General features: G+C 40.8%; 2 protein-coding genes across 2 annotated transcripts; both read right to left on the reverse strand.

Annotated features, from left to right (window-relative positions):
- Nucleotides 1-5,601: 5,601 nt before the first annotated feature.
- Nucleotides 5,602-6,357, reverse strand: LOC122655317. Its single transcript, XM_043849522.1, has one exon. It carries the CDS (start codon nucleotides 6,355-6,357, stop codon nucleotides 5,602-5,604), a length of 756 nt encoding a protein of 251 aa, XP_043705457.1.
- Nucleotides 6,358-8,691: 2,334 nt separating this feature from the next.
- On the reverse strand, nucleotides 8,692-100,740 carry LOC122655318 (beta-glucosidase 42). Its single transcript, XM_043849523.1, has 12 exons — nucleotides 100,589-100,740; nucleotides 91,088-91,154; nucleotides 90,898-90,956; nucleotides 58,002-58,077; nucleotides 50,889-50,963; nucleotides 50,729-50,816; nucleotides 26,404-26,629; nucleotides 26,149-26,264; nucleotides 9,487-9,701; nucleotides 9,361-9,395; nucleotides 9,167-9,269; nucleotides 8,692-8,816 (listed from the first exon to the last, which is right to left on the reverse strand). Exons 1-12 carry the CDS (start codon nucleotides 100,685-100,687, stop codon nucleotides 8,692-8,694), a joined length of 1,284 nt encoding a protein of 427 aa, XP_043705458.1. The 5' UTR covers nucleotides 100,688-100,740.
- Between the last annotated feature and the right edge of the window lie 14,204 nt (nucleotides 100,741-114,944).

Below are 114,944 nucleotides of genomic sequence, written 5' to 3' on the forward strand. Positions count from 1 at the left end.
ATGGTGAGCCAGTTTCTCTCTTCTCCTCGGACTCCTCACTGGGATTTCGTTATCCGGGTGTTACAATATCTCAAGAAGGCTCCGGGTAGAGGAATAGTGTATCATGATCATGGCCATAACCGAGCTGAGGGATTTTCCTGATGCTGATTGGGCAGGATCTCTAGTTGATAGGAGGTTGACTATAGGATACTGTATTTTTGTTGGAGGAAACCTTGTTTCTTGGACGAGTAAGAAACAAAGTGTTGTGGCTCGTTCAAGTGCTGAATCAGAATACAGAGCGATGGCTCATGTGACTTGTGAGCTGATGTGGGTTCAACAGTTGTTATTTGAGTTGTGTTTTAAAATCTCAGTTCCCATGCAGTTGTGGTGTAATAACAAGGCAACCGTTCATATTGCTTCAAATCCCGTGTTTTATGAAACGACGAAGCATATTGAGATTGACTGTCATTTTGTTCATGAGAAGATGCAGAGTGGTTTGATTCTTCCAAGTCATGTCAGAACCGGAGAGCAGCTGGCAAATGTGTTTACAAAGCCTTTGGGTAATGGGCATATTGATTATATTTGTAACAAGCTGGGAATGATTGATATATATGCTCCAGCTTGAGGGGGAGTGTTTGTTAGAGTTGATAGTAAATATGTAACAGAGGTAGTTTAGGAACTAGACTTTGGACTAGTTGCCTTATTATGTATTTTATCCTTTTGTCTTTTTACCTTTTACCTCCCTGGGGAGGTGGATGTAATACTTTTAGTAATTCTATTGAAGTAATATAGAAGTGTTGGAGAAGTCTCTCCAACACACAACATTCCACCGAAATACACTCTCCTTCCCTCTCTTGTCTCGTCCTTCTTCTTCCTCCTCCAACATCTTCCTCGTTTCTCCCTTGCTTTCTTAACCTAAATCTCAACTTGGTATCAGAGCAGTTGGTTTGAGAGTCGTATTTAGCCTCTTTCTTCTCTTTGGAATCCTAGGGTTCAAAGGGTTTCAAGGAGAAGTCACCAATGTAAAAAATCTGGTATAGGAGCCTGAAATAGGTTGGAAATAACCTACTCAGATGTTTGAAGATGCTCTTTGAGCTTTGTTAAAGCTCTTGTGAAGTTTTGAAGCCATTCCAGCCACTCCAATAGTTACCGCCAGCCTCAGCTTGAAGTTCCTGGTTCTCTCTCTCTCGGCCTGAGTTTCAGCCTTGGAATGGCTCAATAGGATCGCCTAAGGGTGGTCTTTTCATCCCATCTGTTCCCTTTTGCAGCTTGACAGCCCTGTTTGAGCAGTGCTCTTTTTCGTGGGATCTCTTTTCCTGCCCAGGTAATATCAAGATTGCAGTTTGTCTGTTTCTCTTGCATTTAGACTGCCATGTGTTGCTGTCTTGGTTGAGAAATGCTTAGAACTAGCTTGTGTGAGGTGCTTAAGCTTGTTTCTGTTGGTGTTATCCCTTGTTGGATGCTAGGGTGAAGCTCTTTCCTTTGTTTTACTTGCTCGATTTTTTCTGCTTTTGTTGGAATCCTTATTTGGGTAGAGTGTGTATTCGCCACTTGAATCGATATCCTAAGGTATTATTAAGATGGCTGAATTGATAGGATTGACACTGGTCCTAGTAAGGAGAAGGATTACCACATTACATACAAAAGAGGTGAAGGCTTGCATAATGAAGGAAAGAAGACCTACCAAGAGTCCTCTTTGGATCCAGATTCACATCCTGAGATTCACCCTTCTCAATCAGGTGATATCCCTCCTCCGTGTGATTTAGACCTTCCTATTGCTGTTCGAAAAGGGAAAAGAGCTTGTACTAATCCTATAGCCCAGTTTGTTTCCTATGATGCTCTTTCTCCTACAGGTCTTGCCTTTATTACTGCCCTCTCTACTGCTTCTATTCCCAAGAATGTTATTGATGCTATGTCTGATCCAAAGTAGAGACAAGCTATGTCTGAGGAAATGATGGCACTTGAGAAGAATGGTACTTGGCAACTGGTGGATCTTCCCAAGGGACGTGTCCCAGTTTGATGCAGATGGGTCTACACAATCAAGTACAAATCTGATGGCAGTGTTGAGAGATACAAAGCAAGGTTGGTGGCCAAGGGATGTAGTCAAGTCTATGGAATTGACTATCAGGAGACATTTGCTCCTATGGCCAAACACAATTCAATCAGAGTTCTTTTGTCATTGGCTGCCAATAAAGATTGGCCATTATATCAGATGGATGTGAAGAATGCCTTTCTTTATGGCGACTTGGGAGAGGAACTATATGTGCAGACCCCATCAGGCTTCAAAATGCCTTCAGCTGAAGGGAAAGTGTGCCTCCTCAAAAAGGCACTATATGGTCTCAAACAGTCACCAAAGGCATGGTTTGAGCGCTTTCGGCAGGCTATTCTGAAGAATGGATATTCCCAGAGCCAAGCTGATCACACTCTCTTTACCAAGCGGGGCAATGGTACCATTACACCCCTTATTGTCTATGTTGATGATATTATGGTCACAGGAGATGATATAGCTGAGATAGGTAACCTGAAGAGGTACTTGGCACAACAATTTGAGATTAAAGATTTGGGCTCCTTGAAGTACTTCTTAGGAATTGAAGTATCAAGGACCAAGAAAGGAATCAACATATGCCAACGGAAGTTTGTTCTTGATTTGTTGACAGAGACAAGAATGTTGGGCTGCAAACCAGCCAATTCCCCTGTTGAGCAAAATCATAAACTAGCAGAAGATTGTGGTCCTTCTCTTTTTGATGCGGGAAAGTACCAAAGGCTAGTGAGAAGCTTATCTATCTTGATATGACACGCCCAGATATCTCCTTTGCAGTAGGAGTGGTGAGCCAATTCATGCATGCTCCCAAGAGTGGCCACTTGGACGCTGTGTAGTGCATTCTTAGGTATTTGAAGTCTTCCCTATAGGATCAAAGCTCCAAGTACAGCCCTCTCCTTTCCCTTCTTCTTCTCTTTTCTCCTTTCCCCTAGTTCTCCAAGGCTGAAATCGTTTTCTCCCTTTGGTCTTTATGATTTGTGAATACTGACTAGTATAGATAGGTTTAAATTTATAGTTAGTCGGTTAATTGAGTATTGTTTGGTTTTTTAAAAAGTAAAATCTGTTTTTAGAAATAACTTCTAGAATCTGATTTTTAGTTAAAATTAGTATTAATTAGATTATTCTAACTATATAATACTGTCTTATGACCTCAGGGGTAATTCGGGTACTGGTAAATGTTGGGAATAGGATTCCCCACTGGGGATGTGGGTCCCACAGAGGTAAATTTACTAAAATACCCCTATAACTCTAATTGGTCGTACAACACACTATAAAATACAATTAATTCATACTTACAATGAGTTTAATTAATGGAAAGGTCCTACAAGCGGTCCAACCAGCAGATCCGACATAGGTAACTCTAGTGCAGGGTTCCATCGGGGTCCTCTGACTCCAGAAGGGCAAGTTGGGAAGAATCCCTAGAATCCTCCATAGGTGTGTCGAGTAATTCATCTGTGTCCTCGACCGATGGAGCCCATAGCATCGAAACAACCATAGACTCAGAGTTGGAACCTGAAATCACACAAGTTCCAAAAATTTAAATTTATTGCGGTTTTCACAATGCGGGAGAGCTTTCGGTGAGCGATGGAGATGGGAGTGTCTTTGTTTTTGGATGAATAAAAAAATTCATTACAAAAGGAGAGAAAAAAAAGGAGGGGGGGGGAGAGAACAAACACAAACCATAAACAAGGCCTAGCCAATAAAAGGGAAGGCAAGGGTTTGTAGAGGAGAAGGGGGAGTGCCCCAATCAATTACAACCCACTAAAGAGGAGAAAAACCTAGGCCACAACATGGCAATCTAGACCCAACCCCGACAAAGTGCTCTACCTAGTAGTACAAGGATCCGAAGTGCAACGATAGAGGGCATGGCCTCTAATATCCATGCTTATAGGCATAATTTTCTCATTTCTGGACAAGGTATAGTCTATATAGGGCCGCTTCTTAGGATAAGGAGGGGAGCTAGTATCGGACTGGTGGTAAACATAAAGGGAGGGGGGAGGAGGGACAATAGGCGGCTGCAGGGGATCGGGGTAGGCCCTGGGCTGGAGCGCAAGGGGACAACTCTGCACCAGAGGTGTGGGCTAGAGAAGGGCAGGCCAGGTAAGAAGGGTCAGAGGAAGAGGACGATGGGCCAAAACCGTTATGAGAGGGGGCTAATGGGCCGGGCAAAAGAGCTGAGCCATTTAGGTCTGCAGAATTCGAAGACCATGGTACTAAATCTCGTTTTGTTTCAGTGTTTCGATCTGACCGAAATTTCCGAGATACCGAAATTTCGTCGAAATATGGTATTTTTCTGTGGGTGTAAAATGCCAAAAATACTGAGATTTCCGAAATTTTCGAAACGAGATTACCGAAATTACCGAGATTTTCGAAATTTCCGAAACGAGATGACCGAAATTTCCGAAATATTCAAAATATTGCACGTGACACTTTTAGTAACTTTTTCAATATCTCGCGATGTATCGTGAGTCCACGATATTTCGTCGATATCTCACGAGATATCGTCGAAATATGGTATTTTTCCATTTCGGATTGGTATCGTATCTCGGACAGCTCGAGATATACGAAATTTGGCGAAATATGGCCGAAATTTCGCGAGATTTTGAACCTTGTCGAAGATTGAAAGGGGATGGGCAGAGAAGGAAAGGAGAGAGGAGGGCCCCATCCGAGGGTTAGCGGTAGCAAGGTAAGAGAGGGGGGTGGGAGGATCGAGGAAAAACAGTGGACCCCCCTCTATAAGAAGCAACTAGAGGTGAGGGGGGGTAAGGAGGAGGGGTGAGAAACAATCTTCGAAATAAAGAGAGAAGACACCGAGGGAGATAGAGGCGTTGAAGGAGCAGGCGAACCGAAAAGGGGGGGAGGACATAGGTACGGACAACAAAGGGCAAGTCATAGGCAGAGGCTGGCGACTTGTCGGGGGAGGGGTGCAGTTTTAAGATTCTCGAGGTTTGGAGTAGGTAGAGTCTCAGACAAGGAGGTAGAGGCGAAGCAAGTGATCCTTCAACAGTGGTTTGAAGCAGCGAGAGATGGCTTGTACTAGCGGTCCCAAGAGAGGTATGGACCAACGGGAGGGAGCTGAGCCGTGACCGATCGGAGAACCTGAAGCTGGTTTCTCACGGAGACGAGCTTGACTATGGTGGCAGCTTCTATAATGGCTGCAATTGGGAGAGCGAAGGCTTGTAGAGGACAATGGGCTAGGGTGAAGAGGGGAAGGAGGGAGAGGAGGATACAAGGTATGAGGAAGGGTGGCAGTGTTGGTGTTGGCTATGGAGGTTAAAAGTGGAGTGGAGGCCGAGATATTGCGAGTCATTAGGGAGGGTAGAGCTTTCTGGTTAGAAGGCCTTGGTTGGCAATTTTTGGGTAAATGATGTAATTATATTTTCACAAGGCAATTAGGATGCAAAAACTCAAAACGGAATGTTAATAGTTGCCACCAGAATCTTGCTGTTGGACTTCTATATATATGGATAAATGGACTTTGGGTTTTTCTTTTTGATTCACCCTTTTCTTTCAAAAAAAAATAAAAATAAATAATATAAGATTTCTATTGTATCAATATTCTGACAATGCGAATTTGGGATCTAAGCCCCTAAAATTTTCCCCGAGTCGTGAAACAACTTGTCATTGGACCGATATGATAAATGATGACTCAGGAGAATGGTTCTATGTTTTCCCCTATCGTGGCCCCGTTCGGGTTGGGGTCGTGACATTGATGGTGCTTTCTCTTCAGTCTGCTTGAGTTGTTTCTTATAGTGTCTCTCCTCTACAATGGCATTTGCTGTCCACCCCGTCCACCAACGGCCACGGCCTCTTCCTTGCCCTCGACCACGACCAGGAAAGGAAGAACTTCGTTCCCGACCAGCAATAAAGGCAGAACTGTCCTTTGGAGAAGGGGCAGAATCAGCCCTAGAAGATGTGGACAAGCGCTGAAGTTGGGAAAAGGTTTCATTTAATGATGGAACTTTCTCACCCTTAAGGAGGTGACTCTTAACCGACTGATAATCTGGATGCAAACCAGCAAGAAATTTCGCAACATGAAATTCTGCCCGTTGGAGTTTCAGCTGTTCCAAGTCAGTAGTGAGTGGTTGGTGGACCTGAAGTTCCTCAATGATGCCCTTGTAACCGCTGAAATATTCATTGAGGGATTTATCCTGTTGAGAGAACCTAAACAGGTTTTCATACAACTCATACGTACGAGAAATATTTTTCTCCTGAGAGAAACTCTCCTTTAAGTCATTCCATACTCCCTTAACAGTCTTGTGGAACACAACATTGGCAGCAATGGAGGGTTCAATACTATTCCATAACCAGCTTTTAAGTACAGAATTTTCACGCATCCAATCATCATGAGTAGTGATAGAAGTGGTATCTTGAGGATCAAAACAATGGGGGGATCATCCGTAAGATACTTCATCTTTCCCTTGGCATGGATATAAACCAGTACAGCTTATGACCACAACATATAATTAGAGACACCATTCAGTTTAATACTAGTAATTTAAATATGGACATTGTCCACAGTAGCCTTTGGATCAGCCATAACTGAAAATAGTAGAGCCACACAAGTGGAGAACCAAGAGAAAACAGTAGTACTATTGCAGTAGTAGCAGGAGGTACCAAAAAAACTAATGCAAGGTAGAGTAGCAGCAACACCAGATATCGAGCAGAGCAGTACCAGGCAAAAAATAGGCAAGGCAGAATTGCAGCAGAGTACCTCAAAAAAAACTGTAGATGGAGTAAAATAGACCTCAAAGGAACCTTACTTGAGGAGCAATCCAGCCAATAGAAGACTTCAATCTTGTGGTCGAGTGAAGTAATAGTAGCAGCCAATAAACTCTGAAAAAGTCATGCACATCCTTCGGCAGATAACCAAGCCAGGCTGAAGACTTGTTGTTGAAGAAAACCCAGAATCAGTGGAGTCGCAAGTACCACAGCAACATAAAATGGATCCCTTTCTCATTACTTCTTCATGGGTCGATGAGAAAAGGTAGTAGTAGTAGTATGCAGCCCTAGTTTTCCTTATATCATTAATAACTAGGGCAGAGAATATGCAGCATAGGCTGCTGCCGCCAGAAGAACTAAACTAAGTAAGGATCACCAAGAGAACAGAATTGTGGAGAGGAGAACCACTGACTTTTATTGCTCTGATACCATGTTACAATATCAGAATAAAATAAACCAGTAGTATGAAGAACAAAAGACGAAGGGGAGAGAAGAGAAGAAGAGAAGCTGGTGAGAAAGAGAGCTCATAGCCGATGCAGACTCTTCTCTCCCAGATTTGATTTATAATAAAGTAAAGGAGATTTACAATCAGCACTTTCCTAATTAGAATAGGAAAAAAAATAAAACAGAAAATCCCCAAGATACTAATCAACTAATCTACCTAAAAAAGTAGAAACATAAAAAGAAACAAATCATCCACGATAGAGGGACTCCATCTATCATGATTTACATAAAAGGGCCCCACGAGATATCATATCTTAACAAGGCCATTTAAACACAATGACACTATCAGATTTTGCAAAAACAAAGTCCAAATATGAGTTTCATTTCGGACCATAGGTTGGTAGGTGACCACGTACTAAAACACCCTACTCTACACATAATTTAGTAATAGAAAGCAATCAAAACATTCAATTAATGTAAAACAACTTAAATAAGCATTAGGAATGTTAAAGACTTAAAGTGTACAATACATCAATCTTTAAACAAATGTTACATAAAATGTGATATGTTAATGTATTCAGTCCCAACACGATCCACAAAGAATTCCCATCTCATAATGTTGCTGTAGTTTTGCACATAGTTTGCCACAACACTCATATAAGTGTTGTCATCAACAAATGCCAAGTCCCCTATCCTAGGGTATGGAAGAGGCGGTTGCCATGAGGCGTGAGATCCATTGCTACTGTCATATTGAGGCATGTATGGCTGGTTTGGGACTGGGAATATGGGCCCAAAACCAGGCCCGGTGCTATGATTGTTAAACTCATGTGTTCAAAAAAATAGATTTGGGAAAAAATAGTTTATCTTTGAAAAATCCTTTAAATTTGTGATGAATCTTGAAGATGTGTAGTTGAATCCTTCAAATGTGCAGCTGAATCACCTCTCCCGAAGGTCAAGTCTTGAAATCCACAGGTTAAATGAAGAAGGAGCTTCAAATGGAGAAGAAGAGAGTAGTGTTGGGAGCTTTGGACAGAACTCGACCGAGATATGTCGAGTTCTGCCGAGTTAGGTAAGTAAAACAAGAGGTAGATGGGTCGAGTTCTGGGTCGACCCGAGACCTGAGATCTCGAGGAGATAGTGTACTTTTTAATATCGTATTGGAACTCGACTCGGTTTCTCAAAAAAAACAAGATCTCGCCGAATCGAGTCGAGTTCTCGAACCATGGTTATGCGTGTGGGGTTTTCCACGTGGAAATAACATGTTCAGTTTCTGTAGTCTCTTAGAATGGACTACATGTGTGATTGGGAAGGACAGTAGTCAATTAATAGCAGTTATCTACTATTATATATTCCCTCAAAGAAAGCCACGGGACCCGAGATTCTTTCTTTTAGATAGCATGGAGAGGGAAGAGAGGAAGAGGCCAGGATTATGGTGGCCAAGCTCCTTAAGGTGAACATAATGCATTGTTATTAACAAGAGGGACTATATCAGGGAAAAATATGCCTTATGATGGTACGCACCTGATTGCTTGAGCAACAGCAGCTAGGTATCCCTTAAAATAACCAACTCTCATTTTATCATCCAGCATTTCATGAAGTGAAGATGTCACATCAGCTTCATCATCCATGCCTGTAGATTGCAGACAATAAAACCATCAAGAAATGATGATAGGGCCAATGTAAATGATGAATACCTATCACTTCATTAAACTGAGGTACATGTGTACTGTACTAAGAGTGTCACATATGTAGTTTTATGACAAGCACCTTTCCACGGCTATTTGAAATGTATAAGGTCAGATGATTATGATTATGAAAATTGAGCAGACTTTTTATTCAAAAATAAGCAAGTGGCATCATTTGTTTGGAAGTTTACAATGGCATGATGAGATCAAGCAAAAGCAGCATAAGATGGCATACTATTCCGACATAAAATGGGATTCATTTGTTACTGTTCATCTAATGACAGGTTGTACATACCGTTCTCAGTGACATAAATGGGAGGATTCTGGTATCTCTCTGCTACGTACTTAAGTAGTTTCTTGATTCCCCAAGGGACTATGTAAAGCCACACTGATGCCGCCTACCATATTAACAGAAATTTCATTGAATGCAAACAAACAAACAAACTAATATCTCTCTTTTTTTTTTTTTCGAGAGAGAGAGAGAGAGACCTTCTCACCAATTACTTGGCCCTCTTCCCATTCAGCTGAGGATAAAAAACAAGGCAAGGAAATGAAATAAACTAATTAAACAACAACAAATAAAAGAGAAATAGTTTTCAAGGCAGTATAAATAACCTATTCTTTGCATCTCTTGATCTTGGTAGAAGTCATTATGTTCGAGGTTCTTTGAGACGTGAATTATATATCTTGATGTATAGTGATTAAGACCCACAAAGTCAACTGAGTTCTTAAGCATCTCCTTCTCTTCCTCTGAGAACTTAGGAAGCCGATCTCCTAGTCTCTCACGCATTGCTTGAGGATAGTCTCCATAGAATATTGGATCCAGAAACCTTCACCAAAATCCAGAGATGTGATAATAATATCAGAAATCTACATACCTTAGAATTCTGAATATTGAAGGTGATTCTAGTAATGAAAAACTGGTTATCCCTCAAATGGAAGTGGAGATGTGGAAATTATTTGGACCAAATTTCTAGTAACAAACTAACCAAAACCAAATAAGTTAAATTCTGTTGGGGATCTCCTCAATGGATGGAAATTCATGTTTCGATCTTTGTAAGAAGCATCAATCAAAATAATTGCAAATCCATTGATCAAATGAAGGAATTTTTAAACCTTTAATGAATATCTTATGATAATGTGGCATCCGTACCTTTTAACCGAGCTTTTTTTCCCCAGAATTTTTATACAAAAATCTCTTACTGACATTGAAATTCTATAATGCGAATGGTAGTAAAACTTAATCTCGGTTAAAAAAATAAATAGAACGTTGTATTCATTTAGTTTAAATTATTCTGCTAGAAAGAAAGAGGATAAAAGGAATTGCAAAAAATAAAAAGAAAAAAAAAATGGTGGCCAAGGAGAATCTTATGAGTTTTCATTCCTTATGACTAATATGTTCATTAGTGAGTAAGAAAATAAGTAACTGCTGCACCATAGTTTTCCAATAGAAAGTTCTCTTGTGATGAAAGATAGTAGGAAATTACGAAATGTTCTTTCCATATTCAAAAGAAGAAATTTTCTATACATGCATCAGTATTACTACAGAAATTCAGTCAAAATATAATCCTCTAAGAAATTTCAAGAAAGTTTTCAGTTTTTTCTTACCCTTTCATCTTCAATCACTTCGACAAATAAGAGATAAGTATTTATTGTAGTGTGGAAAACCCTTTGAGGTTGTGGGGTTTATTGGTTAACCAATTTGTTTAACAGGATTATGAACACAAGGAAGATGCCAAATGAATGGAGGAGAAGAATTGTAGTCCCGATCTACAAAAATAATGGTGATATTCAAAGCTACAAAAAATATAGAAGCATAAAGCTTATGAGTCATACGATGAAACTTTGGGAGAAGGTTATTGAAGCCCGTTTGAGAAGAGAGACTCATAGCTCAGTAAACCAATTTGGATATATGTCAGGTAGATCCCCAACATAAGCCATCTACTTATTGAGGAGGCTCATAGAAAGATATAAAGATAGTAGGAAGGATCTCCATATGGTCTTTATTGACTTGGAAACAGCCTATGATCGAGTCCCTAGAGATTTAATCCGGCGTGTTCTACTAAAGAGAGAAGTTTTAAGTAAATATGTGGATCTAATTAAAGACATGTATGAGGGTGTGGTGACTAGTGTGAGATCTGTGGGAGGTTAGGGCAAAGAATTCCAAATTACGATTGGGTTGGACCAAGGATCAGCCTAAAGCCCTTATCTATTTGCGTTTATCATGGACAATCTAACCAAGAACATTCAAGACGATGTCCCGTGGTGTATGCTCTTTGCTGATGATATCGTTTTGGTGGATGAGACAAAAGAAGGGATTAACTCTAAGTTGGAGCTTTGGAGGTCAACCTTGGAAACAAGAGGCTTTAAGATTAGTAGAACAAAAACGGAGTATATGATGTGTAATTTTAGTCACACTATGATGGATAGTGATATGGTGTGAACTGTGGAAAGAGAGTTACCAAAAAGTGACTATTTTAGATATCTGAGTCAACCACAAGTAAAGAAGGTGATATAGAGGATGACGTTTCATAGAGAATTAAAGTGGGATGGATGAAGTGGAGAGGTGTGTCCAGAGTGTTGTGTGACCGATGTATTCCTTTAAAGCTTAAAGGAAAATTCTATAAGACTGTTGTGCGACTGGCTATGATGCATGCACCAGAATGTTGGGCAGTTAAGAAGTGTCATATTGATAAGCTATGTGTAGCAGAGATGAGGATGTTAAGATGGATGTGTGGAAAAACAAGGATAAAATACGGAATGAACGTATTAGAGCTGACTTGGGAGTCGCCCCGATCAATGACAAGCTCCGGGAGAGTCGTTTAAGGTGGTATGGTCATATTCAACGGAGGTCTATGGATGCCCTAGTAAGGAGGAGTGATATGATTACGATTGAAGGAGCTAAAAGAGCTAGGGTAATGCCTAAAATGACCATAGGAGAAGTGGTGAGGAAGGATATGTAGAGTCTAGATCTTGTACCAAGTATGACCTCGGATAGACCCTATCGGAGGGCAAGGATCCATGTAACAGACCCCATATAGTTGAGATTCTCCTGTCCTACTGGGATGTGTCTCTTTCCTCTTAGTATCTTTCATCCTCTTTCCTGTTAAGCTTTGTTGAAAGCTTTCCAACAAATCCAAGATTTCTTAAATCTGATTTATATTGAAGGAGTTATGTACCGGTCAAACTTAATTTGGTGTGCACGTATGCTGTCAAAATCGCTTGGAATGAACAGATTTGTTTGAGCATCAAAACAAATGAATATTTTACCGCCCTTTTGGTTTTTAGCAATGTTTTACCATATTAAGATTTATGGAATTTTTAGATTTGAGAAAAACCCCATCATTAGAAAGTTGAAAATTGCACCAACCGCTGAAAATCCAATTTTTGTACTTGAACTGGACGGTTGACTTTTTATCCTTTTGGAATTTTATTTTTTAACTATTTTTATTGGATTCAAATAGGGAGGTATTTGCTTATTTATAAATAATATTTGAAGTAAATGAAATATAGATATTAGGGATAAATAAGTATCTGTCCAGGTTTCTGGCATAAATAAGTGTCTGTATACCAAGGTTTGCATAAATATATGTCTGTATACCAAGATTACCCACCGAGATGACCAAAACCACGAGATCTCGCCAGGTTTTGCAAATAACATGCTTGATTTTGGATCGAGATCTTGACTTGACCCGAGATCTCGTCGAGATGGGGTAATAAATGGTATCACCTAAGATCTCGTCTCGAGCTCACGAAAAAGCGAGATTTTCGTCGAGATCTCACAAGTTATAGTGTCCCCCATGCAGTCATTGTGAAGCTTGAAGCTCTTATGTGCTCTTTCCTTTGGAAAAGTTCGGATTGCTTCAGATTTCTCCATCCCATCTCTTGGGCCTTAGTTTGCCTCCTTAAAGCAGAGGGTGGTCTAGGGCTAAGACCAAGGCACATCAAAGATATCAACTCCGCAGATGTTCTCAAGTTGATCTAGTAGGTAGCTAAAAAAAAGACGAATATTTAGGTTGACTAGGTATACTTTAGACTTCTTCGAAGTGATTCCATCTGGACAGTCTCGCTGTCATCTGATTCTTCTTGGGTCTGGAGATTGATTTTGAAGCATAGGGCTCTTGCTTTCGGTTCTATAACCTCCAGGATTGATGATGGATCCCCCACCAGGCTTTGGTTAGATCACTGGCACCCTTTGGGCATCCTTCTTCATTTTGCAAGCAATAGAGCCATCTACAGTTCCAGTTCTGAAAGGTTTGCTTCGGTCTTGGACATCATCCAGGGTGACGACTGGAAATCCCCCCCCCCATCCTTTTCCTCCCCCATTTGGACTCTATTTGAGCTTCCCTCCGAAGCATGCCTAGATTCCTAGAAGTGCCAATGGTAGGGGTGATTTGATTATTTGGACTGCTTCCACTTCTGGGTTATTTAGTTAGAAGTCTTCATGGGATCTTATCAGAGTTTGAGGGCTGAATGCTTCCTGGCGTAATGTGGTCTGGTTTACATCACATATTCCCTGTCATAGCTTTACAGTTTGGAGGGCCCTCAGATATTGCCTTCAGACACAACAACAAACTCAGCCTTATCCCAACTTAATGGGATCGGCTACATGGATCCAAACAAAACAGAGGTCTAAACAGAAAAGGGAATGAAGAGATGGGGAAAAGAGGGATGGAAAATGAGATGAGAAATGAAAACTGAAAAATGACAAATGAAAGATGGAAGAGGAATGAGCCTTCCGACAGAGTCTTTCCTTATCCAGAGGCACATCTCTGTACCTTCTTCATGTATCTTGCCATGGAGGATGTCGACCACCTCTTCTTCAGCTGCTCCTTCTCCTCCAAAATTTGGTCTTGGCTCCAGGCTCACTGCTGGCCTGTCAAAATGACTATTCTTCCTTTCTCACGTGACTGGATTTGGGTTGACATGACTTGTGGAGGCTCCTCTATTTGTGACCGTGTGGGAAAACTGGGTTTTTGCACTGCTATTCATCACATTTAGCTAGATCGAAATCTCAGTAGATGGACGTCCAACTCCAGATCTTTCTAGCATATTTGGGACTCCCATCCCCTTTGACACCACGAGCAAATTGTCAGGGGTCACTATTATATGAGTGGATAGGACCAAAATAGTAGGAAAGCAATAAGATTCTGGAAAGACCAAAATCGTTTATTGTAGAAAGCAGTAAATGACCAACGTCATTGGTAACCTTACTTGGCTAATCAGATCGTCAGTCAAAAGATGCAATATGCTGAAGCAGTAGTCATCGACTGACCATTCTAGACAAGCCAAGATTGTGGTGAATGCCGACTTAGTATACTTGGACATGGCCGAATTGCAATAAGATGAGAGGGAGTGATGCAAAATATGCTAAAACAGTAGTCATCGACTTCCAATCTAGACAAGCCAAGATTGCGGCAAATGCCAACTTACTATACTCGGGCATGCCTGAATTGCGATGAAGAATGATGATGCGAAGTATTTACATATATACATACGTACGTATATATCTATATATAGTGGCAAGTGCCTCGTGTACTGGGTATGTCCTATATATATATATATATAGCTATAGCTCTGATACATTTGTAACGCCCCAGCTCCACACCAAGCTACGATATTGTCCGCTTTGGGGTGAACCCCTCATGGTTTTAAAACGCATCGTGACCTTGGAGGAGTGATTGGGGTTATCAACTAGCCTGGTCTTTTCCCCCTAGCCGATGTGGGACAAAAGAGCCTGCCCCCCTCAACGCCTCTTCGGTTTCTTGTGCAACCTTTGGGGCTCAATGGATTTGGGTCGTTTCTTGGGCGTGATATATATATATATAAAAATTTATAATTCGTAGGCACGTACATAATAAATCTAAGTCCCCTCATGGTTTTAAAACATGTCCTGACCTTGAAGGAGTGCTTGGGGTTATCAGTTAACCAGTCTCCCGTTTCTTGCGCAACCTTTGGGGTTCAACGGATTTGGGTCGTTTCTTGGGCGTGATATATATATACTAGTAAAGTTGCACGTGTTTGTTTTTTTTCATGGATAATATTGTAATATATATATATATTTTTAAGATGAGATGTTAATATGTTATTAATGGAGGAAGAATTGAATTTAGCTGAAAATTATAACAATTAATTGAGGGGGGGGGGTTTATCGATTGTTCAAGGAATAATTGATAATATTGTAAATTTTTTTTTTGGTAAGATAAGATGGGATTATTTTATACATTGGAAAGTGGGGTTTTAAAAATTGTTCAACGAACAATGAGATTATTTTACTTTCTCTTTCTAATTTCTAATTAATAATTAATAATAATTATTTCTTATTGAATTTATCTAAAAAAACGTGAGGAAACTGAGTAGGGAAACGATTGGTCCCTTAATTTTTATACAAGAATAATTAATGTAACATTGAGGGGGGGTTTATTAATGGACGAAGAATTTCATTTAGGTGAAAATTATAACAATTAATTGAGGGGGGGGGGGTTTATCGATTGTTCAAGGAATAATGGATAATATTGTAAATTTTTTTTTTTGGTAAGATAAGATGGGATTATTTTATACATTGGAAAGTGGGGTTTTATAGATTGTTCAACAAAAAATGAGATTAGTTTACTCTCTCTTTCTAATTTCTAATTTCTAATTAATAATTAATAATAATTATCTCTTATTGAATTTATCTAAAAAAACGTGAGAAAACTGAGTAGGGAAATGATTGGTCCCTTAATTTTTATAAAAGAATAATTAATGTAACATTGAGGGGGGGTTTATTAATGGACGAAGAATTTAATTTAGGTGAAAATTATACCAATTAATAATTAATAATTAATGAAGGGTATTTTCAAAATTATAACAATTAATTGAGGGGGGGGTTTATCGATTGTTCAAGGAATAATGGATAATATTGAAATTTTTTTTTTTGGTAGGATAAGATGGGATTATTTTATACATTGGAAAGTGGGGTTTTATACACTGTTCAACGAAAAATGGGATTATTTTACTCTCTTTATAATTTCTAATTTCTAATTAATAATTAATAATAATTATCTCTTATTGAATTTATCTGAAAAAACCGTGAGGTTTTCAACTCAAAGGTGTGGGGCCTGAATTGGCATTTTTTTCGACTACCCAGGTACTTCCAACACTGTTCTGGAGTCTTCAGGGAATCTCAGACACTCAGTTTGGGGTTTTCGCGGTTCGTCTGGTATTTTTGGCAGGGTTTCCACTTTTTGCCCAATAGGGGGAGGAGAGAGAAAGTCAAAAGATAAGGTCCAAAGGGGAAGAGCCCATCTAGAGGACACCATAAATGTGTGGGGGGGGGGGAGGTCTGTTTTATAGACCTTCCCACCGCCTCTACAGTACCGCAGGAAGAGTGCAACATGGCACTCCCGGATTGGCCTGAATGGAATCTTTGGATCTCGAACTTCAGACAGCGATATCTTTTGATCCAGTGGTCAGATTTTTACAAACCATATATCGTTGGAAAGGTCTTTCCGGATACTATCCAATGATGGGGAGATGAGGCACAAATTTGACCGGGAACACAATCAAAACTATGCTCAAAGTAGGGAACTCGTAAAACAATACTTTGCATGAAATAATGGCGAAATGGCATCATCATCTTTGCACCAAAGTCTAGATTGGCGCTTAAAATCAAAAAACACATTAATCCTAGAAGTTTTAGTCAATTTGAAAAGGTTGGGGCACTTGAGTAATACCAGGAGCAAAATGGTCATTTTTCTATAAAAAACCTTGAACTGCTGCGACTGAGATTTCAGATGAGATTCTAAGAGACTCCTTCCATCACTGTCAATACACTTCCCGAGGTGATAAAATTCGGTGTCCACACCTATTTGTCCCTCTTCTCTGTTCCTTTCTTAGGGAGGATCGACCCGTTCAATATAATTCCAAAGAAAGACTGTTGGCAGCAGGTGGAGACATTTCTTTGGCCCCCTTCCAAAGGAAATGCAGGCATGGTAGAGCTCGGCAGAGGGTTCGAGAATAGGGTAGGGTCCTGCCCTTAAGATTAGGATAAGAAAAGGGTTCAAAACCTTTATGCATACACCTCCGTACAAGTGCTGCGTATAAGTTCCGGCCAGGATGATCGGGAAAGATCAAACCAATTTGAACCGCTCACATCTCATTAGTAGTAGTGTGAAGGCCGTAAGTTTTCTCCTTTACTTCTATTTTGTTTCCTTGCAACCCTGGTCTCTGTGAAGCTGTCTGAGAGTTTCTGAGTTGTGCTATTTCTATTTTGTTTCCTTGCAACCCTGGTCTCTGTGAAGCTGTCTGAGAGTTTCTGAAGTTGTGCTATTTACCTGTTGGTACCATTGCAGTAAGGAACTTTTGGTGGTGATTTGAGAACAAGAGCAGACCGTCCTCCATCCTTCTATACCCTGCAGCAGTTTTCCATCTCTCATATCTTCCAATCTGCCAACATTGTGGTGTTTTGAAATGATCATCTATGGTTGGAGACCTTCCATGAACCCTAATCTTAGCCGCATCTAATGGCTGGATCTGCTACAAGTTAGTAAGCTACTAATTCCGTCCTTACTAATTTTATGCCTATGAACGTATCTTTCAATCCAACCATCAATTTGATGTGAAATTTGGATTTTGGAGAGTTATATCCAACCATTATTTCACACAGTTATAAGTGAGTTTAAAGCTTTGCGATCTCATCTCCATGAATCAGAATTTCTTTTCCTACACTTTCATTCTCAGCATTCAACCCTACCACCTGTTGACCCAGTCTGGAAACCTCAATCTTTTGTAAGTGTTGTAATATGGGTTCAAGGGTAGAATAGTTATACGGGTATTTCTGTCCTTGTACTCATTCCAGAATGTTCTTCTCTTTATTATAAATAAAGATGGCTGTAGTCACTCTGACTCAAACCAATATTCACGGAATTCTACATGGCATCAGAGCCAAAAATATTCTGGGGATATGGGAATTGATTTTTTTCCTTTTTTCATTTTTTTTCTTTCTCTCTTCTCCATCGTGATTCTGCCCTAAGGCAGCCACCACCGCAGGCCCTCCACCACTACCGCAGCCTCCGCCTGACCTAACCAGTCCCTCCACCATCTTCTGCCACCTCCCACAGGCTCCACCAGTCCCTCCACCACCTCCGCCAGCCTCTCCACCACCTTCCGCCACTCCCTCCAGCCCGGAGGCCTCTTGCCCTCCTTCTTTTCTCTAGCGGGAGGCTTTCCCCTTCCTTGACGTTATTTTTTACCCACCCTTGGTGGTGAGTTGACTCCCACCGAGGGTTTTTTATCTTCCCTCCTTATGTTCTGAATTTTTCGGGGATTTTTTTCCTAATTTTCTTTTACCATCCACTATGCCTGACAATTCGGAGATCACTTCTACTTCTTCTGGTTCCGATGGTTCATCGCAACGTGACTTCATTCCGTTTCCAGTGAACACCATCAAGTTAAATGGCAGCAACTATCTTTTGTGGTCTCGTTCATGTTTGTTTGCTATTGGTTCCCGTGGCCTCTTTGGCTACATCACGGGTACTACGGTTAGGCCTACCGAGATTGGTTCTACACAAGATCGTTGGATGAATTTTAATTTCTTGGTCATGTCATATCTGGTTAATTCCATGGACCAAGAAATTGCTGGGCGTTATCTTCTTCTTGATTCGGCTGCAAAAATATGGCAGACAGCCAAAGATACTTATTCTCAGGTTGGGAATGCTGCCCAATGTTAAAAGATCTACTCTACCAAACAGATGGAGTTGACCCTCTTTCAGTATTACAATACTATGTGTATGATGTGGCAGTAGTTAGATGTTCTGGGCACCTTCACTACAACCACTGATGTTGATGCCACGGCCTACCGCAAGTGGGAGGATGGTTTACGAGTTTTTGATTTCTTGGTTGGCCTAAATATTGAGTTTGATCATATCCGGGCCAACATTTTGAATCGGGATCCTCTCCCAACTCTTGAACAGGCCTATACGATTCTTTCGGCTGAAGACAATCGGCGTACAGCCATGGTTCATCCTGTTACCCAGGACCGCTCAGCCCTTATTGCTGGTTCACAGTCTTTCTATGGAGGTTCTTCCCGTTCTGCTGGTACTGATCGAACATCTATTGATCGCCCTCCCATTAAATGCGATCACTATGGGAAGGAATGGCATACAAAGGACCGATGTTGGAAGCTTCATGGTCGCCCGGTAGATACTCGCAGATATGGGAGGGGTTCAAATCGGTCCAGTAGCACCCGTACTCATCAGGCAACGACTGAGGAATAGCCTGATCCTTCTCTTTCCCAAGTTATGGCGGATTTGCAAAATCTTTGGGATATGGTGAATCGCTTGGACACATCTTCTTCAGCATCTGTATCTCCTTCCATAGCTGCCTCGGCTGTGTCTCTACCTACCCATCCATCCTACAGGTATTTCATTTGGTGGGAACTGCACCTCAATCATACCCGATTCTTGGGTAATTGACTCAGGGGCAACGGACCATATGACAGGTTGTTCATCTTTTTTTTTTTTTCCACATATTCTCTTCTATCTGGTCATAGTAAGGTTCGTGTTGCTGATGGGTCTCTTTCTCCTATCTCGGGGAAGGGAAATGTGTTACATGTTCCAAAGTTTACTACTAATTTGCTTTCCATTAGTAGCCTAACAAAGGATTTAAACTGCAAAGTAACTTTATTCCCAACCCATAGTTTATTTCAAGACTTGGCAGGGGACAGTACGATTGCATGTGGTAAGGTGGTTGGTCTGTACGTGCTTGACAGTTCCCGGGCAGCTTTGACATCTCAGCCTGCATCCTCTGATTTTGATTCTGCACTTTTTGAGTTGTATAATGGGCATCATCGTTTGGGCCATCCCCCAACTGGTGTTATATCTGATCTATTTCCTAGTTTAGTGAAACGGTGTAATAAACACAATTTTTCTTGTGATGCTTGCACTTTGGCAAAGCAAACTAGAAGCATTTTTCCCATTTCTGATAATAGAAGCTTGAGTCCTTTTGGTTTGATACATTCTGATGTGTGGGGCCCTGCCCGTTGTGTCTCTACCTCTGGATTTAGATGGTTTGTCACTTTCAATGACTGTTTTGGCCGGACGATTGGGTGTATTTGATGCATAGTAAAAGTGATGTCTTCACTTGTTTCACTTTATTTCATAAAATGGTCGAGACACAGTTTGATGTCAAGGTTAAGATTCTCCGGTAAGATAATGGAAAGGAGTATATGGATGGTGCCTTTCGCTCATATTTGGACAGCCATGGTATCATTCATCAAACTTCTTGTGTTGACACTCCTGCTCAAAATGGAGTGGTTAAACGCAAGAACCAACATCTTTTGTAGGTTGCTCGTTCTCTTATGTTTACTATGGCTGTTCCTCCTTGTTTCTGGGGTGATGCTGTCCTTACAACTACATATCTTATCAATCGGCTTCCCTCCCGTGTTTTAGGTGGTCGCTGCCCATTGGATGTGCTGTGTGGGAAGGCCACTTTTGTTGTGTCTCCCAAGGTCGTTGGCTGTGTCGTGTTTGCAAGAAATCACCATGTACACAGACAGTTTGATCCCAAGGGACTGTGATGCATATTTCTCGGTTATTCAACTACCCAGAAGGGGTATAAATGCTATCATCCTCCTACCCGAAAGGTGTTTATCACTATGGATGTGGTGTTCCGGGAGTCTGAGGCTTACTTTAAACAGCCGGTACCTCTGCAGGGGGAGATTATAAGTGGTGAAGAGGTCCCGCTGATTGCTCGTCTAGACATTCAGATACCTACTATAGAGGATTCTGTTGAACTAGAAGATGGAGTTACAAGTCAGGAACAAGAAGTAGGACAGCCTGAGCAGCACCAACAGGCCAAGGGGGAGAATAATATGCAGACTTACACTTGGGGAACTGATTTTCCTTTGGACGGCCCTCGGTACAAAGAGACCACCACCATTGATCCTACACAATCGGCATCTGTTCCTGCTTCAAGTCTTCCTCCTAGTCATATTTCTGGTAAGCCTCCTCTTGATCCAAGTGTTGATTTATCCATTGCTGTTCGAAAACGAAAGAGGAGTTGTACACTTCACCCTATTTCCAACTATGTGTCATACAACTCGCTAACTCCTGCTTTCCATGCCTTCGTGTCTTCTTTGTCCTTTGTTTCCATCCTTAACAATTGGCAGGAAGCAATAGGCGAACAAAAATGGAAGGATGCAATGAATGAAGAAATGCATGCCCTTGAGAAGAATCAGACCTGGGATTTGGGGAGTCCTCCACTAGGAAAGAAACTTGTTGGTTGTAAATGGGTCTTTGTTGTAAAGCACAAGGCAGATGGCTCAGTGGAAAGATAGAAAGCAAGACTAGTTGCCAAAGGGTTTACTGAAACCTAAGTGATTGACTATCAAGAGACCTTTTCTCCTATAGCGAAGATTAATACTGTCCGGGTTATCATTTCATGCACTGTGAATCAAGGATGGGAACTCCAACAACTTGACGTGAAGAATGCTTTCCTGCATGGAGACTTGGAAGAAGATGTTTATATAGAGTTACCTCCTGGTTTTACTTCTTCAAAGACTCAGGGAAAGGTATGTAAGTTGAAGAAGGCCCTATATGGTTTGAAGCAATCACCAAGGGCTTGGTTTGGCTGATTCCATAAGGCTATGATTGCTTATGGGTATAAGCAGAGCAATGCTTATCACACATTGTTTGTTAAAAGGATGGGACAGCAAGTGACAATGTTGACTGTCTATGTTGATGACATAGTGATCACAGGCAGTGATGCACAGGAAATCCAGAAGCTGAAGACTTATTTGGTCACCGAATTTGAAGTCAAAGATTTGGGCAGATTACGGTATTTATTAGGGATTGAGGTTGCCTATTCAACGAAGGGAATATCTCTTTCTCAAAGGAAATATACCCCGGATTTATTGAGTAAACAGGGATGCTTGGGTGTAAACCAGCAGATACCCCTCTTGAGCCCAACACACATATGAAGAGTAAAGAAGGTGACCTAGTGGACAAGGGTAGTTATCAGAGGTTAGTTGGCCGATTGATATACCTCTCACATACCCGACCAGATATCACATTTGCAAGGAGTCTTGTTAGTCAATACATGCATGATCCTCACTCTTCTCACTTGGAAGCAGCATACAGAATACTCAGTTACCTCAAGTCATTTCCTAGAAAAGGGAGTCTTGTTTTCTCCACATAACCACCTACGGATAGAAGCATACACTGATGCAGATTGGGCTGGCAGTCCTGATGATAGAAAGTCCACATCCGGGTATTGCACATTTGTCGGAGGAAACCTAACTATTTGGCGAAGCAAAAAACAAGCTGTTGTGGCTCGATCTAGTGCTGAAGTTGAGTTCCAAGCTATGGCATAAGGTATTTGTGAACTTCTTTGGCTCAAGGGGCTTCTTCAAGATTTGGGGATGAATGCTGATCTTCCAATGCGGCTCTACTATGACAGCAAGTCTACAATCAGCATTGCCCACAACCCGGTACAACATGATCGTATTAAACATGTTGAGATTGACAGGCATTTTATCAAAGAGAAATTGGAACAGGGAATAATTTGTATTCCGTTTATCAAGTCTGGTGAACAGCTGGTTGATATCCTTACCAAAGGAATCAGTAGTAAGTTATTTTTTCCTATAATTAGCCAGTTAGGCATGTTTGATATGTATGCTCCAACTTGAGGGGGAGTATTGTAATATGGGTTCAAGAGTAGAATAATCATAAGGGTATTTCTGTCCTTGTACTCATTCCAGAATGTTCTTCTCTTTATTATAAATAAAGATGGCTATAGTCACTCTGACTCAAGCCAGTATTCACGGAATTCTACAGTAAGTGGCCTTGGACATGTAACACATCAATATCCACCCTCTTCCTCACCAGGTAAAAACATATTAACATAAAGGGTAAAATATATAATATATTGAAGGTTATAGAAAATAAAATACATACAGACAGACAAACTGTTGAGAATGGGCCCTTGTGTCGTGGTGGTACAAGGGTAGTTTGGGTAATTCACCATGAATAGGGGGATTGTCCCTATCTTGGTTTCTTAGTTTGTTTCCACCGTTTTATGTTAGTTTCCTTGTTAGGGTTAGTTACATATTATTTTTACTTTCTTGGTTGACAAGGAATGAGTTTCCTATTTTAATGTAATTGGTTATTATCATAAATACAAACTGTGGGAGAGGAACTCAGTGCATCAAGTTCTCTTCTTTTCTTCCCCATCTCTTTTTCTTCTATCGCTTCTTCTCTGGTTTTTTCTTTTCTTCTCAGGATTTGTAACATGGTATCAAAGTTGATGATGTGAATCGATCTGGGTTCAAAACGTTGCTAAAGGTCTGCATTATGGTTAGCAGCCACAGACATGGAATGATTCTGTTGGAGAAGATGTTTTCGTTGGTGTTGTTTGAGTCGAACCAGACTGCTGGTTTATTGTCTTGTCCGTTACGGTATATATATATATTCCATAACCTGCTGCTACTGCTGAAGTTGGGTTTGACTGCTAATGGTTCATTGGTTCTTCAACTATGGCTGCCGCTGCTTCTCGTTTGCTTATTGATTTGCACTTGTAATCCTCCTATTGATGCTGATGTTGCTGTCAGAGATTCCTGTTTGCACTTGTAATCTAGTGTGTTGTTGGGATTTGCTTCTCCTTCTAATAGACTTCTACTTGATATGGCTTCGATTGCTGCCAGCCTACCTCCAGAATCAATTTTCTGCTTTAATTTGTTGCTATCTATTTGATGCTGCTTCTTCTTCCATGGTTCTTCTTGAAAGTCAATGGGTTGAAAACATTAATATTTGGTTTCTCAAGTTGCTGGTTGCGTGACTGATAGTCTGCAGGTTTTTTGATTTCTAGTTTTACGGAAGGAAATAGATGAAGGTCTTTTGTATGTTCTTCTCTCTTTCCTTTCTTAGTGCCCTTCTTCTATTAGTTACTTTATTTAATTCCTTCTCCCTTTATTAACACCCATTCTTATCTTCTTTAATTCTCTTCATGTCCCATTCCGTGGTACTTAGTACTTACCCATACCACCTTGGAATATTTTGTTTAATTAATCTTTCCATTCTCCCGTTCATTTACCCAAGTACCCCTTTGGACATTCTAGTTAATTATGTTTTTGCCATTAACCCTTGTTTATTGCCTCTTGTGTACTTGGGTGGGTCCACACGAACCCAATTGGGTATTTTGACCCAGTTTTTGCATCACTTGGAGATTGCATTAATTATTTACAGAATTGCCATTGGACTTACAAATTAAATGGTGGACTCGATCATATCAATTTGGAGTTCTAATTTTTTTTTTTTTAAGACTGCCATTGTTGGCACACTCTGGCTGTCTCCCATTGGCTTTACCTTATTTGTCCACGTGTAATGCTACACGTGAGGGGGAGATTGGAGATTATCTTGGTGATTATTGGTTCTTGTGGTTATTGCGTTGCTAAAGAATTATTTGGAAATTTGTCTGATTTATCTGGCCATCAGCATGGTGCATTTCTACATGATTGCAGACTTATTTGCTTCAGTCACTCATGTTAGAAGATTATTTTTATCTATACGTGTCATCTGCTTGTATCCACAGCAACATTAAGAGTTTGTGTTTGGTTCAGCAACAGTACAGCTTTCATCTACTTGTCCAGGGCTGCCTTATGCTGAGTGGTTCGTCAGCAACCATATGCTGTCTTTGTGTGGTCGGTCAGCAACCATATGCTGTCTTTGATTGGTCGGTCAGCAACCAGATGATGTCTTTGTGATTTGGGTCCCCAATCTACAAGCACCAAGCTGATGTACAAGTACCGCAGTAGTACCTCTGAGACAGTAGCCTCTTGTGAAATGGTGCCTTTAAGAGAGTTGCGAGGTTCTTCTTATGATGTAGTTGTTGAAGCTGCACTTTTACTTGTCTTCTTTGGGAAGATGTCTATCTACTACCTGTCTTCCTTAGAAAGATTTTGTGATGTTGCTGTTGCTGTTATATGATCTTTTGATCGCGGTTGGGGTTCTCTACCTCTTATTATTGCTCGTTGTTGTTTGGTTCTATTCGACACGGTTTCTTTTACTTACTGTTGCTGATTGGTGGCCATTGTGCTTGGGTTGGTGATGGGCTGCTGGGTGGTGCTACAATTGTTACCTTGTGTTTTGTTTCAAGCTGGAGATTTCTTTTTGCTATGTGTACTCCAGCTTGAGGGGGAGTGTTGAGAATGGGCCCTTGTGCGGTGGTGGTAGTGTGGTACAAGGGTAGTTTGGGTAATTTACCATGAATAGGGGGATTGTCCCTATCTTGGTTTCTTAGTTTGTTTCCACCGTTATATGTTAGTTTCCTTGTTAAGATTAGTTTCTTGGTTGACAAGGAGTGAGTTTCCTATTTTGATGTAATTGGTTATTATTATAAATACAAACTGTGGGAGAGGAACTCAGTGCATCGAGTTCTCTTCTTTTCTTACCCATCTCTTCTTCTTCTATCGCTTCTTCTCTAGTTTTTCCTTTTCTTCTAAGGATTTGTAACACAGACAAAGAGAGAGTTAAAGTGGTCGTAAAGAAGATTTGATACACTGATAACCTAGAAGTGGAAGGATCTAAATTCCTTAACACTAAAAAAGATACTGTTAGCATTGTTATGGAGAGAGTTTTTTTCTTTAGTAGAGAGTTTTTTCTTTAGTCCACGCTGGATCTTCCTTCTTTCATATTTGTATAATCCAGCGTGAGGGGGAGTGTTAGAATATATGTACTCCAGAATACCGTGGGGGTATTCTGGTCCTTTTGGGGGTATTTTTATGTTATTAAGTGTTATTAGCTTATGTCGGCTGTGTGGGTTTTAGTCCCACATCGCCTAGCTTCTATTATTTGTAACTTCCCCTCTATTATAAATAGAGGGGCCTTTCTCTCATTAGTACAATCAATTCCATTATTTTATTTCCTCTCTCTGACCCACGGTTCAACCAACAGATACCTTGTTGTGAAAAATAGAAAATTAAGTTCTTGATTGCAGAGTTATCTTTAGTCCAAGACTCTCCACCTTGGTCTAATATCCACATTTCAGGAGAAGATGGAACTATGACCCATTGCAAAGGTGGCAGAACCATAGCTACCAAGCTAACCTTGTTAAATTCTTCTAAATGCACATTCCAGTAGATAGATCTAAACACTATAATCCAGACCAGTTTTTCACAGTGGAGGAAAAGAAAGGTTCTGAACAAATTACAGGACTGTGGTATTACTTAATTGACATTACCAGATGGGGTTTGCCAGGAATATTAACCATCAAATAGCAGAAGTTTAGTGAAAGAGGAAATACCATCCAATCTGAAAATCAAGGCGCCTGGCTGTAGCAATTTTATCTTCCATTTTATCTGAAAAAGCCTCTGCCCATTCACAATCAACCACTAAGCCTATTTCACCACCTTGCTGAGCCTATGAAAAGACAAAAACAAAGAAATTATACCATTGTGTCTGTGACAAGAAGGTTCAATATAGAGAGAATCATCTCAAACTTGGACGGGGAGTATCAAAAAGGCAAAAGAAAGAACTAGAACACTAATGAATTTATTACCTTAAATTTCTTTCGGTATACAGAAACAGCTGCAGCATGAGCCAAGAGCTGGTAGTGTGCAGCCAAATATGGTTCAGTTGATGAATTTTCAGATCTTCCTGGAGCAAATATCCCAACACCATATCCATTCACAGCAGTTTGAAGAGGCTCATTTAATGTGACCCAGTGCTTTACTCTGTCTCCAAAACTTACAAAGCAAGTTTCTGCATAGCTTGTGAAGAGTTTTCTGGATGTTTACAAAACAAATATCAATGTCTTAATTATCACAGAGACACAAGTAGAAATAAATTTCTGTAAATAAAGGATAGGCCATAAAGCTTAAAAATTGAATACCTTCACATGTTCAGCATTCATTAAACAAAGTGCTTAATCAACATAAGATACTGTTGAATGTTCACAGGTTATCCGTGACCCATACCCGGATCCAGACCCAGATACATTAAAGTGTTCAGGTTCATTATGTACATGTTGCACATGTGATTTGGCTGTGATTTTATTTCCTTTATTGTATTGATCTCTGATTATAAATAAAGAGGCTGTGGGCACATTCACACATTGTTCATAAGCCACATTCAAGCAATTCCACATGGCATCAGAGCGGGAATCCATCCGAGGATCCTGGAGATAAATTTTTTTCGGTGTTTGAGCACTTTATGACTTAAATTCATTCAGCAGAATTTTTTTCTCCCTTCCTGGTGATTTTTTTTCAAACCAGCCACCATACCAGAAGATTCCGACATTACCACTGCCTCCTCTGGACACGAAGGTGTGACTTAGCGTTATTTCCTTCCGTTCCAGACTAGCTCCAGTAAATTGAATGGTAGCAATTATTTGTTGTGGTCTCGCTCCTGTCTCTTTGCTATCGGTTCCCGTGGTCTCTCTGGGTATACAACTGGAATGGTAGCCAAACCAGCTAAGGCTGGTTCTGCACTTGACAAGTGGGTGACTTCCACTTTTCTTGTCATGTCATACCTTGTCAACTCTATGGAACAAGAAATCGCCGGGCGTTAGCTTCTTCTTGACACGGCTGCAAAGATTTGGAAGACAACCAAGGATACATACTCTAAGGTTGGCAATGCTGCTGCTCGGTATGAGCTTCGCTAAAAAATTCTTCAGACGAAGCATCTCGAGTTGTCTCTTTCCCAGTATTACTCCAAGTTGTGTACCATGTGGCAACAATTGGATTTTTATGGAACTTTTACTGCTACCTGTGATGCGGATACTACTACGTTTCAGAAATGGGAAGAGGACTTGCATGTTTTTTATTTTCTTGTTGGACTCAATATTGAGTTTGATCAAATTCCGGCTTCCGTCCTCAATCAAGACCCTCTTCCCTCTCTGGAACAAGCATATTCTCTTGTCGCTGCTGAAGATGATAGCCAGGCAGCAATGATTCAGCCTGCTACCCAGGAACGATCCGCTCTACTCTCTGGCCCTCACTCTAGTACGTGGGAATTCTGCCCGTAGTACTGGAAGTCTAGAACTGATCGTCCGAACAATGATCGACCTTCGGTCGAGTGTGATTATTGTGGCAGGGAGCGTCATACAAAGGACCGTTGTTGGAAGCTTCACGGCCGTCCAGCAGAGACCCGGGGACGTGGTTCCAATCGTTCTTCCCGGGCAAATCAGGCTGTTTCTGATGACCATTTTTCTGATCCGGCTGGCCCTCTTTCTCATGATGAGATGCAGCACCTCCACACTTTGATGACCAGGCTGGACACTAACGCTTCCTACGCTTCTTCTACGGCTGCCTCTACCATTTCCTTTCCCGAGAATTCTGGTTCAAGTATTTCTATTAGTGGTAGTTGCACCTCTGTTGATTCCACCACCTAGGTGATTGACTCTCGCGCAACTAATCACATGACAGGTTCTCCTTCTATGTTTTTAACTTATTCTCCTTTACCTTAATTCCAAAGTTCATGTTGCTGACGGTTCCCTTTCCCCTATCTCTGGAAAGGGGACTGTGCAGTGTTTGCCTTCAATGCGTCTTTCCTCTGTCTTACATGTTCCTCAATTCTCTACTAATCTCTTATCTATTAGTAGTCTTACCAAGGATTTGAAATGCAGAGTCACATTCTTTCCTTCTCACTGCTTGTTTCAGGACTTGGACACGGGTCGTATGATTGGTAGTGGTAAGGTGGTCGTTGGTCTCTATGTACTTGACTGGTCTTCTTCTACAAATTTTGTTGCTTTGGTTTCACATGGCTCTAGTTCAGCTTCTGCGCCTGATGAACTTCATAATTGGCATCGTCATCTTGGTCATCCCTCTCTTGGGGTTTTAAGTTTTAACTACTTTATTTCCATCTTTGATTAAGAGATGTAATCCGAACAATATTAGTTGTGATGCTTGCATATTTGCTAAACAAACTAGAATAATTTTTCCAATTTCTGATAAAAGAAGCCTAGTTCCTTTTGGCTTGATTCATTCGGATGTGTGGGGCCCTGCCCGATGTCTTTCTACTTCTAGATTTCATTAAATCGTTACTTTCATTGACTGCTTTAGTCGGACCATATGGGTTTATTTGATGAATCAGAAGAGTGACGTATTTACTTGTTTTTAATTGTTTCATAAAATGGTCGAGACTCAATTTGCTGCCCGAGTGAAGATTGTGCATACTGACAATGGAAAGGAGTATATGGACGGCCGCCTTCGAACTTACTTTGACACTCATGGGATTATACGTCAGACCTTGACAGTTGCTGAGCGAAAAAGCCGCCATCTCTTGGAGGTTGCTCGCTCTCTCATGTTTACCATGAATGTCCCTGCACGGTTTTGGGAGATGCTGTGCTTGCTGCCACCTATCTCATTAATCGCCTACTACTCGGGTCTTGGATGCTCGCTGCCCACTTGAAGTCCTTCTAGGTAATTCCTCCTTTGTTGTACCTCCAAAGGTGTTTGGGTGTGTGGTTTTTGCCCGCAATCATCACCACATTGGCAAGCTAGATCCTCGCGGTCTTCGATGTGTTTTCTTGGGATATTCTAGCACTCAGAAGGGCTATAAGTGCTACCATCCTCCTACACGGCGGATGATTGTTACGATAGACGTTGTTTTTCGTGAATCTGAACCATATTTTTCACCCACTACAACCCTTCAGGGGGAGTCTAGGAGTGAAGATGTGTCTCCTCTCATTGAACCATTGGAGGTTGAGATTCCAACTATTGAAGAACCATCTACAAAATTAGAGCTTCAAGATGGGATCACTGGATAGGAACAAGATCAGGGGGAGCTTCAGGAGCAGCCTATTATTCAGGGGGAGACTGGAAAATATGCTTACTACAAAGAAACACTTTCCAGAGGAACATGGCACAAAAAGACTACCACCACTGACCCACCTCCACTTGTACTACCGGCTCCAAGTTTTACTCAACCTGCTCCGAACTCTACTTCTGGTAAGCCTGTCTATGATCCTAGTCTTGATTTATCTATTGCTATTAGGAAATCCAAAAGGAGTTGTACTCAACATCCCATCTCTAATTTTGTGTCTTAGATTCTCTATCTCCTTCCTTTCAAGCATTTGTATCCTCCCTATCCTCTGTCTTTATTCCTAACTCTTGGCAGGAGTCTATTGCCGAACAAAAGTGGAAAGAAGCAATGAATGAGGAGATGAATGCTCTGGGAAAGAACAAAACCCAGGAATTGGCATCTCTTCCACCGGGGAAGAAACCAGTTGGCTGCAAATGGGTCTTTGCCATCAAGCAGAAGGCAGATGGGTCGGTTGAGAGGTACAAGGTCAGCTTAGTTGCAAAAGGGTTTACACAAACCCACAGCATTGATTACCAAGAAACATTCGCCCCAGTTGCGAAGATGAATATAATCGCTTGTGCTGTTAACCAAGGCTGGGAACTTCAGCAACTAGACGTAAAGAATGCCTTCCTCCATGGTGATCTAGAAGAGGAGTCTACATGGAGATTCCACCTGGGTTTGCTACTTCAAAGACTGACGGAAAAGTTTGTCATCTGAAGAAAGCATTGTATGGCTTGAAGCAATCACCAAGAGCTTGGTTTGGGAGATTTCACAAAGCTATGGTGTCAAACGGCTACAAGCAGAGTAATGCTGATCACACATTATTTATAAAGAAATTGGGGCAGCATATCATAGTGTTGATTGTCTATGTTGATGACATTGTGATCACTGGAAGTGATACTAAAGAAGTGAAGAGGTTGAAGAAGTACCTGGGGACTGAATTTGAAGTAAATGATCTAGGGAAACTTAGATACTTTTTGGGAATTGAGGTTGCCCACTCAGCACGTGGCATCTCTCTGTCTCAGCTAAAGTATACCCTTAATCTGGTCAGTGAAACGGGAATGCTAGGATGTAAGCCTGCAGACACACCACCGGAGCCTAATACTCATCTGAAGAGCAAGGAAATCCAGTTGATAAAGGCAGCTATCAAAGATTAGTTGGTCGGTTGATATACTTATCTCATACTCGACCTAACATAGCATTTGCCGTGAGCTTGGTCAGCCAATATATGCGTGACCCTCACTCTTCTCATTTGGAGGCTGCCTACAGAATCTTAAGGTACTTGGAAGTCTTCACCAGGAAAAGGAGTTTTATATTCTCCTTACAGCCATACTCGAGTAGAATCATATACGGATGCTGACTGGGCCAGTTGCCCTGATGACATGAGGTCTGCATCAGGGTATTGTACCTTTGTTGGAGGAAACTTAGTCACTTGGAAGAGCAAGAAGCAATCTGTTGTTGCTCGATCAAGTGCTGAAGCTGAATTCAGGGCCATGGCACATGGAGTTTGTGAGTTACTATGGTTACAAGGTCTTCTACATGACCTATACCTTCCCACAACTCTTCCCATGCATCTCTACTGTGACAGCAAATCTGCCATTAGTATAGCACACAACCCAGTCCAGCATGACCATACCAAACATGTGGAGGTTGATAGGCACTTCATCAAGGAAAAGCTGGAGCAAGGAGTTATATGTGTTCCGTTTGTGCAGTTTAGTGATCAACTAGCAGATGTCCTTACTAAAAGTCTTTGTCACAAGTCTTTTTCTTCTGTAATAGCAAGTTGGGCATGCATGATACATATGCACCAACTTAAGGGGGAGTGTTGAATGTTCACAGATTACCTGTGACCCAGACCCGGATCTAGACCCGGATACATTAAAGTGTCCAGGTTCACTATGCCATGTTGCACATGTGATTTGGCTGTGATTTTATTTCCTTTATTGTATTGATCTCTGATTATAAATAAAGAGGCTGTAGGGACATTGTTTATAAGCCACATTCAAGCAATTCCATAGATACATACAGCCACCTTGAGGGGAAGACTAACATATGGCTTAAGGTCACACACGAGGTATATCAAAAGATCAAGGTGAAAAGGATAAGCCCATAAAGATAAAGTACCTAGCTGACAGGTTCTTATAGCTGTCTGGAACCAGTGTCGAGACAATTTTCCCCCATAACCATTTGTCAGGTTATTGACAAGTTTCTCCCATACATTTCTCCAGACTCCAGTAAACTTAGAAGTTATAATAACTCCATTATCTACGAAGTTGTCACCGATTCTATAAAATCATGCTCATTTATAAAAACAAAAAAATTTATCCAACTCATAACCTGTTGAAATGCATAGCCATCTTCCATTTATGGGAGTATGATGAGATGTCAAGACTTATCCCCAAAAAAGTCCCATCATTAAAAGAGTATCCACTCTAGGAAGGGAGAGGAAGAAGGGTTAACTACTAGTAAGGCCCAACTGCAGGATTTCCTTGACATGAAAATTAGGACCAAGGCGGTGTAATTAATTAACTCAGAAGTGCAAATGTCAGTGGAGGTGGATGTCTTAAAGAAGATCAAGGACAAGCGCCATACCATCAACAAATAGTATCCAAGAAGTTAAAAGTCACCAAAATGCTCGGGAGCTTAATGAAGGATGATGTTCATCTTGAATTGCATCAAGAGATTAGAGGAAGGAAATTATAGAGAAAGCAAATAAAGATTAATGAAGCAATCTTTGTAACAAATATAAAGACAGAAGGCATTGTTTCAAAAGAGGTTGTTAATTACATTTGTCACCCCTCACGCCATAGTTCAAAAACTCGGCGAGATCTCGGAGAAATCTCTAGAATCTCGGATATCTCGACCTGCCCGAGACGAAAATATATACGAAACAAAAGACATGCAATGTTTCAACCGAGACAACCGAGATTTCAGCAAGATTTCGGTACTGTTTGTACCATCTCGCCGAAATGGCACAAACCCATATGTGAAACCCGCCTCTTAATCGGGTCTAATTCGAACTTGTGTAATGCCTGGTTCAAGTTCAACTACTATATATGCCTCTGCGATGTGGGCATTGTCTGTCGAGGAAATGGATCAATTCCCCGTCTCACTAACACCAGACTCTAAAGAACCATCTAATATAGCCCTTGTGGAATCCGAAGAGCTCAGTCAAGCACCGCACATTTCCTGTACTTGCGAGGAGTGTGGGACAGAGCATATAAAGAATTTGTCTATTTCAGATGCCGACCAATAGGTACAAATCCTCTCTAGTTATTAAAACCAAATTTCTATTTTTCGTAATCCGAGCCGATCGGCCGTGTTTATCAGACTGCCACTATAGACTGGCCGTGTCGGCTCAATATTTACTTTTATCCCATGGATCCCACACGTTCCAATTTTTGTTAAAACTCTCGTGTCTTATATCATTATGATCCAAATAACACTCAGGACATCCCGATTCTGGCATCGGAATCCACTAAGAACTTAAAAATCACTTTTCAAGAACTCATTCTCTTTTTAGCCTTAACTAAACATGCCCTAAGGGCCATCATATATATATATATATATATATATATATATATATATATATATATATAACACTTAGCTTTGAGAATTCATTTCTCAAAGACAATTGCTGAAATCGGTTGGAAGGAGAGGAAGCTAAGAGAGAGAGAGTCTGGAAACTCTTTGCTTGGGCTGCATGCTACCAAATCTTTTTCCTCACTGTGTTGATCAACTGTAGGTAACCCCCAAACCCTTCTTATAGTTTCCAATTCTGTTTTGGTCATCCATTAATTCTGTTTATGCTGTTCCTGAGTTGCTACAACTCAATTCTTCAGTTTTCTCTTCAATTCTTCCAAATTCTTATGCGAATTTGTAATTGCATGTGCGATACTTTGATCATGCATGCAATTAGTGCTAATTGACCCAAAACATGGGTTCACAATCTTCCCTAACCCCTTTAGGTTCTTAGAAGTTAGAACTGGGTTTGGAGATCAAACTAGTCAAATTCTGCAAAAATCTAGGTTCTATTAAGGACCTGGAAGATCAAGGCCGGACTTCCGGACCTTGACAGGGCCTGACAATCCAGGTCCCTGCTGACTAGTGTTTTTGCCCACTTTGGGCTGGATTTTGGATGCATGCCCAGTGGCCTATTCTAACCATTTGCAATGTCTTACTAGGGCTTTCCTACTACCTTGAATCACCTCTTTGTTCTTCATGTTCCTCAGTTTAATACTAACCTTTGTTGAAAGACCTAAGAATGCTAGTTTAGGCATTTTGTCAAACACCTTGTAGGCACTAGAATAACAAGATCTTCCCAATACTGTTGAACTCCTTCACTTTAAACATAATGCAATCAAGCCAAGGCACAAAACAAGTAAAATGATGCTTCGAATGCATCAAATAATAAAAAAAATATTTTAACTAACTTAGTGGCTAAACCAAAATACAGCCAAAAAATAAATAAATAAACTTAAAGAAGAAGTAGGAATGATGTTGAGAAATGGAAAAAATTTCTAACTTAGAGTGAAAGAATGTTACCAAGAGATGGTTGATCTTCAAATTTGAGTTGTAGAGCTTTGGTAGTGTTTAGAGCGCCTTAGATCCTAGTTGTTAAGGCGCCTAGGCGAACCAAGGCGGTGGAAAGGACTACAAACCAAGTCGACACCAACAAGCCAACAAGGCGTCAGCTAGGCGACCAAGGCGACATCAAATGTCAAGGTGAGAGAAAGGTGCCTGGACGCTAAGGCGTCGCCTTGACAACTATGCCTTAGATTAGAATTCCTCAACCTTGGAAACCTATTGGAGCATTGAGGAGAAGAAGTGAAGAAATGAAGAATGAGTTTTGAACTAATTTTATAAACCAGGTGGATACCAGGTGAATATCCGGGTCTATTACCCCTGATCATCCAGCCCTGGCATCCGGTGGACAAAACAAACAATGAGGTTAGTATATTAAAAAAATATTAATAAAAAAAAATATATATATATATATATATATACATATATAATGTTGTATGTATATATTAATATATAACAATAACGATGAAGCAAAAATCTATTTCTTTTTGCAAAATCAAGTCCATGTCCTCACAGGTTGGTTATTTTCATCTCTTGGGTACCCTATCCTGTGTGAGGAGTATAAAATACTAATGTTGTAGTGAGAATGCCTGACCATCCTTAGTGACCTAATACCCCGTTTTCTTGTGACAGGAAATGGTCGTGTCGTGTGAATTTAACTTTTCCCTATCAGCAAGGACATTGGCCACTACTTCTATTATTGTTCTGCATCACTAAATAATCCTTAAGTCAGAACTGGTTAGAATTTTGGTGGAGTGGTCCGTGAAGGTACTGAACCCTACATCCTAACAAACTGATTTCTGAGTCCAACAGACAAGTGTGATAGATGTTAGGGTGAATTTCGAGACGAAAAGGGATTTGCAATAATGGATTAATAGAACAGAACACAGAAATATAGATAAAAGTATAATGATCAGATTATATGAATATGTCATGAACATAATAGAATAAGATAGAGGAAGAAAAGAAATGCACACAGAAGAACAGGAAGAGTAATTGAATATAAAATAGAGGAAAAAGCCATAGTTATCGTAGCCTAGCAAAGCGCCCCTTGAGGTAGTAGGTGTGATTGTTTGCCTTAGGAACCTAAGCGTTCGGAAAAAAACCTGATGATCTTTCTCAGGCAGTGCTAATCTCAAACTAGTGAAGCCCGGTGGGAAATCAGCTTGCGGCAGGATCGTAGGTATAGAGATAACTCTAATATGCATGAAATTCTGGTTAGTCTATTTGTCAAGGAGAACAAGTTTGTAAAATATTATGTTGAACTAATAGTCAGATTTAAAGGAGAATAGCTCAACTTGAAAGATCCAAAGCTGAAGCAAGGAGACAACTGAGAAAACATCTAGATTGGGCTAACGCCTGTAGAATTGAACAGCGGAGATATTTCCTATACCAAGCAGAAGTGGTTAGGAATGAAATATTTTATATTGACACTCAGCTATACATAAATAGAAAGACACTTAAACAATTTGCACTCTAATTGCATGAGGTACATAAACAAACTTAGAAGACGAATCTTCAAACTTAATACAATCATTGAAGCTTCCTGGGAGCGGGAGAGATACCCTCATCTTTTTCGGCTTACTAGGTATGACAATTTCGAGGACGAAATTTTTGTAAGGAGAGGAATGTGAAACCTGCCTCTGAATCGGGTCTAATTCAAACTTGTGTAATGCCTGGTTCAAGTTCAACTACTATATATGCCCCCGCGATATGGGCATTGTCTGTTGAGGAAATGGATCAATTCCCCATCTCACTTACACCAGACTCTGAAGAACCATCTAATATAGCCCTTATGGAATCCAAGGAGTTCAATCAAGCCCCGCACATTTCCTGTACGTGCGAGGAGTGTGGGACAGAGCACATAAAGAATTTGTCTATTTCAGATGCCGACCAATAGGTACAAATCCTCTCCAATTATTAAAACTAAATTTCTATTTTTCGTAATCCGAGCCGATCGGCCATGTTTATCGGACTGCCACTATAGACTAGTCATGCCAGCTTAATATTTAGTTTTATCCCGCGGGTCCCGCAGGTTCCAATTTTTGTTAAAACCCTCGTGTCTTATATCATTATGATCCAAATAACACCCCGGACATAATTTCCCGATTCCGGAATCGGAATCGACCAAGAACTTAAAATCACTTTTCAAGAACTCATTCTCTTTTTAGCCTTAACCAAACATGCCCTAAGGGCCATCATATATATATATATATATATAACACTTAGCTTTGAGAATTCATTTCTCAAAGACAATTACTGAAATGGTAGGAAGGAGAGGAAGCTAGGAGAGAGAGAGAGAGAGAGTCTGGAAACTCGTTGCTTGGGTAGTATGCTACCAAATCTTTTTCGTCACTGTGTTGATCAACTGCAGGCAACTCTCAACCCATTCTTATAGCTTCCAATTCTGTTCTTGACTTCTTGATCATCCATTAATTCTGTTTTTGCTGTTCCTGATTTGCTACAACTCAATTCTCCAATTTTCTCTTCAATTCTTGCAAATTCTTATTTGAATTTGTAATTGCATGTATGATCCTTTGATCATGCATGCAATTAGTGCTAATTGACCCAAAACCAGTCAAATTTTGCAAAAATCTAGGTTCTGTTAAGGACCCGAAAGGTCAAGGCCGGACTTCCAGACCTTAATAGGGCCTGACAATTCGGGTACTTGCTGACTGGTGTTTTTGCCCAGTTTGGGTTTTGTATGCATGCCTTGAGTGGCCTATTCTAACCATTTGCAATGTCTTACTAGGGCTTTCCTACTACCTTGAATCACCTCTTTTTTTGGGAAAACTCTTCTATCTTCTTGGCTCATTCCAAGGTCTAAGGTGAGTTGGGGTTTGACTTAATTTTTGTGTTCTCATATAAAAATGCTTGCATTTGTATGATCCTCATGGTATGCATCATGTACAGCATTAAATTTATGCCTCTCATTTTATGAATCATGCACCCTATTGTTAATCCTAGATACCATTTATGATTAGTTAGAGTACTGTTAGTACTATGTATTCATCATTGTTGCTGAATTTATGTATTATGATGTGATGACCTTTTGTGGATGCCTTTGCCAAGCATGATAGTTACGAAATCAGAAGTAATAGTTATTGTTAGAAAGTGGATTATGTAATTATGTTTATATAGCAATTCATGTGTCCTTGGGTGGACATGTATATGGAACACGGTGCCCTCTTGGATACACAATGTCATCATTTAATAAATGCATGGTTAGGTTGGAAACCCCTCGGCTACAATCCTTACCAACAGGGGTTTAGGTGCTGGATAATCAAGTACTCGATGGTTGGAGTGGGGGGGGTATACCAGGATCGGGGGAGGTCTTGATTATCGGGGTCTGCCTGAAAGTTTAGTACTGGGTGCCAAGCGTGGAGGTGGGCTCCTTATGGTAATGGCTGTGGAAGTATTGCGGCGATGAAGAAGAAGTGACCCAAGATGCTTCCCGAGTCAGTACAGTAGCTTGAACCTAGTGACTTAGCCTGTTTACTAAGTCGATAATTTAAATAATGAATTTATACATGCATCATTGGAATATTTGTGTATGTTGTGTGTTCCCCTCATGCTCCCTATGGTTACCCTTGTGTTCCTGAGTGGACGTGTATATGGAACACGGTGCACTCTTAAACACAACATATCATCATATAGAACTCATGGCTAGGATAATTCTTCCCTAAGCTACAACCCTTACCAACAAGGGTTAGGAGTTGGGCAATTAAGCATACGGTGCCTGGAGTAGGGGGGGTTACCAGGATCAGGGGAGGTCTTGATTATCGGGGTCTGCCCGAAGGTTTAATAATGGGTGACAAGCGTGGAGGTGGGCTCCTTATGGCAATAACTGAGGTATTTCGGCGATAAGGAAAGTGACCCAATATACTTCCCGAGTTATTGCAGTAGCTTAAACCTAGTGACTTAGCTTGCTTGCTAGATGAATAACCAAATAATAATTGCAATCATGCAATCTAGACTCTGTGTGTGCTTGCATGTATCCCCTCTCATTGGGCTCACTGGAGCTCACTCCCGTGGAAATTTCTTTTTAGATGTCTGTGCAAGTGGTGATGACACTACCTTTACCAATGATGGAAGAAAGGGATCCATCAGCAACTTTAACCTTTTCCTTACCAAAACAGATAGAGTAGGAATTATAACACTGAGAAAGGCTTGTCATATGGTCAGTGGCTCCAAAGTCAATGACCCGCATAGAAGTAGTAGAAAGGCCAGATGTAGAGGCCTGTAAAGTGGAAGCTGAAGAATCTGGCATTACAGGTGTAGAGGTAGAGCTGTCCAAATATGACAAAACCCTACGAAATGCTGCAATATCATCAAAAGTGAGGGATCTAGTATATGTTTGTAGTCCCTAAGTAGATCCCAAGGGTGCAACCCTAGTCATCGAGGTGCAAGCTCTAGCTCCTCCTCTCCTGCTGCCTTACATACCAGGGGGACAGCCATAAAGGATCCAACTGTTGAATAATGTACACCAAAATACTGTGGAGGTGTTCTGGTCTTTTTTCTGTTTTAGGTATCCCCTAGTTAAGTCGGCTATGCTAGTGGTATTTTAGGCTTTATGTTGTAACTCTTTTTATTATAAATACATAGGCTTGTGTGATCGTATAGATCATTCAAACATTCTCCTAATTCCTGTTTTGTTAACATGGTATCAGAGACACTTTCTCTGATCTTCCCTTTTTTGGTTTTCTTCTCTTATTAGGGCAGATCTAATGAGGTGATCATACGATCTAGATGCTGTCCTCAATTCCACCTCTTCAACAGATGGTTTAATCAAAATACCAAGTTCGATAGCTGTGCCCTTGTTCCTGCGATTTTTTGGTGATCTCCCCTTCTTGCAGATTAGCTTCTTCTTTGCCTTGGAAGCTGTTTTTACCTATTGGAGATTGATCATAGCAGTATTGGACAGCAGATATTACAGAAATTTCATTTTATTTGAAGCCTATACCCAATATCGATCTCAATTCAGGGTTTTGAAAAACCCTGACTTTTAATCGATTTTTGGGTTTTTTGTTCTTTGCTTGGGCTGATCTTTGGAGATCTCATTCATACTACTTCAAGGAGGACTCGACATTACTATCAGCCCCTTTCGAGTTTTTTTAAGACCCCTAACCCTAATCAACCTTCTCTTTTAGGGTTTTTTTTCAAAACCCTGATTCTTATTGATTTTTGGGGGATAGGGCTGCTTGTTGCTGCTATTACTTTCAAGGTTTCTTTGCAGCCAAGAGGATCACTTGACCTTATTTTTAAGGTCTTTTACTTCTGATTTGCTGCCAAGGACTATATTCATCATGCCAGACTCTGATATGACCACGGCTACTTCTGGAGGAGATGGTCAGTCCAGGACTGAATTCCTCCCTTATGCTGCTTCCATTAAACTTTATGGCACGAATTATCTAATGTGGGCCAGATCTCTCTCTTTGACAGTAGCTGGAAGAGGACTCAGTGCCCATCTTAATGGCACCTCTAAACAGCCCATTGAAGAGGGCCCTTCTTAAGCTCGATGGAATGCCAATGATGTTATGGTTATGTCCTTTGTTCTGAACTCCATGCCTCAAGAACTCTCCAGCCAGTACCTTCTCCTTGACACAGCCGCACATATATGGGCTGCTGCTAAGGGAACTTATGGACAATTGGGGAATGATGCACAAGTTTATGACATCCAGAAGACACTCCATACCACTACTCAGAAGGAGTTGTCAGTTACCAAATACTATGCTGTCCTAAAGAGCTTACGGCAACAATTGGATCACTATGCTCGATTTCAGCCCTCTACACCTGATGACATTACTGCCTATTCCAAGAATGTGGACCAGTTTCGGGTTTATGATTTCTTGGCTGGTCTTAATGCTGAATTTGATCCAATTAGAGTGCAAGTTCTTGGTAGAATTCCTTTCCCAACATTGGAGCAGGCCTTTACTTATGTTCACACTAAAGAGACACGTCGGGCTGCTATGATGTTGACCCCTACAATTGAGAGATCAGCCCTATAGGCTGCTGGTTCCAACTCTTCTACTACTACTGAGAGTACTGCTTTTGTTGTTGCTGCTCCTGCACGTGAGCCAATCAAGTGTGATCATTGCAACAAACCCTATCACACTAAGGCTCAGTGCTGGAAATTACATGGGAAGCCCGCTGATTTTGAGACCAAACGTGGTCGTGGTAAACCTAAAGACAAGGCTAATCACACTGAAAGTGTAACTACAACCCCTACTACTGAACCGATTTTCTCCCTGGAAGAATTTCAGGCTATCAGGCGTATGTTACAGACTTCTGCTGCCTATACTACATCTACTGCCAATTATTCCACACCATCAGATTCTCATTTTGCCCGTTCAGGTATTCCCTTTGTTGGTCATTGTGCATCGGTTGTCTCCACTCCATGGATCATAGACTCCGGTGCCACTGATCACATGACAGGTTCTTCTAGCCTTTTTCATACCTATTCCCCTACTTCTGAAAGGGATAAGGTTAAAATAGCTGATGGATCCCTCTCATCTATTTCCGGGAAAGGATCCATTAGTTGTTCCCCTTCTCTTACCTTGTCTTCTGTGTTGCATATTCCCAATTTCACTACTAACCTTCTATCTATTAGTAGTATTACAAAAAAATCTGAATTGTAAAGTGACTTTTTTTCCATCTCATTGTGTCTTTCGGGATCTGGACTCGGGGAAGACGATTGGATCAGGTAAAGTGCAAGGTGAATTGTACCTGCTTGATGGTGACCCACTTGATACAAAAGCTTTACCTTCTTAGCTATGTCAGCCTGCATCATTCTCTTTTGAAGTACACAAATGGCATTCTCGACTAGGACACCCCCCTTAGGAACTTTATCACATTTATTTCCAGCATTAATAAAAAATTGTAATAAGGAAGCTTTTTTTTGTGAGCCTTGTGTCTTGGCCAAACAGACACGTTCAAGCCATCCCATTTCTAATAAAAGGTCTTCTTCCTTATTTTAATTGGTTCATACTGATGTGTGGGGTCCTAGTCGAAAAGCTTCTCTCTCTAGTCATAGGTGGTATGTCACTTTTATAGATTGCTATTCCCAATTCACTTGGGTCTACCTGATGCATACAAAAAATGAGGTTTTTTCCTGTATTCAGCATTTTCACACAACGGTCCAAACCCAATTTAATGCTACTCTCAAAGTCTTGAGAAGTGACAATGGGGCAGAGTATATGGAAGGTCAGTTCCAAAGATACCTTGCTGCCCATGGGATTTTACATCAGACCAGCTGTGTTGATACTCCAGCCCAGAATGGTGTGGCTGAAAAGAAAAACCGCCATCTCTTGGAGGTGGCCAGAGCACTTATTTTTGCTCGACATGTTCCTTCCTTTTATTGGGGAGATGTTGTCCTGACTGCGGCCTATTTGATTGATAGGCTGCCCAGTAGGGTTCTTGACTTTAAGGCCCCTGTCGAGCTCTTACTTGGCTCTTCTTCTTTTATTGTTCCCCCTAGGGGGCTGCATTTGCTATGCCAGGGATACTCGATCCCCTGGTAAGCTTGAACCCCGTAGTCTCCGCTGCATTTTTTTAGGGTACTCTACCACCCAAAAGGGGTACAAGTGTTATTATCCTCCTGCCAGACGTGCATTGATCAGTATGGCTGTTGTTTTTCATGAGACTATCTGATTATTTGTCCCCACCTCTTTAGGGGGAGAGCGTTAGGGAAGATGTGCTGACCATAGAACCTCCCCTACAGTCTGTTTACAATGAGTCTGTCCCTAGTCCTCCCACTCCTAGTCCTCCCTCTACTTCAGGGGGAGAGGTTCCTATATAGGAGGAGACCATCCCAAATGATGTTGTTGACATTCCTACTCAAGGAGAGCAGACTCCAGTCCAGAAAACCATTAGTGAATTTCAGAGGAGGATTAATGAATCTAATGTGCAAACTTATACAAGGAAACATAAGCAGCTTCAATCAACTATAGCACCAGTACCCATCCAATTGCCGAACCTGGTTCCAGAACCTGCCTCTCCACCTGGTAATACTTCTTCTCCTGATTTACCTATTGTTATTCATAAGGGTGTCAGGGCTTGCACTAAGCATCCTATATCCCATGTTGTTTCTTATGACTCCCTTTCTCCATCTTTTCGTGCTTGTGTTTCTTCTCTTGCTTCTGTTTGTATTCCTAACAATTGGAAGAAAGCTCAATCAGATGGAAAGTGGAAAGCAGCAATGATGGAAGAAATGGAAGCCTTGAAAAAAAATAGCACATGGGAGCTTGTGATTCTTCCACTTAAGAAGAGAACTGTTGGATGTAAGTGGGTGTTAGTAGTGAAACAGAAGATGGATGGCACTGTGGATAGGTATAAGGCACAACTCGTGGCAAAGGGGTTCACCCAGACATACGGCATTGAGTACCAGGAGACCTTTGCCTCTATTGCAAAGCTGAATACTATTCGGGTTTTGCTATCCTGTGCAATCAATCTTGGATGGGAATTGCAACAGTTGGATGTGAAGAATGCTTTCCTCAATGGAGAACTGGATAAGGAGGTGTATATGGACATTCCACCAGGGTTCTCTTGTGACAAAAACCAAGGTAAGGTGTGTAAATTGAAGCATGCACTTTACGGGCTAAAGCAGTCACCTCGAGCATGGTTTGGCCGGTTTCACAAGGCCATGATTTCTGTGGGCTATAAGCAGAGTAATGCTGATCACACTCTGTTTATAAAGAGGGTTGGTGGAAAACTCACTGTTCTTATAGTCTATGTTGATGACATAGTGGTCACTGGCAATGATGGTGATAAGATCAGCCAGTTGAAGTCCTTTCTTGGCCAGGAGTTTGAGATTAAAGATCTAGGAAAGCTAAGGTACTTTCTTGGGATTGAGATTGCCAGATCTTCTAAAGGCATTTTTCTTTCCCAAAGGAAGTATGTCCTAGATTTATTGGCTGAAATTGGTTTGTTAGAATGTCACCCTTCGGATACTCCTATGAATGCTACTGTTCGTCTCATGGAAAAGAGGGTGAACCTGTTGATAAAGGCCGGTACCAAAGACTAGTGGGGATGTTGATTTATCTCTTACACACACATCCGGATATTGCTGTTGCTGTGAGTACTGTGAGTCAGTTTATACATGATCCCTACTCTTCTCATATGGAGGCTGTTCTTCGTATCCTTCACTACCTGAAGTCAGCTCCTGGAAAGGGCATTCCCTTGTCTTCTCATGGTCACCTACGGATAGAGGCGTACACTGATGCTGATTGGGCTAGTTCTACAGATCACAAGTCTATCTCTGGATATTGTTCTTTTGTAGGTAGCAATCTTGTCACTTGGCGTAGCAAGAAGCAGAATGTGGTTGCTCATTCTAGTGCCGAAGCAGAATTTCGTGCTATGGCACAAGGCATTTATGAGTTACTTTGGCTCAAAGGCTTGCTACAAGACCTTGGGGTTCCTATTCGTCTTCCTATGATGTTGTACTGTGACAACAAGGCTGCAATCAGTATTGCACATAACCCGGTACAGCATGATCGTACTAAGCATGTTGAAGTGGATAGGCATTTCATCAAGGAGAAATTGGAAGAAGGGCTGATTTGTGTTCCCTTTGTGAACTCTGCTGATCAACTTGTTGATATTTTCACCAAGGGATTATTCGGAAAACTGTTTCATCCTAATTTAGTCAAGTTGGGCATGATTGACATTTTTGCTCCAACTTCTGGTCTTTTTTCTGTTTATGTAACCCCTAGTTAAGTCGGCTATACTAGGGGTATTTTAGGCTTTATGCTGTAACTCTTTTTATTATAAATACATAGGCTTGTGTGATCGTATAGATCATTCAAGCATTCTCCTAATTCCTGTTTTGTTAACACCAACATCTCTCTCTCTCTCGTGTGTCCAGATTTCCCACAATGGTTACAGCTGAACCTATCCATGTCATTTCCTTTGGTGGAACCTGCCCTCGTCTTCCAATAGCTGACATAATGTGGGAATACATGAAAAATGGGGGTGATACCCAAATCCAATGGGGAGTACACACTCTACCCAAATAGAGACAATTTCTCTCAGGTAACACTTCTACAAATAACCTCTGTAGATGCACTGATCTTGACAAGCTGAAGAAACACGCTTACAAGATGGGAGTCATACCCAAAGTCTAATGGGGAGGATATTCTCAACCCTAAGAAGGATTTCAAACACTGGTGAATGTAGTCCAGCAACTAAAGAAGGTAAAGTATAGCCTCATTACACAACCACTAGAGGAGATCAAACAACACCAAGCAGTTCCACTTCGAAAAAACAATATCTAAATGGGAGGAACTTCACTTAAACAAACCCTCCGCACTTTTGGTTTTCAGCAATGTTTTACCATATTAAGATTTATGAAATTTTCAGATTTGAGAAAAACCTCAGCATTAGAAAGTTGAAAACTTCACCTACTGCCGAAAATCCAGTTTTTGTTCTTGAACTGGGGGTTGACTTTTTATCCTTTTGGATTTGATTTTTTAACTATTTTTATTGGATTCAAATAGGGAGTATTTTCTTAATTATGAATAATATCTTAAGTAAAAGGCATAAATAAGTGTTTGTCCTGGTTTCTGGCATAAATAAGTGTCTGTCCTAGTTTCCAGCTAGGTTTCCTGAAGTTTCGATGGGGATAAGTGACACTTATATAGGTGTTCAGGTCAAAACTAGCGAAATATGGTCGAAATTTGGTCGAGACATGTTGAAACTGATCGAGTTGGGTCGAAACATGGGACTTTTAAAGTCGACGACTATCTCGTATTGGTTTCTTATGAAACCGAGATTTAGTTCCATAACTAGCCATAGGAGCAAATGTCTCTTGATAGTCAATCCCATATATTTGATTGTACCCTTTGGCCACCAACCTTGCCATGTACCTCTCAACTGTACCATCAGACCGATACTTAATTATGTAGACCCACCTGCATCCAACTGGAACTCCCCCCCTAGGTAGATCTACCAATGTCAAAGTACTATTCTTTCTAAGAGCCATCATTTCCTCAAACATGGCTTGCTTCCACTTTGGGTCAAACATAGTTCAGAGACATTCTTGGGAATGGAAACAGAAGAGAGAGCAACAGTAAAGGCAAGACCTGTAGGAGAGAGCATCATAGGAAACAAATTGGGCTATAGGATTAGTACAGACTCTCTTTCCCTTTCTAAAAACAATAGGGAGATCTAAATCAAAAGGAAGAGGAGGGATGTCACTTGACTGAGGATGGTGGAGAGCAGGATATGTATCCAAAGAGGACTCTTGGCAGGTCTTCTTCTTCCTCCAGCAGCCTCTTTGTACACATTTAACTCCTTTGCATTGTCAGAACCAACACCTGATTGATCATCAATATCAACCACATCTACTTCTTTGTGTTTCCCAATGTCAAGCATAAAGGGAAAATTAGGTAGGAGAGAAAGACAGGGAATATCATCAGCAGGCTTTCACTCACACAATTCTCCCCTTGAAAAGGATGCTAATGAGGGGCAAAGAAGGGTACGGATTCAATGAAGGTGACATCTCTGAAGAGGAGACGCCAACAAAAGGAAGGATGATAACATTGTAGGCTTTGGTAGTAGAAGAATACCCACAAAAGAGGCATTTGAGAGCCTTGGGGTCAAGTTTAGTCTGAGAGGATTTGTTAATATGAACATAACAAAAACATCCAGAGACTTTGGGAGGAAGAGAGAAAGTAGAAACCTGAGGAGAAAAGGCTTCCAAAGGAGATTTGATACCAAGAAGTTTTGTAAGCATGCAGTTGATGAGAAAGGAAGCAGTAAAAAGAGCATCAGACCAAAAGGTCTTAGACCTGCATGCCAAATGGAAGACTTCGACTGACCTCCAATAAATGGCGAATTTTACTCTTAACTACCCCACGTTGTTGGTGTGTCCACACAAGTTAGCCGATGGATAATGCCATTATCAGTAAAGAAGGTTTGGAGGCCACCAAACATGTACTCCCCTTTATCAGAACAAACAATTTTGATTCAAGTTTCAAATAGACTAAGAATCATCTGATAAAAATTTTTAAATGCATCACAGACATCACTCTTATGTTTCATCAGAACAGTCCAAGTAGTACAGGAATAGTCATCAACAAATGAAACAAAGTAGTGATAGCTAAATAAAGAGGTAGTAGGAGAGGGTCCCCAAACATCAGTATGTCCAATATGAAAAGGAACAGTAGATCTATTACCTTGATATGGATAAGATGAATGACAATGTTTGGCAAACATACATGTTTCACATTAAAAAATATGCGAAGACGAAAAAAGAAGAAAGTAAATGAGGTAATTGTTTCCTCATTACAACAAAAGATGGGTGGCCAAGACGACGATGCCATAACATTACAGAATCCACAGAACTATTATCACTATGTCCACACACATAGGACTGAGTTGTGGGCAAAAAAGATGGTTGAGGTTCAAGAAGATACAGCCCTTTCTCCTCACGTCCACTACCAATAATCCTCTTCGTCACCAATTCCTGAAAAAAATAGTGTGAAGTAAAAAATGTGACACAACAATTCAAGGATTTAGTTAGGTGACTCACAGATAAGAGATTAGTGGCAAAGTTTGGGACATGAAGAACGGAATCAAGAAAATGGAAGATGTAATAGGAATACAGCCCGTACCAGAGATGGAGGAAACAGAGCCATCAACCATCCTGACCTTATCCTTACCAGAACAAATGGAGTAGGAATCATAACACTAAGACGTACCAGTCATGTGGTCAGTGGTGCCTGAATCAATGGTTGTGGATGGTATAGATGTAGAGGCCTATAAAGCTGAGGATAAAGAGGAATCTGGCATTGTTGGTGTAGAAGATGCTGCCCAACTGTGACATGACCCTACGAAATGCTGCAATATACTCTCTAGTAAGTAAGCTGGAATCAGCTTGTATACTAGGTAGGTACTCGGGAGTATCAGTCTCAATCATCATAGAATGTGCTCTAGCTCTCCCTCTACGACCATGACATACACTAATAGATCTACCACGTGTACCAGGAGCATGACCATGAAGAGCCCAACACCTCTTTTTAGTGTGTGCCCAGGTCTCCCATAATGGTTGCATCTCGGCCTATTTGTGTCATCTCCACGGGGTTGTCCTTGGCCTCTGCCACTACCACACCATTCTCTCTGGAAGCTAGAAGAAAGAGCATATGACTCAAGGGAGGAAGCAGGTTCCATGGCTATCCAACGAGTCTCCTCACTCTGTAAATAACTACACACCTAATCGAGAGATGGAAAAAGACATCTGCCCATGATTTGTATACGGATGGGCTCATACTCCGAGTTCAAGCCACAAAGAAGAATAAGAACACGCTCCTTCTCAAGAGTTCGATAAACTTTGACTTCATCTTCTGGGTTAGATAGTTGAACATCCCTATAATGATCATACTCTTCCCAAAAGTCAAATCATAGTATTATAAAATTCAGAAATAGTTCTATTCCCATGCTTCATTGTAAGGATCTTTTAGAGAAGCTGATATACCTTAGCCGAATCACCAACACGGTCAAAAATCTTGGAAGCACTATCCAAGAAATCTTTGGTAGTTTCCTTTCTCATAAATCTCTGCCCAATCTCAGGCTTCATACAGAAGATCAGCCAAGTCATAAGCGTAGAATTCTCAGTCTCCCATTTTAGATATGTTGGGTCGGTTGGATTGGGGGCTTTGATGGTGTCATTAACATACCCAAGCCTCCCCCTACTCTGGAGAGAGAGCTTCACAGAATGTGCCCAGTCCAAGTAGTTGGTATTGTCCAACTTCACAACGGATTTTGGGTATTTGAGTTGTCAAACACCATCTGAGTAAAAGTAGTACTCAAGACCACCTCTGTAGTGTCACTGCTTCCAGACATGATGAAGAAATACCTCTATAGTGTCACTGCTTCCAAACATGATGCTGAAATACACTCACAAATCCTGTTGATCCTACTTGCTGCCTTTGTCAGAATGCCCCAGAAGACATCAATCACCTATTCTTCGATTGTCCATTCTCCTCCTCAGTTTGGGCAGGAGTTTTAGACCGTTGCTGGCCTAAAAGACGAAGAATTCTTCCTTTCAACAAAGAGTGGATATGGGTGGATATATCTTTTGCAGGAAATACTATCTGTGATTTAATTGGGAAACTTTCTTTTAGTGCTTCCATCTCTTTCGATTTGGATGGAGCGCAATATAAGAAGCTGGACTTCCAACTCAAGACCTCTTCGTCAGATTTGGGATTCCATCTTTTTTGATGTTGTCAGTAAAGTTCCTAGGACCTCTCCTAGTTGCATTCCCTCCCCAAGGAACAGGCTTATTGTTGTATCCTCCCCTCTTCCCTTCTCTCCCACCCCCCCCCTCATAATGGTTCTCTCTTGTAAGTAGTTACTTTTCTTTCCCCTGTCCCCTCGGGGGGTCCCTTGTTGTTTCTTTTCCTTTTGGTAATGAATATATTATTCACCCAAAAAAAAAAAACCATTGGGGGGCTCTATGGCCTTATATCCTTTAAATAGAAACTAAAAGTGTACTTACAATAGGAAAGGAAAGTGTACTTCAAATAGGAAACTCTATCCATGATAGGAACAGATGTCCCGTATAACTAAAACTCTATCTTAACTAGTTAGAATAGGTATACTATTCAGGCAAGACTACATCCCATCCTTGACGACCCAGTGAATAATAACTACTTAATGAAATTAAACAATTCAAACTAACCAAATAAAATAAATCCTGTATTCCTATCTCCTACCCATAATTTAGGTCCATAAAGTGGCCTATTACAAGGAAAACCCATTAGACTAAAGGCCCAATGCATATATAACCCAACCCAAGGCTTATTTCCACAAACATAAGCCCAATTTGTGTTTCAACTACATCAATAAGCCTAATGAAATGTACTGTCTAATCAGGCTACCATCTATATTGCATATTGAAGTTGATTGGATTTTTATTCGTGATGTTGTGATGAGGAAGTTGATCTCCACTCCGTTCTGGTCAACAGCTTGGTGTTTACTAAAGCTTTATTTAAAAATGTGTTTCTTCAGGGGTGTTCCAAGCTGGGCAGAAGTGTATTATTTATGCTCCAGGTTGTAGGGGAGTGTTGAGAGCTTGTATCATAGGGCTATTCTTGTAATACTATTACTTGTTAGGGTCTTATGTGAGGTACATTAGTTATAAGGGCACCATTGTAATTCAAATATATTTTTTATTATAATTACATATTATTATTACCGATTGGAGTTGGCACAATTCTCTCCAATCGCGCTAGCTTCAATTTCTTCTTTCTTCTACTCTTCTTGTTTTACTTCATTATTATTGGTTGTTCAAGGTCTGAAGCTATTAGAAAGGTTAAGGTTTCACAGTCGAAGCTAGACCGAAGAGGAAGAAGACTCTTTATGGACCAAATATTCAGTGTTTAAGGTTTCAGGTGATTGGAGAAGAAATATTTTGGATACAAGACAGCTAGAAGATGACTTACTGGAAAGGAAGAAGCTGACCAGAGAAGATGGCTCACTGCGATAGTCAGTTTGGTTTACTATGGCCATTCTTGAACATCAGATCTGTTTTGTCACAGCTTCTGCTGTAAAACAGTCATTAAATAGACCATCTCGCAATTATGGCAAATAACATAAGATTTTATAAACAACTTAACTCTTGGACCCATTAAGACACCCGGACATATAGCCAACGTGCTGCATGAATAGAACTCAAAGATTCACTCAAGGACTCAGAGAAACTTTCACTTGAAGCATCTCCTTACAGAGAACCATCCTATCACACAAAGAAACTGTAAGGGTCTTTTCTGAACTAATTCAGAAGACATCTGGGCTCACTGAACCCCACCCCAACCCTTTTGCGTACCTAATGATCAAGCCTGCAGGTTTATCTATGTTTTTTTTTTTTTTTTGTGGATGAATAAAAATTTAATTACAAAGAAAAGAGGAGGAATATACAAGCCCGGAGGCCAACAAAGCCTAAGCTAGCCAGAGACTAGTTAGGGCGCAAAATGGTGAGAGGGAGACCCCAGGAAACAACAATAAGCCTGTTCCTTGGGGTATCTTGAACACTACTCGGGGAAAGGGATAAAGCTTTAGATGAAACATCAAAGAAGATGGCCTTCCAAATCTTGCCAAAAGAGCGGGAGTTGGACGTCCATCTTCTGAAGTTATGCTCCATCCAAATGTGAGATATAGTAGCACAAAAGGCAAGCTTTCCAACCGTGTCACAGATCGATTTGCCTCCAAAACTCATATGAATCCAAACCCATTCACGAGAGAGGGGAAGAGGCCTTCTACGAGCAGGCCAGCAATGGCGAAGAACTCGGTTCCAAATGGAGGTAGCAAAAGGGCAAGTGAAGAAAAGATGATCTATGTCTTCATGCCCATTCCAACAGAGGGGTTTATCTATGTTTGACACACCAAAAAAAAAAATAGTAAACAAGCTATAAGAAAACATTCCCATGCAAGAAGTGAAGCCACAAAAAATCATAGGGAAGATCCAATGGTGTAACTCTTCCTGATGAAAAGGGAAAACCTACACAATTTTCTCATTTAACCATCCTCCTATTGACTCATGAAGATTTGAAGGAAGATCCCAATGGTACAATGTTATGTAGGGCTGGATGCCTGCAAAAGAAAGGATGCCAAATCGGTATTACTGCTAAAAGCACATACAGGAATATCACAATGACTCCACACCTTTTTCAAGTAAAGCATTAATGACATTGTTGTAGTAGGCAATTCCTTCTTCATTGACTTTTGTTCCCAAACCATCTGCAAGGAGAAAATTCATCTTTTATCTTAATAAAGCAAACATGTGAAGGAATACTATAAATGCATATATGGATATTATCTCAATGCTCTACTTATCACATCGGTCGAAATTCAGTGTCCACCCCCACCCTTCAAAAACGAAGAAATAGGCATGAAGGTCTCCAAATATGCAAGGGTTACTGTTACCTTCTTACATCAGATGATCAGGAGGGGATATAAATAACCACAGGTCTTTCAACCCTTGAACTTCTGAAGTATTTGTACTGCAATAACCTTCCAGTCTAGGATAATTTTGTTTCATGTTACCAATTTCATTCAGCAGTTTCAGGAAGTAATTCTTTCAAGTTTAATGGTCCGTCCAGTCAATCGTTTCCTCAATCAAGAAGGAAACCTTTAATATTTTAGAGTGGAGATCAAGCTGTGAACTTATACCAAGCATGACTTTGGTTAGGGCCTATTGGAGGGCAAGGATCCATGTAGTAGACCCCATTTAGCTGAGTTTCTCCTGTCGTGCTGGGTTGGGCTTCTTCCCTCTTACTATCTTTCATCTTTCATATTGCATCATTCATTTGTCATTTGCCATTTTCCATTTCTCTTCTCTTTCCCCATTCTTATTTGCTAGAACTCAGTTTTCCTGTGTTGCGTTTGGATCCATGTAGCTGACCCCATTAAGTTGGGATAAGGCTGAGTTTGTTGCTGTTGTTGTTTGGAGATCAAGCTGTGGAACTGGGATGGGTTTAGAAAACCGGATACCCATTTTGCTGTCGAAAGGATGAATGCTGCTCAGGCCACACTCCTGAATTTGAGAGTTCTTTCCTCAGAAATACAGCTTTCTTGAGAGTTCTTTCCTCAGATTTACAGCTTTCATGATTGAATTAGTAAAATTTCATTGTTACAAAATCAAAAAAAAAAAAAAAAAAAAAAAAAAAAAAAGAAGAAATATTTTCCTGTAGGTAATCCCCTATTTGGGACTATAGGTATGCTTTTTCATGCCAATACAAGTACAAGAACAGATAATTGCTGATCTGTTAAGTCTAATATCAGTAGCATAGATTGACATACTGTTGGATGTATTGCATCTGCAACCTGATCAACAAAATGATCAGTTGACTGGTCAAACTTGAGGTCTCCTACTCCAACTAGGAATTGACCATTCCAGCAGATCCGACTCTTGGATCAAGCTGAAACTTTCAGCAGGTATTATAGGCTACTTAGAGAACTTCAACCGCATTATCTGGCCATCTGAGTTGTTGATTGTGTTTTATGCAATTTCTCTTAATTCTAGAGATTTGGTCTGTGTTTTCAATCCTATATTGGTTTTTACATATCAGAACCACATTACCTATGTTCAGATTTTTATACTAAGATTATGTGTGTTAGCAGATCTGAACTAGAGAATGTTGCTTGTATGATCAATGTGACCAAACAAACCATACATTTATAATAAAAGAGATTACAGCCTAATGTCTAAAATACCCCTAGCTTAGCCGACTTAAATAGGAGGTTCATAAACATAAAATTACAACTACAAAAAGACTGGTGTACATTATTCAACACTCCCCCTCAAGTTGGAGCAAATATGTCAATCATGCCCAACTTGACTAAGTTTGGATGAAATAGCTTTCCAGACAATCTATTAGTGAAAACGTCAACAACCTGAGCAGTAGACTTCACAAAGGGAACACAAATCACCCCTCTTCTAATTTTTCCTTGATGAAATGCCTATCCACTTCAATGTGCTTAGTGCGATCATGTTGTATCGGATTGTGTGCAATGCTGATTGCAACCTTGTTGTCACAGTACAACATCATAGGAAGATGAATAGGAACACCAAGGTTTTGTAGCAAGCCTTTCAGCCAAAGTAACTCACAAATGCCTTGGGCCATAGCACAAAATTCTGCTTCAGTACTAGAACGAGCCACCACATTCTGCTTCTTGCTACGCCAAGTGTTAAGATTGCCACCAACAAAAGAACAACACCCAGAGATAGACTTGCAATGTGTAGAACCAGCCCAATCAACATCAGTATACGCCTTTATCCATAGGTAACCATGAGGAGACAGGAGAATCCCTTTTCTAGGAGCTGACTTCAAGTAGTGAAAAATGCGAAGAACACCCTCCATATGAGAAGAGTAGGGATCATGCATAAACTGACTCACAGTACTCACAGCAACAGCAATGTCAGGACGTGTGTGTGAGAGATAAATCAACTTCCCCACTAGTCTTTGGTACCGGCCTTTATCAACCGGTTCACCCTCCTCTTTGAGACGAACATTAGCATCCATAGGAGTATCTGAAGGGTGACATCCTAACAAACCGGTTTCAGCCAATAAATCCAGGACATACTTCCTTTGAGAGAGAAAGATGCCTTTAGAAGATTTGGCAACCTCAATTCCAAGAAAGTACCGTAGTTTTCCTAGATCTTTAATCTCAAACTCCTACCCAAGAAAGGTCTTTAAACGGCTTATCTCATCACCATCATTGTCAATAACAACAATGTCATCAACGTAGACTATAAGAACAGTGAGTTTTCCACCAACCCTCTTTATAAAGAGAGGGTGATCAACATTACTCTGCTTATAGCCTACAGAAACCATGGCCTTGTGAAATCTGCCAAACCACACTCGAGGTGACTGCTTCAGCCCATAAAGTGCACGCTTCAATTTACACACTTTGCCTTTATTATTATCACAAGAAAACCCTGGTGGAATATCCATATACACCTCCTCATCAAGTTCTCCATTGAGGAAGGCATTCTTCACATCTAGCTGTTGTAGATCCCATCCAAGATTGACTACACAAGATAGCAAAACTCAAACCGTATTCAACTTCGCAACAGGAGCAAAGTTCTCCTGATAATCAATGCCATATGTCTGAGTGAAGCTCTTTGCGACCAGGTGTGCCTTATATCGATCCACAGTCCCATTAACCTTCTATTTGACCACGAACACCCATTTACATCCCACTGGTTTTTTCCCTGGAGGAAGAGCTACAAGATCCCAAGTATTGTTTTTTTTCAATGCTCTCATTTCTTCCAACATTGCTGCCTTCCACTTTCCATCTGCATAAGCTTCCTGCCAAATTTTAGGAATGGAAACAGAAGAAAGAGAAGACACAAATGCACGAAAGGATGGAGCAAGAGAACTATAAAAAACAAAGCGAGAAATGGGATGCTGAGTGCAAGTCCTAGTACCTTGCGATGAGCAATAGGTAGGTTTGAGGAAGAAGTCTTACCAGGAGAAGGAGGATCTGGATTCTGAGTCGGCAATTGGATAGGTATTGGTGCCACAGTGGATTGAAGCTGTCCTGTTTTGGAAAATCCTTTTTTATAAGTGATAATGTTAGAGTTGTCAATTCTCTTCTGAAATTCACTAATGGTTCTCTGGACTGGAGTCAGCTCCCCCTGAATAGGAACATCACCACCATTATTTTCCATGATCTCCCCCTGTAATGGATTCCCTTGAGATGAAGGGACAACAGCCAAAGGAAGCTGGGCAACATCTAAGGTGGGTTGGGCAGCATCTAAAGTGGGCTAGGCAGCATCTAAAGTGTATAAAATAGGAGGAAACTCAAGAGGAGGAATCACATCTTCACTAGAACTCTCCCCCTGAAGACATGCTGAAGAATAATATGGAAGGGTTTCATGAAAAACGACATCCATACTGACCAAAGTACGACGGGAAGGGGGATGGTAACACTCATAACCTTTCTGGATTGGAGAATAACCCAAAAAAATACACCGTAACCCACGGGGTTCAAGTTTGCCAGGAGATTTAGTATCGCGAGCATAACACACACAGCCAAACACCTTGGAAGAAACCACAAAGGAGGAATTCCCAAGTAAAATCTCAGCCGGACTACGGGAGTCAAGAACCCGAGAAGGTAATCTTTTAATGAGATAGGCTGCAGTGAGAATAGCATCCCCCCAATATTGGGATGGAACATTATGAGAAAACATCAATGCTCTGGCCACTTCTAATAAGTGGCGGTTCTTCCTTTCAACCACACCGTTTTGGGCTGGGGTATCTACACAACTAGTCTGGTGAATAATCCCATGATCAGCAAAATATATTTGAAATTGATTTTTTGTATACTCGGTCCCATTATCACTTCTCAAAATTTTGAGAGTAGCCTGGAACTGAGTTTGGACCATTTTATCAAAATGCTGAAAACATGAAAAAACTTGATCTTTTGTGTGCATAAGACAAATCCATGTGTGTCTAGAATGACAGTCAATAAAGGAAACAAACAAATGATTACCAGAAAGAGAAGTCTTACGACTAGGCCCCCAAACATCAAAATGCACCAAATGGAAAAGTGAAGAACTCCTTTTATTTGAAATAGAATAAGTTGAACGTGTCTGTTTGGCTAGAACACAAGCCTCACAAAAAAAATCATCCTTATTACATTCTTTGACCGAAGTAGGAAATAAAAGTGCTAAAATTCCTAATGGAGAGTGACCTAATCTAGAGTGCCATTGGTAAAGTTCAGACGAGACCAAAGAGTTCTGGTGTAGCGGAGAAGGTAATGGTGATGGAATAAGACGACCATCATCAAGTAGATACAATCCACCGTAAACTTTACCCAATCCAATCGCCTTCCCAGAGACCGGATCCTGAAAAACAAAATGGGAAGGAAAAAAAGTTACTTTGCAGTTAAGATCACGAGTAATACTACTAATGGAAAGAAGGTTAGTACTAAAATTAGGAATGTGCAAAACAGAGGACAAAGTAAGAAAGGAAGTGCAGTTGATGATTCATTTTCCAGAGATGGGAGGAAAGGGAACCATCAGCTACCTTGACTTTGTCTTTCCCAGATGTGGGAGAACAACGATTGGATAGGCTAGAGGAACTAGTCATGTAATCTGTAGCTCCAGAATCTATGATCCATGGATGGGAAGCTACGGAAGCACAATGACCACCAAATGAAATACCTGACCGGACAAAGTTTGAACCTGAAGGAGCAAAGGAATTGGCAGGAGCTGATGTAGTAGAAGCAGCAGCAGCAGAAGACCGTAGCAGATGTAGGAATGCCTGTAGATCATCATGGGATAGACCAGTGTCAATAGCAGGGGCTGGGGTAACAGTCTCAGTGTGATGAGCCTTGTTCTTTGTTTTTTTTCTTGGTAGCCAGTTTGGCCTCAAAATCAGCTGGTTTTCCGTGAAGCTTCCAGCATTTCTCTTTGGTGTGGTTAGGCTTGTGACAGGCTGACAGCGCTCATAAGTAACAGTCCATGTAGTAGAATCACCAAGAGAAACATGTCCAACAGGTGCAGGAGTAGCCTGGGCAGCAGTCTGGAGGGCTGATCTGTCAGTAACAGGATTGTGGAGCATAGCAGCCCGATGGTTCTCTTCAGTGGAGACTAACGCACAAGATCATTCAAGTGTGGGAAAAGGGGAATGACCCAACACTTGAACACGAATCTAGTCATGCTCCATATTCAAACTAGCCAAAAAATCATAAATTCGGTTTTTGTGCAAATGCTTCTTATATGGAGTAATATCGGCAGCTGTAGTGGGGTGGAAATCAAAAAAATAGTCCAATTGCTGCTAGAGACTGCGCAAGGTAGCATAATAATTGGAGACAGACAAATCCCTTGAGTAGTATGATTGGCCTTCTTCTAGAGTTCATACACTTGTGCATCATTACCAAGCTGTCCATATGTTTCCTTGCAAGCAGACCAGATTTGATGGGCTGTATCAAGGAGAAGGAAACCACTTGCAAGGTCTGATTGCATGGAGCCAATCAAATAAGACATGAGGATACCATTATTGGAGATCCATCTGGTCAAAAGAGGACCAGGAGCAGTTGGCATAGTAGTAGTACCATCAATATGTCCAGTAAGTCCACGGCCAGCAATGGCAAAGTATGCCGAGCGAGACTAGATCAGATAATTACTCCCATCCAGTTTGATAGGATTAGGGAGAAGGTCACGGTTGTCATTCTTACCAAACCCATCAGTGCCGAAGTGCCAGTAGAGACTTCAGAGTCACCCATAATGCAGCAGAGAAACCCAAATCGCAAAGAAGGGCTGGTGTGATGAGAAACCAGTAAGCACTTCAAGAGAAGAGCCAAAAATTGGTGGAGAGACATGTGTAATGATGATAATAAATGTCCCCAAAAATCAGCAGCAGCAGAGAAGCCAAACCCCTAGATCGATTTTATTAGAGTTTTGAAAAAAACCCTGTTTTTGGTGAGATCGATATAGGGGGGAATGGTGCCAAAACCTTGATGGATGGAGCTGAAACTGAGATCGAGTGTGCTTGTAGGAGTGGAGAATCACCCTTCCAAAAACCAGCTTCAACAAAGACCAGCAACACAAGGATCGATATTTTTCGGGTTTTGGAAAAAACCAGAATTTTGAAAAAAATAAATCAAGGAGAATAGATAGAAGCCTGTGCAATAATCTTCTGCAGTTCTTGCACTTCAAAAAGGTAAATCGAGTCCTTGTTCTGTAGAGAGGGTCAATCCAAAAAAACTTGAAGGCTTCAAATATCGCAGATAGGGAGCAATCTTCTATCGAGCAGAATTTTTTTATATCATGAATAAGGTGATGGAGGGCAGCATCTAGATCTTTAGATCACCTCATCAGTGCTGCCCTTGTGGGAGAATGAAGAACAAAAGGAGAGAGAGGAGGGAAGAAGAATTCAAGAATGAAAGAGAAGTGAGGGCCCTAGTTCGAAACCTGCTCTGATACCATGTTAGCAGATCTGAATTAGAGAATGTTGCTTGTATGATAAATGTGATCAAACAAGCCTTATATTTATAATAAAAGAGATTACAGCCTAATGTCTAAAATACCCCTAGCTTAGCCGACTTAACTAGGAGGTACATAAACATAAAATTACAACTGTAAAAAGACCAGAATACCCCCACGGTATTCTGGTGTACATTATTCAACAATGTGTCCAATAGTATCAAAATGTGTGCTGGTGTATCTAAACAGAGAGAATGACAACAGGATGAGTCCGTGTAAGTGTGTAACATAGATTAAAAGCTTGAAAGTGCTTACTTTACATAGCAAGAGATTGGACATACCAGGGAAGATACGAGACCATGATATGGAAAAACGATAAGCACCAAATCCCAACTTGGCCATAAGATCAATATCTTCCTGCATTTAAAAGAAACTAAATATTAAATAAATAAGCAGATTCCAAACGAATAAGCATTCAAGAAACTAACCAGAGTAACTCTCTTCTTCAAGTGGTCCACCAAGGAGTTTGATTAAGTGAAAGAATCCACATGATCCTAGTTTGCCTATTTGAATCCCATTCCATATCGAACTTTTCATCCACTCTACTTAACCAAATTTTTAATGGTGCTTCTACAAGTGTTGGTAAAGCATTTCAATGTGCGAAAAAACACACGGAAGTGCCCTTAATGATGCACATCCAGTTCTCAATTTCATGTCAGGGGCCAATTTACTTTGGTGACAAAATGAAAATTTAGTATATTTTGGCCATATCATTTGAATATTTCAGTCTTACTTTGAGTGAATACTTACCTATATTGTAAAAATAAAAGGACTTATAATGAGTGTTTGTGTGTGACAATTGTATTTAAAGATTGCATTTTTCACCCAAAAATACAGAATGGGCTGAAATTTTGGTGCGCAAAACAAAATGCTCCATGGACCTATCAACCTGTGTAACCCTATTTACCTATCAAAAAAAAGGTGGGGGGTGGGAACATATGCGCCTTGTTTTACAATGGACCTATGTATAACCATATGAAAGTTTGAGGTTGTTCAGAAATAGAATAATGGAAAAAAAAAAAAAAAAAGCCTAACCAGGAATGCTTGAAGATTCAAGATATGGCAGCAAGAAAATAATCGCCAGCATAAAATTGCTTAAAGCAATAGCAAAAGCTTGACAATTGCCAAGAACCTCTAAGCAACTCTCAAGGGAACAATGGTCATCCATTGCATGAGCAAAAACACACTGAATTACAATGACTCCCGCTGCATATCTATACACTCCCAAGGAATCCTATTTTACTGACTGTGAGGGAGGGAAGCTTCAAGTACCATCACTTAATAATTAAACTAACTCCTAATGTTACACTTTGGCAACTCCTACCAGTGCTTACCATTCCCAAACAACTAAAAATAGACTCTAAATAAATATTCCTGACCACATCTAAACTTCCTAAAAATTGAAATCATGACATAGACTGACACCGTATTAGTATATCAGTCAAAACTTTCCCAATTTAGCTTGGAATAAAAAAAATTCTTGGTCCTATTAAAAAGGTAACTAAATAAGCTTCAAACAGTGTCAGCATCCTGCCAAATGGACAAATTGATATTTCAAAGAGAGCTAATGAAAAGTGGAGGAAATAAAAGAAGAAAGTGGGCCATTTTGCTTCACTCATGCATTATCCACCTATCAAAAAGAAAGGTACGGCCCTGTTTTACAATGGGCCTATGTATAACCATATGAAAGTTTGAGGTTGTTTACAAATGGAATAATGGAAAGAACAAACCAGGAATGCTTGAAGATTCAAGATATACAAGCAAGAAAATAATTGTTAGAGTTTGTGTAATAAGGATAGTTTGAGCACTAGTTTAGTATCTTATTGTCTTATGTTGTAATTTTACTTTTTTACCTTTTACCTCCCTAGGGAGGTGTATGTAATTCTCACTTCATGTTAGTAAATCAAATAGGGGAGAGGAATCTTCTCTCCCTAACTTTTTGGCTACACATCTTCTTCTCTCTTCTGCTCCTCTCTTCCTTCCTCATCTTCTCTTCTACTCTTCTCACTATTATAGTTTATATATGTTAGAGCTTATATGTTGTAAGGGTACTTTAGGAACTAGTCAGTTTACTAGTTACCTTATATTGTAATTTTCCTTTTTTCCTTTTACCTCCCTAGGGAGGTATATGTAATTTGGTCTATTTCATTAGTGAAGTAATATAGGTGTGGTAGAGATAATCTCTCTCACACAACTTTCCACCAAATTCTCTTTCTCTCCATTTCTTCATCTTCTTCTTCTTCTCTTCTTCTTCCATCTCCTTCTTCTTTCTTACTTACATCATTTACCTAAATTTCAACTTGGTATCAGAGCTAGCATCTCTGGTTTGAGAGTCGACTAGGCTCGGTTGTGATCTTCACCTCTCTTTGGAACCCTAACAAGGTAGAGGGTTCCATTAGAGGCTGTAATATGTGAGATAATACACATTATACACTCTTTGGAGTTATACTCTTCAGAACCAAACTCATATGGAGAGAGTTTAGGAGCTGCTGCCAGTGGAATGACGCTGTAGAAGGCAGCTACCAAGTTACCGCCAGCCTTTGGAGGGAATTTTTCAAGTCTGCCTTATCCCTTCACCAATTGGAATGAGACCCTGTGCATCTGAATCGCCTAGGGGTCCTCTTTCAGACCCCCAAACACTTGAATGTTGAGAGGAATGGTTCTTGGAGAAAACTGCATTGCAGCCTTGGAAGAAAACCCAGGATTTCCGCCAGCTTCTCTCTGTTCCAGTTTCGATTCTGTCCCTTGGCAGATTGTTTTGCCTTGAAGCTAGGCCCATTTGAGTCGCCTAGAAGTGCTCTTTTGAAGCCCTAAGAGCTCGGTTCTTGAAGGGGGAAGATTGGAGAGTATTGCTCTCTCTTTTGCTGCTGTACAGGTATTGACAGCTCTGTTTTTTGCCCCCTATTTGACCTCTTATGGGAAAATGGATGTCTATTAGTTACTGAACATGAAGTGGTAGCTTGGTTTGGTTGATTTGGAGTTATTTGCCTACTGGTTGCTGTGGAATGAAGGCTATTGGGTGTTGGAGTGATTTGGTTGATGTTTTACAAGCTCTTGCTTCCTGTACACTAGCTGTTTTTTTGGTACTTGCTCTATGTCTGGTTGATTTGGTTGTTTGGAGCTACTTGATTGCTGGTTTGTTTCTGTATTTGGGTTGAGTGTGGTCTCCCCATTTGAGTTGGATTTTTTTTTCGACGTGGGATTGCTTGCTGTTGATGACGAAAATTTGCCTTGTTTCTCCGGTTGTGGTGTTACATTTCCTTGAGTTGTTTGCCTTGTTTGGCCTTGTAGAAGTGAATCGACAGAGGTTGTTTTGGTAGTGTGTACTCCCCATTGGATTTGAGTATCATTTCCTTTTCTTTGTGTATACCTACATTATGTCAGCTCTTCGAGGAAGAGGCCAGGGTCCACCCCAAGGAAATGACAGAGATATGTTCCGCTGTGACCATTGTGGAAAGATTGGACACATGCGAGAGAGATGTTGGGCGCTTTATGGCTATCCCCCTAGTGTGCAAGGCAGTAGGAGAGGGGGAGCCCGAGCATACACCTTGTTGACTAAGGATACACCTTTGCAATCTCCAGCTTCTTCAACTTCCACTTTACAGGCCTCTACATCTGGCCCTTCTGCTACCTCTAGGTGGGTCATTGACTCTGGAGCCACTGACCATATGACCGGCATATCTCAGTGTTACGACACTTACTCTATCTATTATGGTCAGGAAAAGGTTAGAGTTGCTGATGGTTCCTATTCTTCTATTTCTGGTATAGGTAGTGTCTATATCACTTCTCTCTCTCTCTCGATTCTATTCTTCATGTTCCTCAATTTCATACTAACCTCTTATCTGTGAGCCACCTAACCAACCCCTTGAATTGTTCTGTTACTTTCTTTCCATCTCATTATGTTTTTCAGGATTTGGTGACAAAGAGGATAATTGGCAGAGGACATGAGGAAAAGGGACTTTATCTTCGTGATACAGGAACACCCACCGTTCCTAATGCCCAATCCTACGTATGTGGGCGTATTGACAACAGTACTATGGACTCTGTGATGTTGTGGCATCAACGTTTGGGCCACCCTTCTTTTGGGGTTATGAGGACAAAACTACCCCACTTGTTTTCCTCCATTCCTTCTTCCCATGTGTTTCAATGTGAACCTTGTTTGTTTGCCAAACATTGCCGTTCTCCTTATCCTTATCATGGTCATAGATCCAATGTTCCTTTCCATATTGTGCACTCTAATGTTTGGGGACCCTCTCCCACTAATTCTTTGTTTGGTTATCGTTATTTTGTTTCCTTTGTTGATGACTATTCCCGGTCCATTTGGACCTTCTTGATGAAACAAAAAAAATGACGTTTATGATGCCTTTAAAAATTTTTATCAGCTCATTTATACCCAGTTCCGTACCCGAATTCAAATTATTTGTTTTGATAAAGGGAGGGAGTATATGTATGGAGGGTTTCAACAGTTTTTTACTGATCATGGCATTATCCATCAAAGTGTTTGTGTTGACACCCCTCAACAGAATGGGGTGGCTGAAAGGAAAAATTGCCATCTGTTGGAAGTCACTAGGAGTCTCCTGTTTGGCATGCATGTTCCCAAGACTTTTTAGTCTGCAGCCCTTCTTACAGCTGCCTTTTTAATCAATCGCATGCCCTCTAAACTTCTTGACTCCAAATCCCCTTTAAACTTGTTGACTCCTCAAACTTCTACTTTCTCTCTTCCTCCCAAGGTGTTTGGGTGTGTCTGCTATGTCCATGTCAATAAATGTGCTCGGACTAAGCTTGACCCCAAGGCACTCAAATGTATTTTCCTTGGATATTCCTCCTCTACCAAGGGGTATAAGTGCTACTATCCCTCTTCCCGAAGGGACACTTCTCTCTAAAGATGTTACCTCCTTTGAATCTATCCCTTTCTTCACTTCTTCTCAACATCCTCTTCAGGGGAAGAATAGTGGAAATGAAGAGGCTGCTTCTATCCCTTTCCTCTCACCTTTACCTATTTCTCCATTTCTGTTTAATATTGGAAAACACAAAGAAGGGATTGTTGTTGATACTAATACTCATTCAGGGGTTGATGCTAGCAATGAAAATGAGGTGGTTGTGGAAAATGGTTCTGGTAATACGAAGGATTACCACATTAAGTACAAAAAAGGTGAATGCTTGCAGAGTAAAGCAAAGAAGACCTACCAAAAGCCCTCTTTGGATCCACATCCTGAGATACATCCTCCCCGGTCAAGTAACATTCCTTCTCTTCCTTCTGATTTAGACCTTCTGATTGCTATTAGAAAAGGAAAGAGAGCTTGCACTAATCCTATTTCCCAGTTTGTTTCCTATGATGCTCTCTCTCCTACAAGTCTTGCTTTTACTGTTGCTCTCTCTTCTATTTCCATTCCTAAGAATCTCAGTGAAGCTATGTCTGACCCAAAGTGGAAACAAGCCATGTCTAGGGAAATGATGGCCCTTGAGAAGAATGGTACTTGGAAATTGGTTGATCTTCCCAGGGGGAGAGTCCCAGTCAGATGCAGGTGGGTTTATACAAACAAGTATAGGTCTGATGGTGCAGTTGAGAGGTACAAGGCAAGGTAGGTGGCCAAAGGGTATAGTCAAGTGTATGGGATTGACTATCAGGAAACATTTTCTCCTATAGCTAAGCATAATTCTATTCGGGTTCTCTTATCATTGGCAGCCAATAGAGATTGGCCACTGTTCCAGTTGGATGTGAAGAATGCTTTCCTCCACGGTGACTTAGAGGAGGAAGTATACATGCAGCCTCCTCTTGGCTTCAAGTTCCCTTCAGCTGAAGGCAAGGTGTGTCTCCTCAAGAAGGCTTTATATGGTCTTAAACAATCTCCAAAAGCATGGTTTGAGAGGTTCAGACAGACTATTCGGAAGAATGAGTATTCTCAGAGTCAAGTTGACAATACTGTATTTACCCGGAGTGGTAATGGTACCATCACAGCTCTTATAGTCTATGTTGATGACATTATTGTGATTGGAAATGACAGCGTTGAGATAGCTAGACTGAAGTCCTACCTGGCTCAACAGTTTGAGATTAAAGATTTGGGTCCCTTGAAGTGCTTTTTGGGAATTGAAGTGTCAAGGTCCAAGAAAGGTATCAACATATGTCAAAGGAAGTTTGTTCTTGATTTGCTGAAAGAGACAAGTATGTTGGGCTGCAAACCAGCAAGCTCTCCTATTGAGCAGAATCACAAATTAGGGGAAGATTGTGGTCACCCTCTTGTTGATACAGGGAAGTACTAGAGACTAGTTGGGAAACTCATCTACCTGTCTATGACTCGCCCAGATATTTCTTATGCAGTGGGAGTTGTGAGCCAATTTATGCATGCCCCCAAGAGTGGGCAATTGGATGCTGTATACCATATCCTTAGATACTTTAAGTCATCCCCAGGGAAAGGACTATTGTATGCCAGACATTATCACCTCAGCTTTACAGATGCTGATTGGGCTGGATCCATCTCAGACAGAAGATCTACTTCTAGTTATTGCACATTTGTAGGTGGTAATTTGGTTACATGGAGAAGCAAGAAACAACCTGTTGCAGCTAGATCCAGTGCAGAGGCAGATTTAGGGCAATGGCACATGGAGTTTGTGAACTTATATGGCTGAAACGATTGGTTCAAGAGTTGGCTATGATAGTAATGATCCTATGCGGCTCTATTGTGACAACAAGACAGCTATAAGCATTGCTCACAATCCGGTGCAACATGATAGAACAAAGCACATCGAAGTGGATCGACATTTCATCAAGGAGAAAATAGACTTTGGCTGTATTTGCACTCCTTTTGTGAAGACAGGTGATCAATTGGCAGACATCTTTACCAAAGGGCTTTCTTCTCTTCAGTTTGGTACTCTATTATGCAAGTTGGGAATGCATAATATTTATTCTCCAGCTTGAGGGGCTGACGAGAGTAGGGGAAGCACCGGTTCTGGCCATGCCAGACGTTCAGAGAGTGTTAGAGTTTATATATGTTAGAGCTTGTATGTTGTAAGCAAGGAATTAAGTATCGGAGCGTATCGTATCGTCTCGGCCGATACGTCTCGGTATCGGTCATGGCCGAGACGAGACAGGTCGAGACGTATCTTTTTTTTTTAAAATGCAAATCTCTCGAATGTATCGGTATGTATCGACGATACATATCGATACGATACGACTATGCGATACGATACGGTCGATATGTATCGATACTGATGAGACATGATTTAAACCATTATTTTATTATTTTGAAATAACGATACATCGAGTACGAGCGTCTCGATGTATCGAATGTATCGACCGAACATATCGATACATCCGAGACGTCTCGCACTTAAAAACCACATGGGCCCAAGTCTTCTCAAAACGAAAACTCGGAGCAGAGCAGGTGGCGGAAAAAAACAGTTCCAGCTTTGAGAAACCATAAAAAACATCTTTAAACTTGGTTTTGCCAAAGATTTGTTGAGGGCTTTGATTCCTTGCTCAAAAACGATCCTAAAGGAGGTGAAATCTCATCATTTGCCGCATCTAACAGCCCACATTCGAAATCAAAAGGTGTTCTTGAAGGGCAAGGTAGGTTTTTTGAAAAAAACTTGATTCTTTTGTTTAAATCTTTGATTTTTCGTATTTTTTTTGTTATGATTCAAAGGGAATATGTTAAACTAACTTAGTATTGCATTCTTTGTATACATTTACAAAGATTTGAGTTCAAAATCCATGTTTCTTTGCATTTTTTACCCAAAACCGAAAATTGCTTCTTTAAAATGACTTTTTTTTTTTATTTTCTTCTAAAATTTAAAACAAATGCTAATGTATATAATATATGTACTATATTATGTATAGATCTATCACATTCCAAGAAGATTATATATTTACCCTAAAATCTATCACAATAGTCACTCCTATTGTTGAAGACCCTTACAGACATGACTTTGATCCACCCCGACATTCTTCATGGCAATTGAGTGACTTTACATGTAAGAAATTTCATCTTTTAATCTTTTATAACAATTTCAATGTGCCGCACTTGTCGGGTTATTGATTATTCACAATTCTTAGTATATATGCATGATATATGACACAAATTGCTTGTTTATATTGTTTTTATTGTCCAAAAGTGTATTTTCATGTGTATTTTGATCATTTTCATGCGTTTCTGCACCGATCGATACGTATCTCCGATACGATACGATACGATACGATACGTCTCTTAAAATCGTCCGACCGATACGATACCCGATACCGATACTTAAATCCTTGGTTGTAAGGGTACTTTAGGAACTAGTTAGTTTACTAGTTACCTTATATTGTAATTTTCCTTTTTTTCCTTTTATCTCCCTAGGGAGGTGTATGTAATTTGGTCTATTTCATTAGTGAAGTAATATAGGTGTGGTGGAGATAATCTCTCACACACAACTTTCCACCAAATTCTCTTTTTCTTCATCTTCTTCTTCTTCTCTTTTTCTTCCATCTCCTTCTTCTTTCTTACTTACATCCTTAACCTAAATTTCAACTCTCACCTCCTACCTTCTCCTCTCCTCTCTTGAATCGATCCTTACATCATTTCCAACTTGGTATCAGAGCAGGTCTTCGGTTTGAGAGTTGTCCTACCGGTACTCTGTTTCCATTTCTCTCTCTTTAAAACCCTAGGTTACAAAGGGGTTCCAATGGAAGAGACCATTGTGTGAAAAACTCAAAGGAACCATGAAATAAGCTTGGAAGAGGTTCATAGGAACATCAAAAGGAGGTATGTGAAGCAATAGGAGCTCAAAATACTGTTCACGATACTGTTCACATGAACAGTGATTTCGGTGTTGGAATGGCTCTCTCTCATCTGGCATCTGTTGGAGTTGGGTCTTGGCTCATTGAAGTCGCCCTAGGCTTCTCTTTCAAACACCCAAAAGCTTGGTTGCAAAGGAGGGAAGCCCATGGTCTGCAACTCAGTTTTTCTGCCACTGCTACAGTACTGCCAGTTCTGAAAAAAACTGGCTAGGGTCAGTTTGTTTGCTTCGCCTGAGATCTGTAGAGGTTGGAACCAGGTTCCTTGGAGTTGCCCTAAGGTCAATTTTCAAGCCTATATAGGCTCAGCTGGTAATACCTAGCCCTCATTCTCTGCAACACCAAACTTTGCTGCTCTGTTTTTAAGACTAGAGTTTGCATGCCCAATAGAAGAACTGCTGATTTATTCATAGACTGAGGGCAAAGAGAGAATTTTGACTTGCAGTCTGTGGTTGAGATGTCTAAGACTCATCATTATTGAATCTAAAGGTGATCTATTTTCTTCTTCCAAAAATGTCATCATAATTGGTCAATCATTGATGGAAAAATGAAAGGCTGTCCTTGATCAAGAAGGTCACTTATACACCATTGAGCCCTCTCATATACATCAAAGATTTACTAAGGGTTGCTACAAGTTGAGCCTTCAAAATCATCAAACACCATGACTATGATGGTTCAAGAAGAGAAACTAAATAAAGCCAAACAAGATGAAGAACTTACTGTCTACTAAGCCTACCGAGGAAGTTCAACCACTTCAAGCAGAAATGAGTTTGTCAAATACCCTATTGAAAATAAAGATATTTCATTGTTGGATTGTATGGGCCAGAATACTGTGGGGGTATTCTGGACTTTTTACTACTTTTATGATATGTACAGCCATATCGGCTTAGTTAGGGACAATTCTGTCCATGTAATATTTTCTATTCATTATAAATATATGGCTTGGGGTCTGCCTTAGACTATCCAAGCATTCGGCTCTAATTCTATTCCTGTTGACATGGCATCAGAGCAGGTTTCGAATTAGGGCCTCTCCACTCTCCTTTTTTTTCAGCCTTCTCTTTCCCTTCTCTCTCTCTCTTTCTCTCTCGATCTCTTCCTCCCTTTCTTCCCTTGTTTCTCTTATCCCAATAGGGCAGCACTGATGAGGTGATCAATAGATCAAGTTGCTGCCCTTTCTCACCTCATTCAATGCAAGAAAAATTCTGATCGATAGGAACCTCCTCCCTACCTGCGATATTTGAAGCTTCAAGTTTTTTTTTGGATTGTTTCCACCTCAACCTATTGGAACCAATTCTTCTTATTGATGATCAAGACCTGCAGCAGATATTTTTGAACAAGTTCCTATCTTCAGCCAACTATTGTGAAGACCTCCTTGGATCGAATTTTCCCCAAATCAGGGTTTTCTCAAAACCCTGACATATATCGACCTTGGAGTTACAGGTTTCTATTGGTGGTGATATTTGAAGGCCTGATTAAGCCCCTTTGGAACTCCACTCGACCAAAGTTTCAGCCCCAAACAGTGTTTCATTTGAAGGATTCTCCCCTCCATAAATTTCAGCAAAAATAGGGTTGTTTTTCAAAACCCTGACAATGTCGATCTAGGGGATTCACTTGTCTGCTACTGCTGATTTTTGGAGACATATATTCTCCCATTGAAAGAGGATTCTCCTCCAATTTTCAGCCCTTGCCTTGAAGGAATTCTTGGGTTTCTCATCCCACCAACTTCTCTGCGATCATGGGTGACTCAGTTAATTCGACTACAACTTCTGTTGGTGATGGCCAATGCAAATCAGATTTTCATACCTTTCCTCCTAATCCAATCAAACTGGATGGTTTCAATTACCTGCTTTGGTCTCAGTCTGCTTCCTTTGTCGTTGCTGGCCGTGGCCTTACTGGTCATATTAATGGCACCAGTGTTATGCCAACTGAGACTGGTCCTGCTCAAGACAGATGGCTTACCAATAATGGGGTGCTCATGTCATACCTCATTGGTTCGATGACTTCAGATCTTGCGCATGGGTTTCTTCTCCTTGATATAGGCTCTCAAATATGAACTGCTGGAAAGGAAACTTATGGGCAGCTTGGCAATGATGCCCAGGTGTAGGAACTCAGGAAGAAGGTCCTTCACACTACTCAAGGAGAATTGTCAGTCTCCAAATACTATGCTACTTTGCGTAGCCTTTGGCAACAATTGGACCACTTCTCTGATTACCACCCTACTACAGCTGCTAACATATTAATTCATACAAGAAGCATGTGGACAAGATCAGAGTATATGATTTTTTAGCTGGTCTGAATGTGGAGTATGGCCAGATTCGGGTTCAAGTGTTGGGCCATAAACCTTTTCCTACCCTTGAACAGTCTTATGCTTTGGTCTCCTCTGAGGAAAACTATAGGCTGCTATGTTGCACCCTTCTATTACTGACAGATCAGCCCTCCAAACTGCTGCCCCGACTACTCTTGCACCTGTTGGCACTCTTTCTGGTTATTCCACTACTAAAACTGTTGTTTGTGAGCACTGCCATAAACCTTCCCACACCAAAGAGAAGTGCTAGAAACTTCATGGGAAAACGGCTGACTTTGAAACTAAGAGGGCTGCCAAGAAATAAAGCGGTCATTAGCATTGCTCATAACCCTATCCAGCATGATCGTACTAAGCATGTGGAGGTTGACCACATTTCATCAAGGAGAAGCTCGAAGCCGGAGTCATCTGTGTTCCCTTTGTGAAGTCTGCTGATCAATTATGTCACACCCCAAACCACCCCCTGGGAGGATTAGGTAGGTGACCCGAATTGCACTGTAGCAATCCGCCAAATCCCAAGGATCTAGAAGCTGTTAATCCATTCAAGACACACACATCCACAATAATACAAAATGTAAAACACAGAGTGTTGCGGAAAGCTATATTTATATTAAACTTGAAAGAAAGTAAAGAAAACAAATATATACAAAAGCATTGTTTTAGTTTATTCTCTCTCACTCTCAGAACATCTGCAGCCCCCAACTCTATCTGAAACAGCTTTACACAAAAGAATATAAACAGGGCAAGGCAACCCAAGCCCCAAAAACAAAGCTGTACAAAAGAGGGAAACTCCAACAAAAACAAAAAGGAGTGCCACAGTCAAAACAGAGTAAGCTGCACCCCTTACGGGTCTTCATCAGCTACCACCGAAAATACTCGTACCAGCAGTATGACCTCCGTCCGAGTCCATACCAATATCGTCATAACAACCATAGCCCGCCTCCCCGCCACAGTAACATCCACCTGCAGGATCATCTAACAGAACCACATATAACAGAGTATGAGCTCCACCGAGCCCGTGAATGAAATATCACCATGCATGCACATGCAAGCCCAACCATATGAGTCCTACATGAGGTGCAGTTCATTTTATTTATTAGCCACCTACCATCACAACTAAGGCGGGTTAGTGCTACTACAATCCCCAATACATGTATCCCTGGTGCGGGCTTTTAACCCCCTTCCCGCGATACACCCATTGAGTTGTCAGAGAGGACCAATCAGCTCCCGCATCAATCACCAAGGTTAGCCCAACCAGCCCTCTGGGATTAATCTGTGAGGCATCCATCCTCTTCACATATCATATGTAGAGAGATTTAAAATTAGGGAAAGGCTTGGATGATCTATTCACCCCAACACATCTTTATTTATAAGAGTAATAAAAGAATAAAATTATGTACATGAGCAATGTGGGACTAAACCACATAATACCAAACTAATAAAATAACAAAGAAAAGAGGTCCCAATACCCCACGCGTATTCGCCATATATCTAACACTCCCCTCAAGTTGGAACATATATATCATGCATGCCAACTTGACTAAGATAGGATGAAACAAACTTGCATCCCTTAGTGAACACATCGGCCAGTTGATCAAGACTTCACAAAAGGAACACAAATGAGGCCGGCCTCAAGCTTCTCCTTGATGAAATGTCAGCCACCTCCACGTGTTTAGTACGATCACGGCAGAGGGTTATGAGCGAGTGCTAATGGTCGCTTTATTGTCACAATAAAGCATCGTGGGAAGATGGACAGCAACACCAATATCCGTAATAACCTTTAGCCCAAGTTCCAAATTCCTGGGGCCATCGCACGAAACCGGCAAAGATGACCCCCCCCCGCCCCCCCCTGACACCCCCCCCCAGGTCCCACCAAACAAAGGCGACCGAGATGATTTCTGTCAGGAGAACCACCCCAATCGGCATATAGGCTTCAACTTAAGGTGACCCGGGGAAAAAGGATTCCCTTCGGAGCGGACTTAATACCTCAAATCGAGGACGCATCCAAGAGGGAATAGGGATCATGCATGCCCACCAACCACAGAGATGTCGTCGTGTGTGGAAAGGTAGATTAGCTACCTGCCTCCCCGCCAAATAAACGCCCTTTCACGGCCCCCTCTTTCTCCCTAAGTTTGTAGAGCTTCCATAGGAGTTCGAAGGATGACAACAGCAGCCCTGTTTAATCAATAGATCAAGGACATATTTCCTTTGAGAAAGAAAGATGCCCTTTGAAGAGCGAGCAACTTCTATCCCTAGAAAATATTTCAGAAAGTGCAAGACTTTGACCTCAAACTCACGAGGAGGAGCTTCAAACCCGGATAGCATCACCATCATTACCAGTGACCACAATATCATCCACATAGACTATGAGAAGAGTTACCTTGTCACCAACTCGTCGATAAACAAAGTGTGATCAGCATTACTCGCCTATAACCTCGCTGAAATCATAGCCTTGGGAAATACGCCAAACCATGCCCTAGGCGGATTGTTTCAGCCCATAAAAGTGCACGCTTCGTCCTACGAGACCTTGCCTTGGTCCTGTCATCGAGAAGCTGGTGGAATGTCCATATATACCTCCTCCTCAAGCTCCCCATGGAGGAAGGCATTCTTTTACATCTAACAGAAGATCCCACCCAAGATTCCTGACAAGACAGATAATAGCACCCGGACGGTGTTGAGCTTCGCGGCTGGCGCAAAGGTCTCCACGATAGTCAACTCCATAAGTTTGAGTGAACCCCTTGGCACCAGGCGTGCCTTATATCGATCCACGAGAACCATCAGCCTTACGTTTGACCCACGAAGACCCATCTACATCCAGCTGGTTTCTTTCCGGGAGGAAGAGTCACAAGCTCCCATGTATTATTTTTATGTAGTGCTCTCATTTCTTCCAACATTGCTTGCCTTCCACTTTCCATCCTGTAGATGCTTCTGCCAAGTTTTAGGAATCGAAGTAGAGAAAGAGAAGATCAAAAGCACGAAAAGATGGAGAAAGAGAACTATAAGAAACAACACGAGATATGGGATGTAAGTACAAGTCCTAGTACCAGCTGCGGTGAGCAATAGGTAGGTCGGAAGAAGAGGGATTACCGGAGATGGAGGATCGCGGATCCGCCGAGCAATTGGATGGGTATTGGTGCTAAAGTGGATTGCAAGCTGCCCTCTGTTGGTTCTGCCCCTTGTGTAGGTGAGTATGTTGGAATTGTCAATTCTCTTAGAAATTCACCAATAGTTTCTCGACCTGGAGTCGCTTCCCACGAATAGGAACATTAACAACACTATTTTCTATGGTCTCCCCCAAAGGATTCCCATTAGGTGAGGGAGGAACAGCCGGAGGAGGGTGGACATCATCGATCAAAGGAGGTAGGGCAGCGGCCGTGGGTGCCATCAAAGGAGGCCGGACAGCAATCGGAGGAACCTCAGTGGAGGAATCTCAAAGGGCACATCTTCACAGAACTCTCCCCTCAAGAGGTGGTGAAGAATAATAAGAAAGGGTCTCACGGAAAACAACATCCATACTACCAAGGTACGACGGGAAGGAGGATGGTAACACTTATAACCTTTCCGGGTTGGAGAATAACCCAAGAAAATCAACGGAGCCCACGAGGCTCAAGCTTGCCTGGAGATCTCGTATCCCTAGCATAACACACACCCAAATACTTTGGGAGGGACAATAAAGGAGGAATGGCCCATCAAAATATCGTAGGGGGCACGGGAATTAAGAACCCGAGAAGGGAGTCTATTAATGAGATAGGCGGTGAGAACCGCATCCCCGATATTGAGAAGGAACATTCCTCGCAAAACATCAAAGCCCGGGCCATTTCCAACAAATGGCGGTTTTTCTTTCTGCCACACCATTCTCAGGCAGGGGTATCAACACAACTAGTTTGGTGAATAATGCCATTATCACCAAATATTTTGAAATGGGATTCAGATAAATTCGGTTCCATTATCACTTCTCAATATTTGAGAGTAGCACTGAAGGCGAGTTTGAATCATCTTATGAAAATGCTGAAAACATGAGAAAACCTGATTTTTAGTGTGCAAAAGATATACCCAACTGTTCGAGAATGACAATCAATAAAAGAGACAAACCAAATGACCGACTGAAATAGGGCTCATGACTAGGGCCCCAAACATCGGAATGTACCAAATTAAAACAAGAAGAACTCCTTTTATTTGAAATAGGATAAGTTGAACGTGTCTGTTTGGCGAACACAAGCCTCACAAAAAAGTCATCCTTAGTATGTAGGGTGACCAAACTAGGAAATAAATGAGCTAAAATTCCCAAAGGGGTGACTTAACCGAGAGTGCCACGGTAAAGTGCGAGAAGAGACCAAGGAGTTCGATGCGCGGAGAAGGCAATGGTGGGGAGAGAAGCGATCGTCATCAAGCAGTACAAGCCACCATGCACTTTACCCAATCCAATCGTCTTCCCGAGTCCAGATCCTGAAACACACAATGAGATGGAAAAAAATGACTTTGCAGATTAAGATCACGAGTAATACTACTAATGGAAAGAAGGTTAGTAGTAAAATTAGGAATATGTAAAAGAAGACAAGGGAAGAGAGGAAGTGCGAGTTGATGAGTCCCTTTCCGGATATTGAAGAAAGGGACCCATCACCACTTTACCTTTCCCAATCTTTAGTGGGAGAATACTTAAACAGATAGAGGAATCCGGTCAGATCGTGGCTCGAGAATCTAGATCAAGGATGGGAAGCCACGAAAGCACAAAATGACCTACAAATGGAATACCGACCGGGCAAAGGGAACTAAGGAGGCGAGGATAAGAAAGAGGCGATGTGTAGAGGCACGGGAAGTCCCGAGCACGTAGGAGGGCCTGAGATCACCCGGGATAGACCAACTGTAAGGCTGCAGCCATCCCCCCCCCCCCGATGGGCCTTGGTCTTTGTCTTTATCTTTGCTTGGCAGCCCGCTTAGCCAAAATCGCCGTTTCCCTTCCCCTCCCCCCCCTCCCCCCGCCCCCCCCCCCCCCCCGCAGCCCCCCCCCCCTGCCCTCACAAACAACATCCCATAGAGAATCCAGAGAAGCAGGCGGGAAGGGGCGGGGCAGCGCCTGGGCGACCATCGGGTGCACAGGCAGCCCTACGGTGCTCCTCGGATGAAACCAATGCATAAGATTGTTCGAGTGTGGGAAAAGGCATGGCCCAACACTTGAACACGAATTGGATCATACTCCACATTCAAGCCGACCAAAAAATCATAGACCCTGATCTTGTCCACATGCTTCTTATAGGAAGCAATATCAAAGCAATCGTAGACGGTGGAAGTCGGAAAAGTGGTCTAATTGCTGCCACCGCATGCGTAGAGTAGCATAGTACTAAACCGAAAGTTCACCTTGAGTGGTATGGAGGACCTTCGCCTAAGTTCATATACCTGGGCATCATTGCCAAGCTGCCCGTAGGTTTCCTTGCAAGCAGCCCAAATCATGCGTGTTCAGAAGAAGAAAGTTATGCGCAAATCTGTAGTCATTGAACCAATTAAGTAGGACATGAGAACACCATTATTAGCAAGCCACTGTCCCGAAGGCGGGGCCGGGGCGATAGGTTGAACACTAGTGCCATTAATATGGCTGGTGAGACCACGGCCAGCAATGGCAAAAGCGGCACTGGACCATAAAAGGTAATTCGAGCCATCAAGTTTAATAGGATTTGGTGTGAAGGCGTGGTAGTCGATCTTGTGGTGACCATCGGTAGGTGGCTGATCCTCAAGTAGTGAAGAATCGTGAGAGTCACCCATCCGCGAAGAAAGAAGTCCAATAATGTCTTCAAGTGAAGGCTGAATTGTGGAGATCGATAAAGGGACAAGAGAGGGATAAAATGCAAGTAAATAGCAGCAATGAAGTCGATTGACCCTGGATAATGGAGAAAATAACCTCGCAGAAATATAGGTCCAATAGGCAAGCAGCAGCCCCAAGATCGATGGATGTCGGGGTTTTGAAAAAAACACCTATGATGATATATCGATCTTAGAGAGGTCTTCAAAACTGAGCTGTGAAGGCCCAAATTGCGATGAGTGTGTCCTTGAAAGTGTAGAACCAGCCTGCGAAGTAGAGCCAAAGTGTAGCAAGAACAAGCAGCCCCACCCCAAAGTCGACAATTGTCGTGGTTTGGAAAACCACGAAGATGGAGATCGATTGGGAGTGGAGGTCTTCTAATGAAGGAGAATATATATGCTGAATAGATGCTGGAAAGGAGTCTGAAGAAGCTCCAATAAGGGAAGAACAGCCTGCAATAATGGTAGGGGCTGATCTTCTAAAAACTCAAGACTTCAAAAACCGCAGTAGAGTCCAGCTATCGAGCAGGGATTGATCATGGAAAAAACATAAAAGAGGTTGGGAGGGGCAGCACCTAAGTCATCGACCACCTCTTGTAGTGCTGCCCTTAGGAAAACCAAGGGAGAACAAAGAGAAACAAGGAGGGAGAAGGAGGGAAAACGATGGAGGAGAGAGAAGGGAAAAAAATTCGATGGGGTTGGTCCCTAATTCGAAATCAGCTTTGATACCATGTAGAGAGATTTAAAATTAGGGAAAGGCTTGGATGATCTATTCACCCAAGCACATCTTTATTTATAAGAGTAATAAAAGAATAAAATTATGTACATGAGCAATGTGGGACTAAACCACATAATACAAAACTAATAAAATAACAAAAAAGGTCGAGAATACCCCCACGGTATTCGGCCATATATCTAACATCATATTTCTTTTTCGGCTTATAGCCCCATAACCACCTTTTCGGTGGATCACAATTCCATTTCTTTTCTCTTTTGATTTCTTTTCTTTTCTTTTTCTTTTTCTCTTTCATATGGTCACTCTCACAAGCATCCAACACCTTAACCCCTGTTGGCAAGGGTGCGTAGCACAGGTGATGATACACTAGCCCAATGCATCTATGTGGCATAGTATGAGTCGGGTGGTGTCAACCGCATCCCATTCTAAGGGCTACCACAGGCCTCATTTCTAAGCCGGCTACGGCATCTAGTCTAGTAATTCACATACATCATTGATTGTCCATTCACAGTATTCACCAGTCAAGCATACCTTTCTTAACAGAATTCACAGTAATTGAAATAAGCAAACAGTGTAATAGTATTATTATAACTTGTTTTGAAATATTAGCCATGTTGCATTTACACACACGGTGTAATTTCACTCACCTTGTTCTGGTCCTACTGGTTCAGCTGTCAGTTCGGTTCCAGTTGGTGTCTGACTGTGCACCTTGAGCACGGGATCAAAACCTAATTTATCGGATCATAAAAGTGTGTTAAATAATATTTAAAGTTACATTAATGTCCTAGAGTTGGTCTAGGCTTACTGGACTGACTTTGTATTTATACCGATGTTACTTGGAATTTCTCTGGGTCTTGCACTGGGCTTTCGGGTCTATCTCCCGATACATCATCCAGAGATGTGGGATTTACCTGACTTGGTACATGAACAGCATAATCTGCCAATACATGGTCCAAACAACCACTCAAACCAAATCCAAGGTCAGCAGCCCAGCTGAAACCAATCCTGGGCATGGTTACCTGGCCCTGTGGGGCCCACTTGAGCATCCAGGGTATGGATGACAACAAGGACAAGTGGAGAGGGGTATTTTGGTCATTTACCACCCCATCACACTGCGCATAGGCTACTGGTGAGGGTCCAAAAAGGCAGAACACAGTTTGAGCCCAAATGATATCTCTGGGCATTTCACTGGGCCAGTGCATCGCCCAGAGCCTGTTTAACACGGGTTTGGGCTGATTTTCATGGATTTTGCAGCAAGGGCTGCCATGATCTCGAGCTGGGATGCATGGGGGATGATCATAGACCATAATTAGGGTAGAATCCATTGGTCTAATTAGTTTTGGGTTTGGTTTTCCCATTTGGAAGCCAGGAGGTACTCTGACAGCACAAAGAACAGCTGTCCAAACTAAGCTCAGGCTCATGGATCCAGCTTGGGCTGCATGCAGGGCTTCTTTTACGTGTATTTTCATGGTATGACACTGATCCTATGCCAAGATATGCAAGGATCACCTTGCATGCAAGGATCCATGCCCAGATTGCCTGTTCAGGGTGCAACTATGCAGTGAAGTCAAGCACAGAGACTGACTTCAGTCTCAGATGCAGAAACAGCAGTATAACTTGGTATTTTATTACCAGATCTTACATGCAATGGCTGTGCATGTTAGATCTGATACTTCCCTAGACATTCTCATGGTGTTCTGGGCATTACTGGTCAAAGATACTACCATCAGAGCAGAGATCAAAGATCAAGCATAGGGAACAGCAGCATACAGAGATTGTGATTATTACCTGGAGGTTGTATGCAGCTAGATCAGTGCTCAATATGCAGCACAGGTCACCTCTTCCTTTTTCTCTCTTCCCTTTCCTTCTGTTCTTCTTCCTTCTCCTTCTCTTTCTCTCTTTTTATTTCAGCTACAGCAGCAAGGACGAAAATGGAAGCTGCCCCCTCTATTTATAGTGCTGGGCTGACTAAGGCTTGTTTGGCCTTAGGTTCCATTTCTCAAGAATGCATTTTTTAGTGCATTCTAGGCCATTCTGGCTGTACTAATGGAGTCCACATGGTTCCAGGGGTGGTTAATGGTTCCTAAAATTCCCATCTACCCCCAGAGGATGTTCATGGTCTGTATGGGTGGTCCCCAGGTGTCTGGAGTCCAAATGAATAGTTTCAGGCACTCTGGGCGATTCTCTGGGCCTTTGGGCAATCGCCTAGAGAATACAGCACTGTTGTTTTGGCTTTGGGCTTGCACAGGTGCTTGGCCTATGGCTTGGGCATTGCACCAACACCTCTTCCAAGGTCTGATACACATCTGAATAGGTGTAGGCCCCACATATTTGGGTAGGAGAGAGAGTACCTGGAGTTTAAGTTGTACATCAGGCTGTGAGTAGTGCAGCTACATAGGTCTACTACCCATCTCCTAACAGGCATGTAGGATGACATCCTCGGGGGTTCTCCACTGAATTCAACCACTGAAGTGATGCTCCACAGTGTGTTTGGGTGACTGGTCACATGTTCCTATCCTTCATCCAAAATTCCAGTCAGTTAGGGGCAGGTTTGACATTTCTCCCCACCTTACAAAAATTTCGTCTTCGAAATTGGCTTACCTTGTAGTCCGAAGAGTTGGGGATATTTCTCTCGCATTTCCTCTTCGGTTCCCACGATGCTTCCTCCATGGGGCAATTTCCCCACCAAACCTTGACGAATGCGATCGTGCGGTTACGGAGATTATGTTCCTTTCTATCTAATATCTTCGTTGGCTGCTCCTCGTAGGTCATATCCGCATCCAGTTGTTCAGGTTCAGCTAAGAGTACATGTGACGGGTTGTTGATGTACTTCCTTAGCATTAACACATGGAAGACATCATGGACGCCTTGCAAGGATGGCGATAGTGCAAATCGATATGCTACGGGTCCCACTCTGTTGAGGACTTCGTAAGGACCAATATATCTTGGGATCAGTTTGCCCTTCTTGTTGAAGCGCAGCAACCCCTTAGTTGGAGATACTCGGAGAAATACCTTCTCTCCGACTCCAAATTCAATATTCTTCCTCCGATTATTGGCATAACTTGTCTGTCTGGATTGGGCCGCTTTAATCTTTTCTCTGATCACATCCACTTTCTCGCAGGCTGCCTGTATGATTTCAGGCCCAAGATACTTCCGTTCTCCGACTTCGTCCCAATACAACAGTGTGCGGCACTTCCGACCATATAAAGCTTCATACGGTGCCATGCCAATAGTGGAGTGGTAGTTGTTGTATGCAAATTCCACCAAGGGTATGTGGGCATCCCAACTACCTTTCATTTCTAGTATACAGGCTCTGAGCATGTCCTCCAGAGTCTGAATGGTTCTTTCGGACTGTCCGTCCCTCTGAGGATGGAAAGTCGTGCTGAGATTTAGTTGGGATCCCAGTGCCTGTTGCAGGCTCTTCCAGAATCTTGAAGTGAATTGGGGGTCCCTGCCGGATACGATGCTGACGGGCACGCAATGCAGGCGGACTACATTTTTAATGTATAGTTGGGCAAGCTTTTCCATCGAGTAGTTTATCTTGATGGGGATAAAGTGAGCCGCTTTCGTCAGTTTGTTGACAATCACCCAGATTGCATTCATCCCTTTCTTGGTGTTGGGTAGATTGGTCACGAAATCCATGGTAATTCTTTCCCATTTCCACTTGAGAATAGGGAGTGGCTGCAATAACCCATATGGTCTATGTCTTTCCGCCTTTATTTGCAGACAGGTGAGGCATTCGGACACGTATAGAGCTACGGTCTGCTTCATTCCAAACCACCAATAGTACTTCTTCAAATCCTTGTACATAAATCCATGGTAATTCTTTCCCATTTCCACTCGAGAATAGGTAGTGGCTGCAATAACCCATATGGTCTATGTTTTTCCGCCTTTATTTGCTGACAGGTGAAGCATTCGGACAAGTATAGACTACGGTCTGCTTCATTCCAAACCACCAATAGTACTTCTTCAAATCCTTGTACATTTTTGTGCTCCCAGGGTGGATTGAGTAGGGTGAATTATGTGCTTCTCTAAGAATTCGGTCCTGCACATCATAGTCACCAGGCACGCACAATCTATCTCTGAATTTCAATGCCCCGTCGTGGGCCAACAAGAAGTCTGGGTCCCTGTGAACTCCATGCTTCACTTCCCAGATTATCTTGGCTAGATCGGGATCTTTGGCTGCTTCTCAATTATCTCTTCCCAGATCGACGGCCGTATTTCCACACCTGCTAGTTGCATAGCCGTTCTTTCGATCATGAGTTCTAGATCGAACTTTCGAGCTTCATCTATTAGCGGTTCACAAACAACCAAGGAAGCAAGGGATGCGGTTTGGGATTTCCTGCTTAATGCATCCGCCACTACGTTGGCCTTGCCAGGGTGGTATTGAATCTCACAGTCGTAATCCTTTACCAATTCTAACCATCATCTCTGTCTCATATTTAACTCCTTCTGGGTGAAGAAATACTTCAGACTTTTATAGTCGCTGAAGATCTCGCTCTTTTCACTATAGAGATAATGTCGCCAAATCTTTAACGCGAAAACCACTGCAGCCAGTTCTAGGTCATGAGTGGGGTAGTTCTTTTCGTGTTCCTTCAATTGCCTTGAGGCATAGACGACCACCATACCTTTCTGCATCAGCACACTGCCCAATCCCATTCGGGATGCGTCGGTGTATACCACCATACCTCTGGTGCCATCTGGAATGGTCAGCACTGGTGTCGTCACCAATCGATTCCTTAACTCCTGGAAGCTTTTCTCGCAAGCCTCAGTCCACTCAAACTTCGCACCCTTCTTTGTTAGCTTTGTCATGGGTGCCGAGATGTGCGAGAAATTCTCAATAAACCGACGGTAATACCCGGCTAAACCCAAGAAGCTACGGATCTCGGTGGCATTCTTTGGAGTCTCCCACTCGAGAACCGCCTTCACCTTGTCTGGGTCTACCTTGATGCCGTCTTTGGTGACGATATGTCCCAAGAATCCAATCTGGTGAAGCCAAAATTCGCACTTGCTGAACTTGACGAACAGTTGGTACTCCCGCAATCGCTGCAACACGAACGTAAGGTGTCGAGCATGCTCCTCTTCACTTTTAGAATATACCAGAATGTCGTCGATGAATACAATGACGAACTTGTCCAGCACATCGTGGAACACCCTATTCATCATGTCCATGAACACTGCCGCGGTGTTGGTTAACCCGAACGACAGTACTAAAAATTCATAATGTTCATATCGAGTTCTAAACGCCGTTTTGTGAATGTTGCTGCTCTTAATCTTCAATTGGTGGTATCCGGACCTAAGATTAATCTTAGAGAAGACTCTTGCTCCCTATAGTTGATCAAATAGGTCATCGATGCGAGGCAACGGGTATCGATTCTTGATCGTAAGTTTATTCAACTCTCGATAGACGATGCACATTCGCATGCTACCGTCCTTCTTCTTCACGAACAACACAGGTGCTCCCCAGGGAGACACGTTAGGCCAAATGAGTCCTTTCTTCAACAAATCTTGTAATTGGACCTGCAATTCTTTTAATTCTATAGGTGCCATTCGGTATGGTGCCTTGGATACCGGTGCCACACCAAGAATTAAATCGATTGCAAACTCCGTTTCACGATCTGGCGGTAGCTGGGTCAGATCATCTGGGAAGACATCGGGAAATTCTCTAACGACGTCAAGTTCTTCCAAAGGCTTTATCCTTGCCTCGGTATCCATCACCATGGCCAAATATCCCTGACATCCTTCATTCAACAACTTTCGCGCCTGGAGGGCAGATAAAGTTATTCTTTTGGACTTTTTCATTGGTTCACTTTGGTATGTGAAAACCGAGCAGTCATTCATCTTGAATGTAATCTTCTTCTCTGCACATATGACATTCGCTCCATAGGCGGATAGCCAATCCATGCCTAGTATCACGTCAAAGTCCTTCATATCGAACTTAATCAGACGGGCGGTTAAGTTCTTCTCGCAAATTTCCACCAGACAGGGGTCGTAGACTTCCTTCAGGCTCACGACACTACCGGTCGGTGTGCTAACTACTAAATCGTGTCCAATGTCCCTTGGTTGAATGGTCATCCTACTCGCAAAAGTGTTGGAAACAAAAGAGTAAGATGCACCCGAGTTGAATAACACTCGCGCGGGGGCGTACGAGACAATCAGGGTACCTAGGGTTTATATAAAATAAGGATGCGATTAAGTTTTCTTGCATCCACAGGTTGTTTCCTACAATTTAGTAGTGTTAGGTGGACTTACCTATCATCACCTCAGGATTCGCCTCCACTTCTTCATTAGTTAGCGTGAACACTTTTCCTAGAGTCCGATTATCCCGTGCCTGAAAGGGTCGAGCGTGGGACTGGATTGGCGGGTATGTGTTGTATTCGTGGTGCATGCATTCCCTGGCCATATGTCCTGCTTTGTGGTACATGTAACATCTGTTGGACAACACGGCCGGTGAAGAGGCCTGGCTTGTTTGGCTTGTTACAGGTCGGGCTGGCGGAGCTGCAGTTGTCGCTTGGCTTGCAGTAGGTTGGGCAGGCCGGCTATAAGTGGGGTGAAAAAGGGTTTGGCCCATACTAAGTCAGGCTGGGGCTCGAACTAGTTCCTTGGAAAACCTTGTTCGGCCATCCGAAATTCTGATAGTTGCTTGGCCTCTTGCCCAAGCCGGGCGACGCTGTAGCCTTTTCTTTCTCCTTCAATCTGTCCTCCATAGTCTTCGCCTTGTCGACCATTTGAGCGTAATCCTGAATATCTAGGACCGACAGAATAGACCCGATCTCTGGTTTGAGTCCTTTTTCAAGCTTCTTTGTTTTACTAGCTTCCCCCTTCATGTGCTCTAGGGCAAAATGGAACAAATCTTCAAACTGCTGTTGGTAGTCCAGCACGGTCTTGGATCCTTGCACGAGAGCAGAGAACTCAGCTTCCTTCTTGTCTCTAAAGCTCTCAGGGAAATAATTCTTAAAGAAGACTTCTTTGAATTGCTCCCAGGTGAGATTAGGATGAGCTGCTTCTAAATTAGGCTTGGTTCTTCTACCATGCTTCCGCCTCGTTTTGTAGCTGATATCCAGCATATATCAGTTTCTGCACATCCGTACACTCAAGTACGTCGAATGCCTTCTCCAAGGCGCTAATCCACCTTTCCGGCTGCATTGCCTCGGAATTTAATTTGGAAAATGCGGGCGGCTGGAGCTTCTTGAATCTCTCCATCACCTTAGTTGTAGAGCCTTCCACCGCATGTTGGGGCACAGGTGGTGGAAATTATATCGGCCGGTTGGGTGGTAGTGGTGGCACTGCTTGCTGTTGCATCATAGCTGCGAACTGTGTAGACATTTGCAACTCCTGTTGTTGCTGTATGGTTCGCATCATGGTGGTCACGATGGTGTTCACTTCTCCAGCTGCCATACCTGGCTGAGGAGCAGCAGCAGTAGCTTGGGCAGCCATTGGTACCGCATTTGGGACGACTCATGGTACCCTCGACGAAGTAACTGATACTTCAAAATTCTGAGCTTCAGCTCCGTCCGGTAGCTCAACTTCTGGGACAAATCGAGGGCGTCTTCCACGACGACCACCCCGGTTGGATCTAGTATTGACCATGATTGATTTCTGAGAGAAGTTTCATGTTCAATATTCCCACACCCTTAACGGGAAAACTTTACAATTTCTAAGTATCACATGTACGTTGTCATTTCCACAATTCCAGTGTAATAATGTTAGCATTCCAGTAAGAAGTGATATTTACCAAGGATATTTCCGGCTACATTACTATTGCTAAGAGTTTTATGTCTGTGAGGTGTTTTTATGCCATGATATATTATGTAGGATGACAAGTTAAAGATTTATGTTAATCAGTGGCTATTTAGTCTTATACCTGTACCTAACACGCAAGTCTCTCCAACCTCTTCCCGGTCATAAAAGCCTATATGTATAGGTATCCTATATCACTCCTAACCTCCACCAATTCCAAGCATTCTTTCAAGTTTCCCGCGCATCTACGCGAGCCCAAAGTAAGTGTTCTTCGAATTTTTACTGCTACTAGGACTGTTGTCCCCATTTTCTTCCCTTTTTGCTTGATTTTTCTGTTTTATGCCCCAAATTTTCTCTGCTCCTTCTTGCCTTGCTGCAGCCATGTCTACAAGTGGTAAACACAGCACGACAAGGAAGGCAGTGTGACCCGCAAGCGCCTGCGGTCAGACCCACTGCCATCCTCACCATCAGCAGTACCTTCTCCATCGCCCGAAGAAGATTCCTCATCCGAGGAACCGGAGTTTGACCGATTTTGGTTCTCCTGGTACGAGCATACGCAAGATTGGGTGAAGTTCTCTTCTAAGAACATTGTGAATGGTAGGGTGGTGCAAGTAGATGACTTCCACCAGTACGGGCTCTATGCCAAGTTTAATGCCCTAGGTTGGGCACCGATGCTATCTCCTACACAGCCATGCTACCCGATGGTTCGCTATTTTTATTGTAACCTTGTACCGGCCTCTGGGGTGCAAGGGTTTGGATTAGAGAGCAGGGTAAAAGGGGTAGACATCAAGTTTACTACAGCCATATTGGCAAAGATTTTGGGACTGCCAGATACAGGCGACAGGTGCTATTATAAGCCTAGGATGGATATTTCTGACATGTTTTCTTTGGAGACTAAGAGGACGATCTTCAAAGCTTTGACTGGGGTCGAAAGGATTCCAAAGTCTGAGGGGGACTACAAGCCTACTATTAGGATTATTAGCAGGTGCATCTCCTACACCATCTATCCCAAGGGTGGGAACCGGGGTAGCATCTCTATGCTCCGGGCATACATTACTTATGCTTGTTGAGGGCCGGCAAGGGGGGTCCAGTGATCAACCTCCCTTACTGATGCAGGTCATGCTCTATCATCCCCAGAACCCATCTGATGGGAACCTACCCTATGGGAGATTCCTGACCCAGGTGTTCCTATATTTTGGGGTTCCTCTTGCTGGCGAGTACGAGGGAGGTGATAGGTCAAAGCCTATCAGCAAAACCTCCATCCAGAAGATGAAGATGCAGGGTGAGCCAAAGAGCGACTCAGAGTTTGAGGAGGAGATGGAGGAGGGACACGAGGCAGCAGAGGGAGCTGGATTAGGTGAGCAGGAGGGTGACATAGTGGATCCTGGTGCACAGTTTGGAGATCTGCCTTCCTATGAGCCGACAGGAGCTTCTAGTTCACAGGTAACACCTCAGGTGCCTGAGTCCTATGGTTGGTCAGACATGATGGCACAATTCCGAGGTCTCCACACTCAGCTTGCCCAGATGTCGACACGGATGGATCAGGGTTTCACTTCCCTGGAGGGGAGACTAGGTTCCGTTGAGCAGCGCCTTGAATTCTGGGATTCCTACTACCGGGTTGACTCTCGACAGGCTCGGCCTCCACACAGAGATGATCCTCCACAGGAGTAGTCCTTCCGGCTTCAGTATCTCACCTAGGATTTGATCTTTTTACTTCAGCCTTACTTTATGTGGTTTTTTTTTTTTTTTTTTATTATGGCTTATATAGTTCTTTGTTTTCAGTCTTTATACTTTGTTTATTTCCCTACTGTTTGTATCTAGAAGTGGTACTTCCAATTTGAACATCTATGTAATGGCTTCCGCCATGTTCTAAACTTTTATTGAAGCTTATTGCTAGTGTTCTGTCTTTCTTTATTGTCTATTATTTACATTTGCCCCCCCTATTAATTTAATTGTTACATGTTTAACTTCTTATAAGTTGTTGGTCCTATTCCGCTGTCCGTGAATGTAGAAAGAGCTTCTCGCTCTGATACCAAGTTCTGTTACACCCCAAACCACCCCCTGTGAGGATTAGATAGGTGACCAAAATTACACTGTAGCAATCCGCCAAATCCCAAGCATCTAGAAGCTGTTAATCCATTCACAGACACACAAATCCACAATAATACAAAATGTAAAACACAGAGTGCTGCGGAAAGCTATATTTACATTAAGCTTGAAAGAAAGTAAAGAAAACAAATATATACAAAAACATTGTTTTAGTTTACTCTCTCTCACTCTCAGAACATCTGCAGCCCCCAACTCTATCTGACACAGCTTTACACAAAAGAATATAAACAGGGCAAGGCAACCCGAACCCCAAAAATAAAGTTGTACAAAAGAGGGAAACTCCAACAAAAACAAACAGGAGTCCCACAGTCAAAACAGAGTCAGCTGCACCCCTCACAGGTCTTCATCAGCTACCACCGAAAATACTCGTACCAGCGGTATGACCTCCGTCCGGGTCCATACCAATATCGTCATAACAACCAGAGCCCGATTCCGGGAGACAAGCCTCCCGGCCACAGTAACATCCACCTGCAGGATCATCTAACAGAAACATATATAACAGAGTGTGAGCTGCACTGAGCCCGTGAATGAAATATCACCATGCATGCACATGCAAGCACAACCATATGAGTCCTACATGAGGTGCAGTTCATTTTATTTATTAGCCACCAAACATCACAACTAAGGCGGGTTAGTAGCTTAGTGCTACTACAATCCCCAATACATGTATCCCTGGTGCGGACTTTTAACCCCTTCCCACGATACACCCATTGAGTTGTCGGAGAGGACCGATCAGCTCCCGCATCAGTCACCAAGGTCAGCCCGACCATCCCTCTGGGATTAACCTATGAGGCATCCATCCTTTTTTCACATATCATATTTCTTTTTCTGGCTTATAGCCCCATAACCACCTTTTCGGTGGATCACAATTCCATTTCTTTTCTCTTTTGATTTCTTTTCTTTTCTTTTTCTTTTTCTCTTTCATATGGTCACTCTCATAGCCATCCAACACCTTAACCCCTGTTGGCAAGGGTGCGTAGCACAGGTGATGATACTCTAGCCCAATGCATCTATATGGCATAGTATGAGTCAGGTGGAGTTCTGCAGTTTTAGGAATAGGGTTAGGGTTTTAGGTTTCAGATTTAAGGCTAATTCTAGGGCTTAGGAAAGGGCTTTGGGGCTGGGTTTCTGGTCGAGTGTAGCTGGCAATGGGGGGGTGGTTCGATCAGGCTTTGGTGGTGTTTTGATAGTTAATTAGGGCTAGACAGAATTTAGAATGGTTTTTAGGGTTTTGGGTTTTATGGGAGATGAGGGGGATTAGGGTTTGAGTGATCTGATTGGGCTTAAAGTAGGATAGAGTGTAGGGGGGGTGTGGTGGATGTATGCTGAAAGTTTGGGACAGATCTGATGGTGGGATGATGGTTGCTTAGAAACTAAGCTATGATTCGAAGGTGGAAGTTGCAAGTTTAATTGAGGGCTAGGTTTGATGGATGGGAGGGAATTGGAGTAGGTTTAATGGAGGGTAATGCTGAACAGTATAGGTAGGCTAGGGTTAGAGGATTAGAAGAAGAAGGTTAAAATAAAAATTGCAACTTCAAACTCACTGGATTGCAGAGAACAATGGCAGTAGCTTAAAACTAGAAAATACCTCCCGATCTTCAAGATGCAAGGAGTTACTGGGGATTCCAGTCCTTCAATCCTTGATATGACTCACAAGGGGGGTTGTTCTTGATATGACTCACAAGACTGGATCTCATAGGAGAGAATAGCAGCAACAAAGGCAACAACCATAAAGCTGAGTTTTTATTAATCAAAATTCGTCTTCAATGCTGGCCTCCCTTACAAACTTATATAGAAGACTTAAAAATTGACTTAGACACTAAAAAGGAAAGGCCCAATCCTATCCCTAACCGATTAGCTAACTTAAACTGACTAGGAAACTGAAATAGACTCAAAATAGAGTCCTAATCCAGCCCAACTAAACAACTAAAAGAAAAACTAATAAAATCACTTAAATTGAACCATTGGTTGAACCGGTTCAATTTAAAACACCAAATAAAAAGTTAAGTATGGAAATAAAACTAAGTATGGGAGCTAATCCCGTATGCAACCTATTTACCCATATTTTAGGCCAATAAAAGTGGCCTATTATATTATAAACCAATGGGATCAAAGGCCCAACATGTATGTAACCCAACCCTAGACTTATTCCCAATGAAACAAGCCCTATTTGGTGATGAATCTGCATCAACTCTCCCTAGCTTGAAAAAATTCGTCCTCGAATTTTGTAGTGATGAGGGGGAAACAACATGTGAGTAGCAGTTTTGACCATTCCTAAGCAGAATTCTGGTTGCTTGTAGACTTTAGGGATGTAGTCTTCAAAGCGTGGAGCTTTCTCTTCAGAGAACCATAGTAGCATAACAAACTCTATGTGCTCAACCTCTTCAAGAACAACATCTTGGATGTTGATGATTTCTTGTGGAGTGTTCTCAATCACTACTTCATCTTCTATGTCCTCAACCTTGTCTACTTTGCTCTCTTCAGTGTAGACCACTTCAATAGTTTCTTCTACCATTATGTTTTCGACCCTCACATCAATTTGATGGCCAAGCTTCTCAACCATGATCTTAACTACTGGTGCAATTTGGTCTACTTGAATTTCTTTAGCTATAGGTTCTTGAATCTCTTCAACACAAACCGCCTTAGTAGAATCTTCTGTTGGTGCATCTGCCATTGGTGAAACTTCAAACACAGTCGATGCCACTTGTGTTTGAGTTGACATGTTCGGCAGTCCCTGTGGCTGTACAGTCGATGTGGTCACCTTTGGTTGTAACCCTTTAGAGTAAAACAATGGTATAGATGGTGTCGATCAGGTAGGACACACGAGTTGTTTTCAAGTTCAATCCAGCCTTGTAGCTCGTCCAACCAATTACAACCTACTGCAATAACGCTCCTTGGAGATGATACCGGCTGACACCAAGCACCGTCAGAGTATGAGGAACGCTCAAATTCAACAAAGACTTGACCTGTAGGCATGATGCAATCTCTCCTGACTAGGACAACATATCCATCACGGATTATGAAATAATGTTGTTACGTCACCTCTCATCAACAATTAATATGGCTATGCTCCCATTGGGTAGACGAACTCAGGTCTTAAAAACGAATGGAGGTGGGTCTTTCGAGGCTTGGTTGGAGGCTTGGAGCTTCCCTCCGCCATAGCTCTGATACCAATTTAATGTAGTCCTATATAGGCAAGGCCTAATAGGAGCCAGGTAAGATCAGAGTTCTGAAACTGTTTGCTAATTAGGCAGATTTGGGGCTGTTTAAGGTAAAACTAGGGTTAGGTCTAGAATTCAGGTATGGTTTATATATGGTTTTAGTATGCAGGTGTAGGGGATTATTATGGTACAAAGAAAGTAGGGTTTGGATAGGTTTAGAAGTTCTGCAGTTTTAAAGTTAGGGTTAGGGTTTTAGGTTTCAGATTTTAGGCTAATTCTAGGGTTTGGGAAAGGGCTTTGGGGCTGGGTTTCTGGTCGAGTGTAGCTGGCAGTGGGGGGGTGGTTCGATCAGGCTTTGATTGTGTTTTGATGGCTAATTAGGGCTAGACAGAATTTAGAATGGATTTTAGGGTTTTGGATTTTATGGGAGATGAGGGGGATTAGGGTTTGAGTGGTCTAATTGGGCTAAAAGTAGGATCGAGTGTAGGGGGAGTGTGGTGGATGTATGCTGAAGGTTTGGGACAGATCTGATGGTGGGATGATGGTTGCTTAGAAACTAAGCTATGATTCGAAGGTGGAAGTTGCAGGTTTAATGGAGGGCTAGGTTTGATAGATGGGAGGGAATTGGAGTAGGTTTAATGGAGGGGAATGTTGAACAGTATATGTAGGCAAGGGTTCGAGGATTAGAAGAAGAAGGTTAAAATAAAAATTGCAACTTCAAACTCACTGGATTGCAGAGAACAATGGCAGAAGCTTGAAACTAGAAGAAACCTCCCGAACTTCAAGATGCAAGGAGTCACTGGGGATTCCAGTCCTTCAATCCTTGATATGACTCACAAGGGGGGTGTTCTTGATATGACTCACAAGACTGGATCCCATAGGAGAGAATAGCAGCAACAAAGGCAGCAAGCATAAAGCCGAGTTTTTATTAATCAAAATTCGTCTTCAATGCTGGCCTCCCTTACAAACTTATATAGAAGACTCAAAATAGACTTAGACACTAAAAAGAAAAGGCCTAATCCTATCCCTAACCTATTAGCTAACTTAAACTGACTAGGAAATTGAAATAGACTCAAAATAGAGTCCTAATCCAGCCAAACTAAATAACTAAAAGAAAAACTAATAAAATCACTTAAATTGAACCATTGGTTGAACCGGTTCAATTTAAAACACCAAATAAAAAGCTAAGTATGGAAATAAAACTAAGTATGGGAGCTAATCCCGTATACAACCTATTTACCCATATTTTAGGCCCATAAAAGTGGCCTATTACATTAGAAACCCATGGGATCAAAGGCCCAACATGTATATAACCCAACCCTAGACTTATTCCCAATGAAACAAACCCTATTTGGTGGTGAATCTGCATCATAGTCGAGCTGCCGAAGAGTTATAGATTTAGGAGACTTTCTTTTGTTTTCCTTAAAAATATGTAATCAACCCCCTATCAATTAGAGTTGAATTGAAAAAGAAAAAAAAAAACTATTTAACATGTGCCAAGTAAAGGCTTCTCTCTTCTCTTTTTCTTCCAATTTACTGCTCAAGATTACTATTTATGGGTACTGTTCATAGTCCAAGACAGTAGCTTTCCCTTACACTTTCCATATTACTCTGCTATTTCTTACGAACCTAATCCATCCTACACTTATCCTACCACCTTTTTATTTTAGTTCAACCCTGAATTTTTAAACACTGGGCTATCCTACATCAATAAGCCAGAATAATCTTCTTTTTTCCTTTTATTAGATTATAGTTTTTGAAGATGTTTGTTTAGTCCACACATCCCTTCCTGGCCTACAAACCGTTGAAGACAGACTTCCCCTCTGGGTCCCACTGTAATTCTAACCCAGTTCACTATTATTCTGGGATTATTTTTGCATTATTTAAAATAGTTTCTCTTTCTTGATTTTAGCAGTCTCAAGTCTAATTTAGGAGCTTTGAGTTAGACTTCAAGATCATATTGGAACTGGGACAGGTTTCGTTATGTGAGACTATGTACAAGGCAATAATATTATAGTGAAAACCAATTCTGGAGGATTATTATGATCAACATTTCATGACTGATGGATAAAATTCTCCACAATAAATCTCTGGTGGCATTGAACTCAAATACCCTTTCGTTCTTCAAATTATCAACTTTCAAGGCCTCTAAATTCTGATTGCAGGAATTTTATTGCCATTGAAACCAACAGAGATATCTTCTGCTTCATGTTTCAATATTTTATTTTATATTTGTTCTTGAAACTTTATTGCCACAAACTTCCCATAGTTGTCAAGGCAGCTAGGTGAACCAAGGCGGTCAAGGGGGAAAAAAACCAGGGCTACACCAACAAGTCGCCTAGGCACCTTGACAACTATGCATAATCCTATTCAACTTGATCAACCATCCCTCAAAGCAAGTTTTTCCACACTCAATCTCGACTCAATTCATGAACCTGTAAAGTTATCATAGATCGCCCATCAGTTCCTTAATGAGTCCATCTTACCTCCACATGAAGAATCAGTTACCTATAACATATAATTTTTTACCATGCAAATTTCTGTAGTTACAACTAACACAAACCTTATAACGATGATACTGATCAACCGCAATATCTCCGTTGCTTCCATCTTTGATTTTCCCTGATAAGGTAAAAATAACATTTTCTTGAGTAAGTTTTACAAGAAAGAAGAAAGTGGAATTCATTAATTCAATTTGATCATATAAAGAGAAGAATCAGCATAATGGAAAGATCTTCATCGATGCAGCATACCTTCTGTATGCGCAAAAACATCCCAAATACTATCACCCCTGTTTCCCTCCTTACTTGCACCTTCAACCTAAAAAGTGACAACGACAGTGATTAGATTTTACTATATCGACAGTTTGTGGCATCACTAACTGTCCAACAATGAACTGTTTCTGCACCACACTTTTCTTTAAAACATGTCTGCAGGTTTTTAAAATGGAATGTGATTTATGAATAAATTCTGCCCAGTTAGATTCAATGTCAATGTTTTTTACTGCCTTATGACACAATTATATGCCAGCTCAGGGGATACTACTGCCTTTGTTAATTTCACAAGAAACCAACATAATGATTCCAACCAAAATATGAGCTCACATCAAGCTAGAGCTAGAAGTAACTCGAGAAAACAGAGAGACAGAAAAATAAAAGCTTCAAAAGCTAAGATGAGGACCCATTCTCAGATATTCTGCAAGGAAGGATCAAATGGCACATATAAATATTCAAAACATACTCTATATTTGGAACAAGAAAAGCAAGCTAATGCAGAACTAGAAGTAACTCAAGAAAACAAAGAGACAGAAGAATAAAAGCTTCGAAAGCTAAGATGAGGACCCATTCTTAGATATTCTGCAAGGAAGGATCAAATGGCACAAATAAATATTTAAAACATAGTCTATATTTGAACAAGAAAAGCAAGGTAATGTAGTTTCAGCGCAATGTTAGGGCCTGTTTGTTAGTACTTGGTTATGGGCTTTTTGTTTTAAATGTTTTTATTTGTAATGGGCTCAATTATGAGGCCCAAATTTTAGGTCTACAAAAGGTATACAGGATTAGTAGTTAAATTAAGTGTTTCAGTTAGATTAAATACTTAATAGCTAGATACAGTTCTGTTTTGAGTTTATTTACTTTAAGGTTCGAGGTCTCGCTGAGATCTCGTGAGATCTTGGTTTGTGTCTTGATTTCAACAACTATCGAGTCGAAACCATGCACAAGTTAGGAAATTTACAAGGTTTCAGCGGAAATTTCGGCATCTCGCTGAAATTTCGGTCCGAAATCTTGTATCGGACGAAACTGCAACATGCCACTTGATATAAAAGCAACATTTTGACGAGACTTGTTCGAAATTTCGACCAATCTCAGTCGGTTTCGGTTGTGTGAAGAAAACGCCCCCAAATGCTGATTTTTTTACCAAATCTTACGCAATCTTGCTAGGAACAAGTAAATTAGTTGCTCAATAACATTTTGACGAGACTTGGTCGAAATTTTGACCAATCTCGGTTGGTTTCGGCTGTGTGAAGAAAAGAAAACGCCCCCAAATGCTGATTTTTTTACCCAATCCTGCTTTGAACAAGTAATTTGTTGCTCAATAACAACATTTGGAAGAGATTTACTGCACAACAACATCATTTGGAGGGGATTTGAACTTGAAGGTTACATACTTCTCTCCAAAAGTATATTTTGCAAAAAAATATGAAGAATACTTGCTTGTTGTTCAAATTTTATATGTTGAACATGCTTACCCGATCTATCACTTGAGGGAATGAGATTGTATTTTTGTTTTTAAAATATTTTTTATTTTAATTATCTGAAAATAAAAATACTTTTTTTGCAAAAAGCTCTGAAAATAATACGGTTTATACTAACTGTTTGGAGGTAACCTATATATATGTTGGACACCGTTGGCCAATCTACGGCCTCACGGTGTTGTTTTTTCTTTTCAGTCATGAATTTAATTATGTAAATTTCTGTAATTTTCAATTATTTTAAATAATTACAAAAAATTTGAAAAAGTAAGGAAAATTTTATGTTTTACTTTGAAAATTCTTTAAAATTATTGAAAGCATATTTGTTGTATTTCAAATTGCGAATGATGATTCATGTCTCATTCCATTATTCTTTTTTCATAACTTATGATATTATTTTTTCTAAAAAATTATAAAAATTATTTTAATTAAGAAAAAAATAAAAAAGTTGGGGGAAAAAAAGGAAATAGCTATATGGTTATTTTAGAATTTGAGATGACGTTGAGTAGTTAATAATGCATGTTTTTTTTTATGTAACAGTGTAAAAAGGAGTAAGATTGCTACAATGGATGAAGCTAGACATGGAGATACAGCATACAATCATGGAGAGCGTATAGGAAATGACAAGAAAAAGTCAAGGTGCAAGTATTGTGATAAGGTATTAAATTCTGGAGGGACCCCTAAATTGTATGGTTCGAAAACTCGGTTTCGAACCTAGTTTCGGTCAGGCCAAAAAACCGAGTTAGACAAAGATCTCAGCGAGTTAGTGCACTTTTTTTTTTTTTTAAAACTCTTTTGATGGTTTCATTGGGTTTTTGACCTAGTTCGGCCATTAAACTTGGTATACAGCCTATTTTGGGCCATTTAAACACAATGGCACTATTAGATTTTGAAAAATCAAAGTCCAAATAGGAGTTTGACTTAGTGGAAAACAAAGACAGATACTTATGCCAGAAACCAGGACAGAAACTTATATATGCCTAATATTAATTAAGTAAATGTTTTTATATTTGTTATTACATTTACTTAAGATATTATTCATAACAAATGCCCCCCCCCCATTTGAATTCAATAAAAATAGTTAAAAAATCTAATTCCAAAAGGATAAAAAGTCAATCCTCCCCTGTTCAAGAACAAAAACTGGATTTTCAGTGATAGGTACAATTTTCAACTTCTAAATATTGGGGGTTTTCTCAAATCTAAAAATTCCATAAATCTTAATATGGTAAAACATTGCTAAAAACCAGAAGTGTGGTAAAATATTCATTTGTTTTTATGTCTAAAATAATATTTTCATTCAGAGTGATTTCCACAACTTTCGCACACACCAAATAAGGTTTGACCGAAACATAGCTCCTTCAATATAAAGACAATGCATCGGATCAGCTTCTTTCCCAGGAGGAACTTCAGCAACTTCGTCAATTGATGACTCGGCTTGACACCACTTCTTCATCAGCACCTTCTGCTGCTTCTATTACCTCCCTGCCAGGAACTTCCGCTTCTTCTGCTTCACCTTCATCCAAACCAGGTATTTAGTTTTGTGGCAACTGTACCTCAGTCATGTCCAACTCTTGGATCATTGAATCCGGTGCCACTAACCACATGATAGGTTCTTTTACTCAATTCTTTAAATATTTTTTATTATCTGGTAACAATAAAGTCTATGTCGTTGATGGTTCTCTTTCCTCTGTTTCTGGGAAGGGCACCATTAAGTGCACTCCTTTCTTGTGTTTTTTCTGTTCATGGAAAAAGATCCTGGTCGAAACCTTGCGAAACCGAGATGAGTTAAGGCGGGAGTTTAAAAAGTACAGGGTTTCGGTTGGTTTTGACCATATCTTGGTTTCTGGCTAGTTGAAACCCGAGTTTTAGAACCTTGCTTCTATCCTGCATGTTCCAAAATTCTCTGCTAATTTACTATCTATTAGTAGTCTTACTCGAGATTTGAACTGAAAAAGTAACTTTCTTTCGTACCCATTGTCTTTTTCAGGACTTGGAAACGGGTCATACGATTGGCAGTGTTAAAGTGGTTGGTAGTCTCTACATGCTTGATAGTCTCTCAGACTTCTCTCCATGAATCTTCGGCATCAGCTTTGGCCAAACTGCATAGGTGGCATCATCGTCTAGGCCACCATCCTCTAAGAGCTTTATCTACTTTATTTCCCAGTTTGGTTAAGAGTTGTAATCCAAACAATTTTTCTTGTGATGCTTGCATTTTGCCAAGCAAATTGGAGTTGTTTATCCCATTTCAATTAGTAGAAGTTTAATTCCATTTGGTTTAATTCATTCTAGTGTGTGGAGCCCTATCTGTTGTGTTTCTACATCTGGTTACCGATGCTTAGTCACCTTTATTAATTGCTTTAGTCGTACTACTTGGGTTTACCTCATGCACCAAAAGAGTGATGTTTTCTCCTGCTTCCAATTGTTTCACAAAATGGTTCAGACTCAGTTTGATGCTCAAGTAAAAAAATTTCGGTCAGACAATGGGAAGGAATACATGGACGACTCTCAGACCTACCTGTCTTCTCAGGGATAATACACCAGACCTCTTATGTGGATATTCCAACCCAAAATGGTCTAGCTGAACGAAAGAATCGTCACCTCTTGGAAGTGGCCAGATCTCTTATGTTCACAATGGTTGTTCCTCCTCGGTTTTGGGGTGATGTTGTGATTTCTACTGCCTATCTTATAAATCGGCTGCCGTCGCGGGTGCTAGCAGCTCGCTGCCTTTTTGATGTTCTATTGCGCTCTTCTTCATTTGTGGTACATCCTAAGGTATTTGTCTGTGTCGTGTTCGCTCACAATCATCATCATCTCCATGGGAAGTTTGATCCCAAGGGTCATCGCTGCATTTTGTTTAGGTTACTCTGCTACCCAGAAGGGGTATAAATACTATCACCCGCCTACACGAAAGTTCTTTGTCACCATGGATGTTATTTTTAGGATGATATCTCACAGAGAATTAAAGTGGGATGGTTGAAGTGGAGAGGTGCATCCGGAGAGCTATGTGATCGACATATTCCTTTAAAGCTTAAAGGAAAGTTCTATAGGACCGTCGTTCACCCGGCTATGATGTATGGGGCAAAATGTTGGGCAGTTAAGAAGTGTCATATTAAGATGGATGTGTGAAAAAAAAAAGGAAGGATAAACTAAGGAATGATTGTATCAAAGCTAACTTGGGAGTTTCTCCGATCAATGACAAGCTCTGAGAGAGTCGTCTGAGGTGGTTTGGTCATGTTCAATAGAGCCCGAAGGACGCCCGAGTAAGGAAGAGTGATATGATTACGATTGATAGAGCTAAAAGAGCGAGGGGCAGGCTAAAATGATCATAGGAGAAGTTGTGAGAAAGGACATGCATACTCTAGGTCTCGTGTCGTGTATGACCTCGGATAGAGCCTAGTGGAGGGCAAGGATCCATGTAGCAGGCCCTATTTAGCTAAGATTCTCCTAACTTGTTGGGTTGTGCCTCTTTTCTCTTTCAGTTTTCGTGTATTTTCCTTTGGTCATTTGTCATTTTTCATTTTTCACTTCTCATCTCATTTTTCATTCTTCTCTTTCACTTCGCAGTTTTTACCTACTTTGTTTGATTGGATCCATGTAGCCGACCCCATTAAGTTGGGATAAGGCTGAGATTTTGTTTGTTGTTGGATGTTATTTTTAGGAAGTCTGAGGCTTATTTCCCTAACCATGGACCTCTTCAGGGGGAGTCTGTAAGTGAAGAGGTGCCCCTCATTACGCCATTGAATGTGTATGCACATACAGTGGAAGACCCATCCATAGAACTTGAGGATGGTATAATAGGAGCAGCCTTTGATCCAGGGGGAGCAGGAGCAACCTTTGATTCAAGGGGAGCCTAACAAGCCTAACACCTTGAAGACTTTTCCTCAAGGAACTTGGCATCAAAGAACCACCACCACTGCTCCTACTCAATCAGCACTAATTGTTCCAAGTACTCCTTTTAGTTAGTCTACTTCTGATCCTAGCCTTGACTTACCAATTGCTACTCGTAAGCCCAAAAGAACCTGTACTCAACATCCCATCTCTAATGTTATTTCATATAATTCTCTTTCTCCCTCTTTCCATGCCTTTGTTTCCATTTTGTCCTTTGTTTCTATTCCAAACACCTAGCAGGAGACAATAGCTAATTCGAAGTGGAAAGAAGCAATGAATGAAGAAATGAGTGCCCAGGGAAAAAATAACACTTGGGAATTGGTAACACTTCCTCCAGGTTAGAAACCCGTAGGTTGTAAATGGGTTTTTGCTGTTAAACAGAAGGCTGATGGATCGGTAGAAAGATACAAGGCTAGGTTGGTCGCTAGAGGCTTTACCCAAACCTATGGGATTGATTATCAGGAAACGTTTGCCCCAATAGAAAAGATGAATATGCTTAGGGTAATTATTTCCTGTGCTGTCAACCAAGGATGGGATCTTCAACAACTTGATGTAAAAAATGCTTTTCTCCATGGGGGAGCTAGAAGAAGTATACATGGAGATTCATCCTGGTTTTTCTACCCCAGAGCATAGTTATCAAGGCGGGAAGGCGACTATAGCGTTTTAGAGGGTTAAAAATTAAGGCGACACCGCCCAAGGCGTCCAAGGCGACCAAGGAGTCTGGACGCCATGGCGTCGCCTTGGCGATGCCTTGATAACTATGCCCCAGAGACACAGGGAAAGGTGTGTCATCTGAAGAAAGCTTTAGATGGCCTAAAATGTCCCAGAGAGCATGGTTTGGTTGTTTCCATAGAGCATGGTGTCTATTGGGTACAAACAAAGCAATGTTGATCATACCTTGTTTATGAAGAAGATGGGCCAGCATATTATAGTATTGATTGTCTATGTGGATGACATAGTAATCACTGGGAGTGATGTTGAAGAAATAGGCAAAGTAAAAGCTCATTTGGGGACAGAATTTGAGGTTAAAGACCTAGAGAATCTTAGATACATTTTTGGGAACGAGGTTGCTCATTCAGCTCAAGGCTTCTCTCTTTCTCAAAGAAAGTATACACTTGATCTGTTGACTGACACTAGAATATTAGGATGTAAGCCTGCTCCTAATACACTATTGGAACCAAATACTCATTTAAAAAAAAAAGAATGGAGATCCAATCGATAAGGGCAGTTATCAAAGATTGGTTGGGCGTTTGATATACCTATCCCTTACCCGGCCAAATATAGTTTTTGCAGTGAGTGTAGTTGGTCAATATATGCATGATCCTTATTTTACTCATCTGGAGGCAGCATATAGAATCTTGAGGTATTTGAGGTCTTCTCTTGGAAAGGGCATACTTTATCTCATAATCATCTTCGAGTTGAAGCCTTCATTAATGTTGACTAGGCAAGGTGTCCAGATGACAAAAGATCTATATCAGACTATTGCACTTTTGTTGGAGATAACTTGGTCACTTGGCGAAGCAAGAAGCAAGTTGTTGTTGGTACTGAAGCAAAGTTTCGGGCTATGGCCCATGGAATATGCGAACTCCTCTGGCTTTAAGGTTTTCTTCAAGACTTGTGTTGCTGTTGATCTGTCTGTACGCCTTTATAATGACAGTAAATCAGCAATAAATATTGCACATAATCCAGTTCAACATGATCGCACCAAGCATGTTGAGATTGATCGTCACTTCATCAAGGAGAAGTTAGAACAAGGAGTCATTTGTGTTCCTTTCATCCAGTCTAGTGAGCAGTTAGCTAATTTTCTTACTAAGGGAATTAGTAGTAAGAGTTTTTGTTCTTTAGTTAGCAAGTTGGGCATAATTGATATTTATGTACCAACTTGAGGGAAAGGTTCTAAAAATTGGGTTTCGACCAGCCAGAAACTGAGATATGGTCGAAACTTGGTACTTTTTCCCAGCCAACTCGAGACTGAGGTTTCAAGGCCCAGAAATGGTTTTTTGGGTCTGATTTTGCCTATTTTTGACATTCTAAACGCAATGCATGAACTATTTTCGCCAAAAAAAAAAACTCAAAAAGGTACTCGTGGTTCTTGACCCAAGTTTACTAATGTACACACAGTGTACTGAGAATCATAGTTGTCCAGTCAGACACTTATTTATGCCAAATGAAGTAAATGTTTTTATATTGGTATTTCATTTACTTAAAATATTATTCATAAATAAGCAAATACCCCCTATTTGAATCCAATAAAAATAGTTAAAAAATCAATTCCAAAAGGATAAAAAGCAAACCCCCAGTTCAAGAACAAAAACTGGATTTTCGCCGGTAGGTGCAATTTTCAACTTTTAAATGCTGGGGTTTTTATCAAATATAAAATTCCATAAATCTTAATATGGTAAAACATTGCTAAAAACCAAAAGTGCGGTAAAATATTCATTTGTTTTGATGTCTAAAAAAATATTTTCATTCAGAGCGATTTTGACAGCATTCGCGCACACCAAATTAAGTTTGACCGGTACATAACTCCTTCAATATAAATCAGATTTAAGCAATCTTGGTTTATCACCTTAGTTAAGATTCTTCCCTTCTTGTGTTCGATTTGTTATCCTTAATATACTACTCTGTTAACCATTGTTCCTACAGGTTTTATTTTCTGTTTTCTCGTATCCCTACGATTTTCTGGGTTAACCTAATATAGGAGTAACTTTGTCTTAATGCTTCTCTTAATCTAACCATTGGATGAGCTTCAAATTCTAATATAATCTTCCCTTCCCTCTTCACTACAATCAATCAAAATTTAGTAGTAATCGGATTAGTAGATTGGGAGTTATGGGCTATTCTTTGACTTACTAATTCTGTCTTTTATCAGTTTCTATCTTCTGACGATGTTTGTTTCTTTTAATCCAACCATTGGTTGACCTTGATATTTTATGCACCTAGCCTACCCATTAGGACCTCCATTCAGTCAAAGTTCCAGCCCCATCGGGTATAGGGATTGAGAGATCTATTCTGTCCAAGTTTCTGCCATATACTATTAGTATTGTTTCACTGTGATTCTGGCTTTCTCTAGTAGGTTTTCTGGTGTTGTATTTTCAGCCAAGCAAACCTCATCGAACTCCCTTTATCTCAGATCTGATCATTGGATCTGCTTGCATCTTAGATCCATACTGTGGATATTCAGATTGCATTACAAGAATTAACTTGGAAGAACACAGATAGAAGAATTACAACTCCTTCCCACCAAATTCAAATTTGTTTACACTAAATCAAGAGATGGTTAGGAAGAACAGAAAACTTATACAACGGAACACATTAGATTTCAAGTAAGGAATAATTGCATGAAAGAGAAATTAATACCAAATTGTTCTCAGAAAATTTCGAAACAGGGGAAGAATGAACTGATCTATGCCCCCTTTCAAATGTTAAAGGACAATCAAAGATCTCTGAGAACAGCTTCTCCAAAACTAACTTCAACCTATATCCGTGGAACTAATGATAAGAGAAGTTCAAGGTAAGTGTAGAAACGGTAAGATAAAAAGCTTACGAACGATAAGTGCAAAGAAATTTGTTCTCGAACACAAAATGCTCTAACCTTTGACTATATGTGATAACAACAAACAATCTTTGGAACGGGGTACTATAAGAACGCCGAGGATTTAAAGCCTGAAAAAAGAAGTTATCAATGAATCCAGTGGCAGTAAGCACTACAAGATCACTTGGAAAACTATCAATCTCCTGCAGATCAAAGAGCTTCAAATACGACCAGTGTAGATTTCAAACAGAGCTCTAAAAAATCGGTAACATAGAAGATCTCGAATCAGAGCTTCAACATTTGAAGATCACTTCGTGAAGTACCTAACTATCATAGAACAAAACAAAGCTCCGAAAACGAAAAAAGTATATTTCAACTAATATTTACGTAAATAGAGTTCTGAAAAATGGGGAAAAATTAGAGCATAATCATTCAAAGATCACACGGAGAAGTATCAAGAACTCATATAACAAAATCGAGCTCTGAGTTATCAATAACACCGGAGAATATTATATGAGAGCACTGTAAATATCAAAATTTACAGAAATGAGATCGAAAAACGGAGCAATCAATCTATACCTGATAAGCCGAAGTGGCGACTCCGAAGACGAAGTTGGAAGGAAAGTCCTTTCGAGAAACTTCTTCGGAGATCTCTTCCACAGAGTTCATCCTCGCCATTGACGAAATGCGTGTGTGTGTGTGTCTGTGAGTGAGAAAGAGAGAATACTTCTCAGTTGTTCTGTTGTGGCTATTTAATTGGGATATGCGAGAGAGAGACGCTCTTGTTGCGACATTGCAAAGGTCTTCAGTCACATCACATGAGAAAGAAAGGCATTTTGGAGGTGCTTGAAGTTTTTTATGTTTTATTATGAGATAGTGATTGCATATTTGGTAATTTGGGGTCGTGCAGATACCAGACCAATTTTTCCTTCCTTCAAGTGCTTTATTGCCGTAAACGGATGTAAGGAATCGAAGGGTCGGAGTCATGATTCTCTGGAGCGCTATTGCAGAGAGAGAGAAAAGCACGGTTGGAGCCTTGGACAAAAAACCTGAGATTATGATTATATCGATGGTGTTTACACCCATTTTTGGTCTATATTGACCGATGTTTGTGGGATGGTTAGCCAAGTCAGGATGTTTCGATCAAGGAGACCGATGTTTAGTGAGCATTGTAATTTGTAAGTAGTTTTAAAGATGAGCAACCAGAGATAGTTATAACTGCTTGAGGAATAAGGTTGCAGTTAAGAAACTACCTTTGGAGGGAAGAATCAGGGAATGTATATAAAAAGGAGAAGATTGAACTTTCGAAGGGGATCAACAAAAAAATGCAGACTCAACACACAAAATGTGTACTTTATCAATCTTAATTTTCTATTGTTTAATCTGTTGTTTAGCTTTCCTTCTCCTGACTTCAACGCAGAAGTTGATCTGTCGAGTTTTACTTTGTAATTTTCCTAGAGTTATCCAATAAAGCTAGTGTCCAATTCTAGACTTTTGTTTGTTTACTTTCTTTTGATTCAATTACTTTTACTGCAAACCCTTTTCACGTAAAGGTCCTTGGAGTGATCAAGGCGCGAGTGAAGATTACTCTCGTTTGATAAAAGTCAGATTAAGTTCTTTTGGGCTTTCAAAGTCTCTGGCACGTCTGCAACTTTGAGATTGCCAAGTTGAAAAAGAGGTAAATTGTAATACCCCGAATCCTAGAATTGTCGATTTAATAATTGATTGTTGTTGAATTCACAAAATGACTGGATTGGATGGAAAGGGATCGATTCTAATGTATGATGTTGCTAGATTATGGTAAGATTTTCATGTAATTATGATTTTACTTGTTTTATGATGATTTTTGGGCATATGTATGATTGATGGTCCTATATGGATTTATGTTATTTTATAATCTATGATTCTATGTTATAGACTATTATGTGATTTTATACACTGGTTGTATTTTTATACATTATGGTTAATGATGAAAAAATATGTATTTGGGTGACCTAGGTATATGTTATATATTTTTGGATTCACTTATGTTATCTCTTGATGGTTGAATTTTGTTGGTGCATGGTTGTGTATCTCTTGATTTTTTAGAGCTTATATTGTTCAATAAATGGATTGATGTAAGGCCAAATGTGAAGGCTTTAAGGCCAAATATAGAATTTTTGTTAGTCAAAATGTATCTCTTCCTTTCCTCTTCTTTTTCTTATTCTTTTTGTCCCAGCTTCAGAACCGATATATTGGCTGAAGCATTTCATGTTCCAGTTGTTCTCTTCAATGATTTATTCTTTGATTCTTCAAGGGCACCCTATCCTTTTGCCTTCTCTCTCTCCCATTACAATGGGAAGCTAATATGTTTTTCTTGTGTTATTATTTCTATTTTTTTTTTCTCTCTTTCTATTTTTTGGGTTTGAAAATTTTCTCTGTATTGCTTCCTGCAAATCATTTCCTCTTTTATGTCCTATTTCCCATCTTATTGCGTAATTTTTTTGCTGAGTTCTGCTTCTAACTTATGAAATTTTTAAGAAACTCACCACCAGATAGGTATGGTAGTTGTTCATGTGTCCATGATGAAGGCAATATATACAACAGCTATGAAATTGCAATGCTAGATTAGGAAGGATATTGCAGCACCCTTATCAGTGAATCAACCATTTTTAAAGAATAGAAAGATCCAAATTATAGAAAATTTGTCAGCAGTTTATGTTGTGATTTTGATCACTCATTCATATTAAAAGATCTCATATAGATTGTGGAACACAATGAATAAATAATGAATAAAAGATTCATACCTTTATGGTTGATAACTAAAGTTGATCCCCGTAGCTTTTAGAGCTTCCCAAATAGCCTTCCATAGCCTTTCACTTTCAACTTCTGTGAGCGGGAAAAAATAAATAATGACAAGTGACGGTTGTGGGGACCTTGGGTTGAATATAATATTCACCTGACCCTAATCACACTCCCATAATTTGTTAGGTCAGAAATACCCCTGACCTAAACTTGAAGTGGGTATCCTTTATTATGGACCCAATAAGCAATGTATATTAATGAAGCCCAAAACCCAATAATCTCCCACTTGGGCAAAATTAATACACATATCTTTAATTGGAATTGGCCAGAGTCCCAATCTTTCACTCAAATTGCTTTGATTTAATTAATAATCATTTGTGTCGAACAACAGCAGAAGATATGCCTCAACATACGGCATGCAACTTTTTGTCATCACAACCACAAATGACCTATTAACGCAAACCACTTTGAGTATATGTATAAACAAGGAAACTGGAGCATAACGAGTGATCACCAAGTAAATGCTCTTTCCTTGTAGGTCCTCTACCTTGAAAATCCTCACAAGTAGTATACTTTGACATTAACTCATACTTGGGCAAAACCACCATGAACTTGAGTTAATGCCATACTTCAACTCACCGCCCATGGCTAACTACCATTTTAGAATCTTTGGCTAAATACCATCTATGGCTAACCGTCATTTCAAAAATTTTAGCTAGATACCACCATTTAGCAAGACATGTCATATAAGAATAAATAATGAAACCATAACCAGTAAATGTATTAAGATGGCAAAAGAATACAAAACCACTGGTCAAAATAAAGAGCTCAAATAATAGTCCAAAAAGGGAAAACAGACTCCCACTAAACAAACATATCAAAAGACTCTATAAGTCTCATGCTGGTAACATGACCTCTGGAAACTCCCAATGAAAGGGCCTTAGTGAGAGGATCAGCCACCATCTTCTCGGTTGAGATGTGTACAACATCAACCTCTCCCTCAGTTACTTTCTCTCTGACTAGAAGATACTTTATCTCAATATGCTTTGAACTGTTTGACTTCTTGTTGTTCTTTGAGAAGATGACTGCAGAGTTGTTGTCACACCATAGCCTCAAGCGTTTAGAGATAGTGTCAACAACCTTCAATTCTGCAATAAAATTTCTCAACCATACTGCCTGCTTGGTTGCCTCAAAAGTGCCACAAACTTTGCTTACATGGTGGATGAAGCTAAAATCATCTGCTTGACACTTTTCCATGAAACAGCTCCTCCACCCATCAAGAAGACATAACCTAAAGTTGACTTCATGTCATCAGTATATCCACTGAAATATGAATCTGAGTATCCAATCACTTCAAGCTTGCCATCTCTTCTGTAGACTAGCCTGAAGTCCCTAGTCCTCAGTAAGTAACGCATCACCTTCTTAGCTGCAGTCCAGTGAGGCAAACCTGCATCAGACTGAAATCTTCCAAGGACACTGACTACAAAAGCAATATTAGGGTGAGTGCACACCTGTGCATACATCAAGCTTCTCATAGCAGAAGCATAAGGCTTGTCCTTCATAGAGTCTCTCTCAAGGTTATTCTTCGGACACTACTGCTTGTTCCACTTATCCCCTTTGCTGATGGGTGCATCATTCCCGAAGCATTGGGACATGTTGAACCTCTTCAAGATTCTATCAATATAAGCCCTCTGTGATAAACCAAGAAGACCTCGCTTTCTATCATGACTTATCTCAATGCCAAGTACATAGGTGCTTTCACCTATGTCCTTCATCTAAAAATTACTAGACAGAAACTGCTTGGTCTCCTGGAGTAGACCAAGATCACTACTGGCTAGCAGAATATCATCTACATAAAATACCAAGAAGATAAACCTGCCCCTAGCAGTCTTCAGGTAAATACAATTGTCAATTGCATTCTCAACAAAACCATATGAAGTCACTATCTGATCGAAATTCAAGTACCACTGTCTTGAAGCCTGTTTCAGTCCATATAGTGATTTCTTCAGCTTGCAAACTTGATGCTCCTTCCCTTTCTCCTCAAAACTCTCGGGCTGACGCATGTAAACTTGTTCAGCCAGATCACCATTCAAAAATGTTATCTTCACATCCATCTAATGCAGTTCAAGGTCAAAGTATGCTACAATGGCCATGATGATTCTGAATGAGTCTTTCGAAGACACTAGAGAAAAGGTCTCCTTATAATTTATACCTTCTCTCTGTGTGAAACCCTTCGCTACAAGTCTGGCCTTATAGCGCTCTATCTTTCCCTGTGAATCAGTCTTGGTCTTGAAGACCCATTTTGATGCTATGGCTTTGTAATCCTGTGGAATATCTACCAACTCCCAAACACCATTGTTCTGCATGGATTGTAACTCTTCCTTCATAGCTTTTATCCATTTGTCAAAATCTCTGCTATTGATCGCTTGTAGGAAGGTAATGAGATCTTCCTCCTTACTTATGTTAAACTCACATTCATTCAGATATGTGACATAATCTGAGTGAATGGTAGACTTCCGAGTCCTAGTAGATCTCCTCAGAGGCTCAGGGTCTATAACGGTAACCGTGTTAGCTAGTAACGGATCATTGAACACAGGCAACAACTGCAGTGATCATAATAATAGGATCTGTGGGCACATCCATATCAACATCCATGTGAGAATCATCATCTGCAATCAGAAAGGGCTCGCTCGACTCTAGTGCTACTGTAGATGTTCCAATCCTTCCTTCATCAAAACTCAAATTTCGGGGCACAGATTGATCTCCTTCTGACTCAAGGAACTTGGCATGGGTAGTCTCTACTATTCTATTCCCTGAACCTGAGAAATAGAATCTGTAGCCCTTAGACCTTTCTGGGTACCCCACAAAATAGCAGCTCACAATTTTTGGGTCCCAAACTTTCTGCTGAGGATTGAAAAGTTTGGCTTCTGCAGGGCATCCCCAGACTCCTAGATGTCTAAGGTTGGGCTTCCTACTAGTCCATAGTTCATAAGGAGTTTTACTTACAGACTTACTTGACACTCTGTTAAGAATGTAAGCAGCAGTTTTGAGTGCCTCTCCCCATAAAGACTCTGGAAGACTGGTGTTACTGACCATAGTTCGGACCATGTCCTTTAGAGTACGATTCCTCCTCTCTGCTACACCATTTTGTTGAGGTGTACCTATCATGGACTATGGAGTTATCCCTTGTTCTTGTAGATATTTGGCAAAAGGCCAAAGTTGCTGTCCTGTATCATCTGCTCTTCCATAGTATTCTCCACCCCTATCAGACCTGATAGATTTATTTTTTCTAGAATGGAAGAATTCTACTTCAGCCTTGAATATCATAAAAGCATTCAACGCATTCGACTTCTTAGCAAGCAAGAAGATATAATTGTATCGAGAACAGCCATCTATGAAGGTGATGAAATAACGCTGGCCTCCAAGTGCAAGAGTCAGAAAAGGTCCACATATGTCTGTGTGGATGAGGTCTAGGGCCTCACTGTGGTGGAATGCATCCTTCTTCATAGAAGAAGTCATCTTCCCCTTTATGCAGTCAATACATGTTTCCATGTCCTGGAAATCCATGTCAAGTACCTTCTCCTTGATCAACTTTTCCATTCTCTTCCTAGAGATATGGTCCAACCTTCTATGCAAGAGTACAGGAGACTTCTCATCCACTAATTGGCGTTTAGTGCCAACATTCATAACCCAAGAGGAGGCACAATTCAATCTATACAAACCATCAGAAGAATAACCAGAACCAACAACAACATAATTCAAAACCAATGTGAAGCCATCTCTATTGAAATTAACAGAATATCCATCTGAAACTAATCTGAAAACTAAAATTAAGTTCTTCCTCATAGAGGGAATAAAGACAACATCCTTCAACTCAACAAAACTTCTGAACTATCTGATTTCAAAAGTGTAAAACCCTAAATTTTGCCTAAGGGCATTTTTATCTTTTCACCTGTTTCAGGGCTAGGGCAAGTTGGAGTGTGAGAAATTTGGGCTGGTTGGGAGTTGCACATACATAATCTTGGTAAGTAGTGAACCCTAGTGTGCCTTTTTATTTTGAATTACATTATTATTTTGCCTAATATGTAATTAGGGCAAATTAGGATAAATATTTGATTTTGTATGCTTATAGAATAAATAGTAACCTAGCCTTGTGGTTTGATATTTAATTCAAATGAATAGAGGTCTAAGGTTCCATTCTTGAGAGGTAGAATTAAATTTTTTTTTTTTAATTTTTATTGGGCTTAAAAGGGGGGCTTCCACGATTCTAGCTTGGGAGTTTTTTCTAAATTAGAAAGACAGAAACGTGAGAGAGAGGTTTCCTTGCTTGTGTGTGGATAAGAACTGCCCAAAGAGAGAAAAGGGGGAATTTATATAAATCTAGGATTTTGTGTCACTAGAATAAAATATTAAAAAAAGGAAGTAGACCTTCTTTGATTAAATTAGAAAATAGAAGTTACTATAATTAGGGATTCTTATTATGGACTATTTCTTTATTAAAAGATCTAATTAAGTAAAAAATTCTAATCACTTTTATCCTATTGGTTAAGTGTCACCATAGTAAAATTTCAAGGATAATTGCACTAAATAGGATTATTCTTATAGATAAAATTTAATTTAACTTAAATAGCGTCCTAGTGGTTGAGTGATGTGGTGATAGGATTGGGAGTGTTTAAGACCTTTGGATTAGAATTTCTTGGGCTAGAAGCAAGGGAGAGAGAGAGAGAGTCCAAGTTGGAAGAAAATAAGTCATTGTGACCAGACTAAAAGGAAGTCACGATTCTACTCATTCTCCTATTCCCTCATTCCTTCATTCAAAAAAAATAAATCGTTCAAGAAGAGAGAAGCGCTGGAAAATTCGAAGAAGGGAGGAAGAGAAAGAGAAGGAAGAAGAAGAGAAGAGAAGAAGAATGAAGGAGAAGAGGGGGATTCGGACTGTGCAGGACCAGTCACTTGACGAAAAATTTAGACCCAATTTGGAGTCGAATTGAGAAAATTCTATTGCACAATAAAGCGTAGCCTTGTCTCTTAACTTCGCAACCCAACTTGAATCACCCTAATCGGAGATCAGAGCAGAGAGATATCGCGGATTTATTGAAGGTAGGTTTTTTTGTCAAAAATCTGTGTTTCCCAAATCCGAATTTAAACAATACCTTGAAGTTGATTTCATCATTACCTTACTCCTTAAACTCCATTAAAGCTTCTCAACCCTAAAAGAGGAAGATCATCACCATTAGAGCACTTAGCAAGCTTGGGATTCCAACAATTTTTGGTATTTTTGTCTAATCGGATTTTCTTGAAGAGGTGAGTACTGTGCATGATTTTACTTGATATTTTATATATGTCAAACCAGAATTTTATTTTCATGTCTCTTGTTTAGTTAATTATTTCATGCTCATATCAGATTTTTATATTGCTTAATTGATGCATACACTTGAGTGTTTGAGAAGAGTATTTTATTCTTCACTATTTAATTCAAAATAGGTGCTGCTGAAATTTTCTTTAAAAGTATACATGCATAAGATAAAATGAATACATGATTGTGATGGTCTGACGAAGTGCTTTGAATAGTGCTTCCTAATTGATAAATTCATACGTTTTGTTGCGCATAAAAATATTCTGTTTTATTATTTTGATTTAAAGGTTGTAGTTATGCTCCAAGAGAATTGGAGAATTTGCTTACCGTTTGATTGGAGATTATTGTTTGATCTTCACGATTATAAGTGCATGTCTTGGATACTTATTGGTGCATTAAAAATTCTGTTTTCACATAAAATTCTATTTTTATATGTTTAGTTCATTTTACCGTTAGTACATCATAGGGTGGAGTGGATGTGTAGCTAACCTTTATTTCAAAAATTGTTTGTATGGTATATGATATTTTTATTGATTTGCTTTGCTTACCTGCATGGGTTTACATGTGGGGACAAGGTAAGACAACTTTCCTTATTGGAACATTGTGCTTCCATACCATAGTATTCGAGTTTAAGAAGCGTGCTGGTAAAATCTTCGGAGGCATTGTGGAGCTACTGTTACTATAGGTCACTGGTAGTGTCAATCATTTCTGTTTGACTGACTGGGATGGTAGAATGATGTAGTTCATGGCTGTTGAATGTGTTGCTATCACAAAGGCCATAATCAGTGCATGATTACGATCGCTCTACTAGTCGATTTTACATGAGAGACATAATTATTTTCTTCTGCCTTCACTTTCAGCATTTATTTATTTATTGTCTTTATTGCTATTTTGATGAGCATTACCATCTTGGCTTATCTGTTTGATGATACACTATGATCATGGTGATGTACATTTTTCTGATAGGATACTAGATATCTTACATTATATGTGTCTCTTTTGGACTTGTTTGTATGATCATTTTTTTACATCTGTGAAATCATGTATTGTACTTGCTAAGCTTTTTCTGAAGCTTACCTTCACCACATTTCAGATATGACGGAGTTTAGAGATGACTATGCATATGAGGGCGTTGAGGACTTTACTCATGATGAGGAGGATGAACCTTTATATTAGCTATCTTTGGCTTTAGACTTTGGATTAAGACTTTTATGTTAAGACTTAAGTTATTCTTGAGGTTTTATATAATTTAGAATTAGACTTTTAATTATGGTTTAAATTTTCAATGATGTAATTTTCATTTTAGCAACTTTAAAATATTTAATATTAATGGAACATCTTTAGTTTAACCATTTTACTTTAATGTATCTGTCTTCGGTTTTGCTCTGGTTCGCAACCTTTAACTTGAGATCCTGTGGACCATAAATGTCCCTAAACCACTAGGGTGGTTTTGGGGGCATTACAAAAAGTAATCTAACAGTTGCTATAGCTTTCACTTGCACTTCCGCTCCATTCCTCACGAACACTGTCACCTCACACTTGCTTGGTACCCTCTTGCTTGTGAACCCCTGCAAGGAATAAGTCACATGAATGGATGACCCAAAATCCAACCACCAAGAGTCTCCTGGTGCATCTATTAGAGAAGATTCATAACAGACCAGAGATGTATTCTTACCAGTGTCCTTTTTTTTATCTAGATAAGCCTTCCTCTTGAAGCAGTCCTTCTTCATGTGCTCTTTCTTCTTACACCAAAAGCATTCAACACTGTTCGAATCCTTATGCCTTGTGTTCTCTCTGTTGTCCTGTTCATTGTGGTTCCTTCCAGTTCGGTAGGGTGTGTACCTGCCCTTCTTGGAAAACCTTCTGTTATTTCTGTGAGGTCCTCCAGATGAAGACCCCTTGCCCTGTATGAGATTGACACTCTCAATTCTGTCCCTATTCATTCTTGCCTCTTCCTACCCAACTATGGTAATCAACTCATCCATACTCCACTTATCTTTCAAAGCATTGTAGGTGCCATGAAGATGCTTATACTGCCCTGGAAGTGAATTCAGTGCAATGGTCACTAGGAAGTCATCATCAAAATTTATTTCTAGCTCCCTAATTTTGTTTTCCAAGGAAACTAGACCCAGAAGGTGTTCCCTGGTGCTACCATTTCCATCAAACTTGGCAGTTGTTAGCTTACTCATCAAATCAATTGACTGAGCCTTCTTTGAAGATTCAAACTTGACTCTAATTGCCTCCAAGTACTATGTTGCAGTCGCCTTCATGGTAATGTTATATTTCATAGTCTCAGGGATAGCATGCTTTATGACTTTCAGGCATTTCCTAGTGGCAGTGTCCCACTTCTTAAGGTCAGTCTTCTCAGTCTGAGTACTACTGAGGCTTGGGTTCTCTCAAACAAAGATCTAGGTCTCTTAGGCATAAATAGACTTCTGAATCCTCATGCCAACTTCTATAGTTCTCACCAGAAAGCTTGGGAATGCCCAACAAACCATGGCTTAGAGACATCTGTCATAAGGATATAATAAAATCATACATCCATCACAAGAAAGTAAATATATTAAATCAGGTATTTTTATACCTATAACCCATGTTAGTGTATAAACTAATGAACTAGCCTGTAAAACAAGAGTATCAATCAAAACTACATCTCTAACCTTTGGATTTTTTAAATGCACTAGTCCTCTCAACACCTTGCAATTATTATGGGACAACACCAACCTTTGGAGAAATTGTCACCTTTGGGTAAACAATTATTCCTAGGTTAATCTCTCCCTCTGTGTGTGTGTGTGTATTTTGTTTTAGTCTTTGATGATGCTACATTTGGGTGAGCATCACCTTTCTTTGCTGCCATTACAGAAAACCTTGAGTTATGGATATTACGATAAAATCAGGTTTTACCACTTTGGTGAGTTCCAATTAACCTTATTATAATACCTAATAACCCATGATGCAGCTATGAGATATTTTCATTCATAAATATGAACAAACCAATTCATAAAACCTCTCACACACAATAATTTAATAAAATAGTGCTACTGTTCTGCATTACATCATGTTATATCATCACAAGCATTTATCTCATGATCATTGGGAATAAAAAATACATAAACACATATTTCAATCATTGAAAAACACACAAACATGCTCACTGTGGGTCCCAAAAGTGACATTTGAAGCAAGTGTTATATACTAGTGTGTAGAGCATAAAAAAATAGATGCAGCAAAAAAAACCGGGACCCCAAACTCGATCCCACGCCCCCTCACCCGACCTTAGAAGGCGGCGAGTGTGAGATCACTCTTGGTTTGGGTTGGGTCTGGTCAAACTGAGCTGTTTGGCCCGGTTCAGCCAACTTGGTCTGGATCGAATAGGTTAAACCCCAGTCGGGTCGCCCAAACGATCCAGGTTCGAGTCGATCGGGACGGGTTGGTTTAACCCGAATACAAACAGTCGGGTTTGACTGAGTCAAACCAATTTGCTTCACCGGGTTGACTTGGGAACCCTACCGAGTCAACCCGGAGATGAATTGTCCATCGCAATAAAAAATCATTTTTTTAAAAATCCAAAGCCAGGCGCGTGAGATGCACACGCTTTTTTTGACGACACGTGAAGCGGTTTCTGGCAAATCAACTTATATGCCCGTGACCACCCTAACCTCCTCTACAACCTCATATAAAAACTTTTTATTTTTGGTGGCCTTACACCAACAGTGACCGTACATGGTTGATCCAAAATCAAAAAAACCCAAGAAAATTGATTTTGTTAAAGAACATTGATTCCAGATCCATATGGGTTGGCTCTGATACCACTTGTTGTGATTTTGACCACTCATTCATTTTAAAAGATCCCATATAGATTGTGGAACACAATGAAAAAATAATGAATAAAAGATTCATACCTTTTTGGCTGATAACTGAAGTCGATCCCCATAGCTTTTAGAGCTTCCCAATAACCTTCCACAACCTTTCACTTTCAACTCCCGTGAGCAGGAAAAGATACAGAATGACAAGTGACGGCTGTGGGGACCTTGGGTTGAATATATAATATTCACCTGATCCTAATCACACTCTCACAATGTGTTAGGTCAGAAATACCCCTGACTTAAACTTGGAGTGGGTATTCTTTATTATGGGCCTAATAAGTAATGTGTATTAATGAAGCCCAAAACCCAACAGTTTAACCATTTGTGTGGAAAATTTGTGTCATGGCTTTTTTCTGTTGAAGAAAACCGTAAGAACTTTATATTCATTGAATTATTTAGTACTTTTTATGGGTAATTGAGTTAATTAGTTCTCTGTTGGAAGGGTTATCTTTAGCAAATTTTGGTAAACTTGGTCTAATGACATTTCTATTAGATGGGTGTTTCACTTGGTCTTCATTCTTCCATGGTTTTACTTTATTCATTTACCTATGGATTTTGTTTGTTTTAAGATATGCTTATGAGGAAATTTTTATTTTGCAACTCTTATGAAGAACTGATCCCAAACATAATGGCAGAAAACAGATCCAACAATCCATGTTGAGTGAGTTTTGCTGGTCTAGCTAGCCCCTTAATCCTGTTAGTGGTGGTGATTAATTGGTTATAGATTAGCTATATTTTTGCTAAGCCTATTCTATTGTCATTTCTTATGCACTGAGACATATCTTCTGTATTTATGTTTATTTGCTTTTTGTTGGTTTTTGTGTTTATGTGACTTCTTGGTATTATTAAATTCAATCCTGGATTCAATTTCATGATGTTGGTTGGTTAATTTGTGACAATATGACTATTTCCTACTAATCTTGGGCTTTGATGTGTATCATTGTCTGTTGGTTTTATGATGTTGTGTACGACATGGCCAAGATGAGTCATTTTGTCTAGTGTTACTACCTTAATTGTATTTTTATTTCATAGTGTCCTATGTTAACTAATTGTCAAACATAATCCATGTGTTATTAAGATATTATGGCTAGTTCATCAAAATCGAAAGGAAAATCAAAAGTTGGGCCTACCAATTGTATCTGCTACGCTGTCATCGGATTTTCTGAAAGGTTAGTTGAAGAGTGCAATCACATCCTTAGAGAATCAAGCCAAGATGTTTAAATACGTCCTTGAAGGTCTTACTAAGTTAGACTTGAAGAAAGATGAAGACTTAAACAAGTTTTAGGTTGTCAAATTTGTAATTTCAGTTTTAATTAACTATAATTTGACATATTTAATTTATGTCAAGGTTGATAATTTATGCTTGGTTGGTAAGAGAGAAAAAACCTTGACATGTATTTTTTTGGTCTTAATATAGATGACAATGGTATTATTGTGATTAATATCAAATTTGGAAGAACAGATTTTACCAAATGACATTTTTGTTCTATTATTGTTCCAAAAACGTTCTTTAGGCCATTACCAAACAACCATTTTCATTAGGGGTGTCAATAATGCCCGGCTGGCCCGAACCCGCCCTGAGCCTGGCCCGGACCCGACCCTGATCTGCCCGCTCGAAGGGCGGGTCAGAGTTGAGATTTTGGCTGACCCTGGCAGGGTCGGGTCGGGGATAAGACCCCGGGCTTAGCCCGGCCCGGCCCTGACTCGACCCTGTATTAGTTATAGGCAATGTATAGTTGTAATTATGTACAATTTGTCATGGAAAAGATAAAAACGCCCATCTGTTGAGGGTAAACTAGTGAACCCTAATACCCAATTTCGTTTTCACTCTTCATCCATCTCTTGAGGAAAGCGCCGCTCGAGACCTCTACTTCTCATCCTTGGTTCATCACTTCCTCCTTTCCTGCTACGATCAAGGTATCAAGCATTCAAGCATTGAGCAGCTTGTTTCTCCTCCACTCGACCTGCTACGGCCCTCTCTTGACACAGGTATGTTCATGACCAAGAAACATCCTTTTCCTTCCTCGATCTGAAAAGACGAATTGAGGGTGGAGTTCTGGAGAAGTCTAGAGAAAGAGAGAGATTCTGTGTCGTGTCGTCTCAAAGAGCGCAATAGAAGGCACGCGGATTGCATCCAAAATCAGAATCCAAAGCGGCTCCGACTGAGAAATAGATAGCGAGAGAAGTAGAAAAAAACACTAGCACAGTGAGAGAGATTTCTGGTTGAACTTTTTCATAACAAATTTTGTGCATTTTTTTGGTTGGGTTTTGGAATTCGTTGCTTCCTTTCCTGGTATGGAGTTGTGATCACGAGAAATCTCATCGTTTTGAGTTAGGGTTTCGTCACTCGCTCTTTGGTGGTTCCTCTGTAGTCAAGATGATAGGATATTTATCGATGACAATGAAGCAGAAGGACCTTGAAGAAGTGTATGATGAGTTCTTAGATTTCTCTCTGTCTTCTCCTGCGAGAAAGATCAGGAGATTGGTACGTCTTTTTCTTACAAAACTCCTCTCTCTCTCTCTCTAAATTTCTTACAAATTTTGAGAGGCCCTTTATTTTAATTCTTTTCACAATTCTTTGATTTGGATGGAGTCGACCAAAAAAATGACTTTCTCAGTAGCAGCAGAAGCTTCTAAGTTTGTTCCTTTGAAGATTATTATTGGTTTATATTAATTATTATTAATTGGGTATGTTGAAGGATGCAGAGTTGCCTCCAATCATGAAACAAGAGGAAATCCCAGATATTCATCTATGGGAAAACCCTGGCAGGGTCGGGTCGGGCCGGGCCGGGTTAGGGAAAACCCTGGCAGGGTCCGATCAGGGTTGAGGGTTTCTTGGCCCTGCCAGGGTTGGGTCAGGGTCAGGGTTTAGGTTAAGACCTCTAGGGTCAGGGTCAGGGTTTAGGCAGGCCTGGCCCAACCCGACCCA

The sequence above is a fragment of the Telopea speciosissima genome, chromosome 3, assembly GCF_018873765.1.
Source record: "Telopea speciosissima isolate NSW1024214 ecotype Mountain lineage chromosome 3, Tspe_v1, whole genome shotgun sequence".
Lineage (NCBI taxonomy): Eukaryota > Viridiplantae > Streptophyta > Magnoliopsida > Proteales > Proteaceae > Telopea > Telopea speciosissima.

What these genes read in the sequence shown, in the direction of transcription:
- LOC122655317 (XM_043849522.1), bottom strand. Translation starts at nt 6,357, where the DNA reads ATGCGTGAAAATTCTGTACTTAAAAGCTGGTTATGGAATAGTATTGAA.
- LOC122655318 (XM_043849523.1), bottom strand. Translation starts at nt 100,687, where the DNA reads ATGGCGAGGATGAACTCTGTGGAAGAGATCTCCGAAGAAGTTTCTCGA. An exon ending in ATGGTCTCGTATCTTCCCTG is followed by an intron (nt 50,964 to 58,001) that starts GTATGTCCAATC and finishes TTCTCCTTGCAG; the next exon opens with ATGGTTTGGGAACAAAAGTC. An exon ending in TCAAGAGATGCAAAGAATAG is followed by an intron (nt 9,396 to 9,486) that starts GTTATTTATACT and finishes TTTTATCCTCAG; the next exon opens with CTGAATGGGAAGAGGGCCAA.